Source organism: Pipra filicauda, unplaced genomic scaffold (assembly GCF_003945595.2).
Source record: "Pipra filicauda isolate LSUMZ 115617 unplaced genomic scaffold, ASM394559v2 scaffold740_size120307_pilon, whole genome shotgun sequence".
NCBI classification, from domain to species: Eukaryota; Metazoa; Chordata; class Aves; order Passeriformes; family Pipridae; genus Pipra; species Pipra filicauda.
The window spans coordinates 1-120,295 of NW_024104910.1; the positions used below are offsets into that span (position 1 = coordinate 1).

General features: G+C 56.7%; 7 protein-coding genes across 13 annotated transcripts; 6 read left to right on the plus strand and 1 right to left on the minus strand.

Moving 5' to 3' along the window:
* Nucleotides 1–12,499: 12,499 nt before the first annotated feature.
* TACC1 (transforming acidic coiled-coil containing protein 1) lies at nt 12,500–32,360 on the plus strand. 3 transcript variants are annotated; one of them, XM_027713708.2, is made up of 14 exons: nt 12,500–12,740; nt 13,328–13,440; nt 19,160–20,174; nt 21,228–21,263; nt 22,893–22,953; nt 23,157–23,355; nt 24,755–24,810; nt 26,340–26,462; nt 26,633–26,709; nt 27,134–27,177; nt 27,278–27,438; nt 27,675–27,781; nt 28,351–28,471; nt 28,966–32,360. In XM_027713708.2, exons 1-14 carry the CDS (start codon nt 12,556–12,558, stop codon nt 29,032–29,034), a joined length of 2,367 nt encoding a protein of 788 aa, XP_027569509.2. In that variant the 5' UTR covers nt 12,500–12,555; the 3' UTR covers nt 29,035–32,360. The 3 variants fall into 3 exon arrangements, with proteins under 3 accessions (XP_027569509.2, XP_027569510.2, XP_027569511.1); XM_027713709.2 differs by lacking the exon at nt 21,228–21,263 and having other exon boundaries at nt 12,501–12,740; XM_027713710.2 differs by lacking the exons at nt 13,328–13,440; nt 19,160–20,174; nt 21,228–21,263 and having other exon boundaries at nt 12,504–12,740.
* Nucleotides 32,361–36,931: 4,571 nt separating this feature from the next.
* PLEKHA2 (pleckstrin homology domain containing A2) lies at nt 36,932–51,410 on the plus strand. Its single transcript, XM_027713711.2, has 12 exons — nt 36,932–37,012; nt 40,395–40,558; nt 40,955–41,011; nt 42,469–42,517; nt 42,638–42,735; nt 44,759–44,905; nt 46,760–46,909; nt 47,262–47,330; nt 47,451–47,521; nt 47,874–47,937; nt 48,216–48,293; nt 48,666–51,410. Exons 2-12 carry the CDS (start codon nt 40,418–40,420, stop codon nt 48,999–49,001), a joined length of 1,260 nt encoding a protein of 419 aa, XP_027569512.1. The 5' UTR covers nt 36,932–37,012; nt 40,395–40,417; the 3' UTR covers nt 49,002–51,410.
* A 1,324-nt stretch (nt 51,411–52,734) lies between these two features.
* Nucleotides 52,735–53,926, minus strand: TM2D2 (TM2 domain containing 2). The gene is made up of 4 exons (XM_027713712.2): nt 53,704–53,926; nt 53,539–53,626; nt 53,350–53,465; nt 52,735–53,240 (listed from the first exon to the last, which is right to left on the minus strand). Exons 1-4 carry the CDS (start codon nt 53,889–53,891, stop codon nt 53,027–53,029), a joined length of 606 nt encoding a protein of 201 aa, XP_027569513.1. The 5' UTR covers nt 53,892–53,926; the 3' UTR covers nt 52,735–53,026.
* A 1,426-nt stretch (nt 53,927–55,352) lies between these two features.
* On the plus strand, nt 55,353–79,411 carry ADAM9 (ADAM metallopeptidase domain 9). Its single transcript, XM_027713707.2, has 22 exons — nt 55,353–55,524; nt 62,646–62,743; nt 63,148–63,212; nt 64,223–64,301; nt 66,091–66,167; nt 66,902–67,091; nt 67,859–67,924; nt 68,357–68,428; nt 68,970–69,139; nt 70,276–70,357; nt 71,088–71,221; nt 71,437–71,608; nt 71,696–71,788; nt 71,989–72,184; nt 72,567–72,672; nt 73,098–73,287; nt 73,926–74,006; nt 74,494–74,599; nt 75,603–75,741; nt 76,199–76,301; nt 76,552–76,679; nt 77,419–79,411. The coding sequence occupies exons 1-22, from the start codon at nt 55,416–55,418 to the stop codon at nt 77,525–77,527; spliced, it is 2,565 nt and encodes an 854-aa protein (XP_027569508.1). The 5' UTR covers nt 55,353–55,415; the 3' UTR covers nt 77,528–79,411.
* A 109-nt stretch (nt 79,412–79,520) lies between these two features.
* LOC113984035 (disintegrin and metalloproteinase domain-containing protein 32-like) lies at nt 79,521–86,894 on the plus strand. 5 transcript variants are annotated; one of them, XM_027713715.2, is made up of 19 exons: nt 79,521–79,733; nt 79,977–80,038; nt 80,169–80,247; nt 80,387–80,463; nt 80,588–80,780; nt 80,966–81,031; nt 81,268–81,339; nt 81,897–82,063; nt 82,481–82,562; nt 82,731–82,867; nt 83,405–83,591; nt 83,851–83,940; nt 84,388–84,586; nt 84,988–85,096; nt 85,403–85,586; nt 85,903–85,983; nt 86,082–86,193; nt 86,272–86,437; nt 86,646–86,894. In XM_027713715.2, exons 1-19 carry the CDS (start codon nt 79,521–79,523, stop codon nt 86,836–86,838), a joined length of 2,469 nt encoding a protein of 822 aa, XP_027569516.2. In that variant the 3' UTR covers nt 86,839–86,894. The 5 variants fall into 5 exon arrangements, with proteins under 5 accessions (XP_027569516.2, XP_027569515.2, XP_027569517.2 ...); XM_027713714.2 differs by having other exon boundaries at nt 79,532–79,733; nt 86,634–86,894; XM_027713716.2 differs by having other exon boundaries at nt 79,532–79,733; nt 85,903–85,962; nt 86,634–86,894.
* An 85-nt stretch (nt 86,895–86,979) lies between these two features.
* On the plus strand, nt 86,980–93,859 carry IDO2 (indoleamine 2,3-dioxygenase 2). The gene is made up of 10 exons (XM_027713722.2): nt 86,980–87,579; nt 88,087–88,182; nt 88,721–88,840; nt 89,047–89,165; nt 89,497–89,511; nt 89,940–90,039; nt 90,231–90,348; nt 90,460–90,511; nt 92,273–92,421; nt 93,062–93,859. Exons 1-10 carry the CDS (start codon nt 87,223–87,225, stop codon nt 93,430–93,432), a joined length of 1,497 nt encoding a protein of 498 aa, XP_027569523.2. The 5' UTR covers nt 86,980–87,222; the 3' UTR covers nt 93,433–93,859.
* Nucleotides 93,860–107,627: 13,768 nt separating this feature from the next.
* TCIM (transcriptional and immune response regulator) lies at nt 107,628–109,063 on the plus strand. The gene has a single exon (XM_027713724.2). The coding sequence runs from the start codon at nt 107,653–107,655 to the stop codon at nt 107,971–107,973; it is 321 nt and encodes a 106-aa protein (XP_027569525.1). The 5' UTR covers nt 107,628–107,652; the 3' UTR covers nt 107,974–109,063.
* Nucleotides 109,064–120,295: the final 11,232 nt, after the last annotated feature.

The window sequence follows — 120,295 nt, forward strand, 5'->3', positions numbered from 1 at the left end:
CAGCAGCTGGGCACAGCCCGGGTGGCAACACTCTCCTGCTCTCACACAACAGAGGAGCAATGAGCAGCCACTTCTCCTCAGCAGCGCTCAGGAATATCCCAAAACAAGAGTTATATGCATTTCCTTCATTCACCTGGAAAATCTTATTCCCCTGCTAGACATCTGCCATAATGCAGTCCTGCCTGGATCGTCAACCACACGTGGAGTTTTATGATGCACTGAATATCAATTATTTCAGGTACTCCTGCAGCAATCTCTGCCCCAAATGATGCAATAAGGGAATTGGAGCTAAGCTGAGACTATGTTTGGGTGACTGCTACAAGTCTGGTTTTATTATAAGCTTTTTTTTACCAGTGTACCACTTGGTCCTCGCTGCTGTGGTTTGGACTGATGCACCCTGTGATCCCTCCACGCAAGGCCAGATGCTCGGAACCAGCTCTCGGAAAACAACCGGCAAGGTCAGGGCTGCAACTGGTGGCTCAGGTTTCTGACTGCAATGCTTGGGGAAGCTCCCAGAGCTGCAGCATAGTCCTGCCACACACCGTGTCAAAGGTGGGATGCTGGGATGTGCAGGGTTTGGAGCAACGTGCTGAGCAGCTGGGGAAGGCACAGGATGGGAGTGGAAAGGAGGATGGAGAGCTGCAGGAAGCCAGATTTCCTTGGGTGCATACCCAGGAGGGACCCTTGCAGCTCACTGGGCGGTCTGGACACCCCCTGCTCCTCCAGGACCCTCACCTGGAGCTGAGCACCAGCAGCACCCCTGAAAAGGGCAGGAAAGCAAAGAGGGGACAGGAAACAAACGTGGCTCAAGGCTGAGCTCGCCGACCGAGCTGTGGGCAGGGTGATGCAACCAGGGTCAATTAAGCTGCTACCACGCAGCCTCGCAGGGCACATTAAGTGCCAATTTTCTGCACTGCTGAAGAGGTAAAGAATGAAAATGAGAACCAACAGGAAGTTTCAGCTGAAAAGAAAGAGCCAGTTGGGAGCTGGGAGTTGGAGGCTGGACCCGTGCCAGCAATGAGATGAGCAGGCGAGCACTGCTGCCCACTGCTGCAGCGACCTCCGGGGCTCCAGCGGCCGGGAACGCTCTCCTGCCCCAAACCCTGGGGAGAACACGAGATCCAGGGGAGTGGCACGGGCTGTGTGCAGGGCTGGCAGCACGCAGAGCCGAGCCTGGCTGAGTGTGGGTGCTGGTACAGGTGGGACATGACAGCCACCCCAGCAAGATGAAGGAGTGGAACCTCTGCTCCTTTGCCGAGGCGTCCTCACTCTGCCCTTCTGGATAGAGGAAGTAACTGGCGGATGGGAAGGGGGTGCAGACAGGGAGCCCCCCCAGAAGGCAGAAGTGATGGTGGCTCCTGGGCTATCCCCCTCCACCCTGCCTGCCCATGGAAGGTGCAGCAGTGTCCTTCCCAATCACCGTCCTCCTCTTGCTTTCTGCAGGAGGTGGGAATGCAGAGAGCTGGTTTGTTCCCCGTGCACAGTCGCCGTGGGTCCCGGGTGTCTGGGGAGGTAATTCCGCGCCGGGCACGGGGCAGGGACCAGGGTCCGGCCCGGGGCTTCGGGAACAGATGGCACAATTTGTTTGTGAGGGGAAGCTCCCCGTCTGGGCAGAGTTTTCTCTTCCCTCTGGAAAGCAACACCCCCGCCTGACGCTTCCCGAGGACGAAATGGCTGCGCGGAGCCCGCCGCTCATTCCCGCTCCTGGCGCTCCCTCTGCAGGAGCGGCCGCGGGCTGGGGGGGCCGGGGGGGCCGGGGTCGCTGCCAGCCCACGCTCACAGCCCACGCCAGGATGGTACTTCTGGCACAAACCCTCTGGGGTGAGGCCGGAGGGGTTTAACTGAGCGGCTGGAGGCGATGCCCGCGGGCGGGGTGGGCTGAGTCCTGCCCGCAGGACCGCGCTGCACTTTGGGCTGGGGTAAACTGGAGGGGGGGGGGGGTGTGACCGCGGGGCTCCGGGGAAAGGGGGCGGCGGGGTGGGGCCTCCCCAGAGGGGGAGCGGGAGCTGATGGGGAGGAGAAGCTGCGGGGTGCGGAGATGCTCAGCAGAGCAACGCCCCAGCGCCCCGGCTGCGAGAACACCCCGCTGGGGCGGAGCCAGAGCAAAACCTTCGCACCTCCAGAGCGAAACGGCTCCTCTGCTCCAGAATGTGTCCCCAGCTGAACCTCCTGCTCTCCCACCGCTGCCCCAGGGCTGGTACCCTGCACTCCGGGCACTGCCACCCCCTGCCCAGCCGCTCTCGGGAGCTCTCTCGCACGAGGCAGCTGGGGGAAAGCGGCATCCCTGGGCACCAATCCACGGGCACCTCCAAGCTCCCAGCCCTCCTTCGGCGGCCTTGCAGAGCTCAGGAACAGCTCTCCACCACCTCTCCCCGCAGCCCCGGGGCCACAGCTCCCGCTCCCTCTGTAAGCGGAGAGGTTCCCTCCCCATCAGGGGCCAGGCTGCCAAATTCCAGTCAAGAGCACATTTTTACGGCATGACACCAGTGGGGCCCCTGCAGGAGCCGGCGTGAGATCCAGCCCTTCACCCTGGAGGTGCCGGTCCCGGGGCGGCAGCGTGGACGGTTCTCGCGGTGCCGCGTCCCCGCCGCCTTCCTCCCTCTGCCCGTGGAAGCGCTCGCCAAATATTACAAAACATCCTCCTTCCTTCCCCCCGGGCTGCAGGGTGCAGAGACACCCGCCGCCTCCTGGCCCTCCCCACCCCGTCCATCCCCTTCCTTCCTCCCTGCTCCTTTCCAGGCGGCTGCTCACGCAGGCAGCTTTCGAAGGAGCCCCGGGACAGGTAGCTGAGAGTGACTGAGCCCGGTTGAAGTCTGCGGCTGTAAAGGTAGGAAGGAGAAGGGAGCTGAGGGCTGGAGCTCACCCAGCGCTTGCCTGCACCCGGCTGGAGGGAGGAGGAGAGCAGGGACCGAGGGCTCCTCGGCTGCCCAGGGCACAGAGCTGGTCCCCAGCTCCACCAGCGATGGCAGACCTTGGAAGACACCTTTGAATAGCACAACCTCTTTGCCCTGCCAGAGAGTTCGATGTCATGGTGCTTTCCCAGGCAGAGCAGGGCACTGGCACCTGCCAGGCGGGTGGCTGGGCTGTGTGGGCACGCTGGGCTCTGCGCCAGGCCCCTCGCGCCGGCGGGATGAGATCTGCCGCCAGGCCCCTGGTGTGGCTCTGTTTGGGTTGCTAAGGAGGAGCTGCCAGGGCCAGACACGATGATGTGTGCTGGCACACAGCTCCACACCGCCTGCCCTCCCTCGGGACCCCCGGGAACGGGAGATGCCATCAGAGCTCTGAGCAAGCACGGATGGAGAAGGGCCTGGGCACAGTGTCCTCCCTCCGAGGCGCTGTGCTGCTGCCCTGCCAGCGCAGGTGGGCAGAGGGGAGGTGTTCCAGGTAGATTTGGATCTGGTGGTGTTTAGATGGGAGGCTCCAAGGAGGCATTTAAACACCCTCCATGTGACAGACCCGGCTCTTAGTCACAGTCCCCGGAAACAAGAGTGAACCTCTGCCCTGAGCAGCGGAAGGGCTTGACTGCTTCTTTTCCAAGCACATGGAAATTTCCATGGAATTAGCATAAGGGTAATTATTACCATCTGCCCCCTCCCAGGCTGTGGTCACCCCGCTGGCTGGCTCTGGTGCTCCTCAAGGCACTGGCTGTGTGTGGCTGTTCATGGTCTTGTGGCACTTGGCACAGCTGGGAAGTGAAGCCGTGCTCACTCCAGACCCCGGAGTGGGACTGGGGGCTGCACTGGGGCTGCTGGGGGTCTGAACAGGACCTGTCACTGCTCCGGGGCTGAGGCTGTGGCTCCCAGACAGTGACATTGACCCTCCCCCTTGTCCCGAGGGGCCGGGAAAAGCTTCATCAGGTTTTTGCCAGTTTGTCAGGCTGAGGGAACTCTGGGGAGCGTGGTGAGGGACGTCACCATGTGCCCTCAGGGTTCTTGGGTTTGGAAACTGGTTTTCTCTATGGGGTGCTACATAATTGTCATTTAATTTTGGTACCTTCCCCCTCCTGGCTTTCCCTCCAGTTTCTGCCGGGAAAGCAGGCAGTTTGCCGGTGGTCTGTGTGTGTTTACAGCTCACAGGGCAGGGGCCCTGCACACGAGTGGGGGCCTGTGACCAAAGTCGCTGAGCACGGAGACACAGCCTTGGCACGTCACCCACTGCGTCCGTGGGCCCTGCCCAGAGTTTTCAGTGCTGCTTTCCAACGTGTGCATGTCCTGGAGCCTTGGCTCCTGGTCAGGTTCACCCCTTCAGTTCAGATCCCTGCTTCGATAGGATGGACTTCTTAGGAAATGCTGAATTCCTGCCGCTTGGTAGCGATCCTCAGCTCGTGGAAGCCGATTTCTGGGATAAGTGGCTGAAGCCTGGATGCAGCATCCAAGCCTTGAGTGCAGGCAGGTGCCTGGCAGACCCCATCCAGCACACGGAGTTGTGCTGTGTCTCCTAGCTTTGCCCAGCAGGGAAGGGCAGTGTTTCAAAATGCACCACTGGGAAATGGCTGCAGGAAATTCCTTTGAAACCAAAGGTACAGGAACGAAAGGGCCGAGTTCTGGGAAGGCTGCCTGTGCCAGAGCCTGGCCCCAGGCACACTGTGTCCAGAGAGAGACACTGCACAGGGACCACACAGTCATGCCCAGAGCTCACTCCTCTCCCATTCCACAGGCAGGATGTGCAGAGGCAGGGCTTGTCCTTGGCTGCAAGGTGGAGGAGGTGGGCAGCAACACAAGACACAGCACATCATGTGTGTGGTGTTTGGCCTTTATAACACATTCAGGAAGTCAGAGCAGTCCAAAGCCCACTCTGAGCTCTGCATCTTGGGCCTGGGAATCCAAAAATCATCTCCTCGCCTCTTTCACCTGCTGCCACAATCCATCAGTGCTTGGGGCTCCTGGCTCCAGCACTCCTCTCCAGCATGGCCCGTTCCCCAGCAGGGAAAGAGGAGGGGCCAGAGCAGGACCCAGTGGGAGCTGCCAGGCTGAAGGGAGGATTTGGGGCAGACCTCTCCATGTGCTATGCTCGGAGCCGTTTTCAGCCAGGTTTTGCTTCACCCCTGTGGCCACGGTGCAGTGCCAGGAGGCTGCAGCATCCCAGGGTGTTTCCAGAGGTGCAGGCAGGTGCCAGCACCTCCTGCAGGGCTGGCAGTGCCCGGGGTGCGTGGCGAGTGCAAGGTGCTGCCCAGCTCCTGCCTGCATGCCTGCCAGGGATTATCCAGCCACATGCAGCAGGCAGGGCCCCACGCCGTGTCCCACAGGGCTGTCACCTGACTCGGCCATGGTGTCCGACCGCGGTGACCGACACAGCCCGCGAGTTCTCTCCTGGCACTCCGGCAGCAGAGGTAACGCTCCCTCCTCCCAGGGGCACTCCGGGGGCTCTGCGGTGGTCAGGGCCGTTGTGGAAGCCCCCGTGCACACAGAGGGGAGGTCCCCAGGGGTGTTTGTGGCTGTGGGCACGCTGGGCACGGTCACAGGTGGAAGGGCAGGTGAGCCTGCCAGGACATTTTTTCATCCAAGGAAAGTTCGGTTGGTTTTTTTGTGTGTTTATTTTTATTTTTTTTAGGAAGGTGAAAGCTTTCAAGGACACCAACACTTTTCTTGCCAAAAAATACTGCAACCCCAGCCAGAACACCCTGAATGACAGAAAAAAAAAGAGATTAATATTCCGGTTTTCAGTTTCTCAGAAGTAAAAAGCCCCAAATGGTGTCAGAAATGGATACGTTCTCAGGCACTTTAATTAAAATAACTCCAACCAGGACGTTTCCTGAGCGAGGTCACCTCTGAGCTTTTAAAGTGCTGAAGGGGTCTGGCTGCTGCCTGACTTTGGCTGTTTGGCTGCCCCTGCAAGGCACAATTTGGGAAGAGGCTGTTTTCAGGGGAGTAATTACACCAGTGCTTTATCAGGGCTTCTCGACCGAGATCAGGTGCCCTGGATAAGGGGCTCAGACCCCAGTTTGTCATTAAACACCCAGCAGGAGAGGCTGGGCCAGTGGCTGATAATGGGTGAGGAGGTTTAGACTGGATATTAGGGAAAATTTCTTCATGGAAAGGGTTGTCGAGCCCTGGCACAGGCTGCCCCTGGCAGTGGTGAATTCACCATCCTTGGAGGGATTTTACAGATGTGTAGATGTGGCACTTGGGGACGTGGGTCGGGGTGGCCTTGGCAGTGCTGCCTTGAGGTCGCACTCGGAGGGCTTTTCCAAGCTAAGCGATTCCGCGGATTTCTGGTTCCCAATGTCACAAGAGCAGCCGCCTGCCCGTGCCAGCCCCCGCCCGGGCCCCGCATCTGCGCGGGGCTGCGGGTCCTGCCCCCGAGAGAGGGGTCCGGGAGAGGGTGGGAGCGGGGCCACCGGACACCCAGAGCCCCCCCGGGCCGCCGCTGCCCAGCTCGGGCCGAGCCCCCGCCCTTCCTCCATCCCTCCCTCCCTCTCTCCCTCCCTCCCTGCCGCGGAGGCGGGACGCGCCGGGACCGGCGGAGCGGCGGCAGCGAGCCCGGCCATGGGGGCGGCCCAGAGCCGGGACCCCCGGGACCCCCGGGCCCCGCCGCGCCGGTGAGTGCAGCGGGGGTGGGGGGCCGCGGTCCGGGCCGGGTCTGGGTCCCCCCCACGAGTGGAGCTGCTCCGGGCTCGCTGCGGTGGAGGTGGGAAACCAGAGCGTGAAGTCCTTGATTTGCGCGTTAACTTTCCCCTTTCCCCGTCCCTCTCGTCCTCCAGCCACACTCAGCTCCCCACCCAAGGGGGCCCAAACCCCCCATCCCTGGTCCCAGCAGACCAGAGCTCCCAGCTGCAGCTCAGCTCAGGAGGGAAGTTGGGGTCCCTCTGTCCCCCCGGTCTCGGGGTGCGGGGTGGGGGCCAGGGTGAGGTGGGAGCTGGTTTGGGGTCCAGAGACCAGGGTGAGGTGGGAGCTGGTTTGGGGTCCAGAGGCCAGGGAGAGCCAGGGCCGGGCTGGGTGAACTGCTCCCCATCAGCTGCTCCAGCACTGGGAACTGAAGGGGAGGCACTAGCTGGGATCAAAAGGAAAAGCGTAAACATTTTATCTGGAAATCAACGAAAACACTTCTGGGAACAGAAATATTTCCTTTAAGGGGTGTACCCTGTGAGGCTGTTTGCAAACACCGGGCTCAGACAAGGAAAACAAGTGTGTTATGCCCTTGTACCTGCTTGGTTCTGCCTTTATTTCCCTGCAGTTGTCTCTTATATAGACATTAGAGGTGTTTCCCGGTGGAAAAACCGTCCCAGTGTTCCCTGTGTGTGCTGGAGCTGCTCCTTTCTGCCCCATTGGACTCAGCTGCTTCTCCTTCCCACCTGTTTGCTCCACCTTGAGCAAACTTTGTTTTGTTTCTCCCACCCTTTATCATCTCCCTGGCCCCTCTTCCTGTGCTGGCTGCTGTCCTCACTCCTCAGCTGCTCCCGCCCCTGCTGGCACCCCATGTTATGGGCTGAGGCGCTGCCTGCATTTCTCAAAATCACTGAGTCCAGGGTAAAATCAGGGATCTAAGGCCTGACAAACACCTGATAAGAGCATTCCTGCTGCATGACATGGATGTTTTTAGCAAAGAGAGCAAAGGAATTGAAGGGGGAGTCAATAAGCCTCACAATGAAGGCAGATGCTTGTGTTCATCCGGCATCAGTGTGGAAATGGGGCTGGAAATCACGTAGCTGGAGCCTGTTCCTATTGAAATGAGTTCGCACCCACACGAGCGCATCAGTGAGATTGAGCTGTGGTTGGCGTTTTTAAAATGCTGGAATAGCAGAGCGTTCATTATCCCATCACCCCTTTCCAGTGCAGCCACAAATGTCTGTATTTATCCATTTGCTGGCAGTTCGGTGGGGAAAGGCAGCTGGAGCCCGCGGCTGGCTGCTGGTGCCCGGGCTCGTGTGCGACAGTTGTGTCCTTTGCTTCTATTTCCGTAGAGCTATTTTGATGGAATGCCCAGCGATGGGAACTGTCACATCCCGGGCTGGGAAGGGTCCCGGGGGAGCTCGGCAGCGCTGTCCCGCGCTGGGCACTGCTCTGGAGCTCCAGGGCAGGGCGCTGCCGCAGTGGGTGACAGCCCGGTTCCTGCTGCGCCCTGGCGAGCAGGTGGCAGAGCCAGAGCAGGGAGGAGGTCGGTTTTGTCTGCCTTGGCTTCCAGGGCATTTGGTGTTGTGCTGCTCAGTCCAGGCTGTGTCCAGGAGTGTCCAGGCTGCGGCTCTATCAAGGTCAGGAGAAGCAAAAGGAACGTGGGAACTTTTCTGTCGTGGATTTGGCCTCCCACGGTCCTGACTCGTCCCTCAGCAGTGGCTTCCTCACCTGGTGGGAACGTGCCTCTGAGCAACCTGCTCTAGTGTAAAGGTCCCTGCCCGTGGCAGAGGGTTGGACCAGACGGTCTTTACAGTCCCTTCCTACCCAAACCATTCTGGGATTCCTTGATCCTCCAGGCTGCTCCGTGGGCATTGGCTCAGCCCCAGGGCTCTGCTCAGCTGCCTCCCGTGCAGCATCCCCCGTGATCCCTCCGGAGGGTGCCCACCCATCTCCCGTGTTCCCCCGGGGACGGGGCGAGGGGTCTGGCTGCGGAGACCCCTCCTCTCCTGGGCTGCGGGGCGCTGCCAGCCCGCGGGCAGCCGCGAAGCCCCAGACCGCCCGTTCCCGAGGCCGGAGAGCTCGGCAGCCTTTGGAAACTCATCCTGGAGAGCCCTCTAGCGAGAGCAGCGCCCGCCCGAGCCCGCCGGGCTCCCGGGAATGTCCCGGGATGCTGCAGCACCCGAGGGATGCTCCGGGGGGCTGTCAAACCCAAGGGATACGCCGGGATGCTCCGGGATGCTCCAGATGCTGACGCATCCAGGGGATGCTGATCCCTGATCGATAGAGTAGGGTGGGATAAAACACAGTAACAGAAAAATTCTGCTGGAACACCTCGGACCTTTTTGCCTGGAGGAGACAAATGCTGTGTGGATAAAGTGCTGATGACAAGCTGTGAGGGTGATTTACACAGCAGTGTAATGTGGATTCACATTTTATCCATGTGCTGATCTCTGAGCTGTCCCTTCCATCCCCTGCTGTCCCTGTGCTCTGTCCCAGGGTTGGCTGCAGGGAGCCTGACCCTGGTCCCCATGGGGGAGTGAAAGGCCCTGCTGTGGAGGAGCAGAGAGGTAGGAGCTGAGAAAAGGAAAGAAAACCCCCAAAAGATCTGTTTCTCAGCTAGAAATGGCAGCACTGGCTGCTGTGCTGTGCCTAGAAAAGCTCCACAGCCAGAAATAGATCTTCTCCTGCCTTATGAAAGGGCCAAGAATGGAAGCTCCAGGTGCATGCCTTCCTCTGGCCTGGGGCACTGCAGCTCGCAATGCCACAGGTGTGGCTGTGTGATACCTGTTCCACAGCGTTACACCCCACGCCCTCCCCGGGGACCAAGGTGTGGTGACAGTGGGAGGAATTGGACATGCTGTGTTTCTAGGATGTGAGGCCAGGCAGCAGCACTGCTGCCAGACGGCCAGGAGGAAGTTCACCCCAATATAAAAGCAGGGAAAGTCCGTCTGGGTGCAGAGCTATTACCCCTGGATGCAGCTGGCTTCTTGCAAGGATCAGCATGAGCAGCCGAGCAAGGTTTTGCATCTTTTTGCAGGCTCTGCGGTGCCAGAGCTCTTCCAGCTCCAAAATCTTGGGGCTTCACCTGTCCTCTGTGTGGCAGGGGTTGCTGCTCTGCCCCTCCCAGAAAGCCCAGGCACTGTGTGAGCCGTGGGTGGTTTCTAGGTCATTCAGTGCTGCTGCTGCTGCCAGAGACATCCACGGGCTGCACATTGCCTGTGTGTGTGCAGGGCTTGGCACAGTGAAGTCCTGTGACAGTAGTGAGGGAGGTGACAGTGGTGCCAAGGACAGCCCGTCCAGCTGCTGCCTGTGCAGGCTGCACCTCTCTGTGTGGATGGCAGCTGCTGGCAGGTGTTTTTGAACAGGTCAGCATCCTCCCTGTTCTGCAGAGATGTGTTTGCTGACTGTGCCAAGTAGCATTTGGCAGGCAGAACCCTCAGTGTGACTGACAAAGTCAGGTTATCTCCTTGGCGGTGGTTTGCAGCCAGCGGTGCTGCCAGGCTGGGTCAGGTGCCAAGCTGGAAAATGCCACTCGAGGCATTTTCTTAACTGCTCATCAGGAACAGCAAGTGGAAGCAGGCTTTGCTCCTGCACTGCTCTGATATCTTCCTGCCCCGGGCCCCGCAGGTCAGGAGCTCTGTAGCCGGCACGGTGCAGTCCTGCTGATCCTGTTCCTGCGGCCACGCTCCTTCCCCCAGGTGGTGGGTGGGAGCAGGGGCTCCTCACTGGGCACACCACGTGTGCAGCCTGCACAGGGACAGATCCTGCTGATTTCCTCTGCTCCTGTGCCCCAGTTCCCTCGTCCAACAAGTGAGGGGCTGCAGGAGTCAGCCCGTGCTTTGCCCTTCGCCTGCCACAGCTCCTTCCCCTCTGCAGCGGAGGCGGCTCATTCCTGCTGCTGTGCCAGCCCTGCTGCTGCTCCTGCTGCTGTGCCAGCCCTGCTGCTGCTCCTGCTGCAGTCGTGTTGCTCTTCTCCCTGTGAGGTCCCTGGCAGAACCCGTCAGCTGGTTCAGAGCATGGCCGCACTGTCACTCAGGCTGGTCCTTGGGATCAGCAGGAGGTGGGAAGGAGGAGCAGGAGGAGGAGGAGGAGGTCAGGCTGCAGCGCAGCTCATACTGAAGATCTCCTTACGTAAAATTCATCTGCAGAAATCAGCTGTGCCACTTCGGAGCAGGGAAGTGGGCTGTGCTCTGCTCACGGCAGCTGCAGGCAACAGGATGTTGAGGTTCTGCTTTTGCTTGAGCCTCGTGGTTCTTGGCTGAGCGTTGATCCGTGTCAAGTGGTCCCCTCTTGCTTGGTGTCCTCTGTGCAGCAGTGGGGGGTGTGCAGGACCCCTTGTCCCCGGGACTTGGGGGTCTGGGGGGGCAGTGTGGTGCTTGGCCGAGGTGTTCCCTGGGGCCTGTGCACTGTTCCTGCCACTGACCTGCGGTGGGAACCAGCAGCACCTCAGCTTTGGCTCACCCAGGGGAATCTTTGGGGAAGTTTGGAAGTGTTATGACAGGGGGTAAGAGGTTTTCTTTGTCAGAGGCTGGACAGTAAAGGCACACAGCAATGACACATATATTTAATAAGGACACCAAGAGATGGAAGCCTGGGAGAAAGGATCGCTGCAGGGAGGTTATTTGAGATGCTCCACAGTGAGGAATGAGCCCTTTGAAGCATCCGACAGAGGCTGGTGTCAGAGGCAGCCAGACCAGATGGACGGGTCTGCTCTGCCCCAGAGGCCTCTCTGCTCATGCAGAGGCACTCCCGGCTCTCAGAGCTGGGTGATGATTCACAGGGAAGCACAGGTCCATGGGCTCAGCCTGCCACGTGAACTCTTGGTCTGGTCAGCAAGGGCCAGCAACACTTCTCTGCAATGGGCTGGGCTGGTTTCACACCAGGACAGTTGTCTGCCCTTTCCCAGGTCATCCCTGGGACCTGCTGCCAGGAGTGGGGTGAGCCAGTTGGGGTTCTGGGGAGCTGCCAGCGATGCTGCTGCCAATGACAGATCTGCTGCCAGAGCCCCGGACATTCCTCGCTGTGCATCAGAAACATTATCCTCCTCTCTCTAGCAAGTGTGTGGGAGCTGATGAATTTGGGCGTGGGAGCCCTCGTTAGGGGGAAAGTTCCTGAGGGAAAGTTCCCGAGGGAGGCCAGCATGGTTGATTTCTGCGGGAACTGCCGGCTGTTATTTTTAAACAACAATAGTTTAATAAATAAATAAACTTGCTGCCACGGAAGGATATCGCATCAGCCAGGGCTGTTGAGGCCGGTATTTCCTTGGAAAATGGAAGGGGCAGGTGTGTCCCTTCCCTCTGCCCCTGTCTCCCTCTGTCTGGTTCCTTGGCACTGGGAAGCCCCCTTCCTTAGGCAAGGCTTCCCAAGGCGGGTGAGCCTTCCCAGTGGGAGCCACTCTTCTAGGGGGGAGTGAGGATTCCTGGGAGCTGCTTGCACCCCAGGGCAGTTGCCAGCCAGCGTGGGGTCTTCTCTGGCACGTCCAGAGTGGAAGGAATCTGCGTCCTGCCGTCTATGTGACAGCACAGGTGCAGCCCAATAAATGTGAGATGAACTGGGGGGGATCGGGTTTCACAGTCCACTGCCCCTCGCGTGGGGGGTTCCTGTGGCAAGGGGGCAGCAGGGCAGCCCGGGGGGGGGATGACAGCGATGTGCCCCGGCCCCGACTTTGGGCAGAAATAGGTGAATTTGTGAGTTCGCGTGGGAAAGAAGAAAGGCGGCTGTCGGCCCCGGCCGGGCGGGGAAGGGGTTCGGGGACGCTGCCCCGCATCCCCCCCAGCCTCCATCCCCGCGGCCGGGGGCTCCGGCGGAGGCAGCGGGGGGGCCCGGGGGCCGGTCCCTCCCGGCGGGCGGTGCCGGGGGCGGGCGCTCCCCGCCGCCAGTAGCGCGGTGCGGGGGCGGGCGGCCCGAGCGGAGCGGGGCGCGATGGGGGCGGCGGCGCGGCCGCAGTGAGCCCGGCGGGGAGCGGAGCGGAGCGGAGCGGGGAGAGGAGCGGGGAGCGGCGCCGATGGCGTTCAGCGCCTGGCAGATCCTCTCGCCGGTGCAGTGGGCCCGGTGGACCTGGTCGGCGGTGCGGGGCGGGGGCAGCCCCGAGGAGGGGGACGGCGGGGCCGGTGCGGCCGAGGAGGAGGAGGAGGAGGAGGAGGAGGAGGACCAGGACCCTCCGGCGGGGGGCTCGGCCCTCAGCTTCAGGCAAGTGACCCGCGGCCCCCTCCCCTGCCGCTGCCCGCCCGCACCCACGCGGGACGCCCACGCGCGGTGTGCGGGGCTGCGGGCGCGTCCCCCCGGTCCTCTCTCCCCACCCGCCCCTCGCTGCCCGCTCGCTGCCTGGCTGCCGGGGATCCCGCATCGCACCGCGCCGGGGGGCTGGGGAGGCCGGGCCGGAGCCGGGCGCTGCTTCTCGGAGGATGCCGGGGGGGCACAGGGTCGGGACGGCCGGGCTTCTTCCCGCGGCAGCCCCCGGAGCGGCGGGGGAGATGCTGCGGGGGAAGACGCTGCGAGGCTGCGTGTCCTTGGAGGCCCGCGGTGGATGCTCAGCTCGGGAATGACCTGGCAGACGCCCTCCCGGAGGTCTGGGGGCACGCGGGGGGCTGCTCACGATGATGTTTCACCTGCTCTCCCCTTTCCGTTTGTCAGCGTGTCCCGCCGGACAGGAGCGAGCGGCCGCCCCGGATGCCCACGGCCGGCTGCCGGCCTGGCCGCACACGTAGGCGGCGTGGAGGATTTCGGAGGTAGCCTTGAAAGCAGTAATTCCTCACTCTTTTCCCCCCCCTCGGCAGCTCGGACTCCACTGATAATTTTGAGACCCCTGAAGCAGAAACGCCGACCTGCTCGCCACTAAAGGAGTTCTGCGAGCCGCCGGGATCAGCAGAGCCCGAGGTCGGGACCCCAGGTAAAGAGCCGGCGTGTGCCTTCTGCTCTCGGTGCTGCACTCCAGAGGCTGAAAGGCAGGGTGGGGTCAAGGAGGCAAAGTTGCTGGCTTTGAATAACGCCTGCCACATTTTTTGTGGTTAATGGCCTGGACGGTTCAAATGCCGGGGCTGGGCTGGGTGCTCCACAAAGGGTGTGATGAGTTGATCGAGAGGAGCCCGAGGATGTTGTTAAATCATTTTGGCAGTTAAACGTCCCTCTGCCACTCTGCCCGCAGCCTGGGGGCTGCCCCCATGCTCCTGGCTGGTGGGAGCTGCCTCATGTGTGCCCCTGGCTCTCGCACAGGAGCTGCCGTGGTGCTGGATTTGTGTCCCCCAGGCTGGTCAGTGGTGGGGGTTTCATTACATGGTCCATTTTTCCCTGGAGTTAGGTGCCAGGTGTCCTTCCTCTGTGGCTGTTGTTAAACACGAGAAAGCTCAATGCTGCTAAGCCCCGTTTTTGGAGAAACTGTGGGGGATCTGCTGTAAACGCGTGGGGTTTTCTCTGCCAGCGGTCCCGAGCTGTTGCGGGTTTATCCTTGTGTCCCACACTGCTGCTGCTCCTCTGAGTTGGCTCCCCATTAGCCTGTGGTCTTCCGGGGTCCACCTGCCCACTGTCTCTGTACCCTCCTCTCCAGGGGGACGTGCTGGTGCCCGTGGCTGAGCTCGGTGTTTATCTCTGTTTTCATGCTGGGAGGAAGCTTTGAAGCTCCACCACCAGCACCGTTGCAACAACCACTGGAGGTTATCTGGGCAGGGCAGGGAGGAGACCTCCCCTTCCCTCTGTTCTCAGCAGGGCAGGGTGGCTGGGCAGTGTCAGGGTGTCTGTGAGCCCCCAGGGGGGTCTGGGGGAGAGAAGCTTTTCTAAGGTGTGAGGCAGCACGTGGTGGGCCTGGAAGTTCAGCACAGGCTGTCCTGGGCATCCCCTGCCCTCTCCTGCCTCTCACTGCTGTGGGCCCTGGCATGCCACGTGCAGTGTGCTCGCAGCAGTGGCTGGGAGCTTTCTGTAGGGCTGGTTTTGGAGCGTGTGGGTTTGATCCAGACCCTGGGTCATTCCGTGCAGGAGCCCAGGTGCTGTAGATCGTGGCAGTAACGGGATGCCATGGCTCACCATCTCCTGTGATGTTGTTCTGCTAATGGGATGGATCTGGGTGCTCACCCACCCCTGTGGAAAACACAGGTTTGTTTGCTGTGATGGAGAGAGCATTCAGTTCATGCTTCCGATGATCACAGCTCTTGGAATAATCCTTCCCTTTTAAGAAGGGATGATAGAGGCATCTTTACTTTGGGGATAATGTCTGGGGAGGGGGAGAAGGAGATAAGGCTTTCCTAGAAGGTAGGAGGATATTTTCTGCCAAAGCTCAGGGAAGTGCATTGCCTCATTGTCCAGGGTGTCCCTGTCCCTGTGTGTGCCTGTGCCCCTCATCCTGGGACGAGCAGCTCCTGCTCAGCAGCGAGGGAGAGGCTGCTCCTGCACACAAAGCTCCCAGTGTTGTGGAGCCGAGGGGATGATCTCCAGCAAAAGCTGTTTTTCTGTGCTGGCTGGTGGAGAGCAGGATGTTGGAACCAGCAGAGCCAAACTGTGGTGCCACCGCACCCGGCTCTGGCCCCTTCCTGCCCACATTTCTGGCTGTGGCTCTTCAGTGTCTCTGGAATGGTGGAGGGAAGGGATTGCCCAGATGCAGATGTGTTTGCAGTGTGCAGAGGCACCCCGGGGTGTTCCACCACCTTACCAGTGTAATCTGTACATTAAGGCCTCATCTTTGTGATGCTGCATCACAGCAGCCCGTGCTCTTCCATCTGGCTGCAGCTCGGGAGCAGCAGTGGGAATAAATGCCTGGATGGAGGCAATCCAGTGTAATGGCTGCTCCTCTGCACCAAGGCAGCTGAGCTGTCACCCACGGCAAGAGCCACTGCCCTGCAGCCCCTGGGAATAGCTGCTGGCCACGCTGGGGTGCGTGGGGGCAGTGCCAGAGCAGGACCTGCGGGCAGGCGCGGCATTCCCGGCCCGGAGGGACAGCAAGGAGCAGGCACTGTCTGCTGTGCAGCTGCAGTCTCACCCTGCCTTGGGAACAGATGGGTGAGGCAATGTGTAAGACAGAAGCCGTGACTCCAGGGCTGGCTGCTCCACACAAAGCCAAGAGGTGACCTGGGTGCGTTAAACCCTGGTCTTGGGGACAAAAATCCAGCCCCAGAGGGGGCTGCGGTGAGGCTTTATGCCCACTCAGGATCACTCAGACAGTTTCCTCTTGCTGCCTCTCGTGGTGGGGGCTGTAATTCTGTCCCGTTCTTGCTCAAGTTATCCCCGGTCACCTGCCAGCAGGTATTTTGCACGAGGAAATGAGCAGAAGCAGCAGGTCTGGAGCTGTCAGTGCTGGGAGCGGGCTCGCTGGCTCTCGCTGCCGTCACCCCGACACGGGGCACGTGTTTTCCGGTGCGTTTGCCGGTATGCTAATTCTTAACAGAAAGGGTTTAAAAATAGATCAACGGCTGTTAAACACGAGCGGAAAGCCAAAAGAGGAAAGGAGTCGTTGGTGACGAGGGCTGAGCTGGATGCAGGGGCAGATATCCTGTGCTGGGCCGGGGGAGTGTGTGACTCACGGCGGGCACCGTGCCTGGGCCCGGTCCGGGGCTCAGAGAGTGGAGGGGCTGTTCCTGCCCACACTTGGCTCGTGGGGCTGCACAGGGATCGCTGCTGCTTCGCTCGGCAGCTGCCCGTGGCATGGAGAGGGCACCGAGCCTTTGCCTTGCGGCGCTGCCGCTGCCGAGTGTTCCTGGTTCGTTTGAGGGAGCGAGGGATGGCTCCCTCTCAGCTGGAAAGCTGTTTATGTTGGTGTTTGTGTTTAATTTCAGCCCAAGGAAGACAAGCAAAGCAATTATAATGCACAGGCACAAAGTGCCTATTACTGCGGTGCCAGACTGTCCTGACTGTTTTTCTTTAAAGAATATAAAATCTTCATTTTCACTTTGTGGCATCCCCTCCAGGTTCCTGCCTGGACCAGGAGCAGGTTTGCAGCCCACGCACGGCTGGGACAGTGGTTGTTCTCGGGGATCCAGCATGTCCTGTGCTGTGTCTGTGTTTGGGACAGATCCCGGAGTCAGTGCACCTGCCATGCTGCTGGCAGTGTCCGTCTGTAGCTGGGACTAAACTGCCTCCACCTGCCAGGCACCGTGCCAGAGGTGGAACGGGAGAGCCCAGGGTCACCTTTAAAGGATGCTGCAGGAAGGCATCTGCTGGGATGCCTGTGGAAAGGGCTGGTCCGAGGGGGAGAGCTGTGTGTTGTGGGTGGCTGCCAGGCTGCCTTCTCCTGGGATCCCGTGGGGCATTCAGCACAGGTTTGGGCCAAAAGGAGGGTTCGAGCAGTGGCAGGGCTGGGGGGCAGCAGCTGGAACTGGGGGACACTGGTTGTTTCCAGGAGCTGGTTTGCAGGCAGGAGCCATGAGTGCAGGGAGTACGTGCGGAGCCAACACGGCTGCTCACAACGTGACTGCCCGGGGCTGGCGGGAGCTGCGCTCGCTTCAGGATGTCGGAGCATTCAGAGGAGGAGCAGGGAGAGCCACAGGCAGCGTGCTGGGGCTGGGGAGGGCTCTGTGGGGGGCCGGTGCTGCACCGAGGTATCGCTGTGCTCGTCCCCAGCACTGCCAGGCAGCGGCGGGGGCTGGAGCGCAGAGCTCTGCTCTTCCCAAGCCCCCCAAGGCCCTTCAGGTCACCGGGTTCTGCATCCTGTGTAATTGTTCCCGCAGGAACCTGCGCTCCCATCGTGCTGCGTTGAAGGCAGAGGAAATGCAGAGGGGGAGGAACGGAGGGAAAACTCCCCCGAGCTCGCAGGAGGGATGTTTCTGCTGCAAAAGATTTCCAAAATCATAGGCAAGCACCTGAGCTGCTCTTCGCCCGCACCTCCCAGTATATCCCAGTTCCTCAGCTCCCGGACTGGCTGAGTGGATGGGCTGTTCTGTGGGAGGGGATGGAGCAGCCGAGCTCTCTCAGGTGCAGAAAACAGGGAATCACAAAACTGGAAAACCTGGGTGGGTGGTTCTTCTGATTTTTATGACAAAATGGTTGTTCTGAGCAATGGCCACATGTGCCATCGCTCCTTCCCTCCCCGCCCTGCAGACACCACAGCACAGGGAGGTGGTTTGCGTGCCGACTGCTTGTTATTCAAGAAGTAATTACTCATTGCTTGGGTTAGAAACCAGGATGGGCTCATGTCTGTGAGAACGGCGGCTGCCAAACCTTCCGCTGGGAACGCAAAATGCACTTAAAAGGTCCTTTTGCCCCGACTTTGAAGTCTGTTCTTCTGTTCAGGGCTGTCTCAGGAAGGCTTCAAACATCTGAGCAACACAGCAAGTGTAATGGAGTTTTCTTTGGGGTCTGTTAAGAAAGTTTTCCTGGTTCCTAATGATGGGAAGGCCTGGCAGGCGCTGCCTTGGACTGGCTGCACTCCAAGTACTCATCCACTAGATTTGTGTTTACTGATGCGTTTTCTGGGGCATCAAGGCAACATCTACTTGGAGGGAGCTTTTTTTGCAGTCAGAGGGAGCGTTTTTGCAGTCTCAGGGAGCACACAGACCCTCATGATTCATTTCCATGGCTTTTAGCATCCTGGGGATCAATTATGCAAACCACGAGCCATCAGCTGAGTCAGGATCGTTGGCTCCATGTCCCAGGTTAGCCTCGGGACCAGATATTTGCCTGATGCACTCTTCCTCTGCCAGGCTGTGACTCTGTCACCAGCAAACACGAGCTGGTTGCAAATGCCTGGTGATAGGAAAAGCCTTTCCCAGGAGATGAGCTCAGGGCTGGGGGTTGGCATTCCCTGGCACAAGCTCTCCATTATCCAGGCTGCTCTTCACAGCCAGGTTTTCAAACCAGTTTGGTCCTTGGGCGAGCACTGGTTCCATCCTGCCCTTGGAGGGTTCAGCTGGACTGTGCCTCCCCAGAAAGGTGCCTGTGAGAGCTGTGGGTCCTACACGCTCCCTGATGGGTGCTGGGCACCCCATTCTGCCTCATCACAGGAGCCTGGGCAGTGGTCCCTGGTTGGGGGGCAGGGGAAGAGGTGCAGGTGAGCTGGGCAGAGCCTTGGCACACCAGCACCACCATCCTGGCTCTGGGAGCTCAGTGGGTGCAGCTTTCAGGATGCCTCAGTAGATAAAGGATCTCTCCCCCATCCCTTGATAGCAAAGAAAAGATTAAACAGTAAAAGGATTGAGGGGAAGGGATCAGAGTAATAGTGATTAAGTCATGGATCAGGATTTGTGATTAGGAGATGCTGACAGCAGTGTGGAGAGCCTGCCGTGACTGCAGCAGGATTTCTGCAGGTGAAGTCAGTTTGCATCTGGCAGCTTCCCCCTGCCTGGTGCACACCCAGCTCTGCAGCCCCAGTACCGGGGGGGTGACCCCCCAAATCCCCCCTGCAACCCGTTTCTGCTTCTTCTTGAGCACCCCTTCTCCCTGGGGCCTGCTTATTCACATTTCATGGTGCTCTCTCATGTTGTGCTGCCCTAAACACTCCTTGCTAATTTTTAACTCTCTGCTCAGGTGAGAAGTGACTCTCTGTCGTCTGGCAGGAGGGAAGCTGAGTTTTGAGTCAGTGGATTCTCCACAAAATCCGAACCTGGAGCAGCTGTGAGGAGGGAACAGAAACCCTCCTGGAAGGGGGTGCACTGCAGGTCGAGGTTTAACCATCTCCTTTTATTTTTCAGAGCCAGGTGACCATGGTGACCTGCTGGTAGGGGAAGCCTGCCTGGACGGCTCTCCTGTGAAGCACCCCAAAGATGAGGCTCAACCGGAGACCGGAGCCCCCAAAGCCAGCTCAGATGCTGAAGGGGACACTGACCCTGACAACTCATCCCTGACACAGCCTCTGGCCGGGCAGGGCTGCAGGGCCAACTCTGTGCCCACTGCAGAGCCAGCCCTGGTGCCCCATGCAGGCACAGCCCCCGGGGAGTGGGTCATGTCAGGAGGGGACGTGGCAGATGCTGGCACGGGGCTGGTGGAGCTGAGGGCTGATGCCCTGGCCCAGGACCAGCTTGGGAAAGGGGAAATGCCTTCACTGGGGAGGAAAACAGAAGGAGCCACAGAGGAGACCCCGATGCCCCAAACATCCTACCAGCTTGAGCCTGAGCAGTGCGACAGGAGCATGAACCCCGCTGGGGCAGGGAACTGCCAGCTGCTGAGCTCTCCCCTGGCAGCCCCATGCCATCTCCCCCATCCCAGAGAGCTGGGGGGGGACCCAGCCCCAGAGCCCACAGGGCAGGTCCCAAACCCTGAGGCTGGTTTTACGGAGGTGGGAGAGAGCACAGAGGCCAGGAGAGCTTCACCCAGGAGGGGCAGCAGGATCCCGGCCAGCAAGCTGACACCAAAGAGACACCGAGAGTCCCCCAGGAAACCAGCTGAGGATGCAGAGAGGGGTCCCACGGAGCCACCACCACCCCGGGACTCCCCCCAGCTGGGTCCTGGTCACAACTCCCTCAGTGGCAGCTCAGCACTGCAAAACTTACCAACTCTCCCCAAGGGCTCTTACCAGTTTGACCCCGATAACTTTGACTCTGTGGATCCATTCAAGCCCACCAAGACACTGGCCAGCACTGCCCCCGACTCCTGCTCCGCTGCAGATAACAGCCTCAATGAAATCCTCGAGTCTCAGGCGATGGAGGCGCAGGACGATCCCCTGAAAGGCACAGACTCCCCCAAGAAGCCCAAGTCACGCCTGATAACGTGAGTGCTGGTGTGCATGGAGCCGGTGCTGCGGCCCCCTGAGCAGGCAGAGCCGTGGTGATGGTGGTGCTGGTGCTGGTGGTGCTGGTGCTGGTGCTGGTGGTGATGGTGCTGGTGGTGATGGTGCTGGTGGTGATGGTGCTGGTTGTGGTTCTGCTCCGGTGCCTTCTGAGCAAGCCCAAAATCTCACCATGCCCCTCAGGTTCTGCTGCTGCCCCTGTTTAATCTGCCCCTTGTCCTGGCAGAGGGACAGGTCCCCTCTCCCTGTTGTGAGGAGAGGGACAAGTGTCCTGCGGGGGTGCCAGTGTCCTGAGCCCCGGGCAGAGTGGGGAAGGCTGGATTGGGACCTGCTTGCAGGATCACCTCTTTGGAAACCCCTCGGGAGTCCAGCTGGTGGGTGCATGTGTGGTGTCAGAGGAAACCTGCAGTGGAGGCTGGAGCCGGTGGGTTTGCCAGCTCACAGGAGCTGCTGGACATGGGTGTGTCATTGGTCAGGTGTTGCTGGGACACTGTGTGAGCTGCCACTGGATTTCTGTGTTATTTCAGGGGAAGAAAACAGGTTGGACAGGCAGACTGTTACCCTGCCGTCCGATTCTCCGGTGGGAAAACTAGAGAGTGGGTTTTTACAGAGAGAGAGAAGCCTCGCGGGCAGAAATCAGGCTGTGTTGGATGTTTTTGTCCTGGAAATACTTTGCAGAGAGTGGATACAAATTTTCTGAGAGCTGGTGTTCCCACGTGTGGCTGCGGGCGAGCAGAGCTGACGGGGAGGGGAAGCAGCAGGGAATTCTCTGCTCCCTCTCCATCCCCTTGGAGCAGTGTGGGCAGCTCTGGGTGCTCAGCACCCTGGCAGTGAGGTTTGTGGTTGGATCTCACCCCGCTGCTGTGGAGAGCAAATGCAGGATCAGAGCATCCCGTGTGTGTGTGCCTTCCCAAAGACTGAGCTGGGCAGCTCACTGTGCTTCTCCAGAGCAGGGTTAACATCCAGGTCTTTTCACACGCTCTTCTTCTCTCCATCTGTCCGTCTCTCTCCCTGTCCGTGCTTTGGTGCGTCAGGACTACTGAGCAAGTGAAATTTCTCTGTTTTCTGTTGTAAGTACTCTCTCCTGTATTCCTTTTCTTTTCCTTTGCTGTTTTTGTCCTCTCCCTGGGTGTGTGCTGGCCCAGTTGTCTCCATGGCATGCCGGCTCCTTCTGCCCTTTGACTTGTGCTCTCTGCTGTCTGGTTTGTGTCCCGCACCCCTCGGCCGGGTCCCCGGGGCAGCTTAGCCTGGCAAGTGCCTGGGAGTGAGGGAGGAGAGGAGAGCTGAGCTGAGCTGAGCTGCACCAGAGGCCTGTGCTTGCCCTCACAGCATGCACCTTGCAGCATCTTTTGGTGGTGGACAAGTGCTCACAACCTTCAGCTGATGGAGGGGGAGCAGGTTTGTGTGCAATCCAGAGCTGTTGTCTTGGTGCTGGGGGGGAACTCAAAGCAGCCACCAGGCGATGTGATTGATAACCGTGGTGCAGGAGAGGGCGCAGGGCAGAGCGAGTTTGGCTGCTTGCAGCAGGGCATGAGGGAGGAGAGCAGCCCAGGTGATTCCTCGGTGAGAGCCAGGAGTGCATGGCAGCGTGCGAGGAACCTCGTGGGCCGTGCCACGCCGTCGCTGTGCTCTGCTGCGCTTGTGTGCGAGGGGGAGGCTGGAGAGTGCAGTGGGTGGGGGCCATTCCCTAAACCTGGGAACAGCTCAAGCCTCTGACCGTGTCCCCACGATGGGGAGCACAGTGTCTGGGGCCAGGATCCCTCCCCGGGTCCCTGCAGTGGCTGTCACAGGAGCTGTTCCAGCTCAGCGAGTGGCTCCCGGGTGGTCAAACGTGGCCACGAGCCTGGGAGATCCCTGAGTGTGCTCTGAGAGGGGATGAGACGCAGGAGAGCTTGTGTTCTGCCACCCACATTCCCGCTGGGACTGTCCCTCCGCTGCCTGGCGCTCGCTCAAGGTGCTGATGCCTGGTGTGTTGGGATGCAGCTCTGCCTGGAGTCCTGCGCAGGCGGCCTCCGGATGGGTGTCTTGAGGAATGTGGGATGAAGTTCCAGGGAAAGCTTCCTCGCTGGAGGGCAAGGGGACCACCTGCAAGACCCACCTGGGCTAAACTTCCCACCCACAAGGCCCTTCTCCATGGGACAGTGTTTGCTTCAGGTGGAGTGTTCATTCGAGGCACGGCGCATTGCCCCGGTGCTCTCCCACCCTCTGCCCCGGCTGCACGGGTCTGACTCACTTGGGAGACGTGTGGATGCCGTGGAGAAGTCCCAGACAAACCTCCAGCTGCAGGGACAGCCTGGAAATGGTTCTTCCTGCAGAAAATCAACACACACTGAGGCCTCAGGTGCCGTTGCACTGGATGCACGGGGCGAGGGTGCAGCGAGGGAAATCCTTCTCCTCGGCAGTCGCCTCTCTCGCCGCCGGCCTCTCGGGCTCCTTGCTCCACTCCTTACCTTCCTCAGGAATAAACACCTCACAGACAAACCCAACCGCTCTGTAGTCGTGTCTTTTGTTTGCCTGTTCCTTCTGTTCCTTCCAGAACTTGCTCTGCTTCGGTGTTCACGGGTGAGTGGGGTGCTGGCACGCGGCGGGTGCAACGCTGGCGCTGGGGCTGCCTCCCCCTGCTTGGGCTGTCCTACACACGCCCCCGCCTGCCCCAAGCCCCCCCAGCCCCCCTCAGCCACTGCTTCTCTCCCCCACAGGAGTGGCTGCAAGGTGAAGCAGTATGAGGCAAAGCCCCTGGTCCTGGATGCCAGCACTCAGGTATGTGGGGTCCCAGCCCCGGAGCTGCATCTTCCCCATGGGCAGGTCCTGGTGGGAAGGGAGGGAGGAGGGCTGGTGGGGAGCAGCTTGTTGGTGGATTTTAAGCCTTCCATGCTTCCCATGGAGTATCCAGCAGCTCCTCTTGTGGTCTGATCCCCCTGGATTTGCCCAGTCCTGCTTAACTGCGCACCTTGATCACGCAGGAGGAAGGAGTGTTGATCTCAGAAATCCCAGACATTGCAAATAGGGATGGACGTGCCACTGATGAGGAGAAACTGGCCTCCACCACCTCCGTGCAGAAACTGGCCGGGCTGGACAAGAAGGCTGAGCCAGAAGATGACCTGGAGTACTTTGAGTGCTCGAATGTCCCTGTGCCCGCGGCCAAGCAGAGACCGGAGGCAGGTAAGGAACAGCCCCTCTGGGAATGCACCCTGCCTGCACCCAGGGAACCTGCCCTGTCCCCCAGGCTGCAGGATCCCTGCTCAGAGCCTGTGCCAGGAACAGAGCTGCCAGGACTCAGTGTCCCAGCACAGGAGCTGTGGTTGATGGAGATCTCAGTGATGTTACAGAGACCCCGCTATTGCTCCTGGAGGAATTCCACTGTCAGTCTCCCATGTAATTAGCCTCTCTGACCAAGCCATTACAAAATAATTAAAAGCCAGGCAACATGACATTTAATCAATAGCCAAGCCCTAGGTGCAAGCAGGAGAGATCACCACAGGAGGTTTGCAGCCCTCCCCTCTGCAGGGACCCATTAATCATTTCTCCTGTGGCTGTGCTGCTCTGCCAGCTCCAGGGAGAGGAGAATGGTCCTTTGTCCTTAACGGAGGAAAACCTGACAGCCAAGAGAGAGGCTGGGAGGGTTTATTTATTGCTGTTGATCTCAGAGGCCAGGCAGGTGCATGGGCTGGATGTTGGCTGCAGGGACAGGGTGGGACCTGTGGATGCAGCCACTGGCCAGGGCACAGGGATAAATGGAGGGAAACAGTGGGAAATCTGCAGTCACCAGCATTTTGTTACCTCCTTCCTTTCTGAGCTGGGCTCTCAAAATACATTGTTCTCTGCCCAATCAATGTCTGAACCATGTCTGCAGTTGCGTGAGTGAGGTCCATAAATTACCCCTCCTGCTGTGTGAGGCAGCACCATGGCCACAGGGCAGGGTGTCCCTCCTTCGGGGCAGGGTGTCCCACAGGACAGGGTGTCCCATGCATTGCAGACAGGAAGAGATGTTCTTTATCTCCTCTCTGCTGCCAAGAACAGCAGGGGCCTTGTGGCAGCTCCTTTGGAGGGTGTTGGGATCAGCTGGCTTGGGCTGAGGCTCGTGCTGTTCAGAGTGGTCTGAGCAGCTGGTCCAGCCCAGGGATGCATCCTGCCCAAGTGCAGAATGTCTCGTGCATCTTCCCCCTCCTCAGCCACTGTGGTCTCAGGGAAGGTCTGCCATGGGTGGCAGCCATGGGGACATGGGCACAGGCTGGACTGCCACCAGAGGGGAGTGTTGGTTTCCACTCCAGGGAGTGCAGGAAGGTTGGCAGGGTGCAGGAGATGGCACTTGGGGACAGGGTTTAATGGTGACCTTGGCTGTGCTGGGGGAATGGTTGGAAAAGTCCTCAATGGTCTTAGAGGACTTTTCCAATGAGAACAATTCCATGCAAGGGCAGGAGCTGGGGGCAAAGAAGCCTTTGGGAGGGGAAGCTCAGGGGATGGAGAGGCTCAGGGGTACCCTCCTGCCCCCTGGAAAATCTGCACGTGCCCGAGGGTCCTGTTTCCAAGTCAATAAAAGGTTGTGTTTCCTTGTCTTTAGGCTTTGAAAAGGAGATCTGCAAGCAGATGGAAAAGGACGGGCCTGGCATCTTCCCTGTGAGTGCCTCTCGCTTCCTCCTCTCTGAAATGAGTTTCTTTGGGAGGTAAAATTCTTGACAAGCCCACGCAGGGACTCGATAAAAATAGCGGAGATTTCCTGGCAGGCCTGGAGGAGCCTGGCACAGGCTGATCCCTCCTGGGTGGGTGCTGGGGGGTGGGAGGGAGGGAGGGAAGGAGGGAGCGATGCTGGGGATGGGTAGGGCTGGTGCAGAGCCAGGGCTGCGCTGGGGAATGGCTGAAGGACAGGGAGGGGGTAGAGGAGACCACGGGGAGGGGACAAGCTGCTGGACACGGGCTGTGACTCACGTGGAGTGTCCAGGGCTGGCTCTGATGGCCTGTCTGTGCCAGTGCCTTCTCCATGGGATCCTCAACCACTGTGCTTGGGAAGGCAGCCAACAGCAGAGATGGGGGATTAATGAAGAAGCCCTGGCTTTGCAGCCCCCCTGACCCTGGCACTCCCACAGTGGCAGCTCTGTGCAGGGGCACCCCCGACGTGCCCCAAGGAGCCCCAAGACTCCTCCACTGCTGGGGGACCCAGTGCCAGATTAGCTGTCCCTGGCCAAAGCTGCTCGAGGTGACAAGCAGATGACAATGAGATTAGCAACATCAGCAGAACCAGCTTCTCTGAGACAGATTTAACTGTGCTGAGCCCCACAAGGACATCAGGCAAAGTGAACCGTTTGTTCTGTGCCCTGGGCAGTGTGGTCAGGCCTCAGTCCCACAGACAAACTGGTTCCCAAAGGCACCTGCAGGTGCTCAGGTGTGCACCTGCATTTGGGAGATGCTGTGGGAGGTGACTGCCAAACCACACCAGGCTGAACCTCCTCAGTGTTGGGGTGCCTGGACCCCAAACTGCCCCCATGGGTGGTCCTGGGGGATTCCCACCACTGGCCATGGCTGCAGCAGGGCTGGGAGGGCCACGAGGGGCTGGGTGTGCTTGGATTGAGCAGCAGCCAAAGCACTGGGGAGGAGGGAAGGGGAGAAGTGCTCCAGTGCTCTGGTTTCCAAACCACGAGGAGCAGGCTGCCTCCTTCCTCCGAGCACTTCTCTATTTATGGCCTGGCAGCCCGTTCCCAAGGAGATGAGTGCACTGACTGCATGGCTGTCACTCGGCTGGGTGATGAAAGCAGGAACAGGCGGTGGTGTCAGCCCAGCTTGGAGGAATGTTTCTGGAGACCTGTCAGGCTGCAGGACCCCCTGGGGGAAGTGATGGGGCCGGAATCCAGGCAGGAATCGGTGCCTGGGCCACAGGGCTGAGCCTTCCCCCCAGTTTGGTCTCTGTGGCTGCAGCACTGGTGCTCAGGAGCTGGGCTCTGGGAGGGGAAAGCAGTGAATGATATGGGTACAACCAACCCAGCCCCCGTAGGGGCACCCATAATGGCAACAGGCTCTGGGTTATCCCTGTGTGCAGGAAGGGAAGTTCAGTGCCTGACCAGAGGCTGGTAAAATAGGGGAGAACACTCCAAACAGGGGAGGTGGGGTGAAAAGACACTTCCCGTGGCATCCCAGCTGAGTGGTTCCCCCAGGACAATCCCGGGCTGTGCCCCACGGAGAAGTGCCCCGGCGTGAGCAGGAGCGAGGGTCCCCTGGACGGCATCTGCCTCAGCGAGTCCGAGAAGACGGCCGTGCTCACGCTCATCAGGGAGGAGGTAACAGCCAGGTCCCCCTTCCCCGGGGCTGCCCCTCCCCAGACCCCAACCCAGCCACTGCCATGGGGGGAGCAGGGGCAGCACCGCTCTGCCCTGGGGGGGTTCTGGTCCCCTGCGTGGGGAAATCCCCCTGAGCACATCCCAAGGGTCCTGTGTCTGCTGCCACCCAGATAATCACCAAGGAGATCGAGGCCAACGAGTGGAAGAAGAAATACGAGGAGAGCCGGCAGGAAGTGCTGGAGATGAGGTAGGGGCCATCCCCTCCACGTGTGCCCCTGGCTCCGGGGCTCCGGGCATTCCCGTGCATTCCCGGCGGGGGGAGGCTGGGCGGGATGGGATGGGATGACACGGGATCAGCATCACCAGGGTGGGATGTCTCGGGAGAGATGTTCTCTTTGTGCCGGTGCCGTGTCGAGCCTGCTCATTCCTTTGTTGTGGGAATAAAAGCCCATTAGCTGTGCCAGCCCCGGTGGCAGCAGCAGAGGGGGGTCTCAGCCTGGAGCAGCAGTGATGGGGTCACAGCCCTGACATCTGGGCCCTGTGGCCAGGCTGCTGTGGGGCTGTGTGGTGCTGGGGGCCCCCATGGGGCAGGTTGATGCCAGCAGAGCTGGAGGTGTGTGTCCACAAAAAACTGCAGCCTCTCACCTGCCTTTTTTCTTTCTTCCTTCCAGGAAAATCGTGGCTGAGTATGAGAAGACCATTGCCCAGATGATAGGTACTGTGCTGTCCCCTGGCCAGGGGTGTGGGGCAGGGAGTGGCTGCCACAGCCATCCCTGCACGGTCACTGTGTCCTTGTTGTTTGTTCTCCACCACAGAGGATGAGCAGAGGACCAACATGACATCTCAGAAGAATCTGCAGCAGCTCACGATGGAAAAGGACCAGGCTCTGGCAGACCTGAACTCGGTGGAGAGGTCCCTGTCGGATCTGTTCAGGAGATATGAAAACCTGAAGGGTGTCCTGGAAGGCTTTAAGAAGGTCCTTTACCTTGGGTTCCCCTCTGTCCCTGCAGCCCTGGTCCCTGGACACAGGGTTGCCATAGAGCCACACTCTATCTTTCCATGCTGCTGAGCTAGATAAGGGGCTCCAGCACAAGGCAGAAGCTGTTTCTATTTAAAGCCTTTATTTTTACACTCAGAACAGGATCTATCATCCCATCAGAGCAATGTCTCTGTGCCCAGTCCCAATGTAGATGGATGTACTTTCTTTTCCAGAATGAAGAAGCTCTGAAGAAATGTGCTCAAGATTATCTAACCCGGGTCAAGCAGGAAGAGCAGCGATATCAGGCCCTGAAAGTCCACGCAGAAGAAAAATTGGACAAGTAAGGTCATGCATGAGGTGCTTCAGTACTTGTAGGGCAGCAGCTCCACTTACTTTTCAGAGGCTGGAAGGCAGGAGCTGAACGGTGTGAAAAGCTGCCTTTTACAACCTCAGGCTCAAGTGACTCTTAAGTAAGGCAGCACAAATCCCTGGATGCGTTCTCTGATCTCCACTTATTTATTTTTTAATGGAGAATCTGAGGTTCACGGTCTATTTACAGTCACTTACCAAGTTCCCCTGTTTCAGAGAGCTCCTGTTTGTGGTGTGCAAAGAGGCCACACAGCCCCAGGGCTCAGCTGATGAGCAGGAGCTCACCAGCACATTGTAGCTCTGAGCCAAGTTGGTGAGGAACTGGTTTAGTTCCGCTCTGAGAGAGCAGAGTTTCCTACAGGAGCTTGGGGGAGCTGAATTAATCCAGTTTCATCCAGTTTCCCCATGGGAAAGCCACCTCTGGTGCATCCAGGAGGACGCGAGCAGGAGCCGGGCTCTGCCGATGCCTCAGGCTGTGCCGTGATGCTCCTGCCTGTGCCCAGAGCTGACCAGCATCCCCCTCTCCCCACCCCCCTGCAGAGCCAACGAGGAGATTGCCCAGGTGCGCACGAAGGCCAAGGCGGAGAGCGCGGCGCTGCACGCGGGGCTGCGCAAGGAGCAGATGAAGGTGGAGTCCCTGGAGAGAGCCCTCCAGCAGAAGGTAACACGCCTGCCCCCCTGCCAGCCCTGCCAGCCCTGCCAGCCCTGCCAGCCCTGCCAGCAGTGCCTTTTGCTGCCCGGAGCATCCTGTTGGGGTTGGAGGCGTCCTCCAGATTTTCAGCCCAGAAAGTGTTTTGTGGGTTTAGTTTTTGGGGTGTTTTTTGTTTGCTTGGGGTTTGTTTTTTTTTTTGTGTGTGTTTCGTGGGGCTGGTTTGGTTTTTTTGGGCAGAACAGGGAGAGCTCACTTAACGTGAGAGATGTGGGCTGGGCACAGCATGGTGGGCTGGGGCTGGGCAGCTGCAGGTCTCTGCAGCACCAGGGTCTGACAGGGATGAGGAGGGGTGAGCCCAGGGGTCTCCACGGTGCCTGGATGCACAGAGGAGCTGTCACAGGCGCAGGTCTAGGAGCCAGCTGCCCTTTCCCACACAGGCTCGCTGGCAGATGGGACCAGGTGTTATCCCCCACCAGAGTCCCCAAGGTCTGCTTTCCTTCCAGAACCAGGAGATCGAGGAGCTGACCAAGATCTGCGACGAGCTGATCGCGAAGCTGGGGAAGTCAGACTGAGCCCCACTGCCCTCGCCCAGCACTCTGCACTCGGCTGCTTTTCTCGTGACGTCGAGCACCTTGCCTTACCCCCAGGGCCCCCCGCAGCGAAGAACACGCCTCCAGCTGCCCCCCTTGGCTGCTGGACCCGTGGCTCCCCAGCAGAGCTGCTCCCCTTGCTGTCCCTGTCTGCTTCCCACAGCTCCGGGACTGGGATCCCTGTGGTCAGGCTGGGAATTCTGCGGTCACCCAGGCTCTGTGTGTCCCTCCCAGGGCCTGCTGTGCTGTCCCTCTGCACCAGTGCCACCTCTCAGCTGGGAGGTGACACCTCAGGCTCTGTCCCCCCTGGCTGGGCTGGGTCTGGTTGTGTCCCCACCACACTCTGTTCACTTACTGTCCTCACATGCTCAGCTGCACAGGTTCAGCCACGTGGTAGGTCCTGCCCTGGGATGTGGGTGATGCCAGGGCTGGACCTGCTGGCTCTTGCACTGGGAAAGGGGACCTGGCACACGCGTGGCCGGTCTCTGGTTTGTGGGTGAAGCACAGCACAGCCCGTCCCTGTCCCTGGCCGTGCCGGCCTCAGAGGAAGGGAGCCAACATCTCTGCATTCGTGCACTTTATGAGCATTTATGGGCACTCACTCAGGCTTTCTGCTCGCTCCTTCCAGTCAGGCACAGCCCTGCTGCACGCCTCGATCCCCCCAGAGCACCAAAACAGGCACGTGAGCAGCAGGAACTTCAGTCCTCTCAGTGGAGAGTCCGGGTGAGGGAGGGAGGGGGCTGCTGCACCAAGGGGTGTTTAGAAACAGGGGAGATGTTGGTTCTGGGGGCTGGGACTGCCTGTCCTGCCCTGGGTGACCCGGGCTTGGACGTGGGCAAAGCCAAGGCTGTTGCTGTCGGCTCCCTGTGCCGTGGCGAGGTCAGGGCGCTGCTTCAGAGGCTGTAGGAGGAAGGAAGCAAAGCCTGAGCTGCCCCATGGCTCTGCTGACTGAGAGCTTTTCCAGAAGGGCAGAAGGAGCTCAGTGCTGCCCTGGCTCCCACACTGCTGTCAAAACTGCCCTTACAGCACTGAATATTAAGAGGACCCAACAAAACCCAGCCTTTACAGGCACAGGCAGATCCAGACACTAAAATACCCTTTGAAATCTGCCTGGATGCAGCCCAAAATCTGACTTTCTGTGCAGGCAGGCTGCCCACTGTGTTCCAGGGGTATTTGCTTCTCTGAACACACCAAGCTCCAGCAGAGTTGCTGAGGTTGCCTGTGCACTGAGCTGGGAACTGGGGGACTCTGGGGTGACACAACGTGTTTAAATCCCTTTGTAGATCCCGTGTGTGCCCTCCTGGTAGTGCCATTATACGAGCCAGCCCTCCCTGGTGAGTTCTGGCACTGTTCACACCGTGCAGTGCCATGTTTCCCTGGCTGTGGTGCCCTGGGAGCAGCACTGGGTGCCCAGCCTCAGGCAGGGACTGGTGACCTGTGTGTGTGCCACAGATCAGGGTGAGCTGTGGGTTGTGGGCACAGCCCCCCGGGGTCAGGGCAGACCCATCCCCTCCTGCAGGAGGCAGATTGATGGGATCGGGAAGTAGCTGCGGTTGTGGATTCTCTGCCTTGAACGGGTAGTCCTGAAGTGTGAAATAAGGGAAATATTTGCAGTTTGGACTGTTTCCTGCCCAGCCTGTTGAACACTTTCACAAACCTTTTTGCTGCTACGTTTTTGTAACAGAATTGAGCTCTTTTCCTTCTATTTTCTAATTCCCTGTGTTGAGCATGCAGAGCAAACACCTGTTTAAGCCAGAGCCATACACTTGATTATATTTTATTAGTTATATAATGTATAGAGAGAGTTTATTATACACCTAAGCAAAGATGCCAGCAGCCTGCCCCAGCATGCAGCCTCCCAGCCTGTTCTCCAGGCTCCCAGTTATCCCAGTGATGGGCTGGTCACTGTGTGATGGGAAGCCAGTGGCTGACACCACTCAGAGCTGTGTACCTGTGGCTTGTGCTGGATATTCACCCTTTGCACAGTTGACAGGAAGAGCCTTTCTTTCCCTCTTTTTTCTTCCCCTTTGACTCCCCACGTGTCCCTCTCCCAGGCTGGTGGAGAAGCCTCAGTCCTACGATCAACGAAGACTGTTTCTGTCCCACTTGTGGGATCTGATAAAGCCAACACCTGAGACCCAGGGGTTTCTTGGGCAGTTGGGTTTTTGTCTTTGCAGCTCTTGAGGAACTGGAGAGCAGTGTTGCACAACCTCTCAGAGCTGGTGGAAGGCTGGTTTGGGGCTGGTTCCTGGTGTGGCACACCAGCTCGCTGCTCTGCCCACAGCAGTGCCCAAGGTGCCGGTGTGAGGCTGGGGGAGCCCCGGTGCAGGTCCCAGGCAGGGACTGCAGCAGCCCTCAGCCTCCTGCTCTGCTCAGGGCCGTGCTGCTCGTGTGCTGGCCTGGCTCCAGTGTCACAGCCTGAGGTTGGTCTCTCCTCGGGGCGCTGCTCTGGCCCTCGGAGCCTGCAGGTAATTGCAGAAGTTTGGGTTTCACCACCAGCACTTCCCCAGAGCCCTGACCTGTGCAGGGCGCGGTCACTGCTGCAACCTTCCCCCCCCGGGCTGCCTGCAGAGCAGGGCTCCACCGTGATCCCCTGCAGGGCAGAGTCCTCCACCCCTCCTGTCCCTGCTGCCCGGTGTCACCCGGTCCTGCTGCCTCCCTCCCCCGGCGCTGTCCGTCCCTGGGCCTGTCCACACGCACCCCAGCCTGGGCAAAGACGATTCCTAAGGAATGATTTATTAACTATAATATGGTTACAGTTACATAGGTATAAATACATGCGTAATGGGTACAGTTATATGAAACAGAAGGGGGGTGTTTGCAAATGGGCAGGGCTGTTGTGTCCCACGTGCCGCGCTCCCGAGTGCCGAGACCAGCACGGGGAAGGGCCGGTCCCCACGCGTGGGGTCACAGCCTGGCTGTGTTTGTCGTGTGTTCCTCGCAGTAGAGTTTAAATGCCCCTTTCTGGCAGTGACAGGCCCCGCCCGTGTTGCTCGTTGCTCGTGCATTTGCCAGCAGATCTGTCTGTGATGAAGTGCCAACCCCCAGCCACCGATGGCTTCCCCTGTCCCCCCCAGTGTGACCCCCCAGGCAGGAACTCCCTCTGCTCTGACCCCCACCCTGCTGCTTCGTGCCACCCGTGTAACTGCCATCGCCATCAGTTTTATATGTATGATAATTTCCCTTTTATATGTCAGGTAAATATTTGTAAGAGTTATACTCACACAAATGAGATTATTATAATGATTACTAATATATTTTTTTTCCATGTTTCATTGCCTGAGTAAAAATTGTGTTTATCACCTCTTGAAAGCTTTCTTGGTGTTTGTGAGGTCGGGGAAGGGCGTTTGGAGGAGTTGGCTTTACCTTCCAGGGTGGGCCACGTTCTACCTCGTGTTTATTAACATGGTTTACGTTGCAGTTGGTTTCAAATGAGCGCAGTTATCATCTGTTCCTGAAATCCACGTTCCTGAGCTCTGAAATTCAGACCTGGAGTGACTTTGCTGCCCTCGTGACTCCCACCATGCTGTGATGATGCTGAGCCACCGGCACCACTCCCATGCTCTGCCTGCTCCTGCGCCCCAGCCTGGCCCGTGCCCTTGGGGAGCTGTGTCCCATCCTCCCCAGCTAAGATGGCATTATCCAGGGGCTGCAGTGAGGCGTCATCCCCTTCCCCCTATCCAATCACCCAAGCAGATTAGCTGGGAGAGCTTAAGACAAAAGAGCAGCTACGGCCCCGCGCCGCACAGTGCTGAGGATGCCCGCCCTGAGGACCCTGCTGGCCCTGGCCATTGTCACGTCCCTGGCTGGAGAAGGTGAGTGTCCCTTGGCTCCAGGCAGTGAATTGCTGTAGCTGCTCCTGCACTTGCTGCTGTCCCGTCCCTGCCACCCACCTGCAGGCTCCTGCTGTGCCCCTGCCCCACGCTGCTCCCACCCCTTGCACGAGATGGTCTTCTGGGGGGGAGGGTGGCTTTCTCCTTCGAGTAGCACGCAGAGGAGCCCCCTGCCCTTTGCCTCTCTGACAGTGGCACAAAGCCTGGGCGTGCAGTGCCCAGCAGGGACTGCAGAGCCTCTCCTCTCCAGCTCCAGTGAAGCTGAGGAGGTACCTGAGCCAAAACACAGCAGCCTCCCGTGGCTGGGGCTGTGTATTCCCAGCTAAAACTTGGTTCCTCAAGGCAGAATCACAAAAAGCCCTCGTTAAAGGCAGGAGGGTGGTTGCCCTGCTCAGAGCAATGCCATGGAGTGGGGGCAGCTCTGGACGGTTTTGGGGTCTTTGGACCGAGGCAAGATGAACCTGCCTGTGTTTTTAGCTCAGGGCGGATGAAAGGCTGTGAAGAACCGCAAAGGAGACGCAAAGCAGCCCCTCAGGGGCAGCCGGGTCACTGTGGGTTAATGGCAGGGGTCACTCGCATCTGACCCCGTGAAATCCCAATTTTCCCCATTCGTGGTTTTTCTCCTCTCCCCAAGATGAAGGTGGGAGCTCTGGCCAGGAGCCGGTCCCCACTGCCACGAGAGGGCTCTGCTCCGCCAGCAAAGCAGAGACGAGTCTTACTCCCAACACCAGCGGCAATTTACCCATCCGCATCAAAATCAAGGATTCATAATTTCAGGAGAGAGCAGGATCTTCAGGTTTGGGTTTTTCTGGTCTGTGTGTGTGCTCTGAGGGGTCACACCACTATCGGCTCCGACACACAGGAGCACTGGCTCTTGTCTAACCTGCCCACAGCCTCCTCTGAGGACGGTCTGGAGATGGCTCGTCCTTCCCTTTGCTGCCTGTCACCACTCCTGTCCCCAGGTAGTGCCCTTGGGCTGAGCTTCCTGAGTACAGTATGGGAGCTGCTGTCATTTACAGGCACAAATACACAAAGCCTGCTCCCACAGGTTGGATGGATCCTCCCTTCTACCCCATAAAACACTCATTAAAATGAAATTTGGCACAAGAAGACAAAGATCTAGGGTGGTTTTTAAATATTATGTCTACCTGTTTTTACTGTAAAGGGAATTTCAGGACTCTCAGGAAGTCTTTGCAGAGCAAGGACTCAGCACAGCTCACCTGCTCAGTTCAGCTCTCATCATTTACAGTCACACTTGGAAGAGTTTTGCATGAATTTTATGGACAGGAGGGGCTCAACCTGCATCCTGCTGTGTGCCTGTTCCTGGCTTGGCTCTGCCCAGTGCCAACCCTCACCTGTGCTGGGGGTCACCAGTGCCCGTGGAGACCCAGAGACTCTGGTGGGGCACTGGGGGCTCCAGTCACCGCTCTCACTCCTCCTCCTCCTCCTCACTTTTGCCAAGGTAAAGCGCTGAAATGCCACAAATGTGTTGCGTCCAACGAGAACGACTGCAACAAGCAGGGCTCCCACAGCTGCCCCCAGTACGCCGACGCCTGCTCCACCATCACTGCGCCCAGTGAGTCCTTTGGCTTGGGGGGCCGGGGGTGCTGGGGCGGGGGGGGACTGCAGGGGCTGCGAGGGGACCGGAGGGGCTGGGGACAGGAGGGTGAGGAAAAGTAGGGGACCCGCCGGGGCGGAGCAGGAGGTGGCTTCCTCTTGTGGGCAGGAGCGAGACCTTTTTATTCCACATCCGTACCGGGACTCAGCTCTGCTTTCTCCTCTCCTCCCGCAGTGAACCCCTCGGTTCCCGGGAGTGCCTGACCCCCCCCGTGTCGCGTTGCCTTTCCTTGCAGACAGCGTCATTAAGTCCTGCTCCTACAAGTCCTTCTGTGACCAGGCGCGCCGCGGCGGCTCCGGCGGGGCCACCGTGCGATGCTGCTTCACCGACGACTGCAACGGGCCGGCGCGGGGCTCCCGCAACGGCGGGGGGGTCCCGCCGCCGCCCCTGCCCAGCCTGCTGGCCGCCGCGCTGGCCGGCACGCTGCTGCTGGGCTGGCTCTGAGGGCCCGGCGGGGTGGCCGGCCCGGCGTAGCTGCTCGCTGCTCTAGCCTAGGGATGCGCGGGCGGGGGGCTCTCTGCGCGGGAGGGGTCCCGCCGCCACCAGTGCAATAAACGCTGCCGCTGAGCCCCGTGTTCGCAGCCTCTCATTGACAGGGAAACCAGAGCGGCGACGGAACGTCCTGGAACGGAGGGGGTTGGCTCCTGGTGCCACCCTGGGGGGCTTTGCCAGGCAGAGCACGGAGGGCCCAGAGCAGATTCCCCCATCTCAGCTGCCCCAACAGAGATGTCTTTGGGCTCCTCTCTTCTAGCTTGAGACTGTGTGGACCAGTTTCTTTCCTCCTGTGGCTGCAAAGACATGGGGCTAAAGGTCTGCTAGAAAAACCACCAGGAGTGCTTGGTGTAGCTTGGTTTTGTGAGGGAGGATGGTAAAAGTGAGTGAACAGAATGAGGAGAAGAAAAAGGGGAATGATGAACAGAGAGGAGGATGGCTGGGACCATGGGAATTTGACTGCAAGAATAATGCAAGGCAAGCAGCAAACAACAGCCATCTGCCCCAGTCAACACACAAGGAAAAGGGGAACAGGTACTGAAACCAAAAAGAGAAAGTTTGAACAGAAGAAAAGAAGTAATTTGGCACCCTCGTTTCCAGCCACAGAACTCCCAGCTGGAGGATGCTGCTGGAACAGAGGCTTTGGTGAGTGCTGGAGGGTGAGAAAGTCAGAAGTCCTGGAGAACATAGATATGGAGTCTTGTGAGGGTAAACACCAGACAAGAGGGACACTGAGCTGCTGCCACTGGAGGGGAGTGTCTGGAAAGCAGATTATTCCTTGTCTGCTGTAAGTCCTGCTCCTTCCCCAGGGCACATGAAGGGTGTTCTCCTCCAGGGGCTCTGGGTGCTGGTGGGATCTCCAAAGGCCCTGGAGTAGAGACATGCCCTGCCCTGGGACTCCTCTCATGCTCCTGCATTTCTGCTAATGGGGTGCCTCAGCGAGTCCCGGGGCTGCTCGCACCCCCCGACAGGCTACAGCAGTAAAATGCATTGGAAAATCCACGAGGAGAACTGCCAGGCTCTCGGAACGAACAGAGGGCAGCGCTGTGACTCGCTGCCGTGTGACCGTGCACGGAGCACAGCGCTGCCCCGGGCTCCGGCGGGTCACAAGGGCTGCGAGAGATGCCTCGGTATAAAAATACTCCGTGGAACAGTTTAGTCTTTGCAAAGGGAGGGATGGCGAGAGCGGGAGGCAGCGGTGGCAGGGCAGGGCGCGGGAGCTCCGGCGAGGATGCCGGGAGCAGGCAGCGCAGGCAGCGGTGGGGAGGAGAGGACACGCGTGGGACGGACGAGGGTTGCGGGTGTCCCTGAGCCGGGCTCCTGAGCAGCCTTGGCGGCGACGGCAGCGCCAGGATCGGTTTCATCCGCGCCGGGAGAAAGTGCTTCGGGGCCAGATGCAGCTCCGGAGAGAAAGCGGGGGCTTCCCTTAGACGGCACGGGGGCAGGGATGTTTCCTGCTCCCCAAATCCACCCTGAACTCCCTCCAGCCGCAGCTTTCCGAAGGGATGCTCCTGCAGGAACCACGACCCAAACTGGGCAACTCAGCTCCATCAGTGCCAGAGTCCAGCACACGCTGAGCGGTTTTGAGCGGGGTCTGGGGGCAGTCACCGGGAAGGACCCGAGCCTGGCACTGGGCGGCCCTGGGGGGCGCAGGGAACCTGCAGCAGGCTGGTATCGGGGCTGGCACCGGGCTGGTCCCAACCCCTCCCCGCGGCGGCGGCGGCGGCGGACACGGACGGAGGGCGATGGGACGGAGGACACCGACCCCCCGCCCCACGGAGCCGCCCCGCACTCACATCCGGGGCCGGGTTTGCTAATGACAGACGTAATTAACCCGGAAAGAAGCGACGGCGGAGCCAGGGGCACACCCCCTCCGCCGCCCGCCCGCCCTCCTCCCGCCGCCGCCCGGCGTGCGCAGCGCCCGCAGCCCCGGCCCGGCCACCGGCCCCGCCGCTCCGCCGCCCCCCGCCCGCTCCGCCGGCCATGCGCGGGGGGCGCAGCCCAGGGACGCCGCGGGGTGAGTGCGGGGGCCGCGCGTGTCCGCGGAGCCGCCCGTGGGCAGCGCTCGCTCCCGGGCTCTTCTCGAGGGACCCCGCGGGGCGGGCTGGGAGCCCCCCCTGCCCCGTCCCCATCCTCCCTCCGGCCCCCTTCCCCCGGCTCCCCGGGCTTGCGGGGCGGCGGGAGGCGTCGGTGCCCCCGGCGGAGAGAGCGGGCGGGGAGGCGGCCCCGGGGTGGTCCCGGGGTGGTCCCGGGATGTGGCGGAGACTTCGGTCGCTGCAGCTGGAGCGTCCGTGCCCGGGCTGGGGTCGAGCCCTCCCAGCGCGAGCGGCTTCTGCCCGGCGGTGCCTGCAGTGAAGGGTCGGGGACGGGGAAGCGGGGGGCAGCGAGGGGGGCTCGCCGGGACGGAGGAGGTTTGGGGAGGAGAGGAGTCCCCGTAGGAGCCCCGGGAGTACTGTGGGCACCATCGCCGCCGAGAGTCTGTGGGGTTGGAAGCAAACGTGCGGCGGGGATCAGGGATCTGCAGCTATTTGCTCTGCTCCCCGACTCTTCGTGGCCAGATAAAGAGCTGTATCCTGGCTGCTCCCAGCCTGCTCCCAACAGGTTAATCATTCCATTAAGGCAAATGTCTGGAATTAGCAGGAGCGAGCTGCTGGGCTCTGCCTACCCCGTCCGTCTCGCGGGTCGGGACAGACGTCGCCGCGCGAGCTCTTGGAGCTGCTCTGCAAGAGCAGGTCGGAGGAAGTGGAGCTGCCGCGGCCGCGGCTCAGCTCGTGGGGCAGTGGGGCACCGGGCATCGCAGATCCCAGCCCTCCCGAAACGGGGGGTCCTCCTGCACCCCAGCCGCTACCAGGGCAGCTCGGACAGACAGGCGTGAGAGAGGAGGAGGAGGAGGAGGATGCAGTGGCTGCCCTCAGGTGTGATGGGTGCTGTGGAGTGCCAGGGAGATGGCTCTGGCAGCGCAGCTGTGATGCTCCAAATGTCGGGTCTCCCGTTGCCTCGGGTTTTCCTGCTGCAGAGTGTCCCTGGGTCACTCCCGCGGCTGTAGCTGTGCTGGGAGCAGGACAGAGCAGGGCACGAGCAGCCGTGACGGCGTGGTGGAGTCCTGGTGTCCTGAGCTTCTTCCCGGAAAGTCTGGCTGTGTGGCTGCACACGAGGCCTCTGAGCCACCCGTGGCCGCAGAGGGGACTTGGGTGCTGTGTGGACTGTGCCCTGCTCCTCCTGCCTCTCCCTGGGAAACACATCCCTCTGTCTCAGGAGGTAGGCAAGAGAGTGTTTTGCTGTAAACTTCTTCTACAGACCAACTATTTGCCATCTCATTCACTGTGTCAGGAAAGGGGTTTCCTTTTTATTGGGACATTAGGACTGAAAAAGCTCGAAAGTTGGTTGCTTCAGAGGTAGGAAGGAGTCCTGGTAGTGCACACCCTCTGATGTGCTTCACTAGGAGATGGCATGCATTCCTAAGCAGGATCTGGTAATGAGCTCCCGAGGGTTGGATTCCGTGTAATGCTCAGAAAGTTTGTCATTGTTGGGTGGCAGATCAGCCTCTGTGAATCAGGGGTGAGCATCATCCATAAATCGTTGCCCCCAGTGCCAGTGTTTTGTCCATCGTGTTTCCATACGGGATGTCCTCGGAAGCTGAAGCTCCTCCTCGCTCTGACGCCTTCAGGGGCTCATCCACACTTTTAAATGATGCTCCTTTTCTGTTTGGGTTTCACATAGAAATATTTATTATTTATGAGTCGGAATTTACAAAGTGCTGTATAAATAGTCAATGTTGGTGAGAATTGAGCATTTTCTGGCCCTCCTGGAGTTCCTGAGCAGAGGGACTGATGTGTTAGCAGAGCTGGAAATGCTAGTTTTATCCTTTATCCTTTATGGAAAAGTGAAGTTCTCGGTAGCCCCAGGAACACAGACCAGTTGTGTCCTGTGGGATGTGAGGGGCAGGCTGGGGGCTGAGTGTAGGGCAGTCCCTGTCTCCTCTGCCCAGAGGTTTGTGCACATTCAAGTGCAACCTGAGGTCAGCGTGCACGGAAGGGCTGAGCTGTTTTGTGGGGTCCCCGACGAGCCTGTGGTAATGAAGGATGGCAGGGGAGGGACCTAGGGGGTCCCATCGGGGTCCCATGGGGCTGGGGGCTCAGGGCTCATCCCTGCACTGCCTGTGGCACACTCTGCTTATCCTCATCCCTCTCCTAAGCAGAAATGTCTGGACTTTTATTAGCAGCAGAAGGAAGAGAGAGTTTATGAGGCTTGCTCTGAATGTGTTGGTGTGGTTGAAGGCACCCGGCAACTGGCTTTCCACGTGCTTCCCCACCACAAAAATAACCCCACAAAAAAGCAGTGAGACACGAAGTGCCCCACATAAACCTTTGCACTGGGGCACCCGTGCTGGGCTAAACCAACCTCTCCCCCTGCAGCAGCACAGTTCCCCTTGAGCCAAGCCCCAATACCCATCTCTGGAACACTGGTGATGAGCTGAGGTCCTGACAGCAGGTTGACTTGTGTTCTGCCTCCTCTACCTTTGCAGCTGCACCCCAGCTCTTGCACAACCCTTGCCTCCTCGGGCCCCACTCCACTGCAGCTCAAAAATAGTATTTCCTCCTTTTCTGCATGAGGTCTTTTATTTGTGTGGCTCCGCTTCTGGCACCTGTGTGATCACCCCTCTCCTGCCAGACAAACCACACCAGCTTCACTCTCATCCTCTGGGTAACGGCCGCCCCCAGCCCTTCCCTCCACCCTGCCCCATGGACAGGGGGCTCTGCCCGGGCACTGGGACGTGTCCTGCCCACCCACCCGCTGCTCTCAGTGCCGCTTCCACTCCCTGCGTGGGGCTGGAAGTGACTGGAAGTGACGGTGTTCCTGCTACAGCCCAGGGGGAGGCTCGGGGGAGACCCCCCAGCCAGGGGGACAGTGCCATGGAGGGGACAGTGCCAGGGAGGGCCCATGCCCGTGGCAGACCTGGGGGCACGGTGTGGCCCCGCTGTGATGGGTCATTGTTTGCCCTGCTGACTCGGCATCCTGCCTGCACAGATTTTCTGCTGGAGTTGCAGATTGTTTCCCATTTCCTGGGAGTGTGCTCGGGCTCTCTCTAGCGCACAGTCTGCTTCGGGATTATTTTTTGCCACAGTTCCCAGGGATCTGGTGTCTCACGTCAGATCCTTTGTGGCTACTTTGTCCTCTCTCACAGGGGTTGGCGGCTCTTGGGACTGAGTGATGGGTTGGTAGGTTATCCCTTTCCTCTCCCTCTGGTGAGCTCAGATGTGGCTGAGTGACTGCGCTGGCATCCTGGCACATCTGGCTCCAAGGGGTTGGGATGGCTCTGAGTGTGGGAGCAGCTCCCTGGAAAGCTGGGGCTGTGGGAGCAGAGCACCCACCTCTCCCTGCCTGCCCTCGCTCCGCAGGGTGATGCCAGAAGGAACCCGGCATGCCGTACCTGGACCGACAGAACCGTATCTGCGGGTTCCTGGACATTGAAGAAAATGAGACCTGTGGCAAGTTTCTGCGGAGGTATTTTATCCTGGACACCCAGGCCAACCACCTCCTGTGGTACATGGACAACCCTCAGGTAGGCTCATGTGCTGGGCACATCTGTGGAAGTTGTCAGTGAGTCTGTAGGCACATCCTGGCCTCCCTGGTAGAGGCATCTCCCCCAGGTCCCTGAAGGTCACTGCCTGCAGTGTGTGTTGTCTGTTGGGGTGTCCTGTGGCTGAGTGTGGCCATGACCAGGCTCCAGCCCCTCTGTGACCTCTGCGGTTTCCAGGACTGTGCCGAGGTGGGGACAGCACTGGGGTGCAGCACAGCAGGGCTGGTCCTGCTGCTGGGGGGTCTGAGCTGAACCAGGGCACAGGGAGGGAAGCGGCCAAGGCTGCTGCCTGACCCCGAGGACACAAACGAGAGCCTGGCTCGCCCCTGCTGCCTCCTCCCTGTCATTTACCTCCCATTGCTCATTCCTGTGTTGCAGAACCTGGCCATCGGAGCGGGTGCTGTGGGATCTCTGCAGCTGACCTATATCTCCAAGGTAATGTTGGGGTGGGGCGGAGGGACAGGTGAATGCTCCCTCTTATCCCCTTATCCACACGGCATTCCCAGGAGAGGCGATGGCTTGCCCTGGAAGCACCCAGGGCCAGGTCCTGGTCCTTCCTGAGCTCGTGACAAGCTCCCTGGGATGGAGCCTGTGCAGGGCTGTGGGAAGCAGGGAGTCCCCACAGCACAGGGATCCCAGCACTGGGACCGTGTTCACCTTCACCCGTGGACCAGCGTGGGACAGGATGCGAGGTCGGGTTGCAGGAGGAAGAGGAAGGACACAGGGCAGCCAGGGACAAGTGGGGACAGGAGCATGGTGTCGGCGTGAGCTGGACATGGAGCTGGCAGGAGCTCTCCCCTGTGCTCAGAGGGCAGCGCTCTGAAGGACAAGACCTTCTGGAAACTCACTTTTGTGTGTCTTAACAGTGTTATCCGGCCTCCAGGAGAAGGCAGAAATAGTGCAATAAGTGACAACTGTTGCAGGACCAGTGAGTGAGACACGTGGAGCCCTGGCTGCGAGTGCAGAGAGCGGAGCTTGCACCGTCCTCCTCCTGCAAGTGGCCCCTTGGCTGCTGAGGGGGGAGTGGGGGGCTCGTGGCTGCCACGCCGGGCTCAGCTCGGCTTTATCCCGGAGCCGGATAAAGAATTGGACAGATCTCTCTGTTCCTGCTGAATCATGATTTATAAATTAAGCACAGATGAAGCAACGCCGGGAGGCTGAGCCTTCCCCATTTCAGAAAGAGCCTCACTTACAAATTATATAGGTTTTAGTTTAAATGAAAATTGCTGCAGGACAGCATTTGGTCACAAACTGCGTGGTTGGGTCCTGCCAGCAGCTGGAACTACCAACAGTAAATATACCAGAAAAATGGAGGTTTGCTTGAGAAAACATATTTAAAGCATTATGGACTGGCTCTGATGGAGGAGGGCTGTCAGAATAAATACTCCATGAATGCTGTGCTTGGAGCCCCAAGGAATATTATTCTTATATAAATGATTCCTACTCTTTAGGGAGAAACCACTGCTATTTTCCCTCAATTTTCTTAATTGCTGACAAGAGCAACTGTGTTAGTCCAGAAGAACTCATGTTTCCGGGGCCTTTGAAAGCTTTCTGTGCTCTGCTGTGCAGCGCAGCCGGTGCCGGGGGGGGACGCGGGGGATGAAAGTCCTGGCTCCGTGCTGACCTTCCCCTGGGACCCTGCGCCCGCTGCTGCCTGTGCTCGCTGTTACTCTGACACGGGCCAGCTCCCAACAGCTGGCACAGCTGTGCTGCACCTCATGGGTCGGGGGGCACGGGGGGTCCTGCCCGGGGGGGGCAGAGCCCAGGCTGGGCGCAGTGCCCGGCGGTGGCACGCAGCGGGGTGGGTGGGTGGGTGGAAAGTTCCGGCTCTCTTGCCCCCCATGAGCATGGGCTGTTATCTCTAATTTTGTCCCTGATTTGCTCTGTCACAGGTCAGCGTCGCCACCCCGAAACAGAAGCCGAAAACTCCGTTCTGCTTTGGTGAGTGAGGGGGACCCTGGTGGGCTCTGTGAGGGGACACCCTGCCACGAGAGGCTGTGGCATGGGCCGTGAGCCCTCCTGGCTGCTGCCAACTGTCCCTGTCCTTCCCTTCCCTGGCAGTTATCAACGCTCTATCCCAGCGCTATTTCTTGCAAGCCAGCGATCAGAAGGATCTGCAGGACTGGGTGGAGGCGCTGAACCGGGCCAGTAAGATCACAGTAGGTCACTTAATGCTCTTCTCAGATGTTGCCTCCACCATCCCCAGGGATCCTCCTGGTTGGGATTTACTGGGTGTGTCTTTCTTCACCCTCCCAGCCCAGCTGTGGGGGACGGCGGCTGCGCCCCAGGAAGGTTCCAATCTTGGAGCTGTCCCCATCCCCGCCTGCTCCAGGGCCCTCTCCCTCCTGTTGCTCCTGCTGACTGGGATCCAGCCCAGCCAGCTCCTCACTGTGGCTGTCAAAGGGCGTCTCTCTTGTGCTTCAATAACTTATTTACCCGATTTTTATTCTTCCTGGGATGCCGGGTCTCGTGGCGAGGCGCAGCGAGTGCCCTGCGCTGTGGGGAGCGGCGGGGCGGGCTGTGCTGCATCCAGCGGGGTTCATCTGCCATCTCCTCTCATCTGCTGCTGTGCTCAGGGAGCCGTGCGCTGATGGTCACTGACCCAGCAGCTCGCAGAGCCTGTGCAGAGCCTGTGCAGAGCCTGTGCAGAGCCTGTGCAGAGCCTGTGCAGTCTGTGCTCCGGAGCTCCCGGCGATGGGGGATGTGCTGCACTCCCTCCCTGTGCAGCGGGAACGGAACGGGAGCCTCCTCCAAAGGCTGGGGGTGATGCTCAGCTGGCAGTGCCCGCTCCAGGGGCTCAGGGTTGGGAGCTCCAGGATGGCTTCTCCCTGCACCTGGATGGGAGGGTCCCTGGGAAGGGGTTGGGGGTTTCTGCTGAACTGCAGTGAGCAGTGGGGCCAATGCTTAATGCGAGCAGAGTTCTGCTAGATGGTGCACTGATGCGTGTTGTTTGTGGTGTGTAAACCAAGGGCAAGGAAAAATCACGGTAAACAGCTTAGGTTTGGGGCCTATCAGATGAGATTTTTCTTTAAAATCCCCGGAGTGCCATGTTGTAGCCTCTGTGGCAAACTCACCTGCAAGATCAGACCTGGCTTGTATTTTCTTTTTTTTGCCTGCAAAGACATTGTGTGACAACCTCTGTGCCTGCAGCCACCAGACTGCAGGGGCTGTGGCTTGTGCCTTCTCTTTCTGGGTCCAGGTGATATTGGCCACGACCTTCACCTCCAGAGCTGGGTAGAGCTGTAACCAGAGCCTGCCCAGGGTGTGTGTCTGGCTCTACCATCAGTGTAGTTTCCTCAGGGGTTGCTGCCTGGAGGGGGTGGAGGGTCTGCCAGGCTGGCAGAGGTGGGACCTGGGGTGATGGGAAGATGAGATACATCTTCTGCCTCTGCAAGAAACTGTGGTGATTTCCATACCCTGATGTTGGCCAGCCCTTCCCGACTCTGGCTGTGTCCCAGCTGGCCGACCGGCTCTTCCAGCCCTGCAGGGAGGAGTTGTCACAGGCTGGCTGGGAAACTCAGGGCTACTGGGATGTGGGTGACGCTGCCACTCTGCCCTGCTTTGGGGGGAAAGCAGGAGGGTGGCTTGGAGCCAGGGACCCCACTAATGGCAGTAAGGAAGTGGAAGTGCAGGCTCGGGAAGGGAAAGTTGGAAACACGCCTTTTTGTCCAAAGCCAGGTGCCAGAGGGAAGGAGCTGGGAGGGGGAAAGGGAAGATGCCAGTGCTGGGAGCCGGGTCCCGGCAGCACAGCCTGTGCTCAGGGGTGTGGGGCCACTCTCAGCAGGGTCACAGCCAGGCTGGGGGGCTCAGCAGTGCCCGGCTGTCGGCTGTGGACGTGCAGCTCAGCCTCGTTAGCCAGACCCAGCTCCTCATTAAGCCTGGCTGTAAGTGGAGCGGGGACAATTAAAGGAGCAAGTGTCCCACAAACGCACTGAGGTGCAGAGGCGAATCGCAGGCGCCTCTGAGATGATGCTTAATCATTCAGCACCTCTCATCTCCCATCTGGGTGCCTCCTGCAAGCCGCCCAGGGGGGCCCACACCCTTCCTAACTGGGGTGCTTGTTCAGGTGTTATTTTTTAAAGGGATGTTTCTGCATTAGACAGAGACAGGGGTGCCCAGTGCAGGCGTGGGGCTGCCCTGCCTGGTCACCCTGTGCCCTTCATGCCTTTGCTTCTCCCACAGGTGCCAAAGGGCGGCAGCGTCCCACCAGCCACAGAGATTGCGAAGCCCCCGGTGGTCCCCCAGGCCCAGGAGAGGAAGCCCCAGGTGGCCTACAAAACAGAGATTGTGGGGGGGGTGGTGGTCCACACGCCCATCTCCATCAACCAGGTGAGCTGGTTTGCACATATGTTTCTGGAAACCAGCGTGGTACCCTTCCCACTGTGGGTATAAAGGGCTGCTCCGAGCACCCTGTGACACCTCTGCTTTGTCTTGCTCTGAGGTGTGATGAGATGAGGGGTGTGAGGAGGAGGAGGAAACCTCAAATCCGCTCAGCTTCCTGGCCATCGCCATCCACCCACTCGTCCTGGGTCCAAATCCTGCCTCCAGGTGCCCAGGGCAGAGGGACTGGCCTGTCCTGGGGGGGGAGGCTGGCCCTGCTTGCTGTGGCTCTGCACCCCCTTCCCTGGCACACGGCTGGGGGTGCACGTGGCCATTGGCATTGCCCACCTTTGGGCGCTCGTCCAGCTCCGGGTCTCACTTCAGCCCGTATCAGTGGCAGCACTAAAAATAGAGCAGACAATTAGATCACTGCAGTGGTTTCTGCTTTTAACACGTCCCTGGCCGCAGGGTTCAGCAGGGTTGTGGAGGTGTGCGGGGGGCAGTGGGGTGCACAGGGGTTTTTTGGAGGTGGAGCATCAGCTGCCAGAACGTTTCTGTGCTCTTGCTACCTCTTTCTGTGTGAAATGGCCATTCCTCTGCTGCAGCTTCCTGGGTGCGTCTGTGGTTTCCTGGCTGGTGCTGCTCCGGGGCTGCAGGGGGGAGCCCCACACTCTGGCTGCACCCCCAGGCTGGCCAGCAGTGTCACCCCAGCTCCAGGCTGTGACCCTCCCTGTTGCAGGAGTGTCCTCACCTCTGGCTTTGGACACCACTGTGTAACACCCAGCAGAGCTGGCACAGCCCCAGGCAAGGGGCACAGGCGGTGTCCCCATCCCAGCAGGGCTGGAGCTCTGCTCCGCTGCTCCCCCCAGGGGCTGGCAGCACTTTAGGACCAGCCAAAAGGTTGCTGGTCTGTCCTGGGGATGCTGAAGCAGCTCTGGAAGGTGCTGGAAGGCACAGGGCAGGCAGGCCGTCGGCACCGGCAGTCGCACCGGCACGGGGCCATATAAGGCTGGTGGCAGCCAGGGCCACCCCGCTGCCATGGCAATGCTCAAACCTCAGCCCAGCGGGAGGAAGGGGTTGGAGGGACGGGGAAGGAGCTGAGTGCAGCAGATGTTTCATCTCAACCATCCTCTTTGCTGCTGGGGGGAAGGGAGGGCGCTGGCGGGGCGATGCTGGCAGTGGGGCAGGGTCCACCCCTTGGGGTGCTCTGGGACGTGCTGGGGGGAGCCAGGGGTGGGTACTGGGCACACGGCCACAACCACAGCCCCTCCATGCCTGTAGCAGTGAGTGTTGCACTTGAGGAGAGACAGCTTGGGGCCAGAGAAGTCACAGCTTCTCTTCCTCGACTCCAAGCACCCCAGTGTCTTTGGGAGAATTTGGCTCTGAAAATGTGGAGCAGAGACTGTATGGCTTTCCTGAGCAGTTTATTCCCATGATATATTGCCTTCTTCTGCTGGAAAGCATCCCTGCTTTCTAACTTGGGTTTGTCTGGTGGCTCTTGTTCTCCTCGTACCTGCAGTGGTGCAGTTGAGTCACCTCTCAGTGTGTGATGAGCCAGACAGATGAGCTCCCTTAACTCCCCCGCTTCAAGAGATTTTTCTCTGGCTTTTCTGTAGCCTTTCTGATTTTTTTAACATGTGGGTGCCAAAAGGGTGAAGAGTACCAAGGCAACAGCCTGGAAAGCTGCCCGCAGTGAGAGAACATCAGCTCTGGACTCTGGCTCGTTCCCTGCCTGTGTCCAGTGCTGCCGTTAGCCCCTGGCTCACATACTGCGTCAGGTGGCTTTTCCCTGCAGCTGGGTGTCCTGCATTCCAGCAAGGAATTCCCCTCCCTGCTCCCAGTGACTCTGTTCTCTGCTCGCAGAACGGTGGGGATGGAGGGGAGGGCAGTGAGGTGGGAGCTGCCCACCCACTGCTGCGGCGCTCGCAGAGCTACATCCCCCCCTCGGCCACCAAGCCGCCCGCCGGGCCCCCCGCGCTCAAGAGCGGCTTCTGTGTGAAGCAGGGGAATGTGGTGAGTGCCGGGGAACGGGGGGAGTGCCGGGGAACGGGGGGAGTGCCGGGGAACGGGGGGAGTGCCGGGGAACGGGGGGAGTGCCGGGGAACGGGGGGAGTGCCGGGGAACGGGGGGAGTGCCGGGGAACGGGGGGAGTGCCGGGGAACGGGGGGAGTGCCGGGGAACGGGGGGAGTGCCGGGGAACGGGGGGAGTGCCGGGGGTGATGCCGGGGAATGTGGTGAGTGCCGGGGAATGTGGTGAGTGCCGGGGCCGGGAGCGCTCCAGGGACGCCCTGCGTGCAGCACCATGACAGTGTGGGTAGGGAGGGTGGCAGAGCCCACTGCCCAGCGATTCCCTCCTCTTTTCCAGAGGAAGAGCTGGAAGCGGCGGTACTTCGTCCTGGATGAGTTTTCCATCAGTTACTACAAGTGTGAGCAGGTGAGCAGCCCCCCCCGGGACCCCGAGCAGAGCTCTGGCACCGCTGCTGTGCCAGCGCGGGGCCCTCCGTGAGAGGCACATCCCAGCCGAGCCCATCACTGTCTCCTCTCACCTCTGCAGGACAAGGAGCCCTTGCGTTCGATTCTCCTGAAGGACGTTTGCAAGACCCACGAGTGCCTGGTCAAGTCTGGGTAATGCTCCCGGCCGTGTTTCCCGGCCGTGGCTAAAGTAAAGATATACTGTATTGATGTATCTCCGAATTATTTATTCCAAATAAGTGATAGCAAGCTGACATTTAAAACGAGCTGGGAACGCGGTGGGTTATGGTGAGGGAGGGCAGGGGTCTGCCTGCTGATGGCAGAGCTGGGGAGGGTGTGTGGCCGAGGGTCTCTGGGGACCTGGAGTCTTCTCAAAATCCCAGTGAGACCCAAGGTTTGCCTTCAATATGTTTCTCCCTGGCACGCCCCAGAGATGAGGATAAACACAGGTTTTTTCCATCCACGATGGCTGCTGGGGTGACTGTCTCTTTCTCACTGCTTCTAGTGACCTCCTGATGAGGGACAACCTCTTTGAAATCATAACAAGCTCCAGGACCTTCTACATCCAGGTGAGCAGCCAAGGCCGGGATAGTTTTTGGGGCAGCTCTCAGCAAATGGGCTGTTCCCTGCAGCCCCTCAGCAGTGAACATGGACAGGTGGGGCTGTAGCACACGGGGAGAGCTGTTCACTTCTCCCTTGGGCTTATTTATGATGGGGGCTGTTTGAGAGCAGGAAAAGGCAGAGCTGAGCCTTGGGAATGCCGGGACAGCGGGTGCCTCACGTGCCCCTGCGTGGCTGCACCGTGGGTGGCAGGAGGCAGAGCCTCACTGGGCTGCTGTGTTTGCAGGCAGACAGCCCCGAGGACATGCACAGCTGGATCCGGGCGATCACGGGCGCAGTCCAGGCCCTGAAGACCCGCCCCAGGGTAGGTCATGTCCTTTCTGCTTCGTATTTAGTGTCTAATGGAGTTCAGGCCAATGCGTGAGATATTTATTTAGTGGATGGTGTAAGTGCTTGGTTAGACTGATTATTCCAGGATGAGATCCCTGCCCTCCCTGGGTTTGCTAGTCACTGAAAAAGCTTCCTTTGGAGAAGTGACATTCAGCTGCCAAAGTGGACCTGCATGAGCCCTGCTCTGCTCCGAGGCACAAGCGAGAGCCTGACGGGTGGCAAAGGCTGTGGAATTCCGCCTTTCCCTTTGCTCCGGGCCCTTTTCTTTCCTGCAGAGTGTGTGAAACGGGCAGGGCGCAGCGTCCACACCCAGACCCGGCAGCCTGGCTCTGCTCTGTCCTTGCAGGAGATGTCCTTCATGAGATCCACCTCCATGGGCAGGCCCGGCGGCTCCTCGGCCCCATCCCCGGCACGGCCGGCGGCCGAGGAGCGGAGAGCCCTGTGCAAGGCCCCGTCCAGCTCCTCCTGGCAGCCCTGGACGCCGGTGCCGCAGGTGCCGCCGGCGGAGGGGAAGCGGCCGGAGCCGCTCAGAGACTCGGTGTTCGTGCCGGCGCTGACGGAGCGCGCGGGCAGAGCCGCGCCGGGCACGCGCCTGCGCCACAGGTCGGAGCCGCAGCACCTCAAGGAGAAGCCGTTCGCCTTCGACCTGGACGACGAGAGCATCCGGACCTCCGACGTCTGACCGGGCACCGAGCCACCCCCCCGGCTCCACCCGCGGCTGCCGGGGGTCCCTGAGGGGCGACTGGGGCTGTGCAGGGTGGTCCCTTCCCTCCCCACAGCCCTTCCCTGCGATGCAGGGTCGGTCTGGACCTGCATCCTGGTGCCCTGCTCTGCCCTGGCTGCCCCTGCCCGGGCTTGGCCCCGGTGGCTCCATGTTTTGGAAGGTGCCTCCGGGCACTGCCAGCACTTGCTGTGTGGGGCAGGAGGTGCTGGGGGCCTGGATGAGGGGACATCTGCAACTCCATAATTTCCCCCAAAAACCAAGTCTGGAGGAAGCGGCAGGAGGTCTTGGAAGCATGAAGGGAAGTGTGGCCTTTCTTGTGTTTGAAAAACGTTTCTGTCCCCTTTGAAGCTGCTCAGACTCCCCAGGAGTGGGGCAGAGCTGAGAGATACCAGCCCACAGCTGCCCACACAGGGCACTCCCTGCAGCTTCCCCTTCCAATGGCTTATTCCCCTCAGACCAGCTCTTCCCACCGCCTGCCCAGGGGTGTATCAGCAATCTGTTGGCTTTTAATTACGTCCTTTTATATGTGTGGCTCCTGTTGAACCCCAGCCCGGGCAGGTGCTCAGCCTCCCCAGATGTTTTTTGGTACTTCCTGAGCACGAGCCAGAGCAGGCAGCTGGAGCAACGGCGGCTTCCAGGTGGGAGCATCCTCGGGTACGGTGTTGGTTTTGCACTGGGCACACCTGGACACAGGGAGCCGTGCTGGGTGGTGAAGGGCTTTTAGCAAAAAGCACCGAAAACCGAGTGCCTGATGGAACTGGGCAGACTTGTCTGGCTGACTCACCCCCTGCCTGCCCGAGGTGGAAACCACCACGAGTTTTTAGAGCAACGTGAATCGTCATTTCCATAACCAAATGAGCTCCTGTAGGTGTGATAAATAGTGTGTAGAAAATCCAGGTGTTCCCTTGGCAGCGAGATCGTCTGATACCTTCACCCCGAAAGTGAGTGCAATCCCTGGGTGCTGAGTGAGGACACAGCTCCCCTTTCGCTTCCCTGGCCATTGCACATCCCCTGCTCTGCACACTCAGCCCAGCGTGCTCCCCAGGAGCACAACATCTGGTTTCTCCCTGCCCTTTTGGGGCCTCCAGCTGTTTGACAGCTGTGCTTCAGCCTCAGCCCAGGGTTGAGCGGAGCTTTATCAGTTGAGCTCTGAGCCTTGAGTAGCCCAACTGACCTTAACATGATTCAAATTGCACCTTCCTGCCTTGATCCCCTCTGGGGATCGGTGTTGCTGCTCCAGGGCAGGCACAGGGGAGCTGCCTTGGTGCAGCTGGGGGAGGCAGGGATGGGGCCCCCCGAGTTCAGGGGTCTCAAAAGGGGTTGTGTGGAGGTGCTGGAGAAGATGAAAACAAGTGGGAATCGATGAAAACGGTACAGGGCAAGTGTTAGTACTTGTTATTTAATTGTAGCAACTCAGATCCTGCTGTTCCTTTTTCTGCTCTTTTTTTGCTTTATTTGCACTAGAGTTTGAAATCTTTAATTTTTTTAGGCTGACTTGCTGTTTGGCTCCTAACACAGTGTTTCAGGAATGATTTAGTAGTTTGGTAAGCCCATCCATCAGAGTCACAGTGTTTGGTGACAGCGCTCTGACCTCAGTCTTGGAGAACAGGGAATGCAGAGGGATGATGGTTCCTTCGTGCAAGGCCTTGGAACCACGGAGTCCAGAGTGTTCCTGGTGCTTGATAATTGCACAGTTTCCTCAGGCCTGGGATGGTAAAACAGAAGCTTGTTGCACAATTAGGGTTAATTATCCAGGAGGAGAAACTACCAGTGACTCCAGCATTATTGCAACATTCCTGTTGCTCATTCCCACCCTCCTGCATCCCCAGGACAGCGTGAAGGCTGCAGATGAATTTCAAGTGTGGAGCTGAGCTGGGCTCCAGACCCATCTGTTATGCAGGTGGTGTTGGGGAGAGGAATTTCCCTCCCATCCTGAAGGACAGGGCGGATGCAGCCAGACCTCGATGAGCTTTGTGGTGATTTTAAAGCAAACTGGTGTCCTCTCAGCTCTACATTTGTCTCCCAGCTCTCTGGCATGGACACACCTCCCAGGAGCTGGTCCCTCCTGAAGCGTGTGCTGTGGGGCTCTCCTGGGGGTGCTGCAGATTTGGGGTGCCTGTGGGCAGAGTGGTGGGAGAGAAGGGTTTGCTCTGTTCTGATGGATGTTCCCAGGTGACTGCAGCCGTTCCTGAGTGCTGGCTGGGGATTTCAAGTGCTCTTAGGGCCGGGGGCCTCGTGTGGGTGATGCTCCGTGACTGCCGGGGTGTGGGGTACCCGCCCCCCGCCCCTCGCCTGGAAATGCTGGAGGGCCCTTTCTTCCCTGTGTTTTTAAATAAAGAGGGAAATCCCAGTTGCTTTCCCAGGCTGTCCCTTTGCACTGTGTATGTTGGGTAAGAATTGCCGGGGTGTTGAACGCTGTCCCCACTGGGGTGGGGGGACAGGGTGCAGCAGCTGGGGGAGCCCGAGGCCACTGGTGGGTGCCCCCCACTCTCAGGGTGCTGCTGCCCTGCAAACACGGGGGCTCTGGGTCTGGGGGGACAGGGATGTCACAACTCTCTTTGCCTTTCCGAAGGTGTGGGAAGGAGGGAAGCTGCCAGACCAAGGCCCCGAGTGTTCCTCAGTGTAGCTCAGGAGAGCCTGGTGCAGGAAGGAATTTGGGGTCCTGCTGTGAGCTGGCAGCAGGGGGCTGGGACGTGGGAGCTGTTCATGACAATGGGCTTTTGCACATGGGATTATTATTTTTTTTCTGGCTCGCTGCAGAATTTTTTCCCCTCCACGGACTTTTCAGCCCAGTTGTTCTGCTGAGGAATGTGGTAGTTTCAGGAGGAAGCCACCCCCTGACCCCAGTCGAAGCTGCCAAACTCAGATCAGTGGTGACCTAACTGGGCAACAACCCCCCTTGCCCTGAGAGGAGGAGTTGGTGCAATGAGCCACAAAGCAAAACTGGAACAGGCAGAATTCCCGGCCAAACTGAGCCCCGGGGCAGCTCCACAGGAGGAGAAGAACCACAGGCAGAAGGTGGCCAAAGGCAAAGGGCTGGAGGGGCCTCAGCTTGCAGAGCTGTGTGAGACCAGCAGTGTGTGTTTGCTGTTTCACCTCAAGTGTGACCCGACGTTTGCATACACGGATTTTTGTGTCTGGCCCTGGCTGGGACTTGCTGCAGCTTCCTTTTCCCCTTTTTATTCAGCTGGGTAAGTTTTCAGCCTGCAGCTGGTGGGGCTTCCTCTTTTGGGTGCGAGGCTGTTGCAGCTCCCACAGGCAGCCTGTGCTGGGGGGTGCCTGGCACATGGACAGGAGCTGCCCCTGGGCAGCTCGGGGCCCTTCCCAGTGCTCTGACAGCTCCTGGATGCTCCAGACAGCTCCAGGTAGGAATGAGCTGTCACTAATGAGTGACAAGAGCTGCTTTGGAGAGGCCAGAGTGGGGAAAGGAACATTCTCCAGAGGATGCAGGTTCTACCAAACCTAACCCAGCTTCCCCTGAGGGAGGGAACAGGGTGTTAATAACTTGGAATTAGAGCTCCTGCCTTTGCCACAGAGTCCCTGTAACAGGGGTTACTCAACCTTACAGGTTCCAGCCTCAGACCCTGTGTCCCCTGGCCGAGTGGCCCATGACCATGAGGTAACCAGGGCCCTGGGGCTGGCCCCCATCTCTGTGTGGCTGTGACTCTATTAATCCCCAAACTACGTGGAGTCAGCTCCTTCCAGATTTTATTAAGGTTTGTTTGACCTCCTGTGTTTGCAAGGTCTGATTTCTTAAGCTGTCATCATGTGGGGAGTGGGGGGGAGAGAATCCAGGTTATTTTAAATAAGCAAAATATACACTGAACAACGTTGTGTCCAAGGTTTGTACAGAAGCATTAACGAGAGGAACTGCTCTGCACGGTGAGTTCCAGCTCTGTCAGTCCACGCTGTGCCAGGCAGAGTCTGGGCTGTGCTGGGAGAGAGGGGAGGTGCCCTGGGGGGGCTCCAGCCCTACCCCTCCCTCAGTACACGGTGCACCAGTTGCTGCCATCGCTGGGCATCAGCCCTCCGGTGATGAGCAGGATCAGATCCACAAACCACCAGATGCCCAGGCCCCCCAGGGTCAGCAGCTTCCCCACGGCCGTGCCGGTGTGGCCCAGGCAGAACCGATCCACGCCGAAGCAGCCCAGGAAGAAGGAGTAGAGCAGCGTGGTGATGAAGTAGTGCCCGGTGTACCTGCCAGGGGAGAGGCGGAGGGGTCAGGGGGTGTCAGCCTTCCCTGCCAGCCCGGGGAGGGCTCCGTCCCGCGGGCACGGGGGCTGGGGGGACACGGGGCCGCTCCTACTTGACGCAGGGCCGGCTGCCCCGCAGGAAGCTCCGCGGCTCGGCGCACTCGATGCCGTCCAGCGCCCGGCACTGCACCCGCGTGTGGTCAACCTCGCCGTGGGCCTGTCCGCCGAACTGCGGCGGGGGCAGCGCTCAGCGGGGCCGGGGGGCTCCGCGGGGCCGCCCCCCGCCCCCGCCGCGCCCTCACCTTCACGCAGCCGTGGCCCAGCTCCTGCTGCGCCGTGGCGTTCCCGCCGTGGTCCACCGGCTCCTCGCACTCCACGAACTCCTCGGGGCTGCGGGGAGGGAGCGGCCGGTGAGGGCGGTCCGGGCTGGGCCGCTCCCGCCCCGCCGCCCCCGGCCCAGCGCTCACAGGTAGGTGCAGAGGACGAGCGGCGCCCGCGGGTCTGTGTAGGCCCAGGCGGAGGCGGGCGGCCCCGGCGGCGGGTCGCGGGCCTCGGTGTCGTTGCCCGGGAGGCCGCGGCCGTGCAGCAGCAGGAGGTTGCCGAGCAGGAGCGCGGCCTGCCCGCACAGCAGCGCGTACCCCACGGGCGGCGCCATGGCGGGACCGCCGCCCCGCCCGGCCTCGGGCCGCGCCGCCCCCAGCCAATGGGCGCCCGCCGCCGCGCCCCCCGCAGCCAATGGGCGCGGGGAAGGGCGGCCCGCAGCCAATCAGAGCGAAGGCGGAAGAAGCCGCGGAAGGGGCTGCGCGCCAGCCGCGGAGGCGATTGGCTGCCGGGGAGGGCTGGCGGCCAATGGGCGGAGGGGCGGGGCGCCGGTGCCGCGCGCGAGCTGCTCGGAGCGCGCCTCCCGCCGCCGCTCCCGGGGCCCGCCGGGGCTTCACCGGCACCGCCCGCGCGGAGGAGCGGAGCTCCGGGACTGGCAGAGCCTGGTCTCACTTGTGGCTTCAGACGCTGCAGAGCTCCAGGATTTATTGGGTGGTTTCACCTGGTTCTTCAGAGAAGCTCCCATCGAGCCTGAACGACAGCTCTGTGGATGTGGGCATCCCAGGCGTGTTCCACCTCGCTGAGCAGATGAGCAGGGAGTTGATTTGACCCCAGACGTGTGCTCAGGAGCTGTCCCAGCTGTCTCACCTTGTCTCTGGAGCCCCAGGGGGTGTTGTCTTCAGTTCCTTGTATTGCAGGGCTGCAATAGCGGTGCTGAGTGATGGGAGAAGCCAAGGGAGATGGATGTGGCTCTTGCTACATCTGGACCTGGGAATCTCTTGCCCCTCAGGCAGGAACCATGGGATGATTCATGTTTGTGCATTATTTGTACAGTGCACAGAGTTATCTGTATGCGATCCGTGATATTACCATAACTCATGGGAAGCCTCCTGTATCTTGGGCAATGCCCAGGCACAGGGTATTTACCCCCTGACTCGAAGGCTCTGGAGGGATGGAGATGGAGATGGAGAACCTCGGTGTGGTGTTTGTCTGGCCTCTCACACGCTGTGTGTCGTGCTGCTCCTCCATCGCCCAAGTATAATGTGACAGATGTGTCACACGTTGTTTGCTCCTGCTTTTCCCAGAGGAAGACGCCGAGTTCTGAGGCTGCCAGAGCTCAAGGAGTGTTTGGAGAATGCTCTGAGGGACAGGGTGGGATTGCTGGGGCCGTGCAGGGCCAGGAGTTCCGCTGGATGGTCCCTGTGGGTCCCTCCCAGCTCAGTGTATTCTGTGATTCTGTGCTTCCAACGTGCCGCGCAGTTTTTCGGCAGGAAAGGCCGGCGGAGCGGCCGCGGCCGCGGTCCGTGCTGACACCGGCTCCCTTCGCGGGCGTTTCCTTCGGGACCCCGTCGCTTTGGGGACTCGGTTGTTTTTTATCCCCAAAAGCGCTGGAACAGTCCAGGTTCTTCCCGGGTGGCCCGGGGCGGTGCCGCTGCGGGTGCGGTGTCCCGGCGGGTGCCGGTGCCCGGGGCCGGCTCTGGTGCCGGTGCCCGGGGCTCGGGGCCGTCCCGGGGCTCGGGGCCGTCCCGGGGCGGGCGGGCGGGCGGCCCCGCCCCGGGGCGGTGCAGCGCAGGCCCCGGCCCGGCTCCATAAGGCCGCGGGGCCGCCGGCCGGACCCAGCGCCCCACCGGGAGGGGCGATGCGGGCGGGGAGCGCCATGGCCCGGGCCCGGAGCCGCCTCTGCCGCCTCCTGCTCATCCTCCTCGTCCTCCTGCTGCCGCCGCCGGCCGCGCCCGGGCAGCCCGCGGGTGAGTGCGCGGGGCCGGGCCGGGCCGGGCTGGGCTGGGCCTGCCGCCCGCACCCGCCCCGGCCCCCGATTCCCGTCCCCCCTTCCCCGTCCTCTCCGGAGGGTCGGGCCCCCCTCGGCATCCCCGGGGGCGCGGGGGTCTGTCAGCCCCTTCCCCTCCGCTCCGAGGGGTGGCAGGTGGGGCGGACGCCGCCCCCCTCCCCGTGTCCTTGGCCGGAGCGGGGGGTCCTGTCCCCGCGTGCCCCGCGGCGCGGGGGGCTCCGGGGGCGCGGGGGGCTCCGGGGGCGCGGGGGGCTCCGGGGGCGCGGGGGGTCCGTACGCGGGCGGCCCCGGCTGTCCCGGGGGATCGCCCGTGTCAGCAGGACGTGCTGCGGGTGCCGGCCCTGCCCGGCATCGTCCGTGCCCCCGGGCAGGGCTGCTGCGGAGGGGCCGCTGCGGCCCCCGGGACGCGCGGGGCGGTGCCGGCGGTGGGCGCGGGGCCCCTCGCCCCGGCCCGGGTCGGCAGGTGCCCGGCAGCGCTGCTGCTTCGCTCCCCCTTCGCTCCCCGCCGGGCGCGATCCCGGGCTCTGGCGGGGCGGGAGGCAGAGCACCCCCGGGAGGGGCTGTGCGGGTGGGTGGCCTTGGCCATCGAGGGGCCCGGGGGTCCTGCTCGGGGCAGGGATGCTGTCCCCGGGGATTGGGGGCAGGACTCAAACGGTGTGCTCGGTGTGGCTTTTAAGGAGTTGTTGCTGGTGTGTCCTCAGGGGCAGTTTATGGATTGAGACCATTCTGTTTATGGGCTCTTAACGGTGCTGATTCAAGGCTATACGTACACAACAGGCAACGTACACACAATTGTCTCTCTCTCATCATTTCCCCCTCCTGAAGGGACACACATACCTTGTTAAACTTTTGTGCTTGTCGTTAATGCATGTTTTTATAGTCAGGGCTTCCCAGCTGAGGAATCTTTTCTAAAGCAGGTACTGGTGCTTCATGCTGAGGACAGTGTTCATGTGGTGGGTGCCTCTCCCTGAGGGATTCTGTGCTGGAATCTCTTCTTTCACTTACGGGGGTGTTGCTTCCACACCTGCCAGCAATGTGAGGTGAAAGCCAAGCTTTGAGAGGTGGCTGGGGGTGGAGGTAGCACAGCCTGGCTGGAGGCCAAGGAACACAGTCTGAAATAGTGCATCTCTGGGATATCAGGTGCTTCCAGTGCAGTGGTTGGTGTTTTGAGGAGTCTGATTTTAGTTCCTACCTGTAGGAGGGAAGCACAGGCACTAGTTCCCAGTGGTGGATGGCAGTGGTCCTCTCTGCCTTCGGAAACCTCTGTCCCAGCTAATAATGCCAAACCTGCCATGAAACATAATAAACCTCCTTTGTCTGAAGTCTGAGCACGAAGGAGAGGGTAGAAACCTCCAACTTTTGGGTTATAATACAAGTGCTTTGTACACACATAGGGATGAGGAAGAAATGCAGTGTTAATGGAAACTATTAATTGAAACTTCCTGAATGACCATAATCACATGATGATGTGTAGCCTTAAGGGATTTGTGGAGTGTGGCTTTTCCTCTCTTATTTGTGTCCGTAGGAGGCCTCAGGGTTTGGCTCTGTGACTTAAAAAAGAAATCATAGGCAGGGGCTGTGTTTTTTGCTACTTGATCTCTTCCTTGGTGTCACACACATACCACGATTTTAAAGGAATTCTCAAAGTGCCTAAGTGCTTGGGTTTGAATTTCTGGGGAGACATGGTATTTGGTTAAGATAAATCTTTTGTTTAGATCATGGAAAACACAGCACTGCCTCACCCATATTTCAACAAATCTGAGACAATCATTCAGCAGAATAAAGAGGGGATTTGTGGTTATTTCCTCCATGTGAGGAGTAATGAGAAGAAAGATATTTCAGTGTGGCTAATGTTGCCTGTTGTAGTCCTTTGCTTTCAGAAAAAGGACGTTTGAACCATTACTTTAGAGTCTCTGCACATCTCCATCGTTCTCATTTCTCAAGCTAAAATTAAAAAAAAAAAAAAAAAAGAAAAAATGCATTGCACAGTTCCCTTTGGTGGCCAAATGTAAAGCCAAAATCTCCAAAGAGAAGGTTCCCATGGACTCTGCTGTGTCAGCAGAGCTGCCACTCACAGCTGCTGAGGTGGGCAGGAAGTGAGTGGGCTCCATGTGCTCAGCTCCTTTCCATGGACACGTTGTCACGGCTGGAAGGGAGGGACTTCAGGGCCATTGATGCAGAGGAAGGGTGTCACGGTGAGGTTATTCATCTTCCTCCACAGGGTATTGGGCTCTGCCCTGCTTCTCCTTGTGAGAAGGTTCCAGGGTGCAGAGGATCTTGAGACAGTACCAGCAGACACGTGTGACAGTCCTTTTTGTGGAACAAGGGGAGCTGTTGTCTTGCAGACAAATTAATGTTGCTTTAGGAAGGGCAGAAGGAATGGGGAGAGTCTAGACAGGAAACACTTACAGCATAGGTCTGGATTTCAGCAAGGGGAAGGTAAGAATTTTCTAGGAAATACTGCTGTGGAAGAGCCCTGTAACCTCATCAGTGTCCAACACCCCCAGTGAGATACTGAGAGAAACTGCATTAACTGTTCTGGCCAGCTTTAATGTTACACAAATATTCCAGGTGAGCAACCCAGGGAGTAGATGGTGCCATGAGGGTTGGTCACCTCTTCCTGCCTTCTGAAAGGCACTGGGACAGCAGGAGACCCAGCAGGTCTGAGGGCTGAGCACAGGGGAGGGAACAGATGGAAAGAAAAGTCCCCTGTAGAAGAACAGCTGGCCAGATGTTCCTGGGTGCTTTGAAGATGAAGCACCACCAAGGCACTCTTTTTAGCCTTTGAGGTATGGGAGGAGCTGGAACTGCTGGCCCCACAGGACATGTTCCTACTTTTAGTGGAAGACTCGCTAGCTTTGTGTTTTGTATAAACCTCTAAACATTTTTAAGTGGACTTGGATAATATTTACACAATGAAAGTGAAGGAGGTGTTTGCTTCCAGTAATCCAAAGAGTAAATCCTACTACAGCTGTGACTTTAGTGAAAAAGTCAACTGCACCTAAAAATGCTTTTCCTGGTATGTCATTGCTTGGAGAAATCCACTGAGGAAGCAGTGGTGGTTCTGTTGTTCTGAAGGACGTCTGTAAGCCAGGCCATGGAAGTTTCTCCTCAAACAGACACTGCTTGGCAAAGTCCTTCATGATTCTGAAAATAGGATATGGAGAATGCAGATTGATCTGGCAGCTGGTGCCCTTCCAGCCGGTTGGGATTCAGGCTCCTTAAAGGCAGGGATAGCACTCCCGGTGATTTGGACACATGAGAGAAGTATCTGGCAGAAAGAAGTGGCTTTGAAAGGACAGTGCAAAGTGTTCTGCTGAGGTGGAAATAATTGTGTGCACGAGATCACAAGTATGAGAGGGTGAAAAATGGGGAGCAGGAGTGTGTTGGCCGGAAAGGGAGTGAGTGTTGGAGTAGGTTAAATGACAAGTGAATCAGCCACATGCCATCTGTTTTGGAGGAAGATTAACCTGTGGAGATCCATAAACACACAAAGCATGTGTGCCTTGGTACGTGTGAGGTCTCACTGGGCTGTTGTGTTCTGTCTTTTTTGGGATAGGTACAGTCTGACTGAAGAGTGGAGCCAGAACAGCCTAATATGAACAGGCAGGGGTGTAAGATATAGGTTCCACAAGGAAATATTGAACACTGGTGTTCCTTAGTTGAAGGAAAGGAGAGGGGATTGTGACAGCACACTGTGGAAATCTAAAAATTTGCAGCCAGAGAGAAGGGAGTGAACTGTTCACCTCCTGTGGGGATTAGAGGTACGGCTTAAAGCACAACAAACGTGGTCTGTGGGAGATCAGATTGCTTAGTGGAGCTGCTCTCTGTGGAACTGGTCCTGCCCTGGGCCCCGATGGGCTGGATGGTGTGTAAGGCTTTTGGCACTTCTGGTGAGCAATCCCCTGGCAGAGTGTGGAAGGGCTGGTGTGGCTGACCTCGGCTGTTAATTGTAATTGATGATAACCAGGGTCAATTTGATGAGTTTGGGTATTTAATACTTTAGCAATGTGTATCTTTTGACTCACGTGCGTGGTTGATGGAAGATTAGAACTCATTGCTGTGAACTGATGCCCTGGGTTTAGCATGGTTTGGGTCACACAATCTTCCTCCTCTGTGGGGTTTATGGCACGCTCCTTGTTAGCATCTGCCTGCAGCCCAAGCTGCTGAGCTGCTCATGTGCTGCTGAGCTGGTTTTTATGAAATTAGTTTAGTTGGGGGTGTAATAGGCCACAGTCTCAACTTTTTTTTTTTTTCTTCCATTTAAGAGAGTATCTTTGACTTCCCTTTGGTAGTCTTGGGAAGGAGTCACAGCCCAGGAAGGATGATAATTGAGGGGAAAGGCGAGTGTAGGTGGATGTAGCTGTGTGCTGGGACTCTGTAGCTGAGCCAGCAATCCGTGGGCATGCCAAGGTCAAGGAGGACAGGGGTTGTAGCATGACCTTTGCTGAATACAGATCTTACCTGTCAGGCAGTGAACACCCCAAGAGCTCACCTCAGTGTCTGGGGAGCCGTTATGGCTGTGATGTGTTCCCGTGCTTTTCAAGCTCCCACATGCCATGGAGCGTGCACAGAATTCCTCCGGTGGATTTGGGGCTGGGAGGGGAAGATGATTCACGAATCCAATGCTTGCTAATTAATGGCAGCCTTTAATGAGATAAGTGTGGCGGATGCAGTGGTGTTTCTCTCTTGGGAAACACGATCCCAGCCCCTGTTCCAGCCGGGAATGGAGCAGCAGCAGCGTGTTCTCGGTGGTGACGTGGTCCAGCTCTGACAGCTGCCTTGGCCAGTGGCAGGAAGCACCTGAGGACCAGAAGTCCTGTAACTTGCTGAAAGATTTCTTACAAACGGCTGTGCTAGAGAACCATTGATGTATTGCAGTGGTCTCCCTGCTGGAGACTCCCCATCACCTCCCAGACTCGGGGTGGCGAAGGGAGGGAAGTAGGGCAGAAAGTGGGGAGAGAATTGTCAGAGTGTTCAGAGAGTTGAAAATTGGCTTCTTTTAGTGCCTCTGCTCTAAGAGGATCTTCTTGGAGTTGTAGTCTTCCCAGAAATCCCTCCCAGTTCTGCTTCATGTGATGATTCACTTCTTTGTCTTCTGCTTCCAAGCAGCTCTTGGGGAGACGTGTCGTGTTCCAAGTGCTGTGAAGGTTGGCTGTGCCCTGCTGTTTGTGTAACGTGTGCCCTGAGACCTCCAGAACCTGGTCCAGGTGCCACAATGTCACATCCCAGTACAACAGGCACTTGGGGCTGGCAGGGGGAAAGGACAAGTGCAGAGCAGTGACCTGCAGGAGCTTGGGGCTGGGCACGAGTGGAGTGTGTGGTTGGAAATGACAAATGTAGAGAAGTGATTGCTGCAGTGTGTGCTTTTGGAGGTTCATCCCAGGGGAGGAAGCGTCCCTTCCCTCCTCTGTTTTCGGGCCAAGGAGGTATTGACACTGTGTTCTGGAGCTGGTGACCGTAAGGGGTTGCTTTCAGGAATCTTATCTCTGGTTTTTAAATACCTTTTGTTCGATAAACACCGTAATTAATGAACGTTCTGCTGCAGTATTTGCCCTGTGTGATTTCCCGAGAAGCAGCCTGGCTGTGCCTGTGCTCAGGGGGCAGAATTGCAGTGTGACAGGCTGGGGCAGTGCAGTGGATCCGTGGCCTCCAGACATGGACACACAGTTATGGGAGGGAAGCTGGAAGTGACCCCATGGCTTGTTCTTTGGGGAGACTGGTGGGAAGAGTGCGGAAGTGGATGTGCTTTTCCCGTGGGATTCCTGTTTGAGTGCTGACCTGAGGTGATGTGTGTCAGCCTGCCAGGGATGGGAAGAGGCAGCAAAAGCATCTGCAGGAGCCAGAATGTCACTGCAGCCTGGGGGCTTTTGGGGAACCCCTGGCATTTAAAGCCTTTGTGGGGGCTCTGCCCGCTTCCCAAAGGATGGAGCAGGCTTCCCATGGAGGCTTTGAGCTCACAGAGGCTGTCCTTTGACTGGAGGAGCCAAAGGCCCTTTGGAGGTGTGGTGTGAGTTTTGGTGTGCCCAGAGGGGCTGGTTTTAGATGGATGCAGCATCCTAGTCCCACTTGAGAGGTTTTGGAGTATCTTGGACACCAAACACACACTCACTCACCTGCCCCAGACACGGTGATGATTTCTGGAGACAGATGCTGAGGATAACTGTTCCCTTCCCCCTACGTTTGCCGGGAAGCTCAGGCTCCTCTGAGCTCATTGATTCCATTGCCATGAGCCAGTAAAACCACTGCTCTGGATCCTGCCTTCGATCCTGGGCGACCAACCTCCTGCTTCCTGGGGGAGCAGCTTCCGAGCCCGGCACTGGCAGACACCACCATGACAGAAAAGTGATTTGCATGTGCAGTTTATTGTTGTTTACACACTTGATGTAAAAGAGTTGCTTGCAAAACCTGATGTTTTATGGAGGGAGCTTGAACTCTGGATTTGTGTTTGGTTCAGGGGATCTGTCTGATGTTGCATATGCAAATAGTACATAAAGGGATCTGCGACGGCCACTTTGTTGCAGGGATTTGTTTCACCTCAGCTGTTTTGATGAGGCCCTTGAGAGCTGTTTAAGGACATAATGAATAGCATCAGGCTCGTGTCAGGGGTTTGGCTGTGCTGAGCAGGGCAAGGGCGTGAGGCTGAGCTGTGCTGTGGGAAGTGCAGGAGCTGCTGGAGCTCCTGGAGAGAGCTGAGCCGGGGCAGTTGTGCAGCTCTGCAGCACAGGACACCTGGGCTGGCACTGCCTGGGTGTCCTTGAGCGAGTCCTCCCTGCGCTGACCCGCTTTAAATGCTCGATTCCTGCTGGTGGAGGGTGGTGGTGTGGGAGATGGGTACTGGTAAGGCAGTAATTGGAACGTGAAGGTTTAGTTTTGAAACTTTCTGGTAAATTTGGTGTCTTCTCTGCTGTTTGTGTGTTGTTTTCTCTGGCCTCTCACAAGGCAATCCAAGTGTGCAATCCAGGCGTGTCTTGCTGGGAGGTTTCCTCCGTGCTTTTCCTGAGACAGTGTTTTCTTCCCTGTGCCTCATGCTTCTGATTACTTTGTTCCTTTAGCCAGCGTTTCTCTCCTGCTTTCCAGGTTTCCAGCAGATTTCCCTGCTCTCTTCCTATGAAGTTGTAACCCCGCAGAGGTTGGGAAGGGAACGGCGAGAGGCTTCCAACAGCTCCTCAGTGCAGGTATTGGGCAGCCTTACCTTCAGTTTAGTGTCTGCTTCCTAACGAGATCCACCCAAAACTGGCCTGAAACGCTCATGGAATGCTGTCAGACTCATCCTGCAGCAGGCAAGCATCCATCCTTGCAGAGGGTATCACCTCCAGCACTGCCTGTAGCTAAGCACCAGTTGCTGCAGTGGGTTTTTGATCTGGGTGTAAAAAGTTGCATCGTGAGAGTTGTTCAGCACTGGAATGAGCTTCAAGAGGGGTCAAGAAATCATTCCCCAGTTACACAGGAAGGGATGCCAGCTTCTGGAGGCAGGGACAGTTATAAAATAGATTCCAGGCTCACCCGCTTTTGTGGATTTCCAAGAATGTTTTATTCATTGACATGAGTAAAATGCAACTCTTTTTGTTTTTATATTCAGGACAAAGTGTCATATGCAATCGAGATCGAGGGACAGGAATACACGATTCATCTAGAGAAGAACAAGTAAGTGATGAGTTCCTTCAACCTGTGGTGTCCAGGTGACAAGCTGGCAGGTAGCACACGAGTTCCACTTCCTGGGGTTCTCTGTGGGGAGTGCAGGAACATCCCAGCTCTGCAAAAAGGGCAGAGACTGAGTCCCAGAGTCCTGGCTATCAGCCAGAGACGTTTTTAGATTCCTGCAGCCCTGGGATCCCCTTTCAGAGCAGGAAGCTGCAGTTTGCTCAGAGGGGATCTGGGAAACCGTGGACGCGACTCTTTCCATTCACAGCTAAAAATAAACAAGCTGAACTGCATTTCGAGTAAATATTTTCACTTTTGTCTGGGTTTGGTTTATTGCTTTAGGCTTGTGTTTTTTCCTGTCTCAGTAGCACAAGGACACTAATAAATGAGGGAACTGACTTTCCATCCAGGGCCACTGAGAGCTCCCAGCCAAGACAGATGCTGTCAATTTGGGGCTGAAGTGTTGAAGGGCCACTTAGAGCACCAGCACGTGGCCATTGCTGCTCCAAACTGCCCTCGTGATAGAGACACAACTGTACAAGTCCCTGGGGAGCTCCAGCTGCCACTTGCCAAGGCTCTGACCCTCAGAAACGTGGGAATTCAGCTGCACCACATCAATGGAATCACCAGGATGGCGCAGCAATCTTAGTCGTGGGAGACTTTCCCAGTGCACTTTCTCCCAAAACTGGGCAAGAGAAGGCATATGCAGCAGACTGAGGGCTGGGATTTTTTTTTCTTGCTTGAAAACAGGCTTTTAGCACAATTTAATGGGTTTTGCTGCTTGTTTTACTCTCTGAGTGGTTCATTAACAGTTCCACCATTCTGCTCTCTAGGATTTTGCTGTGGAAATGCACAATTTCTTCATTAATTTTGGAGGTTTTTCCTTTTGAGTACTTCCTTATTTAATTGCATTTTACATATTTGTCACACTTTTGATTAGTATCATCTTGGTCCTCTGCTCAAGTGTCATTTCGTGAAATTCCTCTTGTATTCCTTCTCCCCTTTCCTTGCAGAGAACTGCTGCCCAAAGATTTCACAGTTTATACCTATGACAAGGAGGGAAAGTTGCAATTGAAATATCCAGATGTCCAGGTAGGATTTCTTTCTTTTCATGCCCGCACTGAAGGTGAGTGGAACACTGAGCATCTGTGAAGTCAAGGATTACAAAAGGATAGTTGTATTTTCTGCTGGGCCACCTTCAGGACCCACTGCCCTCTTCCTGGAGAGAATCCTTAATTTTGGATGAGGATCTAGCCTGTAATGGACACGTATTTTCTGATGTGGAGGTGGTTGCTGTCTCATTAAAAGCTGCTCTTTCTCTAAAAGGCAGTGCTGCTCTCAGCTGTCGCTGTCTCGTTGTCAGAGCAGTCCTGTCCTTGTCACACAGCCCAGCGTGGGGCTGGTGTCACTGCTGCCTTCCTTCTCCCAAGGACAGGAGCCTGTGGGGCAGCACTGGGTGCTCTGGGGACTGTACAGCAGCTTTGCTTTTGTTTTTGCACACAATGGGCTTCCAGAAGGGTCCCAGCGTGACCGGTCGCTGCTGACCCTCCGTTCAGCAGGGCTGGCTCGTGGTCACTGACCACTCTGGAGGGCTGACAGGAGACCCATTAGCCCTGAAGTTTGGGAACTGCTGGGAGGGATGACTGAGATGGAGGCCGGAGGACCTCTGAGAGGATGTGATCTGTGCAGCACTGGAGTTACTCCCCTCAAAGTGCATTTCCAGCCTCCTCCTGCACGAGCAGCCTGCCTGACAGGCTGCCTGTGGAAATGTAACTGCTTCAGTGGAATGGGAGTAAAAAGCAGGTTGTGTGATACAAAATGCATGAGAGTATTTCTGATGGCTCCACTCCTCCTTTGAAAGGGAAGTGTTAGTCATGCATGATTCATAGGATCTTGTTCTTGAAAGTAGAACACCTGAGTCAACTGAGTATTTGCTTCCTAGTTAAAAGGGATTGAGTAGAGGAAAAATGCTTTTTCTTCACGAGGTCGTGAGAGTCACAGTGGCCCTGAAGGATTAGCACATGCCTTAAGTGCTTTCTGCTTTCCTTGCTGAGCAACAGGTGACAGAGTCTGTATTATAAACCCCTGTAACAGTGTCCAGAAATGCCCCTGCCAGAGAAAATGGAGTGTATTTGCCCCGTGCTACCCCTTGTCTAGTTTCCAAGATACGTATATCTGGAGGGCACAGGGGAAGTGTTCCCTCTGTCAGGCTGTCCTGCAGAGCCAGAGAGCTGTGGCAGTGCTGGTGGGTGAGGACAGCAGGTCCTGTCCCTCCTCCTGCTGCGGAGAGGCCGTGGAAGAGCCAGGACTGTTTGCCAGAAGACTGAATTGGCCCAAATCTGTAGGGAGGGGCTGACCTCGAAATGTTTGAGGCAGGGTGGAGGATGGAACAGGAGAAGGGGTAGCCTGGGTCATGTTAAGAAATCCAGCTGCTGGATAAGGCTCCAGGCCCGCTCTCCTGGTGTCCCTCCCGTGTCGGCAGCTCCGAGTCCGGCTGCAGGAGGAAGGGCTGAGGGGCCAGTGGGCTTTCAAACTGAAACCCATAGTGAGCTGCTGGCCCCTTTGAGCTGGGAGGAGTGTCTGCTTTACAGGAGCAGGGATCCTGTTGAGTCCTGTGTCCTGGCATCTTGGCTAGTGTCATGTATGTCAGTCCTCGTGGGACCAAGGCAGGTCAGGAAACCTTTAGATGCACGTGAGCAAATGTGGTAGAGCTGGAACAGTGTTAGAAGCTGCAGAGTGTAAGGCATGTGGTAAATCTAACTGCAAGCCTTTTGTTTTCTCAGGTTGTAGTCACAGCTGGTCAGTGGTAGGTCAGAGATCCCCCTGGGTGTGCAGGTACTCCTGGAACACGTGTGTAACACGCCCTTGTTTTCCCCTCCAGGATCACTGCCATTATCAGGGACACGTGGAGGGGACCCTGGATTCCGTGGTGGCTGTCAGCACTTGCTCAGGGCTCAGGTAGCACAACTCATCCTTTGTGTCCTGTCTGTCGTGTCGTGGCTGCTGACCCTGAAACCCAGTTCTGCTGGTTTTAGCTGCAGCTCAGCCAGTCAGGGGGTCACTGGCCAGGCTGAGCTGCCTTGGTACTGTTGTCCTATGGCATCTTTTATTCGTGGAGTTCCCAGATATTTGAAGTACTATTAAGTTATTACTGCAGTTTGTTACCAGTAGGTTGGTTTTGACACAGATTTCTCTTATTTTCTGATTTGCACAGATGGTCATGTCAAGGAACTGGACCTAAGTGCAGAAATGAAAAGTCAAACACCAGTCTGCAAATTTCACCAAATTGGCCCTAAAGCTTGTGCACCTCAAGTTTGATTGAAAATTTATTCTGCTTTGGTCTGATTGCCTTTTGGTCTAATGTTTTGAGCCATTGATTTTTTTTTTTTTGCAGGGCCATGCCAGGCCCCAGAGTAGCAATAGTGTATTTGAACTAAAGCATTTCTGCTTAAGGCCTGTGATGTAATTCCTGGGGCATTGCAGATTCCTACAGAAGTGTTTAATTTACTGGATTTGTAAGGCCCCCTCCAGTGAAAGGCTGCTGCCAGGCCTGAAGTGGAGTGTGCTGGTTTGCAAGGACTGAGATACAGGCAGGCCTTGGTTATCCAGGAATAACTGTTCCTTTGTTCTGCTTTCTGGGTAACTGCCCTCTGTGCTTAGTGCTGGGTTTCTCACACACTGCCATGTTCTAGGGGCTTGGTGACAATAGGGAATGTCACTTACGGGATTGAGCCCATGGATTCCTCCTCTGGCTCTGAACACATTTTGTATCGACTGGATAATGTGAAGAAAGAGCCCACGACGTGTGGAGTGAGCACTGAAGGCCAGGAAGAGGAACAGGCCGAGGGAAATCCCCATCCCAGTATGACCCAGCTGCTCCGGGTAAGTCCTTCCCAGTCCCCTGTAATGGGTTTTGTGAGTTCACCTCAGAGTATGGAAGCAGCTTAGCAGATTTCCTTGGGCTTAGCACATACCTAAAGGTTTATGATTTGGGAGGTTTCTGCACTGCTGGAAAACTCAGTCCCTTCACCAAAAGCAGTTTCCTCCTGCCTCTGCACGGGGCAGTGAGGGGGGAGCAGCTGCTTAGAATGTTCCTGGGCCTTTTGGGGGGGCTTTTAAGGCCAGGAACACCACCCTGGTGGGGAGGCTTGTTAGGGAAGTGCTGCATCAGGAGCCAGGAGAACATTGTGGTGCTCATTCCATCCTCCTCACCACCACAAGAGCAGTTTGCTGGGAAGGTCCTCCTTGCCCTTCAAGGACTGGCTGTGCAGGAACAAGATTCCAGTGAAAGCAGGGGAATGAGAAACACTGTGTTTCACTTCAAGGTTGTTGGCATTTGCTTGTAGTATCTTTCTGCCCCTTTATTAAAGTGTGTGCTGTCTTTTCAAAGTGACCTGTGTGGAGAGTGAAAAGATCCCTTGCTTTTGAGACACAGGAAGTCTTTGTGCAAGCTGAGTTTTAGTGTAAAACCCAGAAATGGTCATTGCATTGGATTACACTGCTTGTGTTTGGCACCCTGTGCTTTGGGTGTGTCTCAAACCACTGGTTGTATCAAGTGAAATATGACAATGTCATGAGGTTTGGGGGTTTTTTTCCTTGTTTACATGGGAATTAATAAAACTGAAGTTGTCTAAAACTTTTTTCCCCAGAGAAAGAGAGCAGTCCTGCACCAGACAAGATATGTGGAGCTGTTCATAGTTGTGGATAAAGAAAAGGTAGGGATTGTGTGTGGCTTCCCCTTTCTTCTCCTCAGGAATGGGCCTGGAAAGCCCTCAGGCTTTGTTACTCCCAAATGGCTTGTTGAAAAACACTGACACTTTAGCCAAGATTGTGCAAATATGCTATCCTAGAAGTGGATGAATGTGTGCTATGCAGTCCTCCTCAGGAAAGGTGTAAACTACCAGACATGGAGAGGTTCTGTCAGCAAGGAATCTTGTAATGAAAGGAAAGCACATGGTAAAAAACTGCCTTTGCTGTTTTCTTTGGAATATCGAGCTGTTGAGCTCTCTTGATTCACAGCATCTTGGAGATTTGGAGCCAGACAAAAATGTTTTTCGTGTTCTTAGCCTTAAAATGTTCTGTTCCTTCTTCTGACTCTTATCTTTATCTCTTCTCTTCATGACTAATATTTTTTTTTTGTCTTGCAGTTCGAAGATTTTGGGAAGAGTGAAACAGAAGTAAGAGAACACATGGTGCAGCTGGCAAACCTGCTTGACAGTGTGAGTAGCAGGGATGCTGTGTGCTGCAGCTCTGCTGCCTTTTGTAAACTTCCACCTCAGGGTCTGTTCTGGTACCACTTCAGGGAATGCATCACCGTGGAAGCTTTTCCACCTCTAAATTCATCTGCAGCCAACCACCTGGAGAATTAGTTTAGGGAACTCTTCCAACCTGTGCTACCTACAGCAAGTGACAGGACAGATTGTTGCAATTATTGCAATTCCTGTGTCTGTGTAAAGGTTAGGGTAAGTGAGTTAATCTGTAACTTGACTGTTTCAGATGATATTTCTCAGGATTGAGACTCCTTTTTATTTCTGTTTGGTGTCTTTTTTACAGTGTGGCATTTAAGCATTGATCCTTCACCTAATGAAGGTCTAAATTACAGGGCAAATGCATTCTGCTGATTCCAATTGTGTACTAGCTGGGGGGGGGAATCAAACCCACACAGAAGGTGGATACTTGCAATAAGATCTATAGCACCAAGCCACTTGTTTTTATCTGAAGGCGTTAATAAATACTTCTCCTCTTTTTTTTCTCCCCCAGATGTACATCATGCTGAACATCCGCATCGTGCTGGTTGGTCTGGAGATCTGGAAGTACGAAAACATGATCAGCATGGACGGGGGGGCCGGGGATGTGCTGTGGAACTTCGTGCAGTGGCGAGAGAAGAACCTCGTCGTGCGGCGGAGACACGACAGCGCCCAGTTAGTGCTGTGAGTGCCAACCCTCCCCTGGGAGACCAGGGAACTCCTCCTGCTCCTGCCTGCTCAGCCCAGCTGTTGTGCCAAGAGGAGCTGCTGGGCAACCTGCAGTGGTTCATGTCTTGTGGAAACATTGCCAGTGAAGTGAAGCGTTTTTAAGGAGGTTTCTGTGCTCTCTGATTTCGGTGCCCTCTGACAGGTGTATTGATAAACAACACGGTTTTTTCTCGTCCCACGTGTTCTGTGTTGTACTTCTGTTCAGATAATCCTTTGTCACTTTGTGACAGATGGGGCTTGTGATCCAGGGCCTTTTCCACTGGAAAATGAGCACAAACGTGGTGCAGAGCATTGCATTTTAACAGGGAAAAAGTTGTCTCTGCAGTTGGTGCAGTCACCAGAAGCCGGTGACGTGGTTTGAATTTGGCACAGGATGTTAATCTGTCTGTCCCTGCTGCCTTAAGCAAGCCCAGAGCTTCCTGAGCTGTTCTCTGCCCTGTTCCAGGACGTGTGCCCCAGTGCACTTCCTACTCCTGCAGATAGCACAGGCCTTGGGAAGTCACAGCCCAAAGCAGGGAAAGGGCAGAGGCAGGAGCACAGCCCAGACTGCCCTTTCCTTCCTCTGGGAGCTGGGAACCTCCTCCCCTCCAAGGCAGAACAGCAGCATGCAGGTGATAGGGAAAATGGCTGAGAAAATGCTAATTTTAGAAGTTGTTCTCTATGAAGTAAAATGTGGTACAAGTGTGCTGTGGCACTTCAGCTTCGAGAACAAAGTGAGAGAGTAATGAGAAGGAAGTTGACAAAGGGAGAAATCCATGGAGCTGACCAGAGCAGAAAGGCAGCTGACAGCAAATTAAACCAAGTGATTTTAAGGGTGGACCATTTAGCTTTTTATGTGCAGGGGAGATGTGGAAGAGGCTGACTTCCTGCAAACACTTGTCTTAAATTAACAAAATTAAGGAATCTTGAACAGAAAGCTACAGCTGAACTGGTATGTTCATGGCTGCAGTCAGTAGCAGCAGTGCTCCTGTGTCAGCCCTGGAAAGCTGGAGCAGCAGGATTTGTGCCCCACAGGCAGGAGCAGTGTGCTGATGGGCTGTGAGTGTCTGAACAGTCAGGTGATGGCCTTTCCTTTCTCTCCATGACCGTAGGAAGAAGGGGTTTGGTGGCACAGCTGGAATGGCCTACGTGGGAACAGTGTGCTCCAAGAGCCATGCAGGAGGCATTAATGTGGTGAGATTTCTTTAGTGATCTCTGGATGTGATCAAGATTGGAGTTTTGCACTCCAGAAGTCTTCCTGGAAGTGCAGAATCTTTCACAACCAAGCTGAAGTGGCTTACTGGGGGCTTTTATATTGTCCTCAACCATTTCTGACACTTCTAGGATATCTGGATCACAACTTCTCTGCTCTTCTCTGCAGCACTCATGCAAAAGGGACAGGATTTCTCTGTGATATTTTAAGCACTCCTGACTTGGAAGTGTGTGGGAGCTGTGGGTGTTCTCAAATCTGTCCTGTGCTGTCTAACCTGCAGCCATGACCTCCCTGAGCAGTGCCAGTTCACTGCCTGTTTTATGTGGAATTGCAGAGCCTTAATGAACTGAGCTGCTGGTCTTGGATAACTGGCAATCCCAGCAGTCTGGTTTCCTTGGACTAGTGACAGAAGTGCTGGAATTTGCACGTTTCAGGAGATCAGGGCTGGTGTGGAGAATTCTGGGTTTTGTGTTAACGTTGCAGCTGCTCCAGAAAGCAGAGGTTGTTGGGTAGTGTCCCAAAGAGATTTCTCTGAAGGCTCTTATTACTAAGCAAATTCCATGCACTTGATTGGAAACCCGGCACTGTTGATCTGAGAGTCCTGATAATGTAGAGACAGAACAGCAGAAGTGTCTCTTTGGCACATATGTAAACACTGACTGTGTCAGTATAAGTTCTCTTCTGACTGCCTTCTGTTTCACTCCTGTGCAGTTTGGAAGGATCAGTATCCAGCTGTTTGCATCCATCATGGCTCACGAGCTCGGCCATAACCTGGGGATGAACCACGATGACCAGCGTGGCTGTCACTGCGGGGCCAGCAGCTGCATTATGAGCTCTGGAGCATCGTAAGTAGCTCACCCAGGGAAGGCAAAGGAGGGTCAAAACACCCCATCCATGTACTTCATTGTTGTGGATTACTTTTGTCTTCAAATTCCCCTTTCAGAGAGCAGTGTCACGCTTGTAGCTCATGGGGAGAGCGAACACCACCCGTGTTCTGCAGACAGAGGGGATGCTCGTGGGGTTTCTCAGTGTAAAACTCAGCTCGTGCTCTCTGTTGCAGGGGATCGAGGAACTTCAGCAGCTGCAGCGCAGAAGACTTTGAGAAGCTGACCCTCAACAAGGGTGGGAGCTGCCTGCTCAACGTTCCGAGGCCCGACGAGACCTACAGCATCCCGTACTGCGGGAACAGGCTGGTGGATGCTGGGGAGGACTGTGACTGTGGCTCACCAAAGGTTCGTAGCTGGGTATTGCTAGGGCAGCCTTGTGCCCCTTGCTCAGAGGGGACAGTTTTGTGACACTCACAGTACTTCTGTTCTCAGGAATGTGAGAGTGACCCGTGCTGCGAGCCAGGAACTTGCAGGCTCCGATCAGGTGCTGAATGTGCTTACGGTGACTGCTGCAAAAACTGCCAGGTAGGAGACTCCAGCCTGTTGTTTGGAAGTTGAGGAAAGAAGAGCATTGGCTCAGCCAGTGCATCTGTGAGAGGGAGGTGTCCTGTGAGTCCAGGGCTGCAGATCAGCCCCATGTGGGGTGTCGTGGGTCAGCTGCAGTGTCTGTCTCTGCCGTGAGGTTCCCGTTTCCTGATGCAGTTTCCCCTCCCTTCTCCCCTCAGCTCCTTCCTGGAGGAACCGAGTGCCGGGTGAGTAACAACGAGTGTGACCTGCCCGAGTACTGCAATGGCACGTCCCAGTTCTGCCAGCCCGACTTCACCGTGCAGAACGGGCACCCCTGCCACAACCAGGAGGCCTACTGCTACAACGGGGTGTGCCAGCACCACGACGCCCAGTGCCAGGACATCTTCGGCTCCAGTAAGGCAGAGCACGGTGTCCCAGCCTCTCTAGGAGGTGTAACTGAAGAGTACACTGAGTTTTATTTAAAGTACAGTCGTTGATCGTTCCCGGTGCAGTGGGGTTTCTGCTCTATGGGGCTGCAGTGAAGCCATGAAGAAATATTAAGTGGTAGAACTGACTCAGTGTTGAGCAACTGGTTTTTTCTCTCTTTTTTAAACTTGGAGCTTGTAATTGTAAACTTGGAGCCACTGTCACCTCCTCATGGTTCCTAAGCTCCCTGCTGCATGGTGAATACTTGGGGAAGCAGGGTAGTTGCTTTGGGTATGGGAGACATGGTGTGAGATGTTTCTGTCCCTGGGTAATGTGTCTTCTCCCTCTGGGGATGGGCTGTTGTTTGCAGAAGCCAAAGCAGCCCCAAACATTTGCTTTAATGAAGTGAATTCCAAGGGGGACAGATTTGGCAACTGTGGTTTCCATGGCCATGACTACAAGAAATGTTCCAGCTGGTGAGTTGAGCCCAGTGCATTGGGAAGTTCTGAAATGCATCGTTGGGAATCTGAGTTTGGGTGCTGTGGTGTCCCTTTGGGATGTTGCAGCGGGTGCACCGAGGAGGGATGTGGGGCTGTGGCGAGGAGAGTGTGTTCCACATCTCCCATCATGGATTGTGCTTGTCCCGGGGGCTCACATGTGGGCAAAGGAGCAGTAAATCATCATGTTTTCCTTAATGTAAAGATCCCAACAGCTTACAGAAAGAAGGGTGCTCTTGCAGCACTGAAATGAGGCCCAGTTCAGTTTTATTTGTCAAGTTGCCTCAAGTTTATTTTCAGGTAGTGTCTTCAAGTACAAAGAAAAAATCAAATCAAACGTGTGGTAGTCTTGTTCTCAGAGTGAATTCAAGTGTCACTACAGTGTTCCTGTGTTGCTGTTGTAGGAATGCCATGTGTGGGAAGCTGCAGTGTGAAAATGTGAAAGCCATGCCTGTGTTTGGAATCAAGCCTGCCATTATCCAAACTCCCCTCGGAGTCACAGACACCACGTGCTGGGGGGTGGATTTCCAGCTGGGCTCTGATGTCCCAGACCCAGGAATGGTGAATGAAGGCACCAAGTGTGGTAATGGAAAGGTAATTAACAATTAAAAAGTGATATCCTAATGTAATAATTCGGGATGTTCACGGGAATAAAATTTTCAGCTGCATTGTTTGGTGCATATTTATGAGCATTATTTTTTGATGCCTGCAGTTAATTTAAAACTCAACGAGTCCACTGATTCCCCTCACTGCCCAGGACTGCACTGCTTGTGCATCAAACACTTAATGAGCCTTTCACTTGTAGGTGAAGCGAAAGAAATTGAGTTTGTTGAGAGCCAAAATCTTTGCTCTGTCAATGAGCAGGAAGAGCCAGGCCCGCACAAATGCCTTGAAGACAACTTTCAATTAAAATCCAACTAAAGAGCACAGAGGCTTAGCCCAGGCAGAGGAATGTGCATTCCACACGTCCTTACTGGGCACAATTTAATTGCTGTTCCTTTACATTCAGACTAGAGACAAAAGGCTCTAGTGCCAGCTCAGGCCCCATGCTGAGAGGCCTTTTGTGGGACAGAGTTTCTGCAGAGTTGGGGTTTATCAGCGAGAGTGTGAGAGGCTTTGTGGCAGCGAGCACTGTGTGGCTGCACAGCCCCAGGCTGGGAGCAGGGAGCTGGGCAGGCAGGGGGGCACTGAAATGTCCTCTTCCCTCACCTCGGTGCATCTCTGTTCCCCAGATCTGCAGGCACTTCCAGTGCGTGAGTGCCTCTGTCCTCAACTACGACTGTGATGTGGAGAAGCAGTGCCACGGGCACGGGGTAAGCAGGGCAGGAGGGGCAGCAAGTTTTTAAATGGTGATTAGTAACTTTTTGTTTTTCTGTCTTGTGTGAACTGTAACACTCTCTATAAAATGTCTCTAGGCCAGAGAGCCTGTAACAGTGTCAAAAAAATCTTCGACGAAACTCTTTGCCAGGCAAGAATTCCCAAATCCAGTATTACTAATGAAATTTGACTCTGCATCTCAAAAAAAAAAAAAAAAAAAAAGAGGCAAGCAAAAGCCATGGTGTGTAAGCTGTTGGGATAGCTAATCCTTGGAAGCTTTTCCTGAACAGTGCTGTGCGTGCTCAGTCATGTGAAACCTTGGGATGCCTGGCCAAGAGTTTGGAGCTGACATAGGAGAGTTACTGGGTGAAGTTCTCCTGGCTGAGCAGAACAGGACAGAACAGGCTGTGGCTGCTGCACAGCTGCTCCAAATGCATGGAAATGGAAGTTACTGAGTTGTGGTGTTTGTGTTTTGGAATACAGGTGTGCAACAACAACAGGAACTGCCACTGTGAAGCAGGCTGGGCCCCCCCTTTCTGTGACACCAAAGGCTACGGAGGGAGCGTGGACAGTGGCCCTCCCTACAATGGCAAGTGGTGTGAGGGCTCTGGGGTGGGCTGGGCATCCACACACGTGGGGAAGGTTTGGTGGATGGCTCTGCACTGGGTTTCACCTGTGAACAATCCTAGTGGAGGTTTTGGGCTGAAGGTGTTGCACTTCTCTCCCTTGCGATGCTGGGCTGGAATGTGTAAGGATCTGGGTTGGTTTAGTTCAGGTGATTTCTGCCACCTTGGGCTTCTCTGTATTGGAAGGGAAGCCCCAGTGAAGGGGACCACGATTCTTGCATGTGAGAAAGCAAACTGACAGAGCAGGGAAGCTTACTTTGCTCACAGAGGGTTTGAAGATGAATTAGGAAGCCAAAGCCAATCTATAATTTGGAGAAAACTTGTGCTGTGTCCACGTGGAGTATATAAAAATTGGATTGTTTTAATAGCTTCTGTGAGCTGCAAGAATGATCTTGAAGACTGTTTTTCATAAGATGATGTGGGTTAGGGGAAAGCTAGACACTGATACAATAAGAGAGTGGATAATCACAGTGAGCATGGGCGGATCCCTCAAATCATCAGGCAAAAAAGGGAAAGGCTGTTTTAGTACAGTCTGCAGGAGAGAAATTGCTGCATATAAAAAGGTAGAGATTGTTAAGAACCCGACATCTTTGCCTACAGCAAACAGTGGTTGGAGAAGAGGAAGATTTAGGATCACACCAAAGAGCAGAAGCTCTGTTTTCCTCTCTCATAACATCTTCACAGTAATGAAAAATGAGGATTGATCTCCTAATTCAATATGCTGCTGTAGCCCAGGGTGTCATGGCACGTATGGCTCTTTCATCTTTGACCAGACAATCCCTGTGAAAAGATAAACAGAAAAGAATCTCTTTGGGCATTTATCTTGCAGCCTTACCAGGTTCTTCTGTTTTTCTTCTGTTAAAAAATGGAAAATGGTTGTAGAACTAATTCACTGCTGCTGTGAGTCAGGTGCTGGTGGTGACACCACATCAGACTCATTTCTTCCCCCCGGTTTTGTGCCCTCAGACAAGGACACCTCTCTGAGGAATGGCCTGCTGGTGTTCTTCTTCCTGGTGCTCCCACTCCTGGTAGCTGCTGCTCTGGCCTTTGTAAGGAGGGACAGGCTGAAGAGATGCTTCAGGAGGTTGATGTCCCGCTGCCATTCGTGAGTGCCTTCTCCTTCCTTCCTTCTCCTCTGCCCTTTGAACACCCTGTGGATGTTGTTTATACAACCCAATGCCAAGGTGTGGAGGCATATCCCATTCCCAGGATGTCAGGCAAAGGCCCCTGCATCCAGTGACACGTGTAGCCTGCCCCTGGCAATGACAGAAAAGACAAATTCACCCTAAATCAAGAAAGCAAAGAATTTTCTCTTTACCATTACGTTTGTTGTCATGCACTGGAGGTGGGGGTCTATATTTTTGGATCCCATCTTGGTATAAAGTGGCAAAGGGAAGCTCTCAGTCCTAAACAGAAAAAGAGTTGTTGTTTACTAGATTTGTGGTAAATATTATCTTCCTGACATTCGATGTGTAATAAGACAATATAAATCCAGCTGCCAGGGTTCATGGCCTGCACAGTCACTGTTAAGTGCTCACACAGTCCCTATCCACGGATTTCAGGTCACTTCAGTCACCTCCTCCTCGGCCAGACACCGAACCCAGGGACTACCAGCACAGAGGCTTCTCCCACGGCACCCCTTACGCTCCAAGAGCTGTTCCCACGGTAGGAATCATCTCCTTTCCATTACTTGTTACTCTCAACTAACAGATGACAGTATTTTATATCATTTTTTCCCTAATAAAAGCCTCGAAGTTACTTCTCCATTTCTGGAAGTGGTGTTTTCTCTTTGCTGAGAAGCAGAGGGAATACTTATTTCCTAATCAGTGGTCTTGAGTGTCACTTAACCAATGACGCAAATATTTCGACTCCCTGCGTGCCATTTGTGAACGTTCCTGTTGTGTTTTCTTCGCAGGATATGGATCCAAACACCTTTCCTGTCCCAGCTTACCCAGTTAACCAGCACCCTCAGCAGGCTTTCCACCAGCCCTACTACCCCCCTCCGCAGTACCCGGTGCAGCAGCCGCCGAGGCTGCCCAGCAGGTCAGTGGAGTTACTGCAAATTCCTGCTGGCACTGAAGGGGTTTATCCCCCTGACCTCCATCCCCAGGAGCACTGGGGTGTTCCATCACGTGGGGTGTGCAGGCAGGGCTGACTTCTCCCTGGGAGAAGTTTCTCCTTCCCTTCACCCCGAGCTGCTGGGCCATCACCCACTGCCTTCATCCTGCCTGGTGATGAGGGGGCTCAGCCCTGCTGGGGGGCACCTTTGCCCTGCTGGCAGGTGAATGAAAGGCCTCTCAAAACAGGCAGTTTAAAAAGAAATTACTCCAAAATCTGTCACTTTGCTGATTCGTGAATGTTATGGCCAAGTGCAGGATCATTTCTCATCGCTTTGAACAGGAAGTTTTCCTCTATTTTTCATCTTCCTTCCTCACTGTGCTCGTGAGCTGTAATGCTGTGCCATGACACACATGGGCCTGGGAAGTGTTGGGTACTGAGTGGGAGCTCCTTAATATAGCTTGCGTTGGTGGGGCACTTGAGGGGGGGTGTCTTTAAATGATTTGGGGAGAAAAGGTGACTTTTAGCAAACTGGGGGTCCCTGAGGGTGTCAGGCAGCGGAAGGCAGAGCCTGAGCCCGTGGTGTGTTCCAAGGGAGTCCTGGCACGGAGGCCAGGACTGGGAGCAGTGGTGTGGTGGCCGGGGGCTCTCCTGCTGGGTGGGTGAGGGCTGTGGGTGGTGGGTGCAGCCCCCGACTGATGGCAGCTCCTCTGTCCTCTTGCAGGCCCCCACCCCCGCAGCAGAAGGTCGTACCTCAGGGGCCGCCACAGCAGAAATGTTTACCTCAGGGACAGTATTACCCTTCTCGACCGGCACCTTTGCCTCCCAAATAACTCCTGGCTCCCTTGGGGCCTCCCGTGGGCTGACCCGTTGGCTGCGGCAGAGCCGGAATCGCGGCCCCCCCTCTGGCATCGCTGCCGGGGCAGGGCCAGCCAGAGATCCACACCAGGAATGTAGGACTCTACACTCATAAATACCTCGACCAAAGCTCCAGGGACTGACCCCCCGGCCTGTTCCTCGCTCTGCAGCCGGGCTGGCAGCGGGAGCGCGGCCGCCTGTAGGGAAATAGTCCCGAAATCCGGCACGGGGGCGTCGCTTTGGGTTCCCCCGTCCCTGCCCTGAGCCCTGGTAAGGAAATTGTCTGGTTCATTGTCATCTCTCTGACTGTGCAGTGAGGAATTGGAGTAACCCACCTGCAAAGCAGGGAGAGCTGGTCAGTTAATTTACAGTTACTCTGCATGGACTAGAAAGTGTTTCCTGGGTACACCTTGATGGCACAGGTGGAATGAGGTCTCAGTGGACTTTTTCAGAGGAAGAGAGATATATTTTAAACATGTCTGTGCATGTATATATGTTTATAGATGCGTAACGATGCACTTAAATTCTTAATTCCATGCTGACTGACACTAAGCTGTGCTATAGGAGCACTGAGTTTAATGCTTTTTAATTAGAGATTGGCTAAATGAGACTCCTGTACTAATTCCCACTAATACATGGATGGGCAGTGAAGATAAAGGTACGAGAAGACACGGCCATATTCTGGTTTTAAAGAATGGGGTGCTGATAGGTTTTAATTCAGGTCTAAAGACAGAGCAGCAGTTCCTGCAGGACACTAGGAAGCAGGAAGAGTCTCTGCCTGGACCACTGGAGCTTCTCTGTGCACTTCAAATGGAAACCTGGTGACTGATGCACCCCCTCTTTTAATCCCCAAACCTTTGTAGTGTCAGTCAGGATGCTTTCAGGCCACCTTGTGTCAGACTAGACTGCGAGTTTGGAACTCCTCCTGAGCAGAGTTGCTCAGCATCCAGTGTGCTAGGAGAGGAGAAGGAGCTGTGCATCCTGATCCTATGGAGCCGTGGGTAGAAGCTGGATGTCATGGTCACAAATAGGAATCTATTGCACAACTTGCTAAAAGTGCTGAAGAGAATGCTGGGCTGTCTCACTCTGTGCTCGCCACAAGCACAGCTCAATCTGTAAAATCCCCCCAATATTGCCAAAAAAAATCATGTTTTCCTCTGTATATACCTATATAAATATATATATATAGTGTGTGCAGTAATAAAATACTTGAACTCCTGTGGTTTCCCATAAACTTAGACTAAGATTTATAACACTATTAAAATCTGTAAAATGTCACCTAGAATTTCACCAACTGTGCTGGTGGGGGTCTCCTGTTTGTTCTAAGATAATCAATCTCTTCGTAATGTTGCTGTGTCCTGCTCCCCCGTGGCCGTCTGTCTGTCTGTCTGTCTGTCACAACGAGCTCTGCAGCTGGATGTGGCCCATCTCCAGCCCCAGTCGGAGGGTGGGACGGAGGAGGGGATCCAGGGAATGAAGTCATCCAGAGGGATGTACTTCGCTGTGTGTGACGCTGTGTGTCTGAACTAAACTATGCTGAAAATGGTGCCTTTCCCAGACAAAGGGTTTTTGTACTCCCGGCGTGCACGCTGGGACGGCCGCAGCCGGGGAGGGCAGGGCCGTGCGGGGTTAGAGGCGATCCCGTGGGCAGGAAGTGGCTCCAGTTTTTTGTGTAGAATACTGAAGATGACTACTGACTTCCTTTTGTAAAGGGCACGGACACCTGTCCCCAGGCGGGGCTGGAGCTGGCGGGGCTGTGGTCGACACCCGTGTTCACCTCCACAGCTCCGGCCAAAGGGCTGCTCCCAACCCCTTTGTACGGACCCAACGAGCAATAAAGATGCCAGTTTTGTACAAGGCTCTGCCTCAGCCTCTGCTTTAGGGGAGGGAGGGGCCGTTACCAGTGGGGCCGTTACCTGTGGGCAGTTGCTGTGGGGCTGTTACCAGTGGGGCTGTTACTGGCCCGCAATGGGGCCACTTTGTGCGATGCCACCACTGCTGCTCTTGCTGCTCCTGGAGCTGCTGCATGAGGCCGGGCAGGGCCCCCCCGTGCCCTCCACCCCCCGGCTCTGGGCTCAGCCGTGGGGGTCTCTGTCCCCTCTGGGCTGGCAGGTTCCATCCCAGATCACGATCCCACAGCGGCTGCCGGCAAACGGGACCGGAGTGACGCGGCTGCAGCAGGCACGGTGCTGGGGAGGGAGAGGGGGGAGATGGGGGGGAAGGTGGGGGAGTGAGGTCTTCAACTGCAGAGGAGAGCCAGGGGGGAGCAGATGTGCTGGCAGCTGTAATGGTGTCACCACAGCAGAGCTGCCAGCACATCACCCACTCTGTGCTCATCCCTGGTGTTCGCAGGGGGCCTCGGATGGTGCTGGTCCAACTCCCTGTTCCTAATTCTCCCGTTCTCTACTTTTCTGCACGCACAAGGACACAGTGTCCTACGTCCTGAGGATCGAGGGGAGGCCCTACACCATCCACCTGCAGCAGCAGTGAGTTGGCCCTGATGCTGCCCCTGCTGACAGTCATTCCCCATTCCCCGGTGGCTGCAGGACCTGCGAGAAGCTCGAGAAGCTCAGGGTGATGGATGTAAGTGCTTCACTTTGCATCTTTCTCTTGTAGTGCCTTTTTATCTGACGATTTCCAGATTTATGTGTCGGACGAGGAGGGCTCTTTGCCCCCTGATTCAGCCCAGATGGAGGTAACCTGCCTTGCTTTGGGGTGTTTGTGCCCTAAGTGTCGTGGCACAGATCTCTGCCCGGAGCAGCCAGTCCAGCTGTCTGGGTGAGAATCACCTTCCCAGGCACAGAAGGGGCTCCCTGTCCTCTGTCATGCTGTAGGGAGGCTGCCACTACTGGGGGTACATCGATGGCTTCCCCAGCTCAGCAGTGACCCTCAGCACCTGCTCGGGGCTCAGGTAATGTACCACAACGTCCCTGTGCTGCCCTGCCCCTGGGTGCTGCCAGGCTTTGCTGTGGGGAGCCCAGGGATGGCCTGGAGGCAGTGCCAGGAGTAAATGGCCAGTGCCACTGCCTTGGCAGGGGTTTGCTGCAGTTTGAGAACGTCAGCTACGGGATCGAGCCCCTGGACGATTCCCCCGCGTTTGAGCACCTCGTGTACCGAGTGAGCGAGGAGGACACGGCAGGTTCCTTCCTGCCCCACAGCCCCCCTGGGAGAGAGCTGGGCGGGCTGGTGGCAGAGGAGACCTGGGCCAAGGCCCACGGGGGTGACGAGGTGAGCGGTGCCCACTGTTGTCCTGTCCCTGAGGAGCAGCCTGATCCCACAGGAAGCTTTGGCCGGACACTTGGCCACAAGCTTTGAAGGGAGGCTTGAGCAGCACAGCAAAGGGCAGTGGTGAGGGGCCAGAGAACACAGGGATCTGTCCACTGGAGTACATCAGAGCCCATTTTCTCTTCCAGCTCCTCTGGGCCGCAGCACAATCTCCCAAATACCTCACAGTGTACGTGGTTTTGGACAGCGCTTTGGTGAGTCTGTGCCAGACACTCTCCTTGCCTCTGCCTGACTTCTGTGAGCAGGGAAATGGTGCCATCTCCCAGCTTGTACAGGGATTTGTTTTCCCTTTAAAAAAATTACATGTCCTGTGGATTTTGAAGGAAAGGAGGAGTGCAAATTTGTAGCTCACATCTCCGTGGCTGGGTGCTGGGAATTATCTGTGTTCCAATATTGTTCTGTACTTACATCCTCTTGGGTTGTTTTTCAGTACAACTATATGGGGTCAGACCTGAATGCTGTCACACAGAAGATAATCCAGGCTTTCAATTTAGTCAACAATGTGAGTTTTAAAGTCTGATTTGTACTGGGGGTGATGTTGGTAGTCATCACCTCTCTCCTAGCTGCTTTTGGGTTTAGGAGGAGTTTATGTAAAAAATTCCAGCTTTCCCAAGAAGGTTTTTCCTCTGGGTGTCAGTCTGCTGCAAAAGAACATCCTTCCCCATGCAGTGGCCATGTCTCCTGCAGATGGACAGAACACAGGCACTTTGCCTCAGGGCAGCCAAAACCCAGCATTGCTCCCCTCTCCACCCTGCAGATCCCTGTTCTCACTGATCCAATTAACCTGCTTCCTCTCAGGTGCTTATAAGCAACTTCCAGTCCTTTTCTTCACTCCACTGGTGCCATTATGGTTCATGTAAATCCCTAAGGCCTTCCTATGAAGTTATTGGACTTTGACTCAGGCCTCTCGCTATATTTCTCCATTTTTTAGGTGGGTTCATTCTTTTTGGCTACAGATGTCATCGAGGGACTGAGAGCAGCAATTGGCTTTTCCCATGTCTCTGTGTGCAGAGCTCAAAAGGGAAGGTGTGTGAGAAGGTGTTTCCTTTCTGCTTTCAGATGTTTAGTCCCCTTAACGTCACCATTGTGCTGTCCTCCCTGGAGCTGTGGGCAGAGGGAGATAAAATACCGACAGCAGGGGACACAGATGACCTTCTGCAGCGATTTTTACAGTGGAAACAGTTGACTCTGGCACTGCAGGCACATGATATCGCTTTTCTCTTAGGGTAAGATAAGGGTTCCTTAGCACTAGAGGTTACGTAGTAGAGATCACTCAGACCAGTGTAGGTTGAACTATGAAGAGTCCCATGACAAATGGTTTTTTGAAAAGCTGTATTTCTTACACAATTCCTGATTTCATAATATTCTGGAAGCGTTTCTTCCAAGGCATTCCTTCTAACCAGCCCTTCTGTGGCAGTGCAGCAGCCACGGTGGTGCCATCCCATCCCATCCCACCTGCCCTGGCTGAGGGGAGGCTCCACAGGCTCTGGCACTGAACACTGGCACACAGAGCCCATCCCAGCTCCCCCAGGGACAGCAGAGCCATCAGGGCCACTGGAGGGGACTGTGGCTGTACAGACCCACTGACCCATGGCCACGGGGTGTCCCGGGCTGGGTGACCAGTGCACTCCCCTCTGTTCCAGGTACAGGGACCAAGGAGCACCCGCGGGCACAGCGGCTCTGGGAAAGGCTTGTCAGAGAGATGCTGCTGCTGCAGTGGCCCTGGTACAGTCCCACCTGCCCCTGCCCGTCCCCAGCCAGCCCACGTGGCCGAGAACCCAGAGCTCGCCCACGGGCAGCAGGGACGGGGCTGGGTGGGAGCATCCACATCCAGGGCAGGGGTCTCTGCAGGGAATGCTCAGCTGTGGCATCCTGGCTCTCTCCTCCCTCCAGTACCACGGGAAGGCGACGCTGGAGTCCTTCTCTGTCCTGCTGGCACAGGTGCTGGGCCGCAGCCTGGGCGTGAGCTCGGACAGCCCCCGAGCCTGCGGCTGCGCCGGGCGCGGCTGCATCATGAGCCCCGCGGCGCTGTGAGTGGGCCGGGGGTGGTCACGGGGTGTCCCCTCCTCAGGGGTGTCCCCAGCAAATGTCATTCCATGGCAAAAGTTACAACCAAGTAGAATCATGGAGCCCAACCTGTGACCGATCACCACCTTTTCACTAGACCAGAGCACTTTGTGCCACGTCCAGTCATTCCTTGGACACCTCCTGGGGTGGTGGCTCCATCGCCTCCCTGGGCAGCCCCTTCCAATGCCTGAACACCCTTTCAGTGAACAAATACCTGCTTTTATTCCTTTGAGAAGGAAAAAAAGGAATAATTAAATAGCAATTCAGTGCTTAATTTGACAAAAGAGACCTTTGCTCTCCAAAACGAGGGTACTTATGGTTCTCAGTCTCAGTTAATGAGCTTTAGAGCAGGTGAACTGACAGACCCCCAGGGCCATCGTGCCCCGTGTCTGGGGGAGCCCTTGACTTGCACAGAGGTTTGGAGAGAGCGAGAGGTGGTGAATGCATAACACATAAACTGAAAATTGCTTTATTTTAAACTGAAAATTGCTTTATTTTAGACATTTCGGTGGGGCAAAAGCCTTTAGCAACTGCAGCGTCAGGGACTTTGAGACCTTCCTGAAGCAGGGCAGAGGCGTGTGCCTCTTCAACAGACCCCGCCTGAGGCCCCTGTCCCCCCGGAGCGGGGCCTTCTGTGGCAATGGTGTGGTGGAGCCGGGCGAGCAGTGCGACTGCGGGGCACCTCAGGTGGGTGCCACGGGAACCGCGGCTAAATCCCTGCATTTGGGATGTGGGAATAACGAACCCTTGAGACTGAGGGCCCCACTGCAGCAGGGGGCAGCCCAGAAGGGTTGTGTTGGGTTTGAGATGGCACCAGTCTGGTGGCAGCTTTGCCCGTTTGTTCTGCTCGATGTTGCCCAAGTGTAGCCTTCTGGGGAGAAGGAGGAAGAGTGGGACTCGGGGGTACAGAAAAGTGGAATAATGTGGGTTTGCCATGTTTCCCCAGCAATGCCTGCATGACAAGTGCTGCACTTGGAGATGTCGGCTTATGCCGAAAGCGAGATGTGCCTCTGGATCATGTTGTAAAAATTGTCAGGTGAGGCACACTTTTGTAATTATCACAAAATCATTATTTATCTTTGGAGAAACAGTATGTCCCCATGCTGAGGGATGGAGCCAAACTTCCTGCTGTGCAATGGGAGAGGCTCCCAGGGTCGGGCTTCCTGGGAACCCTCGGGGGGATCGTCCTGGGCAGTGTCACACACGTGTGGTGACCCTCGGGGGCATCGTCCTGGGCAGTGTCACACACATGTGGTGACCCTCGGGGGCATCGTCCTGGGCAGTGTCACACACGTGTGGTGACCCTCGGGGGCATCGTCCTGGGCAGTGTCACACACGTGTGGTGACCCTCGGGGGCATCGTCCTGGGCAGTGTCACACGTGTGGTGACCCGAGTGCCCGGCGGGGATCCCGACCCGGCAGCAGGAGGGGCTGTGTGGGCTCAGCCTGGCAGGTGAGGGTGGAGAGCTCTTCCTGCTCTCCAGTTCAGGAAGAAGAACTCGCTGTGCCGCCCCACCTCGGACTCCCAGTGTGACCTGCCCGAGTTCTGCAGCGGCTCCTCGGGGTCGTGCCCGCCCGACGTGTACGTGCAGGACGGGCACAGCTGCGCGCGCGGCACCGGCTACTGCTACCAGGGACGCTGCCAGTCCTTGGACCTGCAGTGCCAGCGGCTCTACGGGAAAGGTAACGGGCTCTTCTGGTGGCACTGGTGGCACTGGCACTGGCTGGGGGCGGGATGATGATGTTCAGTGCTCTCCAGTGCACTGGGTAAGGGTGAGGCACCAGGAGGGAAGGGCACAGCCTTAGGAAAGTGTTTCAAGCTCGGGTTTGGCTCTGGTTAATGAAGTCCCCCAGCGCTTCAGAGGTAACAATGGAAATGACAAAAAGCAAATTGTTATCTGTGGGTGAACTCTATCAGAGGACTGCCCCATTTGCTACTCCCTTGCTGATTTCTGGGGTTCAGGGGGTTTGCCAGGGCAGGGACAGGAGTGTTTTCTCTAATTAAAGGAGGAAAAATGAAGTTATTACAGTATGTCCCTTTGTGTTCCTTTGAACTATAACAAATATTACTGCTAAACTTGTAGATTCAAAGAGTGCTCCTGTGGCCTGTTATGAGGAGATCAACAGCCAGCGGGACAGGTTTGGGCACTGTGGGTTCAAGACAGGACGTGGGTACCAAGGCTGTTCTTGGAGGTACGCTGGGGAGGGGGCACTGGCACTGCCTCTGTCAAAATGCATATTTAATTGGGACTGGGCAGCCAAGGAGAGTGTCAAAACTCCAGTTCATAATGAGATTTGTGAAGCAATAAATACTTCTCTGTGTGTTCTCCTTGTTTTGGCATCTCTCCTTATGTCACAGATCCTCTCTCGGACTTCCCGGTCCTGCTGATGTTTTCCCACCTTGCTCCAGACTGTTTAATGTTCATCAGGCAGTGTGTGTGTGTGTGTGTGTGTGTGTGTGTGTGTGTCACACACATCCTGTGCAAATTGGCTTTCCAGGAATCTCAGGTGTGGGAAGTTGGTCTGCACGTACCCATCCAGCAACCCCTTCCGATCAACTGCTGCCGCCGTGATCTATGCCCGAGTGAGGAAGCATTTGTGTGTCTCTATGAACTATCTGAATGCATCAGCATTGCTGGATCCACTTCTGGTCCCACCAGGGACAAAATGTGGCTCTGAAAGGGTGAGGAAGCGCCTTGTAATCATCTGAAATGACAGATGTAAACTGTAAATATTAAGAAGGTTTTAGAAACGCTTGCTCCTTGCAGCAGTGTGCTAGATATTTAAAAACACTATAAAACCCTGCAAATGCTGCATAAAGGTTTGGTGGTGTGTGAGCACAAGGCATGACCCAGCCCCAGGGCAGAACTGTAGCTTTTTTTGTTGGTTTTTTTTTTAGAAATAGTGTGTTTTCCTCCCTCTTTGGGCCAAAGTCTGGCATGCTGAGCGCTGTGTGGGTGAGGCAGTGCTGGGCTGGAGCTGCTGTGGTTTTTTCCCAGGTGTGTATAAACAACACGTGTCACCCACGCTCGGTGCTGGGGTTCAGGTGTGACAGCCAGGTGATGTGCCACGGCCACGGCGTGAGTCCCCCGGGGCTGGGGGGGCTGCAGGGGGGCTGCAGGGGGGCAGGTTCTGTGAGCTCATTGCAAACCTCTACCCCCACCCCTGGCTGTTCCAGGTGTGCAACAACAAGGGCAATTGCCACTGCTACCCGGGCTGGAGGCCCCCCAGCTGCCAGAGGAGGGGCTCTGGGGGGAGCGTGGACAGCGGCTTCCAGCTGATGGAGGGAGGTGGGTACAGGCAGCTGAGGGGGGATGGCACGGGCAGGGGTGGCAGTGCCCCGTGCCAACTGGGCTGTCTCCTGCCAGGCCTGCCCCTGCAGCGAGCGCTGGAGCATGGGCAGCTGGCCTGGCTGGTGCTGGGCTCCAGCCTCGTCCTGCTCATCCTTGCCTCGGCCATCGTCCTCGTCCTCATCCTGTGGCAGCAGGAGGTGCTGGGCTGGTGCCATGGGCAGCAACCGCAGGGCACAGAGGGGTGAGTGGGGCCCTGCCTGGGGCTGGATCCTCAGGGAGGGCAGGGGAGAAGGTGAGGTGATTCCCCAGGGATGTACGGGGTGATTCTCAGGTGAGGCACGAGCATATTCCCCAGGGCTGAGGTCATCTCTGGACTGAGGTGGCCCTGAGAGACTGAGGCCACCCTGAGTCAAGTCAGGGCTGAGGCACCTCTCCAGGTCTCCCCACAGCACCAGCCAGGACATGGACAGGGAGCTGGAGCCAGACCCGGAGCTGAACCTGGAACCAGATGCAGAGCTGGACCCGGAGCTGCAGACAGACCTGGAGCTGGACCCAGAGCTGAAGGCAGACCTGGAGCTGGACCCAGAGCTGAAGGCAGACGTGGGCCCAGCACTGGAGCTGGAGCAGCACCACGGGCACTGATTAAAGGCATTGGGCAGAGCCAGTGCTGTGGCCGGTGCCCCATGGTTTTATGCTTACATAGTTTGTGCCTTTTGTCAGAGGAACAGGAAGAGTGCAGAGTGGATGTGGGGTTGAGCCTCGTTAGGTCCCTTTCAGCCCCATTTCATCCATCTCCAGCCAGATGGAAGCAGGAGCCTCTCGGCACCGATCAGCCCCGGGCAAGGAGGTTGGCTCCTGCATGTCACCATTAGACCAGCAGCCCATGGCACACTAGTTTGGCATTGCCAGGATCCTGGAGAACCCCACCTGCAGGGACAGTGTCCCTGAGCTGCCACCCCAGGCCCCCTCGATGCAGCATCCCATGGGAGCCTGGCAGCCCCTTGGGGTGGTCCAGGGGGGAAGCCAATGACAGCCCTTACCCAGGGCAAGGGAGGTCCCCCAAGCCTTCTCCATGGGAACAGAGATCAGTGTTTGCTCCATGACAAAGCCTTATCTGCAACCTTTACCCGTGTTTGCTCAGACCCTCCAGCCATTGGGTGGCCGGGCCTGGCTCCCCCCAAGACAAGGTACATTCCTGCTGCAGGACAGGCGGCGCTGGCTCAGCACATCCTGCCAGGGCAGCCAGGCCACAGCACACCCCGAGCCCACGGCCAGCGCCCGGCGATGGAGGCTGATGATGGCACGGAGGAGCCCTCGCTGCCCCTGGCACTGACCAGGTTCCAGGTCTCCGAGGAGTTCGGTTTCCTGCTTCCCGATCCGCTGGTAGGAGCTGGCTGTGCCCCCCATCTGCATGCTGCAGAGAGGAAAAGAGAGGGATTGTGAGCAGCTTTCTGGAGGAGGGGGGTTGATTCGGCTTACAAAGAGCAGTGAGGAAGGCAGGGGCTGTTTTGGCACAGGCAGTTTCATAGGACAAACCCCTCACTTTGAAATGATGAAGTGGCTGCAGCAAGTGGCAGGGGGGAGAGGAGAATGAGCTTTGCCACTTACACTCTGGCCTTGGCTCTGTGGGATTTTGGGGAGCACAAGAAGAGCAGTCACTCTGCAGGTCTCCCATGTCCAAAGCAGGGCTGTTGATCACTGGGCTGGCTCCACAGTGGGAGTGCAGGGGCACAGACAGATCGTGTTCATCATCTGTTAATTTGTGACCACGCAGGCTCCTGTTACAGGAGAGGGAACCAGACACAAGCCATCAGCCCTGATGTGCGAGGCTGGGTGGGTGCTGGGAGCCTGGGCACATTCACAGCCCCCCCTCTGCCTCTCTCCACCAAGACAGAACTGCCAGAGCCCTACAGCCCCTGGATGGAGGTCGCCCACCAGCTGCCCCAGCTGATCGCCAGCCACCGGCTCCGCTCCCGCGTTCACCAGGTACCGTGTTCTCCTCCCTGCCTCTGGAGCTCTCTCAAACCTCGGTCTGACACAGCAGCATCTGCAAAACGTGTGGGAAAGCAACTCAGCAGCACGGCCGTGTCCTGAGCCAGGGCTGACACCAGGCGACAGCAAAGCCTTCACATCGGCACAGAAACAACAGAGCCGGGAGGCAGCAGCCAGTGAGGGCTGGAGCAGGGCGAGCAGGGGCCCTCTAGATGTCACAAGAGCTGTGTCTCATCCCAGCCATGCTCCCCACCAAGGACCCCTCTGGCACACAGGGATCAGCTGCTCCCACAGGCATCCCAGCACCAGGAAGAGGGGCACCTTTTTGAGGAAAATCCTACGGATTACTGTCCCTGCTCACAAACCAGCAGAAGTGGAACAGGAACAAATCCTGCAGGGTGGGTGGGAAGGGAGGCTTGAAGGCAGAGAGAGGCACTTAGGAGGGTTCACCCCGGCTGGCAGGACAGACCCCACCGCGGGGGCCCCTGGCACTGCCGGCTTTGCCCTTTGCTCCCAAGGATTTCCCTGGCAGATGCCGCAGCTGAGCGCCCGGCACCTCCGAGGACGCGAGGAGCTGCACTTGGCACACCTGGTGCTCAGCTTCATCACCATGGGCTACGTCTGGCAGGAGGGCGAGGAGGGCACCGTGCAGGTAACGGCAACGCAGAGCAGGTTCACCTGCTCCTTGGGGTCCGGGGGCTGACACTGCTGCCATGGAACTCATCCCACGGGAGCAAAACCCCTTTCCTGCAGCTGCAGCAGGAGCGTGACCCCTCCTGCCTGGCTGGTGCCCACACACGGGCACCGTTCAGCAGCCTGGCAGCGTCCCCATCTTCCCCCGTGCTTTGTGCCGTCCAGGTCCTGCCCCGAAACCTCGCCGTCCCCTACTGGGAGGTCTCCGAGGCCCTGGGCCTCCCGCCCATCCTCAGCCACGCAGACTTTGTGTTGGCCAACTGGAGGAGGAAGGACCCCAATGGGTAAACGGGCAAACGCCGGCGGACGAAGCGCGGCTCCTCCCGCGCTCGGGCAGCACCAACGAGCAGGTGCTGGGGACAGACGGTTCCCAAACTGCTCCTGTTCTGCCAAACCCCCTTGAACCCCCCACCATCGCTGGGGTTGGCCTCACGGGCGGACACAGGAACCCTGTGGGGACGTGGGTGCCTGTGGGAGCAGCCCCTGGGGACAACTCCTCCATTCCCTGCAGAGCACAGCCCGTCACCAGAACAATTTATAATGCTCCTCTCTCTCTCTCTCTCTCTCTCCTGCATTTTCTTGTGCATTTGTTGGCCACAACTGAAACGCCTTCAGGCCTCTGGAAATCGAGTAAGTAGTTAAGATGCTCATTTATTTTCTAATGGTGTTGGTTTTGTTTGGATGGGCTCAGCTCTCCAGCACTGCGGGGTTCTGCTTAGGCTGAGCCTCTCTTGATGTGCACACACAGCAACACCAGGGTTTGTCTCACAAATGCCACTGAGATGACAGTGAAGTGACTGCAGCGGAGCGTGGGCTGCTCTGTCTGTGCAGGTCCAGCACCCATGGGCCATGGGAGGGGCATGGGGAGAGTGGTGGGTGCCTCCAAACCAGGCCTGCTCCCCCTTTTGCTCTGTGCCAGCTCCTCTCTGCCTGGGGTGCAGATAAGAGGCTCTGCAGCCTGGGAGCGTTTTGTTCCAAGAGCTCAGCAGGTCCCGTGGTGTGCAGGGAAATCCTGAGCCACAACCCCACCAATCCCTCTCCTTGGCTGCTCCGTGCAGGAACCTGGACCCCATCATCACCCTGCCCGGGGGAGAGAGCCTGCGGGGCTTCGTCCTCGTCACCCTCCTGGTTGAGAAGGCGGCTGTGCCTGGCATCACGGTGGGTACCACCCTGTCCCGGGGCTTTTTGCTCACCTGGAAAGTGCCCACAGGCGCACCCACGAGGTGACCCTGTCCCATGCACGTGGACTGGGAAGGAGCAGAGCTGGCATGGGTGGCAGTGAGTGTCCAGAGCCACTGTACCCAGGCATCCCACTCCCCCATCACTTGGTGTTCTCCCTTCTCTCACAGGCAATCGTCAGGGCCCTTCATGCCATCCTGCAGCACGATGAGGAGACCCTGCAGAGAGCCCTGGAGGAGCTGGCAGGGGCCATCGAGGCCATGAGGGAGGCGCTGAGGCGGATGCACGGTGAGAGCAGCCCCAGCCAGGCTGTGTCTGCACAACCCTGCACACACCACAGCTCATCACACGTGTTGGTGTGACTGCCAGCCAGCTCTGACCTCACTGATTCCCTCCTAGACCACGTGGATCCCGCAGTGTTCTACGCTGTGATCCGCATCTTTCTCTCTGGGTAAGTGCAGCGGGTTCCCCTTCAGACCCACCATGCTGGCAGCTCCCAGGGCCGGGGGGAACTGGGAATGTGCTGGGAAGGGGCAGCCCAGGTGGGACAGGGGGTCCCCCAGGGCGAGGTGGGGGGACCAGCCCTGTGTCTGGCGGTGATACTCCTCAGGGTGTCATGATCCTGCCCCTTGGGAGTTCCCAGGCACTGGATCTGCTGGGCACAGACCAGGGCTGAGGGCTGGGTCTGCCCCCCTCCACCCACTCTCCATCCCCCACTTCAGCTCAGCCCCAAGAAGGTCTCTGTGCCCTAAAAGCCAGAATTGTGCACAAATGAATCATTCCTGCTCTTGGCCGAGCAGTTTTGACAGCAGAAGAGGAATTTCTCTTCACTTCCACGCTGTGCACACAAGGCTGCGAAGCCGAGCGGAGGCTCTTCCCACTGCACGTTAAGGAAACATCCCTAACAAGCCTCTTGCTGCTGCTCTGTTACAATTCTGTCAATTGGAAAAAAGAAAATCTCCCCCAGATACTGAAAAAGCCATTTGGGCAAGGCAGAATCACAGCCCTGAGAGCCCAGCGTGGCGTGTTCACCATCCCTCAGCATCCCCGCGGGGCTGCAGCTTCCACCGCCGCTCGCTCCCGGGCTGCTCAGGGGGTTCTATTTTTATTTCTCTCCAGCATGTCTCAGCATTCCCAAGTCAAAAGGCTCCGTGCATCCTGATTAGGTTTCTCTTATTTTTTTTTATGCAAGCTGACCTTGTCTTGATGGTCATCAGCCTGGAAAAACATGCCTTTAAAATTCCCTTCTGCTTATAAGAACTTCCCACTAGTAGAAGTTACTATAAATACAACCCTGGGAGAACTAAAAATATTCTGGTATTTGATAATGAATCTATTTTCTGTGCAGTTTGTGCAAATTGTGTCCCCACAGCCCAACAGCCCGAGCAGCCTCCCAGGACGGTGCATTCTGCAGGAGGTCAACAGATATTTTTGCGCCAGGCACTTTGTTTCCCTGAAATCGTAACTCTTCTCTTTGTTTGGGAGCGAGCACTTCTCCATTTCTGCACAGTGGGGGCTGACAGGCTCGGAGTTCAGGGTGTGTGGGGGGAGCTCCTGGCTCCCAGCCCGCCCAGGACCAGCAGCTTCAGAGGGAGGAAATCCCATCCCAGCCTTGTTATCTGTGGAGATAAATAGAGGCAGGCTGACCCAGTCTCTACTTATCCTTTAAATGCTTTTAGAGACGTAACCTTGAGTAACAGGAACAAAGGAAAATCCAAAGTACAAACTTCAGGGACTCAGAGTAGCATTTGGGTGACTCTACCTGCTGCTTATCTGAATGGCCACTGGCATTCAAGGAATTGTTGTTGTGCCACTACTGCCCAGACAAGTGCCCCCTCCCTCCCCAAGGCAGCTCTGCTCACACAAACCTTCCTGAACTGGAGCAGAAGGTGCAGCCAGGCAGGGCAGGGTGTCCCAGCACCACGCCACAGGGTGCTCACCAGGGCACGGTGACCCCAGAGAACGATCCCTAGCTCCTGGCAGAGGAAAATTAGGGATTCCTCCCTCCCTACAGCCACGGCCTCGTGGTGCACCTTGGCACAGCATTTGATTTCCGAGTTTATCTCCCATGTGAGGAGGGCTGGCACCGCTGAGTGAGGAGGGGCCGGGCCAGGAAGGTTTTGTTCCATCTTGCCAGCCCAGAGTCCCCTCTCACAGGCCCTGTCCCCAGCTGCCCCACGGGCACTGCCTGACCGCCGTGTCTCCCGCCCAGCTGGAAGGACAATCCCGCCATGCCGGCCGGGCTGGTCTATGAGGGGGTGTCCGAGGAGCCCCTGGCGTTCTCGGGGGGCAGCGCGGCTCAGAGCACGGTCCTGCACGCCTTCGATGAGCTGCTGGGGATCCGCCACAGCCAGGACACCGGTGAGCCACACACCTTTCCTCTTCCCAGGCAAATAAGGGCAGGGGGAGAGACGAGCCAGAGCGATTCCCACGGCTGTGCCAGCTCTGCCAGCCAGCAGCACACGTACCCATCTCTGGGCTCTGCCCAGTTCCTTAGGTTATAAACGAGGCTCTGGTGGGTGCTTCCTCACTGTGATAAATTCCCATAGGGACACACTTTGCTTTTTGCCTGTCAACCTTTTACTGAGTTTCTCTATGGGCCCAGAGATGAGGGAGCAGAGCGTGCCTGCATCCTGCCAGTGATTTACCCCATGCATTCAGAGAGTTCCGTGTTGGTCCAGCCCACAACAGAAATATTTACCAGAAATTGGCAAAACCACTCTACTAGCAAAAAAACCCCCAAAATAAACCAAACCAAAGGGCTGAGAGCAGGGCTAAAACCTGTCTTTTAGAGTTAAGACCAACCCTAATGGAGCACTGACCTAATATGGGTTTTCTTTCTCACTGAATTGGAGGCAGAGCAGAGGAAGCTGTGCAGGCTCTCAGCACCACCACCACCGTGGTCAAACTGTGCCAGCAGCAGAGCTCCGGGCTGGCTTCTCTCTGGGACCTTTAATCCACATACCTACAACTTATTCCACCCTTTGCTGGTGTCTTGCAGCTGCCTTCCTGCACAGGATGAGGAACTACATGCCCCCGCCCCACAGAGCCTTCGTGGAGGAGATCCAGCGTGGCCCGTCCCTGAAGCAGCACGTGCTCTCCTGCAGGGACAGGCGGCTCCGCGGGGCCTTCAACCGCTGCGTGGCAGCGCTGGCAGAATTCAGGTCCTACCACATCACCGTGGTCACCAAGTACGTGGCCGTGGCGGCGGCCAAAGCCAGGGCCGGGCGGGCAGAGCCGGGCGCCAGGGCTGGCCCTGCCCTGGGGAAGGCCCCGTCTGCGCTGGAGGCCAAAGGCACCGGCGGGTCCCACATCTTCAGCTTCCTCAAGAGCATCAGGGACACCACCAGGGAGGGGATGATAAGTGCCTGACGTGCCCCGAGGGCCGGCAGGGCACTGCCCATGGTGGGTGCAGGAGGCCGGGCGGCTCCGCTGTCTGTCTGCAGCACAGGAGCCAAGGTCCAAAACCTCCCCTCGGCAGCATCACTCCCACCTGTGCGTGTCTGGGACACGAGGAACGTGCTCGGGGCTGCCAAGGGAGGACAGTGCTGCTGCTTCCCCCCCCAGAAGGCACACGGTGAGCTCAGCATCCCCCCACGGCCTGGAGACAGGCACAGTGTCCTCCCGTGGCACTGGCATCAGCACATCGTCCCAAGGCACCAGGATGGGTGCAGCGTCCTCCCGCGGCACCGGGACGAGCCGTGTCCCTGCCAGCCCCGCCTGCCGCCCGCAGCACCCCGGGGGTCGGGGCTGCTGGACACGGGGGGGTTACACGGACGAATAAAGCAGCGAATCCCGATCCAGCCGTGTTGCCGGGCCCTGTGTCCGTCGCGACATCCCAGCGCTGCTGCTCCATCGCGAGGTGGCGGCAGAAACCCGCGTTTGGCTGCGGCGCGGACGATCCCGCAGCAGAGGAACGGGCGGGCAGCAGGAGAAGCAAAACACTGGGGGGGACTGGGGGGGCTGCGGGGGAGCCTCTGGTCGTTAAGGGCTCGGGATGTCACAGGGGCAAAGCTGCAACGCTGGGGCTCACACGGGCTTTGCTTTCCTGAGTCTCAGTAACACCGCGCTGTAGCGGGGGACACGAGGGGACGCGGCTTCCTCGAGGGGACAGCGAGGGAAAAACAGATGGACAAACCCACGGCCCTGAGCAGGGACCTGCAGCACAACAACACCCAGCCCGGTGCCGGGGTCAGCCCACCGTGGAGACTCCCACGATCCAGACCCGGCGGGTGAAGTGAGAGCGGGGACAGCCCGTGCTGGGCCCCGACGGCTCCGGGTGCCGCTCCCCGGCCCGGGGCTGCAGGAACCGGCTCACCCCGCAGGGCTGGGCTGGGCGGGCAGAGCCTGGCGCCAAGAGCAGGGCTAAACCTTTCTTTTATAGAGCCAGGTGCCAAGTCGCCCTTTTACAGCAAGAGAGCACGCCCAAATTCCTTGGAATCCGCATCTTTAGGGAAATCAGGCCATATGGCTCCATTTTGCCTGCCCAGGTTTTGCTGGCACGGCCACCAGAGACAGGTTTCACACCCAATCAGTGTCTTGGTGCAAAAATAGCCCTGGCAGTGCCCCTTCTGCACTACCAGCAGAGAGTCAAGGTCCTTTGAAATGAGGCATCGTTCCCATAAGGGCAACAAGAAGCTCAGCACGCCGCAGCTTGAATTATTAAAGGTCTTGCTAAATTGTATTTTGTGCCCTTTTTTGAAATGCAGCCCTAAAACTGGGGCTTCAGAGATGATTTCAGTAAACAACCCACGGGAACATGTCAGCACCTTTAAATCTTTGCCTGGCAGCCCTCCTTCCACTTGATCTTCATTTCTGAATAGCTGCTGCATATTTCATGTAGGAAATATTTCATCCTGATGATTGTCTTGGTCTATTACATTTCAGACCATTTCAGGAAAACAGCAAACTTGGAGCGGGGGAAAAATCACTCCAGCTAAGTGAGAAATGCAGCCAGGACTGGAGGGAGCTGGGGCAGGCTGGCACTGCAGGGGGGCAGGGCAGGGGCTCCACTCGTGCTGTGAATGCACAAATCCTGCTGGGCAGCAGCGATGCTGACGCCAGGAAAGGCCACAGGACCCACCACAGGTGGATTTTCTTCCTGCTGCAAACTCCCTTCCCTGCACAGGCTGCCCCTGCCCTGTGCCAGGGGGATCCAGGAGTGGATCCTCAGGAGCAAGGAGGGTGGACTTGTGTCACCCCAGAAGAGAGAATGGGAACTGAGAAATCAGAGAGGTGTCGGAGGGCTCTGGAGAGCCAAAGGGGTTCCCTGCACTGAAGCTCATGTACAACACTTTTGGGGGACAAAGAAGGTGCCTAAGAAACTGCAGAGAAAGAGTCAGCCCACTGCATCCCCAGGTCAGCAAACTACACTGCAAGGGCTCCCCACCTCTGAGTTCCTGTTACCAAATGCTCTCTTGGAGCCAGCTCACGATTAATCAGCTGCAGCTCCTTTAGAATCAGACTCAGGGAGGATCCTGCAGTACCTCTGGCAGTACCCAAACATTGCTGCACAGTGAGGCCCAGCCCTTTCCCATGTGCTCTCCTGGCAGGCTGGGACAGCTGCTCCATGAGAGCTTTGATTTCCCTCTGTTTTCAAACCACTGCTGTCTAACACTGATCACAAGAGGCAGATGCCTGAGGTCTCAGGTGCGTTCTGACTGGAAGCACGTGGCATTTAAATAATTTATGCCTGTGCCTAAAAATGGCACGATGTGTTTGAGGAGAAGCACGTGCTTGGCATCGGTGCCACATCCCGGCAGTGGGAGCTGCACTGCCATGGGCTGCCGAGGCCCTACTCTGCCTGGAGGGTTTTGTTTGGGCACTGGGAGAGCCTGGGACGTGTGGGACGAGCCCAGCCACAGCTACCTATCATCTTTACTGAGCAGCAACATTCGGACTTGGCTGATCTCTCAGCCAGACCCCAGGTGGGACAACCTGAGCCCAGGGGACACCTGAGACCCCACACACTGGGACAGGCAGAGTTAAGCCCATTTCTGCAGCTCTGTAATAAAATTAATGTTATCTCAGCAAGGGAAAAGCAGCAAAAGAGCAGAGCCCTCTCCCTCTTTCAGAGGTGCTGAGCTCCCAGAGGCACATCTCTGCAGTGAGGTTGGGATGCTCAGACTGCCCAGGCTCTGTGCACGAGTGAGAACGAGATTTTGAACCATCTCACCAAGCCCAGCAGCATCCGCGGGGTCAGCTGGGACTGACGGTGCCAGGGAGGGGATGGAAAACCAGGAGGGATGTCACAGCTCCCGGCCACACCCCAAGCAGCAGCTCCAGCCCCAACAGAAACCTCTGTGTGCCACCCACACAGAAACCTCCCTCCTTATCGCTGGAGCCGCGGCCCTGCCCCTGCAGCGCTGCCGGACACGTTTCCATCGTGGAGCTGCAGCTGCAGGCCCAGCACAGCCCTCCCAGCCACACGTTGGGGTGTCCATCTGTCTCCTGACTCCTTGCTGTCCTGTTGTGTCAAGCAGAGGTTTCCCCCGTGGTATCTGGTGGTTGGACCCGTGTGATGGAGAAGGAAGCTGATACCCAGCCAAGGTGGCAGGAGGAGACCTCACCTGGGCACACCTTCGGTGTCACCAAACCTCACCGAGCCCCATCAGCCCGGGGAGCTGCCCACAGGAGGTGGCCAGCCCTGCCCCACAGGCCGTGCTCAGACTGCAGCCGTCATCCCACCCACACTGTTTGCTCAGACTTTCCGTCCTTCTCCGTCGCTTTGGCCTCTGGTTCCCTCCTCGCCGTGCCCGGGTCTCACCCAGGTCACCTTCCCCTTTCACCTTCCCCTTTCCCCAGGTCACCTTTCCCTGTGTGAAAGCTCCCGAGCTGCCCCCAGCGGTGGAAGCCCTTTCCTGCTGCCAGCCCCCTCCGCAGGGATTCCCACAGCCCCCGGGCAGACTCTGCTTTGCTGCTTTTGTCCCCGAGAATATTGGAAATTGAACAGGAATACAAACATTTGGATTCTAGACACTTCCCAACCCCGACCTTATTTATCATACTTGGCTCTGCTCCTGGAGCTGGGGCCAGAAGAGACTCTGAATGATTTAAGTGATTTAACATGCTGTGCATAGATCAATCTCGCTCTCCCCTCCAGCCACAGGTTTCCCTTAGTGGTTTGCTGCACACTTATTATGTCCATCAATATCAAGCAATTAAAATCCCCCATTATCCAGGCCCTGGCTGCCTTACAACCTCCTCATAAGCTATAAACTATTTCATGATCAACCTCCTTTAAGTGTTCAGGAGTTTGCAGCCCCATCTCAGGGTCCCCAGGCTGTCATTACATCGTGAAGGTCCCATTGGAGCCATGGCCAGATCCAGACCAAGCCACGACTGCCATTCCTCTCCCTGTGTTCCTGATCCGTGCCAGGATTGCTCATTTCTATCCCGGTCTTCCTCCATCCGCTGGTGAGTTTATCTCAGAGCAATTTCCCCTCCCCAGCTCCTGCTTCACTCGCACTGCTGGAGGGGAGCTCCAGACCTGCTGCATTCCTGGGAGCACCCACGGGCTGCCGGATGTCACATCCCAAATTCTGCCCTGCTGCAGAACCGCTTGCTGTGCCCAGCGAGTCCCCAGTGCTGTCACATCTGCGGCCCAGATGTCCCCACACCACAATCCCAGGGCTCTTCTGGAAGGACACGGGCCCGGAGCCGGGACAGCCATCCCTGCAGACGAGTCCCTGTCACCTGGGCAGTGCCAGGGTCCTGCCTCGCCCACGGGTCTCAAAGCAATTTATTAATAACAACCGAGTTTGCTTTGCAATTCCCCATTGGGAGGGACATGAGGGCACAGAAAATATTTGCCTTCCCCATCCTTCTGGGTGCTGCCACTCGCCCAGAGCTGTGGTGTGTCGGTGTGTGCCGGGAGCACCGTGTCCCTCAGAACACCCAGCCTGGCACAAGCAGAGATTATCTGTGCCCAGGGAAGGGCTCACCTTGGCTGAGTGACTGCAGGCCAGATATGATTACAGGCCATGAGTCAAGCAGAAAAGTGCTAATTACAGCACAGAAGGAAGAGGAGAGAGGAGTTGCTAAATTGCACCTAACATGGAGGGGGAGTGGGGAACAGATTGAGAAACCATCATTGAAAAAGGATGGCACAGAAAGGATGATACATGGCTGTCCCAGCCCAGGGCCACCAACACAGACACAGCACCCTGAGGCAGCAGGGACCTCTTGGCAACACTATTTTCATCCTGTCATTTGTATCATCCCGTTCTCCTTGCTCTGTCATTCAGCCCTGAACCCTCTTTGCTCATGCATCCCTTGCCTGGCCAGCGTTTGTATTCCATTGCACTGTTAGAGCTGTTTGGAAACAAAGGAACCAGAGACCCAAACATTGGCATTAGAATAAAAACAGCTTTGCGTGGGGCAGAAGCAGAGTGGAAACAAGGCACAGGCAGGCCCTGAGGAAGGTCTCTGACCTCGCTGGGGGATGACGACCATGGCAGTGACTGCCACGACAGCCCCCTGCCCACAGCCCTGCCCCGAGCTCCCCACCAGTGGCACAAGTGGCAAACAGGGCTTTGTGGGATTCTGGGGCACAACAAAAGTCACTTCTGCGTTTCAGGATTCAGGGGGATCACGCTGCCAGGGCGGACCAGTTCCTGCCAGCCTTTCCTGGCTTGCCAAAGCATACCAGGCTGCCTGAGCATTCCTGTTGGACCCTGGCACGGAGGTGCCATCCCCAGGGCTGGGCCTGAGCCCCGGCACGTGGTCAGTCCAGGGGGAAAGTGGGCAGAGGGCTGGGAATGGTTTCTCTGATGCCCGGGGTGCTGGTTCCCACCGGGAGCAGGGCTGGAGCAGCGCCTGTGCGGTGGCACATTGTGGGTGTCACATTGTAGGTGTCACCCGGAGGACACGTCACAGCCACCCCAATGCCTGTTTGCCCAGTTAGTCACCACGGGGGTTGCTAGACCTGCTAAACAAAGGCAAACACAGACACTGGCGTTGCAGGAGGCGCAGTGAGCCTGTGAGGCAATCCCTGCCCGGCTTCCCAGGAACTCCATCAATTCCATTTCTTAGAAAAGAGGGGGAAAAAAAAGGAAAAGAGACAAGGCACTGCTATTATTGCAGTAAGAGGCTGTGTCATGCTGGGCTCTGCAGCTAAATATATTCTGTGTTTACTGTAAGCAAGGACAGTGGGAAGCCTTCCGAAACGGCACGGGGGCTGCTCCCATTTTTTTCAGCTATCAATCACGCCCGGCTTGAGCCATTTTTATCCTGACACAAATGGAAAATATTTTCCTGGTTTAATTTCTACTGATCAAAGACATTTCCTCAACAGACAGGAGCCCTGGAGCCCTGGGGGGGGGGGTAAAAGTCCCCGAGGAAACTATTTGCCCGAGGAGACGCGGGACGCGGCTCACAGTGGGACACCCCACGATGGGGCACGTCAGGACACCACCCCTGAGAGCCAGGACACAACCCCACAGATCAGGACCCCAGCCCACCCCCCAGCCCAGGGGTGGTTGGCCAGGCTATTAATCCTTTTTCTTCCCCAATTGATTTGCTGAACAAGAGACTTGGTGTTTATCACAGCGACGGAAGCACCTCGAGGCTGCCCCGAGGTGTGTGGATCCTCTCTGCTGCACCAGCACCCTCTTCCCCAGCTGGTGCCGTGATGAGAGAGGCCTGTGAGGGGCAGGTTTTGGGGCTCAGATATCTGTTTATTTTCTCCATAAGCTTTTCCTAAACAGTGTTGGGAAACGCTCCTTCCCCAGAGCTCATCGTGGCCGGAACTGACTCAGCTTTCTGCACAGAGAGGGTCCTGGGGATGAGCTCACCGGCCCCAACAGCTCGACGTCACACCTGACACTGTTTTCTGACAGACAGTGTATTTTATTTCCATTTGTGCTCCACGTCAGAGCACTGAGTGTGGGGCTCCCAACGCGCCCCTGGCGCAGCAGCCTCCCGGCCCCCTCAGTCTCACACAGACCCTTGTGACGGGCAGATTCTCTCCCCAAGGCAGACACAAAGATTTGCTTCTCCCCAGCAGGTGCCAACAACTCCAGATCAGGAAGTGCTGGGCTGGTTTCTGGTTCAGCCCTGCACCGCTGAGGGCTCAGAGCCGCAGCGGGAGCCGCTGCAGCCCAGACTCACTGTCAGCACTTTGCTGCTTTTCTGGGCTCTGCCAGAGGGACTGCAAAGCACTGCTTGCCATACACACAGCATCACCCCTCTCCCTCCCCTCCTACACAGAGCTAAAATCTTCTGGCAGTTCTAAACGGGTTCTTTTTTGTTTGAACTGCTGCATAAATAACCCAACAGACAGCCCAGAGCCCCCGCACACTGACACCTGACAAAGACTCAAGGACAGATCTCGAGAACAAAGACAAGGCTCGCCTGTAAACAAGGCATCACTCACTGAGACTGAGACAACATTTAGGCAACATGATTGTGGGGAAACATCTCGAAGGCAGCTCTGTGAGAGCTAAACACCTCTGAGAGCAGGGGCTGCAGCTCGGAAAGCCTCGGGGCCACAGCATTTGAGCTGGAGGTTCTACCTGGAGCCAGGGCACAGGGGAAGCACTCTGTGACTGTACAGAGCAGGAGCAGCCCCACAGATGATTCATGGATCGTAGGAGCCTCCCAGCTCTGGCTCTGCCCGGCACAGACCTGTGGCAGGTGAACCAGCCTGGTGCCTGAAAGTTCCAGCCTCGCCTGTCCCAGAGATAGGCTTTACAGCCCTGCTGCTGCTCTTTGGAGCGGGGCTGACGTGCACAGCCCATGGCAGTTTTCTGAGGAAAACAACTGCTGGCAGAAGTTCAGTCACCTGCTGTAACCCCGAGCCCAAGCACAAACCTGTGTGCCACCCATGGAGCAGCTCCCGTCCCCCCAGAGCAGCAGCAGCACAGCCAGCCCCAGGGGCACCTGGAGGGGGATAAGCAGGAGAGCCTCAGCATGCAAAAAATATCCCCAAAGCCCCCAGAAGCAGCCAGCAGCCCCTTTGGCTCAGGGATGGCCGCAGGGACAGGAAGGGGATCACAGAAATTGCTTTTCTAGCAGCTACAAAATGAGGCTGCCAGGCCACTGGAGAAGGTGGTAGGAGCCAAACACCATCTGTTCCCTCCCAGGAACTCTTTTGTTAGTGGAGGAATGAGCTACAAGGCTGATAACTCTGCAGTGCCGAGCTCATCTCCCAGACGATTGATGCAGAGGTTGATTCCCTGATTAAATCTCCACAGGTGCTTCTTTGCTCTTTCCCTCAGCTCCAAATTTCAGTTTTCTTCCCCCGGCATTGCTCAGCTACAAGTCCCCAGACATCAACTGCTCCTCCCCAAAACACAGCAAGGACAGGAGCTCCCTCTGGCACGTGCCACTTTGCTTTGACACAAAATTAGGGAACTCAGAACTAAATTTGCTGGTTTTATGCTCAAGAAGCCTGTCCCTCTGATGGACTCATCTCCCTCGATACCAAGCTGGTGTTTCCCAGCCTGGACCACTTGCAGGGTTACAACACTGCCCAGAGGTCACCCAGGCAGATCCACCAGCCTGAGCCCTTGGTGACCCCCTGCCCAGCCCGGGATCTCCTCTGGACCACCACAGCCCTTCCCAGGTACACCAGATCACCCCTAACACCCCCCAGCCCCCCCTGCCTCGCTGCTGGGCAGTGCCACCATCCTGCCTCCCCCCTGCCAGCCCCAGCACCCTCTGCCCGGCCCCGCGGGGCGCTGCTCATCCCTTTTTGCACATCTGGCTCCCGATGCGGTGCTGACCCCGGAGCACAGCCTTGGGCTGCAGCCACGGAGGCTCCGGGAGCGATGGGGGCACCGCAGACCCCCAGGAGCCGGAGCAGCACAAAGGCACATCCTGTCTGCCACCCCTCCTGCAGCAGAGGAAGCGGCTCGGCAGAGATTAGAGCCCTGGAGGGGGGCACTGGGGCGCCGGGACGTGTGTCGTGTGTCGGGTGCTGCTGCCCGCGGGCCGGGCTGTGACAATGACCCGGGCCAGCCCCGCGGCCCAGCCCCGGGCAGGATTTCCCGTGAGCCCGTCCCCTCGGCACCAGACAATGAGCTGTCTGACAGCTGGAGACGGCTCTGCCTTCGCCCTCTCCAGCGAGGGGTCCCCGGGACCTTCAGGAAGATCAAACAGGAAACCGGGCAGAGAAAGAAAAAGGTTGTTCGTGCTCGAAAGTCTAAACTTTCATTGCTGAGCCGGGAGGAAGATGCCGAAGTCAGGATGTTAAAATACTTTCCCTGTCTGCCATGGAAAGAGCAGGAGCTGCCGGGTGGGGCTGCACGGGCGACACGTCGGTGCCACGGCAGGGTGCCGGTCCTGCCGGCACACGCTCCACCCGACGGAGTTATCCCACCCCAGCTCCTCCCCTGCCCCACACCCGGACCCCATCCTTTGCCTGAGCCCCCCCTGCATCCCCGCGGACCTGGCTCTTCTTTTTGTCACGAGGCTCTCGGCTCTGCCGACGCTCTGGCTGGCAGCCTGCCACCTGCTCCCAGCAATGATCTGCCGTGACGAGTGGGGAGCACCACAGCCAGGGGTTCCCTTTGCAAGATGGATTTGGAAAGCCCCAAGCACCAGGAGAAACCACCCGTGGCTTCCTTACACACCAAGACCCCCACCTCAGCCCCTCCAGCTCCCTGTGCCAGTGAGTGGCATCTGGTCCACACCAGCCGTGCCCTCAGCTCTGCTTTACTGGATGCTCCTTCCAAGGGGCTCTGCCTGGTAAAAGCGCCAGAAGTTTCTGTTTCTGTTCTGTTTCTTACCAGCCGTGATTTACTTACTGTAACCGGCTATTCATTATGTCCTGCACTGCATTATTAACTTGGTGATCATACATTTAGCAGAGAATTTATGAGAAATGAGCAGACATTCATTATCAGCACCACCACAGGCTTTACTCTTATATGGTCTCCCCGCAGAGAGCGATGCTCAGCTCACCCAGGGCTCACCCAGGGCTCACCCAGGGCTCACCCAGCTCTGCCCATTCCTTGCCCAGTGCAGGGGTTGCTCTGCACAGCTCTGGGGCTGCATTCCCCTTACTCAGGCCAGTCCGGAGTTTTCCCCTATTAAAAACCTTTCTGTTGAAATCTAACTGGCTTGTCTGTGCAGTAATGCCTTCTGTTGTCTGAAAACCAGCCAGTTTTCCCTGTTTTGTGGCAGGGAGTTGTGTGAGGATTGTCTGAGACAGGTCTGTGCTTTCCAGCCACTGAACTGCAGCTGGAATGCCCTTAAAATACCTGCCCTGTCCTGCAGCTCTGAACTGGGGACCACAAGAGGAGTCACAGGGTTTTGTGAGCAAAGGGCACAGTGTCCTGCCGTGAGATTTAGACAAGTGTTCCCAGATGCTCTATTAAAGAAACAACAACCACAGAAAAACCCAAGCAACAGCCAAACAAACAGAAATCCCAGGTGGAGCCCCAGAGGCACATGAGTTCCAGTTGGAAGACACTGTGGGCAGGTTGGAGCCAGGGCAGGCACTGCCATTTGCACGACCTGGGTGTCTGACAACCTCCCAGGAATTTGGATTCCAAGAGGAACACAATGAACCGGTTCCTCTTTGACCTTAGAGCCATGCCACAGCTGTCTCTGCAGAGCATTCCATCTTGGAAACCTTTCCATCTTGGAAACCTTTCCCAGCAGAGAGCACACACCAGGAGCAGGATTTCTGGCTCCTGAGGAGGGCTGGGATTCCCCAGCTGCAGGCTGGCAGCAGCAGCAAAGGCTGTGAGGAGCCAGGGTTCCAAACCATGGAGCCAGGAAAGAATGGGAAGAGCAGAGATGGCTGGAGAATCCTGGGCATTTCCCAAATTTTAGATTTTCATGGAAACACACACACACATGCATATATATATATTTTAAGGCAATAATTTAACTTTCTTCTCTGGTTCCCAAGCCTCCCAGGTGCCCTTCCAAAGGCCCAGTTTCTGAATATCCTGGGTATGGCTCGGGAGGTCTGGGCAGCACCCATGCTCCATGGGGGGTGCTGCATCCTCTGATCCCAACGGGGTGTCACAGGCCCTGCAGGCTTCAGCAGAGGCTGGTGAAGGGAAAGCTATGCAAAACATGCCCCAAGGAACTGCAAAGCCATCCCAGATTACCTTCTTTGGAGTGGTTTTGGAAGTTACACAAAGGCAGAGCAAGTTCCCTGCAAGAGTCTGTGGGACAGGCATTGGCTGCCCCAGCGACCCTTGTGGTCAGAGCAGCCCCAGCTCCCTTCCACCTCCTGCCCTGGGACTGCTGGCTCCCTGCAGGGGCTGGGGGCTTTCCAGAAGCCCCTGCCGTGGTGTTTGGCCTGGTGGGTGCCCTGCTTTGCCCTCCCCTGTCCCTCACACGGGTGCAGCCGGGGCAGGCGAGATCCTCGTGTAATTTGCAGCTTGGAGCGGGAGAAGCCTCTGGGTCCATTTAATCAGGCTTTGCACCACCTGAGAGCACTAACCGGGGGGCAGAGTCCCCATCCCTCCCAAATCCTTCCCTCCAGCACTGCCTGGCTTTGACAGTGAGCCCTGGGGGGCTGGCTTTAGCAAACTACAAGTGCTTCAGTGTCCAAACTTTCATGGCCACGATCTGGGGCGGGTGCCCGTGGGGTGCTGTGCCAGTGGAAGGCACCCTGTGCCCCGAAGCTCAGCACAATTCTGCCCGGCCCCCCAGCAGCAGACCCGGAGTGCCCCCAGGGAGGAGCAGAGCACGCTGAGGGACGTGACTGCCCCGCTCTGCAGACGGTGGGGACAGGAATTAATCCTCCCATTAGCGGGTGAAATGGAGCATTTGCATCTCACAAAGCAATTACACAGTAATAGCAGGAGGACGATGATAGAAATCACATCTCTGAAGTTTTGCTCCAGTCCAACACATGAACAATTCCTCCTGAGCACTACTGGGAAAGCAGTATTAAAAGACTGATATAAACAAAAATTACTGGAAAAAACCAGACGAGGAATTTTTCATCACTCCGTCAGAGCCAAGCACAACTAAATTTATACAAAGTGGGCAGAGAAGCATGAGGGGGCAAAGACATTTGTTACTGCTCCGTGTGAGATGAGCTCACAAGGAAATGCATGCTTGATCTTGGCAGTTTTCTGATGTCTTACTCCTAAAGTATCAGCTTTAGTCTTGGTTTCCATGGCAGATACTTTTTTGAGCTTGTATCTTCCACAGATATTGCTAATTTATGCTCTCAGCCACGTCTCTGCAAATACCTGCAGAGCGATTCCATGTGCAGTGGGAGTGGTGACAACCAGGAGCACGTGAACATGCCTCAGCTCTTGTTTTCAACCAGGGGACACGAAAGAGTTTGTTCTCTAGAGCCAGAAGATCTTGTTCGATCTTCTGGCGCTGTTTTTTTGCCCTAAGAACCCTGACACTGTGTTATCTGTCCAGTGAAGCAAAGTACCTTCAGCATATCAGCTGGATCCGTGTTGCAGGCAGGTTTCGCCCTCCCAGAGCACTCTGGGCAGCTCTGAGCAGGCAGAGGGACGGGCAATGCACGTGGCCCTGCTCCCTCCTGCTCCCCCCTCACATCTCATGGTGACAGAGTCTATAAACCACGAGGGTCTTTCCCCAGGCAGAGACCCAGCCACATCAAAAACATCTTATTTTCAGGGTGAATTTACCAGCCCTGCAAACACTGAGCAAACAGTGGCCGAGGTGCAATTCTCCCCAATTCAGCAAGACCATGGCAGGGTGAGAGGCTGCACGTCTGGCTGGCGAAAGGAGAATCCCAGGGGTTTGCAAGGCTGTTGTTTATCCACTGAAGCGTGGAACAGCCTGCACGTACAGGAGGAACTGGGACAGACTCGTAAAAAGTCGACAGGACCAGCGGGAAGCAAAGGCACGTGCAGGGAGAGCTCGTGCTGGAGCAACGGCACGGATCAAAGTCCCGGCAGTGGTGGGGAAACCCATGTTCTGGAGGGATGTGGCATGTGCAGGGCACATGTGCCAGGGCGTGCCCACAACCAACGGAAGAGTCCCAAGTCCCAGGTAGGAAGGTGGTCAGGCACTGAAATGGGCCCAATCCCTCCCCTAAGGATAAAAGCCTGGCAAGCCCCGACCAGCTGGATGTGGACCTGAGCCCGGATGGAACTGTGGTTGCCTGTCACTCTGGGGCCCGGGCAGCCACCTGCCCCACTCTGCACGTCACCTGGTGAGCAACAGCTCACAGGTAATGCCCTGCTCTGCTCTCAGCTGGCACAAGCACCTGCACATGGGCCTCAGGTGCTCTCACCTCTCCCCTGGCTTCCCCTGGCCATTGGAGAGGGGGTTTGCTGGGGCTCAGACGTGTCCCCTCTCTCCGTCCGAGGGAACAGAAGTTTTAAAGGGAATGTGGAATGAGAAGCATGTGGCTGATGTTCCTTTGGATCTGCTCTTCGCTGTGGTCAGAGGTCACCTCCACAGCTCTCCGGTAAACAAGGGAAACCCCTGGTTCGAGTGGGATGGGGACAGAGGCTGTTCCCGGAGTCCTTCAGCAAGGGTGAGTAACAGGGTCAGCAACAACAGTAAACAAGCTGCTAACTTTCCAAACACAACCTCTGCAGCATCCGGCTGCTTTAAAACATTAACCAAAATACACTTATCTCTGGCTCCCGGCCTCGAGTGACTTTTGAACCCACAGTTATTCTGGGCTGGGTCTGACTGTGCTCGGTAAGAGCAGCTGTCTGAGCCCAGCAGGAGCTCCAGAGGCCAGAGCCAGCCCCTTGCAGGCAGCCAGGCTCTGTCCACAGTGGATCTGAAGTGGGAAGGGACCCATAAGGGCCATGAAATCCGAGTTCCTGCTCCTCACAGGGCTGCCAAAAACTAACCTAATATGACTAAGAGTGAGTCCTCCCAGCCCAAGGGCTTGGCGTTGGCCAAGGGTGGTGTGGAGAGCACAGACTCTTTTGGAGCAGAGGTGAGTTTTCTTTCCAGCCCCAGTGAGCAGGAAATTTAAGAAAAAGGACACTGGAGGCAGGAGCAGGGCAGCAAACAGAATTTTCCTGCTGCCCCAAAAGCACTGCCATGTGCAGCTGGGCAGCCGAGGGTGTAAAACCTGGGCATCCCCTGCCTTTGGGACAGCACTTTCCAATTAGAAAATGCAGCTGTGTGTGCACTAAAGACGAGCTGCATCTGCTGGGAAGCAGCAGAAAGGACCCCATGCCCAGACAGGAGCAGGTTTGCAGTGTTACTGATGGACACAGAGCTAAGTGCTGGGCTGTGTGCGCAGGCTCCAGCCAACACCTCTTGCTAGGATTGCAACAGTTCTCACCTGGAGTTTTACAGGTTTATGATATGATATATTTTCTGCACGTGATGCTTTTCACGTGCAACAAGGGCAGGAGTGGAGTTTGGGCTGTGCTGGCTCAGTCTCACAGCAGTGGTTGAAGCCTGTTCTGTGGTGGGTCAAAGAAAAGCCATGTCCGTTGCAGAAGCAGAGAGAACTTTCCATCTTTTCCGCAGGATGGGAATAAGTTGGCAACTTAACTGTTAAACTCGCCTGTGACTGTTGGGCGTTGACATCATCATGATCTCACCACTGTAACCTGAGCCCTCCAGCTTTTCCTCCAGCCTGCCCTTAAATACCAGTCCTGGAGCCAGCACAACAGCCATCTCTCCTACTTGGAGCCCAGGGCAAACCCGGCAGCACCCACGTAGATGAAAGCAAAGCCGAGCTCCAGCACTGCAGCCATGTCCACGTCCCTGCGGGTGAGCCCCTCCGTGCACGGCTACCGCTTCGACACCGCCCTGCGCAAGAAAGCCGCGGCCAACATCTTCGAGAGCATCACCCAGGAGTCCCTGCAGAAGCTCTTCAGAAACTCCGGGGACAAGAAGGCGGAGGAAAGAGCCAAGATCATCCTCGCCACCGACCAGGACGTGGAGGAGAAGACGAGAGCGCTAATGGCACTAAAGCAGAGGAGGAAAGACAAACTGCTCCAGTTCCTGACGCTTCGGAAATTCTTCATTAAAGTTCACTGAGCTGGCCAAGGGAGCAGAAATGGAGGAGAACATTTGGGGACGGGACTGTTTGTGACTTCCAGCCCCACTCAGCATGCTCCACTGCCCCGTGGAACTGGGGACCTGACTGACTGCCCGCAGGGCTTCAGCCCCAACAGCAAACTGTGCACCGAGGGCGGCGGCGGTGCCCAGGGTGCCATCAGTGCCCAGGGCAGCATCGGTGCCCACAGCAGCATCAGTGCCCATGGCAGTGTTGGTGTGGACAGCAGCACTGGTGCCTGTGGTACCACCAGTGCCCATGGCAGCGTTGGTGTGGACAGCAGCACTGGTGCCTGTGGTACCACCAGTGCCCAGGGCAGTGTCGGTGTGGACAGCAGCACTGGTGCCCGTGGTACCATCAGTGCCCAGGGCAGCGTTGGTGTGGACAGCAGCACTGGTGCCCACGGCAGCATCAATGCCCACGGCAGCGTTGGTGCCGTGGCAGCGTTGATGGGGATGGCAGCGTGGTGGCCAGAGGCTCCCAGGGAGAGGCAGCCAGGCTCCTCTGGGCAGCCGTGGGACTGAGCTGGGGGGATCCCCCCACTGCCGGCTGTGACTCCGGCCCTTCTGACAGACTCGGTGCTCACTGACTTCACCCGGGGGCTCTGCCCTCTCCAACTCGTTGGAGCCTGAGCCCTGCAGAGCCTCTCTGCTGTGGCTGGTGGGAGGCTCTGGAGACCCATCAGCTCCTGCTCACGGTCTCTCTGCATCCGTTCAGTGTGAGGTGCAGCAAGTCCAGCCATCAGGGAACACGTTAGCTCCAGAGTAACTCTGCACAACTGTACCTTTCCTTCCTAAGCTGTATGTGTGCAGTAAAAGTCATTTGCACAGAAGCAATAATAATGACAGATCTCTTTGAATTTACTGTGAAGTTCCTTAATATTTTGTTCACTTCCCATTAACACTAAAAATCTAAATATAATAACTCTGGTTCTTCTCTGTGTAGGTTATGGTTGCTATTAGATGAGTACTTACTTCATGGTAATATTTTTTGACAATGTTATTATTATATCAACTATAATTTATTGCATACGGTAACCTGAAAATTAATAAATTATGAAGTAAATATAAATTATCTTGTCTGAAATGCTCAGTTCTCCTGGAGTGGTGGGGTTAGACTTTTTTGATCATTTCATAGAGACTTAGTTTAGGAGCAGACCACCTGCACCTCTCCTTCCTCGCCCTGGTGTGGCTTTGGCAGCCCATCCTCAGGAGCTGCAGGAGCCCCCGACTTCCCTGCAGCCCCACCATCCCACCTGGCAGCACCAGTTTGGCCCATGGTTGCTATGGTGACTACAGCATTCCCCAGAAATACCTCACCAAATTTATTGTAGACCAACTCCAGTGTTAGTTCCCTCTCTGTAATAAAGGAGAACGACACCCTCTGCAAGGAGGAAAGAAGGTTTAGAAAATGAGGGGCCAGGGCCAGGGTGGGCAGCGCAGCTCGTTGGTCCTTGGCATTCCCCTAGAGCAGAGTGGGAGCCTGGACTTGGCTCCTCACCATCCAAAGAACCAGAAGTGAGTTATGGAGCTTTGACAGCGAAATTGGACAGTTTTTCTGCAGGTTGTGCTGCACTATCATGATAGACGATGCTGAAAATACTTAAAAATAGCCAAGAGTAGTTATTTATAAGTCTGTCCTTTAATAACCTGCTGGGTTAGAAAAAAACATTCCCATGACTCTGCTTAGAGCAACAAAGATAAAGCAGCTTGGAAGAGTGATAGCCCAGCTACAGTTTTTTTGCCTACAGTAAGAACTGTAAATTGCCTATAAGTCAGGGAGACTAGAAATAACCCTTTACATTGCCTAATAGAATGGGCAATTGTAATTATTTATGGCTGGAGGGGAACACGTGGTGATTGCCCCTCCCAAGAAGACTAGAGAGAGCTGTTTGGGGATGAACCTGTTTTAAAGAGCCTCCAAAGGCTTTTCAGAACTGCCCTTGCTCAGGAAAATCTGCCTCAGAGCAGGTTTGCTCCGGAGGAAGTTGTCAGTTTTCCAGCCCTCGACCTCTCCCAGGGCAGTGTCCCACACTCACTGCAGCTGCTGCACCCACCCATGACACATCCCCACAAACTGCCTCAAATGGGCTGTTTCCAAAAAAGGCCAAACAGGGCCCCTCGGTGGCCGCCCACTGCCCGGACCTGCCCCCGCTCAGCCCCTCCTGTCCCGGGGGATGCAGCCAAGTTTCTCCTGCTCTGGTGGCTTTTCCCATCAGAGCTGTTTCCTGTGCCACAAACACTCACAGCAGAAGCCAAACACAGAGCCCCCCAAACCCATGTGTTACTTGCTGGGACCTGACAATGCTGCTGCCAAGGATGCTCTGAGAACACCCCGTGGGGACCAAATCAACTCTGTCCCACTGCTTCCCACAGCCCTGGCTCTGCCTGTGGGGCTTTGCTCTCCCCTCCCCTGCCCTGGGCCGTCTGAGGTGCCCACAATGCACCCCCTGTGCCAGGGCCAACAGTGGGTTTGGCAGAGCCTTGTCCCTCTCTGGGTCCCCAAAACCAAACAGAGCTGCCCAGCACTCCCCACAGCCTGGGCAGCCTCAGGCATCAGCTGCTGACTGTCCTTCCTTGTGGGACATGAATGTGAGAGAAGCCACGATTGTGGCAGACTGAAACCCACACCCACTGAAGTGGCTGCTGCTGGCACGACCTGGGATTGCCCAGACATTCCTGCTCACAACACTTACATAACACGATTGATAAGATCCTGTGATTTGGAGACTTTGTAGTCCCTCTTGTCTCATTACATTGAAATTATTGGCTCAAGGGGCATCCCTGATAAAAAAAAAAAAAAAGGCCACTTGCAAAGAACTTACGTGTTTATTGGATTTTTGCAGAGGAAAAAGGCAATTTCCCTTGGTCGCAGCCTGTCCACTGCTCTGGCAGGTTTGTGCTCCAGGAAGGTGTCTGGCAGTGGGGTTACAAAAAGCTGCCATGAATTCTTATGGAACATTTGACAGCGAGAGTTCGAGGTACAGATGTCCAGCCATCCCAGGGCCCTCCCACTCACGGTGCTGCTGCTCTGCTTCTCCCCAGGGCTGTGCCAGGGTGGCTCAGAGCCCCTGGACCCGACCCCGGCAATCCCACGTTTGTGGCAGTCCCTGTGTCCAGAGGGGACACAGCCAAGGCAGGCACTGCCAGTGCTGTGCCGTGCTGTGCTCCAGGGCCCTGCCGTGGTGCAGGGGAGGGTGGGAGGGCAGGTCACCCGGCTGTGCTGTCACCCACCAGTGCCAGGCCCTTCCTGAGCGCCCGGTGCCGCAGACTCGCTGTCTGTGGCCGGCGTGTGCTGTGCCCCGAGCCAGCCCCGCTGTGCTGCGGCCAGACAGGGCCCATTGTCCCCCTCCCCACGCAACAAACGGAGGAAAAGGCTGTTGGAGGAATTTCCTCCCTCCAGGAGCCGGGCGTTTCCATTAATTCTTCTCCGCGAGCCGAACTGGCCGTACTGGGTGTCCCTCTGTCCCGGCATCCTGAGGAACATGCGTCCCAGCAGCTAATTTTATCTGGCTGCTCTAACAGGGCACAGTGCAGGGGTGGTCGTGCAGCCCCAGCCTGAGCAGCCCTGAGGAGAGCACGCTGGTGGTTCCCCACCACCACTGCCTTCTGGGGAGAAGCCACAGAAAGCCAGGACAGAAAATAAGAAGACTTTTGGCAAAGGCTCTGGCTTGACAGACTGGGGAAGGTGGGGAGCGACTCATAGGGTGCTGGAAAGAGAGAGCCTGGAGCAAAGAGGGTGTCAGTGGCAGCAGACAGCAGAGAAGTCCCACCCTCTGCCCTCCCATCAAACACCCACCCTCTGCCCTCCCATCAAACACCCATCTCTCCCAAAAACTGCTCTTGCAACCATCCTATCCACGGAAAGATGGGGTTGGAACAAGTCAACAGCCCATCTCACCCTGACCACGGGGTTCAGGAGAAGATGGGGACGTTCCCCAGTGTCGGAACACCCCGTACTGTGACCTGCAATTTCTGGTGAAATCCAGCACAAGGCACGAGCAGAGGCCAGAGCAGAGCCCAGCCAGCCCTCACCCGGCCGTGTTTGTGTGTGGGGAGACGGGGTCAATGGCAACACCTCGCTGGCAAACTTCCCTTCCACACCACGGAGCAAGGGGCAGGTTAAAAATTGACTGTTGAGCTGAGCTGCTGCTCTGCTTCACCCAGAGGGACAGACTCTGCTTTGCAAAGCAGAAGAGCAACCCCCGGGTGCCCCCGGCAGCCCCGGTTCAGGGGGACCTCGTGCTGGGGAAAACAGAGATGAAACATATTTCATCTGCCAAGGGAAACCTCCACTCTAAAGGGGGTTAAATGTGAGTGAGGAACTGCAAGGCATGAGATTTGTGGCTGATTTAGTGCAGTCTTCACAGAAAAGAGCTGGTCTGGGGTTTCAAAGCACAAATGCCTCACATGCAGCAAAATGATGCTCCAGTGTCACTTTGAAGTGATAGACAAGGCTGTTTATGAGAAGAAAGGCCTCCAAAATACTGCAGGCAACGAGAGATGGCACAGTTGCCATTCATCTTTGCTAAAAACCAAAAGCTGGGCTGTGACCAGAATCTTAATACACAGCCCTGGGAAAAGCCCCTATTCCCGGCGGGTTGTGCCCCGAATTGGTGCCCGTGGTGTGAGCTGCTCTGCCGTGGGAAGCAGCGACATTTTTCTGGTCCGTGGCTCCCAGGAGGGGGTCGGGGAAGTGAATCAGAGCCGAGGCAGCCAGACGGCACCTCCCGGGCTGCGGCTCCTCCGGGCGCCCACGCGCGGGAGCATCATCAGGAGCATCATCGGGAGCATCATCGGGACCATCATCGGGAGCATCATCGGGACCATCATCGGGAGCATCACCCGAGCGAGTGCGGGCAGCAGCTGGGGCTCAGCACCACGGTCTGCGTCCTCCTCCGTGGAAAACCCGCTTCTGCCAGTGACTGAGCGCTGCCCCGGGCCTGGCGGGGTCACAGATCCGTGCTGCAGCCACCGCTTCCCAAAACACCCGCCTGGAAACACCGTGGAGCGGCTCCCGGGCGCTGCACACCGGGCAGACCCTGCCGAGCCCTGCCCGCTCCCTGCCCGGCCCCCCGGGCACTCGCTGCGGATCGCGCTGGAGCCGGCCCGGGGGCCAGGACTCATCACTCCAGGGGTATTCCCTGTGAATCCCACAGAAATTCCACAGAAATTCCCTGTGTTATCCCTGTGAAAGCTGCTGCTCTCCCACATCACTGGAAAACAATTCCATTTTTAAAACATTCAGGCACAAAAACAAAAACAAAAAAAAAACAAAAAAAAAAAAATAAAAAAAGGAAAAGGAAAAGAAAAAAAAAAAAAAGAGGATTTCCATTGTCTTTGCAAAGTAAAGATGCTTTAGTGCCTTAAGGAATCAGGCAAAATCTGGCACACAGAATACCCCAACACAACTCAAGGTACTTTCTCCACCTGCTGCTGTTCCTGCTTAGACCATAACGGAAAGGGAAGAGAAAACTGTCAAACTGTGCTTCCCAGACTGGCCATATTCCAGCTGGGTTCTGTTTAAAATTCACCTGCCATCCCAAATGCTGAAAAAACTCGAATCCAGACACGGTTTTTTTTCTCCCCCTCCCTCTGAACAGTAAAGTACAAGACACAGTTTATCATTACAAATGTGCTCAGGAGACATCAGACCCTTTTCCTCCACCAGACTTTCCAGGAGGCTCCAATTTGCACCTTTGCCCGGTGCCATTTCCTGAGCCCTTTTGCAGGATGGCAGAACAGGGCTGCCAGAGGGGACAAGGACAAACCCACAATTCAAAGGCAAACTGAAACCTTGAGCAGAGTGCAGCCCATGGAAAAATTCCAGACGACTCGAAGGATTTTGTACAGAAGTAAAAGAGCCTTGAATATATTCTGCAGAAAGTGCTGCCAAACACGACAGTTTCATCCTGATTCAAACAATAAACCTCTTCCCAAAGACTGAGTGTTTTAGCTGCAATAAAAGTATGCAAAAATGCATTATGAGGGTGGGGAACAATTTATCAAAGTCAAGGACCTGGTTTTACCTGGCTACTTGGCCAGAAAATAAAATAGGTTTTTTTTGGGCCAGAAAATAAAATAGCTTTTTTTTTGCCTTTTTTTTTTTTGAGAAATGACTAAAACATTTTCTGCCTTCTGAGGTTAGATATTTCAAGTCAGAGAGAAAGAAAAGCCTTGTGCTACCCTGAACCAACAGCCCCAGTCACTGCAGACAAACCCAAGAGCCACCTGAGCAATTAACACTCAAACTGGGACAATCTTCACAGATGTTTTCCTCTGCCTGCAAGAACTGACACACATTTATACCCTGGCCATTAAAGATAAGCCTCTCACATTTATTTTCCCCCTATATTTTCCCTTATAGCAATTTCTACCTGTCACACATCCAGCCAGATGACACCCCCTGCAAACCCACGAGTGTGGTGGGGAAGAGCAGTGGAGTGAAGAAGCTCCACAGCACACAGCAGCTGCACTGCAGAGCCAGGAGCCAGCACAGAGCAGCACGGGCAAGGGGGTGCAGGAGGGGCCAGGGGGTGCAGGAGAGGCCAGGGGGTGCAGGAGGGGCCAGGGGGTGCAGGAGGGGCCAGGGGGTGCAGGAGGGGCCAGGGGGTGCAGGAGGGGCCAGGGGCACAGAGGGGTCAGGGGAGTTGAAAGGTTATTCTGCTTCCGAGAGGCCCCACCTGCAGCAAACACCTCTCAGAGGTGACAGCTGGGCTCACTGGCCACTGGTCACTGATGGGGACAGTCAGTGCCTCTGATTTTTAGGCAGACACGAGCGTGGGGGTGGCTTTGGAGGGCTGAGGGGAGAAGGTCCTTCCTCCCCACGCCTTGGTGTGAGCCTGAGGCAGCAAAGCTCAGCAGCACGGAGGAGGCAGAGGACAAGCTGCCCTCTGCCTGCCCGAGGGTCTCTGCAGCTGGGAGACCCCGGGTTTGCAGCAATCAGTCCCTGCCTGTGCCCCCCTCAGCAAACCCTCCCTGTGCTGCCCTGCCAGGCACATCCCCTGGCTCCCAGGAGAGCTCGTGACACAAACCCTTCCACGCCTGATTGCAGGGCTTACAGTTCGCCATAAGTAAATAAATTAGGTATAATTTAATATTTGACTGTAAGATTTACTGTTCCACTCTTTACAGCTTCTCAGGTGGGTGCCCAGTAATTGAGGGAAATGAAGAGCCCCATTAACTCCTGGCAGCATGGAGGGGAAACCTCCCTCCACCTCCCTCCACCTCCCTCCACCTCCATCCACCTTCCTCCACCTTCCTCCACCTCCAGCCTGAGCCAGTCCCTGGTGGTGGGGGATGAGGAGGATCCTCCTGGCTTTAGGGGGGCAGTTCTTGCTCTTTGCTAGTAGCTGATGCCCAGAGCCACACACGCCTGCCCCACCACAGGGCAGAGCAGAGTTCAGTCCCCTCACAGAACCCGGGTGAGTTTGGCACCAAACCCAGCAACGACCTGGGGTCGCTGTTACAGAGTGAAATTCAGCTTTGCTGTGACTTTGAGACCCTTTAATTTTGAATAATTTGTAGGATATTAAGATTCAATCTGTACTGGCACTTGAAGCAGTGTCCCAATATATTTTAGCAGCTGGATTGCATCACAGACCTGCCAAGGACAGAGCCCGGGGCTCACCTCCCTAATTTTAGATCAAATGCTGCTCCAAGTTCTCTAATTATGTTAACCTCTGTTGCAACACTATTCTCTGCAATCTGTAGCACAGTCAACATGTTTGGGTCCTTCTCCAGGGTGGGCTCAAACACAGTCTGATTCCCCAAAGTCCCATCCTATTGGAATTACACTTGCAGTGTGATCTCTTCCCCCACAGTCTGCAGGTTTCAGTGCCAGGGGAAAGCTAATAAAAGAATTCCATTTTGTACTTATTTCTTCAGGGTTTGGCTAGTTCAGGTATTGAGTCCTAAATGCTGCCCCTTGACACTTTATGCCAGTTCTTAGTTTAACCTCGAGTGGTTGCAGGCACTTCTCAGAAACATCTTACTTCCACCGACCAAACAAGCCTTCTTGGAAAGTAATGCCCTTACTCTGCTGCTGACTGAGCTTTGACCAAGCAACCCCAAATTATCTTCAACTGAGGAAAACACAACTGAGTCTGGCCTGGCCTGGCCTTACCCTCACACACCCCTCAGACAGCAAATCCCATTCTCCTGAGCAGGATTTCAGGTTAAACATCAGCCAAGTGCTGAGACCTGCAGACCACAGCAGCATCTAGCCAGCAATTCCACATTTCAACACCATTTATATAATGTTTTCTTTATTTAGTAAAGCAGGAGGATTGGGCAGGAGCTTTAAACCCACCCCTGGTGGCTCCTCTGTGGCTCGAGCCCTGTGGGACCTCCACGCTCACACTGCACTCATTTTCTCTTTCAATTATTTCCCAAGCTGCTGCAAACACAACCAAACCAGCCAGCAAATTCAATCTTTCCCCCTTTATGAGAGGTTTTTAAAACAGGAAACGATTTGCAGGTGGATAGTGTGTTATGTTGGTGTCCAAGTCCCCTGCAGCAAACTTGGATCATGGAAAGGTCCCACAACCAGCCCCCAGAGGGAACAGCTTCTGCTAGATCACTTCATGGGGATCTGGCCTTCCCTTGAGACCTAAACATGGATTTAGGGACAAATCTTGCTTTGAAAAGTAATTACCATTTCCCCCTGGATTTGCACACGGGCTCAGCGGGGCCGGGTGACAGTTGTGCATCACAGCTGCACATCTGTCCCCAGGACTGGGGCTGGGGGTCTGAGCACAGTGAGGAGGGCGTGACCAGCCTGGACAGACACTCCCTGACTGGTCCCAGTAACTCCCACCACGACCTATCGGGTCTGTAAAGTCCATCCCTGCCAAAAGGTTTCCAGGACAGGGGGTTTGGGATAAATGCTTCACCCCAGTGACTCACCCCATGTTCCAGGTTTCCTCCGTGTGCTATGGCAACAGCAAATGCAACACATTTTTGTGGGGTGTTTCACGCCACAATCCCCCTTTGCTGAAGCAACTCCAGTGGCTGAGGACAGAGCAAAACCTGTGTGTCACAGAACCCATGTCACAGAACCTATGTCACAGAACTTGTGTGTCACAGAACCCTGTCACAGAACCCCTGCCACAGAACCCTGTCACAGAACCCTGTCACAGAACCCTGTCACAGACCCCTGTCACAGACCCCTGTCACAGAACCCGTCACAGAACCCTGTCACAGAACTCGTGTGTCACAGAACCCTGTCACAGAACTCATGTGTCACAGAACCCCTGTCACAGACCCCTGTCACAGACCCCTGTCACAGAACTCGTGTGTCACAGAACCCATGTCACAGAACCTATGTCACAGAACTTGTGTGTCACAGAACCCTGTCACAGAACCCTGTCACAGAACCCCTGCCACAGAACCCTGTCACAGAACCCTGTCACAGAACCCCTGTCACAGAACCCCTGTCACAGAACTCGTGTGTCACAGAACCCCTGCCACAGAACCCTGTCACAGAACCCTGTCACAGAACCCCTGTCACAGAACCCCTGTCACAGAACTCGTGTGTCACAGAACCCCTGTCACAGAACTCTGTCACAGAACCCCTGTCACAGAACCCGTCACAGAACCCTGTCACAGAACTTGTGTGTCACAGAACCCCTGTCACAGACCCCTGTCACAGAACCCGTCACAGAACTCTGTCACAGAACCCCTGCCACAGAACTCGTGTGTCACAGAACCCCTGCCACAGAACCCTGTCACAGAACCCCTGTCACAGAACCCCTGTCACAGAACCCCTGTCACAGATTTGGCTCCTCTTTGTCCCACGTAACAGCCCAAAAATGCTCCCCAGAAATGCAGTGACTGACAGGGCAGTGACGCAGGTGGGACGTTTTGTGTATTGTGTTACAGTCACAATACACAAAATACCTCAAAATATGTAAGAAACTGCTCAGTCACTCAATAGCCCAGCACAAGGGTTGTCCCCCTGCATTCCTGAGGAATGCCTGGAGCATTCCAACAGTGAGCCACGTGCCATCAATGTGCTCCATCGGCCTTGGCAGCCCACGCTGCCCAGAGCAGAAAACCACACCAGCACTGCCCAAAAACGTGCATGTTTGTGAGTGTTATAAAATGCAAGGGACTCACACTGCACCAACAAAACCCTGTGCAGATTCAGAATTAAAGACATCCTCGATTCACTTAAAGGGACGTGTCAGAGCCTTGATTGTGATAAATCCCATTCCTTCATCTGTGAAGGTGACATTTCAGGCAAATTGTCCCAAGAAATGGAGTGGAACAAGGAAGAGTTTCCTGTTTTTTAAGTGATTTCCTGTGATGACAAAGCCCAGCATGGGAGCAGCCGGCTGCATGGCTGGTGCTCAGGTTTTTTAGCTCCTTGTTGTTCCCAGGCAGGCAGATGGAATTCGTCACAAGAAGCTAATCAGGGACACTGGGACCTAGTTGCATTTACAGGGATAAAATCTCAGTTTGAGGAGTCATTAGGAACCTGCCTCTCACAAGCACACTGCCTGCGAAGTCACAGACCATTTCCCAGGCAAACCATTCCACTGGAGCCTGGCAAAAGGACCAGGAGAAGAGCAGTGGGAGTCATGCAGGGAGGTCATTAACCAGGGTCTGTCCCTTCTACCAGGGCAAAGAGGAGCCTCATCACTCCAGCAGTCAGAGGAGTGCAGGACATGAGAGAAGGAAAACAAGAGCAGTCAAGTAGCTTGGCCTTTAAACCATCCAGCTGGTGCCCCTCCAGGGCAGACCCTTCCCCAGCTCCTGCAGTTTGGAGGTCAGATTGAAAATCCCCTTCCTTCCTTAGAAGAGGGGACAAAGCCCTGGAAGCCTCCAGGATCCCCACAAGCACCCGGCAACATCAGCAGCCAAAAAACAGCTTCCAAGCCAGCCTGGGCACACCCTTCTCCTGCCTCCACCTCTGCTCCAACACTGCTCTGGCTGGATTTGTTCCAGGAGCCCCACTGCCTTCCCAGCAGGAGGAGCAGAGATGCCCCAAGTGCTGGTGCAGCTGAGGGGCTGGGGGGCACTGGGGCATGCCAGGTATTGGGGGCTCCCAGAGCTGCCAGCCCGGCACCCGGCCGCCTTCAGGGAGCCTTTTTTGAGCTCTGGTAGGTGGAATTGCAAACAGGAAAGTGCTGAGCCAGCTGGGAACAAGCTGTTCGCCTGCCCCTGGGTCTCTCTCTCCCAGCAATACTTTAATTCCAGCTCTAACTGCCAAGAAAAGGAGCTCCTTAATCAGCAGAGCCGGGAGGAAGGGCAGCTCCCGTTCCCGCAGGGCGGCCCTGTGGCCACACTGTCCCTGGCCACCACCCTTCCTTCCCCTGCAGCCGCCGTGCCCGTGGCCACGCCTGTGCCAGCCACACCAAAATCCCTCCCTGTGTCCTCACGAGGGCCAGCACACACCTGATGTGCCAAGTCCTGCCCCAACTCTTGGTGTTCCTCGTTCTCCCCGGGAAGAGGGGCTGCTCTGGCGGAGCGGCAAACGTTCCACGAGAGCTGCGAGTCTCCCTGGTTTATGCTCTTCCAGAAAACTCAGCCTCTGTAGTTTGTCAAACCCAGCGTGTTCCAGAGAGAGGGAAACAATCTCCCCCAACTGCGCCGTGCCGTTTTTCCCATGTTCCCTTTATCCCTGATGTAGCACCCAGCAAATTCTGCCTTGTACCGAGAGCCATTTCTGTCAAATTAGGTTAAAAGGAAGTAGCGGAAAACTAAAAGCTCTGCGTCTAATCCTGCCACCTGGAAAATCAGCAGAGAAATATAATTTTGTAGTCTTTCAAATTAAATCAGATTCTGGGCACTCTGCTGATGAGTTAATCCAGAGCTGAGTGGAATGGCTCTGCTCAACCATGACCAGGTTTAGGCACGTTCAATTCACGGCAAAGCAGTTCCAGTTCAGAGACACCGCTTTTAATTGTGTCCTCACCCTGTTTCTTTTAATTTTACAATTTGCCTCAGCCCTTGTCCATTAAGGAGCTCTCAGCAGGAGGTGGCCATCAAAGGCAGAGCAGAGGCCAGGGACCTGCAGGGGGGTCACCACTCTGTCTGGGATTTGGGTGGCCTTTTCCTTCCCTGCACCCTGCGGCTCCCACCCACCCAGGCTCCATCCTGGGGGCTCCCACAGCAGGAACAGCTGAGCAGGGATCCAGGGATCAGGGATCAGGGATCAGGGCTGCTCCCTGGCACTGCTCAGGTTTCTCACTCCTGCTGAGGACACTGGGATGTCCCCGCTGGGCTCCCTGGGTGGCCACGCTCTGAAATCCCTCCCAGCTGCTGCTCCCCAGTGCTCCCCATGCTCGGGAGCAGTCGC

Bases quoted from the DNA above. Each gene is read 5' to 3' on its own strand.
- TACC1 (XM_027713708.2), top strand. From the start codon at position 12,556: ATGGCGTTCAGCGCCTGGCAGATCCTCTCGCCGGTGCAGTGGGCCCGG. The intron at 22,954-23,156 runs GTATGTGGGGTC...TTGATCACGCAG, and splicing joins TCCTGGATGCCAGCACTCAG to GAGGAAGGAGTGTTGATCTC. The intron at 23,356-24,754 runs GTAAGGAACAGC...CCTTGTCTTTAG, and splicing joins CAAGCAGAGACCGGAGGCAG to GCTTTGAAAAGGAGATCTGC.
- PLEKHA2 (XM_027713711.2), top strand. From the start codon at position 40,418: ATGCCGTACCTGGACCGACAGAACCGTATCTGCGGGTTCCTGGACATT. The intron at 41,012-42,468 runs GTAATGTTGGGG...GCTCTGTCACAG, and splicing joins AGCTGACCTATATCTCCAAG to GTCAGCGTCGCCACCCCGAA. The intron at 47,522-47,873 runs GTAATGCTCCCG...CACTGCTTCTAG, and splicing joins GAGTGCCTGGTCAAGTCTGG to TGACCTCCTGATGAGGGACA.
- TM2D2 (XM_027713712.2), bottom strand. From the start codon at position 53,891: ATGGCGCCGCCCGTGGGGTACGCGCTGCTGTGCGGGCAGGCCGCGCTC. The intron at 53,627-53,703 runs GTGAGCGCTGGG...CCCTCCCCGCAG, and splicing joins CTCGTCCTCTGCACCTACCT to CCCCGAGGAGTTCGTGGAGT. The intron at 53,241-53,349 runs GTAGGAGCGGCC...CTCCCCTGGCAG, and splicing joins GGCAGCCGGCCCTGCGTCAA to GTACACCGGGCACTACTTCA.
- ADAM9 (XM_027713707.2), top strand. From the start codon at position 55,416: ATGCGGGCGGGGAGCGCCATGGCCCGGGCCCGGAGCCGCCTCTGCCGC. The intron at 66,168-66,901 runs GTAGCACAACTC...GCCATGTTCTAG, and splicing joins AGCACTTGCTCAGGGCTCAG to GGGCTTGGTGACAATAGGGA. The intron at 68,429-68,969 runs GTGAGTAGCAGG...TTTCTCCCCCAG, and splicing joins TGGCAAACCTGCTTGACAGT to ATGTACATCATGCTGAACAT.
- LOC113984035 (XM_027713715.2), top strand. From the start codon at position 79,521: ATGGGGCCACTTTGTGCGATGCCACCACTGCTGCTCTTGCTGCTCCTG. The intron at 80,039-80,168 runs GTGAGTTGGCCC...TTTCTCTTGTAG, and splicing joins ACCATCCACCTGCAGCAGCA to TGCCTTTTTATCTGACGATT. The intron at 82,064-82,480 runs GTAAGATAAGGG...CCTCTGTTCCAG, and splicing joins GATATCGCTTTTCTCTTAGG to GTACAGGGACCAAGGAGCAC.
- IDO2 (XM_027713722.2), top strand. From the start codon at position 87,223: ATGACAGCCCTTACCCAGGGCAAGGGAGGTCCCCCAAGCCTTCTCCAT. The intron at 87,580-88,086 runs GTAGGAGCTGGC...CTCTCCACCAAG, and splicing joins TCCTGCTTCCCGATCCGCTG to ACAGAACTGCCAGAGCCCTA. The intron at 88,183-88,720 runs GTACCGTGTTCT...TTTCCCTGGCAG, and splicing joins TCCGCTCCCGCGTTCACCAG to ATGCCGCAGCTGAGCGCCCG.
- TCIM (XM_027713724.2), top strand. From the start codon at position 107,653: ATGAAAGCAAAGCCGAGCTCCAGCACTGCAGCCATGTCCACGTCCCTG.